We start from the raw sequence: 144,179 nt of genomic DNA, 5'->3' as shown, positions 1-144,179 counted from the left end.
CGCAACATTTACCAGCATGTTCACGATCCAGCACAGGATAATTGAAGGAAAACCAACTGCAGAGCTTTCACTTTAAGCTCTGCCCACCTGGAGGTCTGGGGACAGATGGTGATGGCCTGGAAGACACTCAAGGGGACAATGGTGCCAATGGACACACCTCTGCTCACTCCATGAACATATCTGGAAAATTCGCGTGTAAAGTCACTGTCCATGAGGGGCCACCCAAAATTTGCCATTGTATTGTGGAAGCCACCAGAGAACAGAACCAAGATGTTGGCAACAATCAGATTCTTAACAATCAAATCTATGGTCCTCAGCCTATACCCAGTGCAATAAAGGAAGAGATAATGGAAGAGAGAAATTCCCCAGCATTCCAAATATAGTCTGTAATAATAAGATCAACCCTTCTGACAATCACCACCAGCTATGCTGTCAGGTCTCAGTGACTGATGGTTTCTTCTGAGCTAGAGGATTCAGAATGGGAATATGAGGCATGGAACATAGGTACCAGGTCAAGTGAAATCCAACTTTCTACCCTGAATTAATTACTTGAAGTTTTCCTTCAGGTCAAAACTTCCATGGGTTCCATGTACAGCCATTAAAGAATACTTGTGATGTATGAATCACTGCTATGAAAGCCACACATGTGGTAATGTCTTTATTTCTCACAAATTCAAGAGACAGACACTATTATCTTTCTTAGAGTGATGAAGCAAACGTTGACACAGAGAGGTGAAGTGTTCTAAATTGATTCACTAGTTGGGGGCACATGGCTAATAGGGATTCCTTGGCTGAGCTGGGGAATAGTGCACTTAATCCAAAAAGCACTGAATAACTAGTTAGTTACCTGTGTTCTGCAAATAAACAAGATCTAAATTTAGTTTTGTGTGTTGTCATTTCAATTTAGGTTGGTGGTAATTTATCTTAAAATGTAGGTACTGAAAACTTTTGAGTTATTTGTGAAGACTTATTATACACACAATTATAAATCTGAATAAAGCTAAAGATCTTCAATTATCCAGGCCAGAATACTTCTCCAGGGGGTCTTCCCAACCCAGGAGTCAACCCAGGTCTCCCGCATTGCAGGCAGATTCTTTACCACTTGAACCACAAGGGAAGCCAACAATACTGGAGTGGGTAGCCTAACCCTTCTCCAGTGGATCTTCCTGACTGAGGAACCCAACCAAGGTCTCCTGCATTGCAGGCAGATCTTTACCAAGTGAGCTATCAGGGGATCCCTACACACAAACAAATCTTTGACCTGGGTTCACTATACATTCACTCCCAATTGTCAAGTCAGTTGTTAGAGCCAGAATGGTGGACTACCCATTCTACACACACAGACACACACACACACAAAGTCATTACACAGACATGCAAGCATACACACATGGACATTCACATACTCAAACATACAGTCACACACATTCACATATTTATGCATATACACACGCACATCCTCATATAATCTCAATGGATATTGACACTACTAATGCACGAACTGAACCCATGAAAATTCCATGCATATATACAAATATTAATAGATACACAAACTCAGCTACCACTCTTAAAAACACAATCACCATGCACGTGTGTGTCTCAGTGACATGATCTTCCACAGAAAAACAGTTCTATCTGCAAACTTTGGGATGCCTCAAAATGGGAGCCTTCCTACACTTTCCAGTCCTTCCAACCCTGCAACAATCAAAATCGCAATATTTAGTACAATACACAGCACCTAAAATGTGAGGTGAATATTGCCATCTGATGTCAAGACACAGTCTAGGCAAAGGCAACTTGTAGTGTTTGGGGTAGTGACAGTGTGTGGGTGTGTAACAGTAGAGTAGGAATAGGCCACGGGGTAAAGGAGCCATGTGAATAAGATCGTAGTACAGTGAACCTGGAGGCCAGGGATTGTAGAGTGGGCAGGGGAAGAGAGAGGGCAGAGAGAGAGAAGGTAGAAGGAGTTTAATGTTGATTAAGCATTCAAGTGCAAGCCTCAGGATGAAAATACAAGTGGGCAAAGTGGGTAAGAAGTCACCATATGGGGAACTTGGTGATATGGGGTAAACAGAATAATGGGGATAAAAATTTCAGTGGGGATGAAGTGAAGTCACTCAGTTGTGTCCAACTCTTTGCGACCCCATGGACTGTAGCCTACCACACTCCTCCATCCATGGGATTTTCCAGGCAAGAGTACTGGAGTGGATTGCCATTTCCTTCTCCAGAGGATCTTCCCAACCCAGGGATCGAACCTGGGTTTCCCGCATTGTAGGCAGACGCTTTACCATCTGAGCCACCAGGGAAGTCAGTGGGGATGAAACATGGGCAAAAGTGAGCAAAAGTCAGTGGTAGGTGGGTTTATAAAACATGGCGTGGGGAGAAGATGACTTCACATAGAGTAGGCAGGTCCTGGTAGAGATAACAGTCCTAGTGAGATAGTGTGTGGAAAGGGGATGGGTCTGGGAGAAATAATGGGACCAGGACATGAGAGACCTGGAGAGGACAGGGGTATGAAGGAGCCCAAAAGCCCAGGACAAAAGGTCAGGACTACAAGGCGGAGGACCATGGATGCAGAGTGTGGACTGGGATTATATATGGAATCTAAAAATAATACAAGTGAATCTATATATGAAACAGAAAAAAATTCACAGACATAGAAAACAGACTTATGACTACCTAGGGGAAATGGGAAGCAGAGTAAATTAAAATTTGAAATTAGCAAACTATGATGGAAACTCCTAGACACAAAATAGATAAGAAAGAAGGATTTACTGTATGGCATACAGAACTATAATCATTATGGAAAAAGACAATGAAAAATAATGTGAACAATATACATATAGGGAAAATTGAATCATTTTCTGTAAACCTGAAACAAACATACTATTATAAATCAACTGTATTTCAATTTACAAATTAAAAAGAATCTCTATGGAATAAATGTGATGTTTCAACAAATTTCTAGATCTATTTGTATGGAACTAAAAATATCTTCATTATAGACTAGTGATTAAGGAGAGCAATTTGATTAGAAAGTAAGTCCAGTATGACAATATTTCTTTCAATACTGAACCTAAACAGAATACTTTAAAAATTCATTTTAATGTCATTTCAGATATACTACTAAGAACACTCTAAAACTACATTTCCACCCCCACCCCACCTTTTTTTTTTTTTTAACTTTACAATATTGTATTGGTTTTGCCATATATCAACATGAAATCCGCCACAGGTATACACGTGTTCCCCATCCTGAACCCTCCTCCCTCCTCCCTCCCCGTACCAGAGTGAACTTGAACTGAAGAAAATTGTTACAGCCAAGAGTAAAATGCTATCAGTTGCAGGAAATTAAGTGGGAATTTTACCTAATTTTATTTATCATTTATTTTATAATTCTGTTCTTTTGGCTGCTGTTACAAACTTCCATGAAATTAGCAGCTAAAAAAAACAGTGATTCATTTTCTCACAGGTAAGTTAGAAGGCCAAAATCAAGTGGTCTGCTCTTTTGGGCTCTTAATGAGAGTCTCTGGGGAAGAATTACTTCCTGGTCAATTCACGTCTTTATGAATTCTTCATAATCTCTATGTGAATCCCTCTATCTTGAAAGCCAGCATTAAAACACTGACCATGACCATCCACACCCTCCCCCACTGCCCAGTCCTATTTTCTATCTCTTCCTCTTCATTTGCTTCTAACTGGTCTTTCTATTCTTTAGGGTTATGTGACTACAAACAGCCTCCTCAGATAATGCAGGAGAATCTCCCTATGTTAAAGTCAGATGACTTGTAACCTTAGGTGCATCTGCAAAGACCTTTCTGCCTATAATGTGACACAAACCACCAAATTAAAGCACCAAGGGAGGGAGATCTGCCTATAGCATTACAATTTTTTTCTTCAATGAAAAACATCTTCAATTGTGATCATATCCATAGAACGATTGCCAGTGATTACTTCTTGGGATGGTTTCACACAAAAAAACAAACATTACTTATAATTTTTCAATACTGTTTAGTTACATGTTATTTCTTATATAAAGCTTCTATTAAATTTTAAAAATACTAAAGTAAAAAAGGAGAATCTCACCAAATCAGTTAGAGGCATAAATGTTCTTGAAGACATCATACTGGGTAAGAGTCAGGTCTCCTGCTGCCAAAACTGAGGGCCCCAGACCAGGAGAGATGTCCAGCCAGGCCCACCCTGGTCACTCCCCATGCCCGAAATACTCAAAGAGGAGTAAACTAGTGATGGTTTGGTATTCACTCAAACTTCTACCTAGGGACTTAGTGAATATTAAAAAATTATTAGCAGTATTGGGCGGTGGGGGGGCTGTGCCATGTGACATGTGGGAATCTCATTTCCCAGATCAGGGATTGAATCCATGCTCTCAGCAGCAGAAGCATGGAGTCCAAAGCACTGGACTTCCAGGGAAGTCCCAGGAGTATCTGATACGAACAGTATTTATCACTTCAATGTCTAGTTGTAAAAAATGGCCTATGAGTGACTTGTGATTCCACTGAAAACAACGGTATTAATAATGGGGGATGAGTTAGTGACCCCCAAATCTGCCCCAAATAACTCCATCCACTTATTTCCATACAGGCTTCCCCTGCACCTCTAGTACCCGTGACCTTCACCCCACGACTCCTTAGGTCTTTATCGCTCTCTCAGGGCTATAGGCAACACTCTCTGAGCCCATGATCTACATTTTCCCCTCCAACCTCCACCAGGCCCTTCTATTTCCGCATCTCTCTTCCACTGTATATAACCCCGTGGAATCCTCTCCCTTGACAACTCTATACTCCCACTAATCCCAGCACCTCAGCTGGCAAATCCTTGTCCTTCATGGCTTCCCCTTTCCTTGTGGATCTATATTTTCTCCTAATCTAGTCACTCTATCCATAAATTCCCATTCTCTCTGTACCCCTCCCTCAAGAACCTTTTCACTTGTAAGTTAGATTTGTGGAGTCTTTCCTGTAAAGAATCAAGCTCTAAGTATTCAATTCAGTTCAGTCACTTAGTCGTGTCCGACTCTTTGCAACCCCATGAACTGCAGCATGCCAGGCCTCCCTGTCCATCACCAACTCCCTGAGTCCACCCAAACCCATGTCCATTGAGTCGGTGATGCCATCCAACCATCTCATCCTCTATTATCCCCTTCTCCTCCTGCCCTCAATCTTTCCCAGCATCAGGGTCTTTTCAAATGAGTCAGCTCTTTGCATCAGGTGGCCAAAGTATTGGAGTTTCAGCTTCAACATCAGTCCTCCCAATGAACACCCATTTATGCCATTTATGATGAAGAGCCATTTGATCTGAAGGCCTGGGGTCTGAGTAGCAGCTGTCCGTCACATGAGGCCTCAGAGCTATCTTCTTGACCCCAGGACAGCCCTGCACCTAGACTCAGCTGAACTTCCTAGGTTGGCAACACTTCATGTATAGCTCTAATACTTTTGCCACCTGAAGCAAACAGCTGACTCATTGGGAAAGACCCTGATGCTGGGAGAGCCTGAGGGCAGGAGAAGGGGATGACAGAAGATGAGATGCTTGGATGGCATCACCGACTCAATGGACATGAGTTTGAGCAAACTCTGGGAGATAGTGAAGGACAAGGAAGCCTGGTGTGCTGCAGTCCATGGGGTCACAGATATGACATGACTTAGGGACTAACAACAGCAACACGTGTACTGTCACATGTCGTTCAGGGCAAACTCATATCATCTTCATGTCGCTTCCCTCGAAAAGACGTGGAATCTTAAGCCTGGTTTCTTGTGAATTTCACCCCAGGTACCTTTCCCTTTGCTGATTCAAGCATGTATCCTTGCACTGCAATAAAGAGCAACCCTGGGTGTAACCCTGGGTGTAATGGAGAAGGAAATGGCAACCCACTCCAGTCTTCTTGCCAGGGAAATCCCATGGACAGAGGAGCCTGGCGGGGTATAGTTCATGGGGTCACAAAGAGTCAGACACGACTGAGTGACTGAGCACAGCACACATATATATGTGTGTGGAGGTGTGGAGGTGAGTGTAACCACTCCTGAATCTTGGGAGTCCTTCTATGAGTCAACTTTGAGGATGGCCTTGGAGATCCCTGACTGAATAATACAAGGAATTTCCTGGTGGTGCAGTGGTTAGGACTCAGCACTTTCACCGTTTGGGCTTTGGTACGATCCCTAGTTTGGGAAGTGAGATCCCATGAGCCCCGCACTGTGTTTTAAAAAAAATACTATTTCTACTAACAAAACATATTTAGACACGTCATCTTGCTGTAGTAAGCTCTGTTACCAAGTCTAGGAACCCAGGCCAAGGAAACCCAACAGTGAATACATTCTACCCCAACAGGGCTTTAAAAATACACACACAACACAAAAGACAGAGAGTTACATTCAGTATAGACCTGACCCTTGAATGTGGTTTTCCTTAGGGGCGCTTGTCAATATGAACCACGTAAAGCATCCAAAACCAGTGTGTCAGCACCAACCTGCAAGTGAACTCCATCAGTACTAATTTCATGTCACCTGAGAGATAAGTACTGTTCCTGTCAAGTCCTTGGGAGGGATCTGCCTGTCAGGCATCCTCCCAGAACCAGGTCTGCTCCGAGGCCCTGCTGGAGCTCCTGAACATGGGCTCAAGGCCCTGCGTGAGGAAAGATGAACATGTATAGACTCAGCAAGTGCCCCCTAGGGGAGAATCAGGGACATGGACATCACCACCTAGACACAACTGCTGGCCCTGCCTGTCTCCACCCCCAAAAAAGACAATAAAAAAATCAGAGGGGGGTGTTTTCAAAGTCATAATTTATACTGGACCTGGTATGGATTCAAAGCATCCTATCCTACAGTGTTACTGGTTCCAAGGAAAGTTCTTTACACTATAGGAGAGGGTATGATGAGAGAAAAATCTGAAGTCCAGCGAAACTCAGCTAGCTGAAGTCTAAGGCCGGTACTTGCATGAACACAAAACTTACAATGTAAAAAATAAACTTTCAGCATGAGAACTGTGACACAGTAAGGTATCTCCATTTGGACATTTCCCTAGTGTATGACACAGAACTGCCAAAACCTTTAGAAATGTTTGAGTGGTACAGGTGAAAGAAGTATTTCATTGTTTCTCAGAACAAGCGTTTACAATCGTATCTGAGTATTTCTTAATGAGGTGACCTGGATGGGCCCCTAGAGAGCTTCAGGATGGCAGCTGGTTGCCAGAGGAGCCAATCATGTGACTAGAGAGGTGAAACATTCAGGTTGACCCCCCCAAAACTCTTGGGACAGAAGAGGGACTGGAAATTGAGTGACTCACCAATTGTCAATGATATAATCAATGATGAAACCTCCATAAAACCCCCGTGAGCAGCAGTGCACAGAGACCCTCAGAGTTGGACAACACTTCCACCTGCAGGGAGGGTGGCAATGCCCAACTCCATGGGGACAGAGGATCCTGTCCTTGGGCTCCGTCCAGAACTCACCCAACATATTCCTTCATCTGGCCATTCCTTTGTATCCTTTATAATAAACTGGTGGTAGTAAGGAAAATGTTTCCCAGAGTTCTGTGAATATTCCACCAAATTCTTCAACTTGAAGAGGGGGGTGAGTGTAGGAACCCCTGATGTTACAGCCGAGTCATCAGAAGTGGACACAACATTAGTCCCCAACACTTGAGACTCCCATTTAACTGAGGACAGTCTTTTGGAGTCTGAACTAGGTGGTTAGTGTCATTGCTGGAGTGACAGAGAGTTGAACAACTGCTTTGCAGAGTGTGGAAAACCTACTCACATTTGGTATCACAACTGTTGGGAATAAAAGCACTTCATTCAAACAGTGGTAGGAAAATAAGAACAAAAAAATAGACTGATATTTACCAAGATGACCTGCAAAATGAAGACAAAGGTGAAAGAAATAAAAAGCACATTATAGTGACACAAAGAAGGTAGGAAGAAACTCAACAAGCACTGGACAAATTAATCCATTCCATCAGTAAAATATACTGAACCTACTTTACCTGCAGTGTCAAGCACTTTGCTGGCACTAGAGACAACAATTTACATGGGCTTCCAGGTGGCACTAGGGGTAACAGAACCTGCCTGCCAAGGCAGGTTAGAGGGAAGAGACACCGGTTCGATCCCTGGGTCCAGAAGATGCCCTGTAAAAGGGAATCGCAACCCACTCCAGTATTCTTGCCTGAAGAATTCCACGGAGAGAAGAGCCTGGAGGGCTATAGTACATAGGTTCACACAAAGTTGGACATTACTGAAGAGACTTAGCACAAATAGGGGTAGGAGATTTTGAGTGCCTTATCCCAGCAAAGCAGTTCCTGGATATCCTGGAGTCTCGGCTCATGAGCAGAAAGGGACTGACCATTGGGAAACATGCAATGATTATTGCAGAGGTTTTCACAAAGAAAACATCAATACTGTCAAAAACAGCCAAAATAATAGCACAGATGAAGGTAAGGATGTTGAAAAAGATAAAGGTGAACACCAGGAGAAGGATGGTTTTGGTAGCTCTGGACTCAGGGGAGGATATGGAGGAGATGTTGGTCCTATGAAAGTTTTGGACCCTCTGCTTGTGCCTGTACAGGATGAAAACTGTGAAGCCACTGGCCAAGATCATGAGCACAAAACATAAGGCATCAGGAAAGGAGAGTAATACTGCATATAATGAGTCTTCAGGTTGGCCATGACTGACAGCGCTACAGTATCCGAAATCTTTTCTATTTGTGATGCTTCTGTTTCTCAATGTTCCGCTCATATACATAGGAAAAATGACATTCACCAGCATGTTCAGGGTCCAGCACAAGGTAACTGAAGGAACCATGCATTTGAGAGCTTTCACTTTAAGTTCTGCCCATTTGACAGTCGTGGGACAGATGGTGATGGCCTGGAAGACACTCAAGAGGAAGGTGGTGCCAATGGACACGCCCCTGCCAACTACACGAACATACGGGAAAAATCTGCATGCAAAATCACTGTCCATGAAATGCCACTCAAAATTTTTCACTGTATCATGAAATCCACCGGAGAACAGAACCAAGATGTTGGCTACAATAAGATTCTTGACAATCAAATCTGTGGTTCTCAGCCTTTGCCCAGTGCAGCAAAGGAAGAAATAATGGTAAAGAACAGAGAAATTCCCCAGCATTCCAAATACAGTCTGCGATAAGAAGATCACTTCTACTGCCAAATCCCGGGCAGACATGCTGTCAGGTCTCAGTGACTGATGGTTTTCTTCTGAGCTAGAGGATCCTGAATGGGAACATGAGGCATCGAACACAGGTACAGTGTTAACTAAAACCGAACATTCTCCACTTACCAATAGTTCCTACTTTGAAAGGATGGCTTACTTCAAGTATTCCCGTCAGGTAAGTGCTTCCAAGAGTTGAATGTATAACCATTAAAGAACACTTTCAATGTATGAATCACTGCTATGAAAGCCACATTTGCACAAATGTCTTTAATCCTCACAAATTCATGAAACACACACTGTTATATTATATATAAGTATGAGGCAAACATCAGCATAGAGAAGTTCAGTGTTTGGTCTAAATTCACTCATTAGATAGGGACGGAAGGCTAACAGCACGTGACCCTAGATCAGCTTGTAATAAGAACGGTGCATTTAATCAAAAATACACTTAAAAAAATATATATATGCACTTAAATGCTAGTCACCTCTGTTCTTCAAATAAACCAGGTCTAAATTTGGTTTTGCTTCTGTACTTTGTCATTATATTTAGGTTGGTGGTATTAATATTTTATTTTCATATTTACATAGTGACAATATTCCATTTAGTCCTAAAGACTCATTTTATAGGCAAATATTAACTTTGAATAAAGCTGTAGAAAAAGTTAAATGTAGATGCACTGCCTCACAGCATAAAACTGCAGGTACCTTCCCCTGACAAAGCAGATTTAATGAATACAAGAACGGCTCAATGTAAGGATGGAAACTGAAAGACTCATTTACTTTCATTCCTGTTCAGAAGTTCAATGGATCAAATCATAGGAACCATGGCACAGGAAACATTGATGCCTGATTAATGCTGTATGGTAGAGTTTATTAGTAATTCCAAATCATATATATATACACCTGAGTCAAATAAAAGCATTAGCAGTAAGGCAAGCTTTCTGAAAGATATGAAATACCATGACACACAAAATCAAATGTTAAGGTAGGCAAACTTAACAAATGTTAAGTTTGTGTACAGTATAAATGACATATTTTTGGATGGGAACATTTAAAAGCAGCAGAAATATCACAAAATACACGTGAGCCTAAAATGATATCTGAAACATGTAAACTTCTATTTTTCTTACATCCTGCTTCGCTAACTTTAAGCAATAAGAGTTTCTCCACATTCTATACAGATACAGTTATTAAATGTACTAAGCACTTCATACACCAAGAGTTGGAGAAAACACTTCTACTCCAGCAACAGCTGCTAGACACACTGTTTCGGCATAGGATCAGATGATTCCCTGGTTCATCCTACTCCCTCTTACAGTATGACCCACCATGGCCACACCTATCAACCTAAAAATTATTTCTATGATTCCTGAAAAGTACTCTGATCATCAAACTGGCTTAGGAACTACAGTCCTTTACCATATGAAAAATCAGATTTCATTATCACTTGCTTTAAACCACAACAATCTGTCAGTGAGACATACATACATCACACTAGGAGCCATCAGGGATTGGTGAAAGGTCTAGGACCCCACCTCCCTTTTCCATCTCAGTTCATATTCAGGATTTATCCCGCCCTCCTGCAGGGCTTTGGTGCTGACCAGGTCCATAGACAGCAGATTGCCTTTGTCCAATATGTTCACTTACCAGATTCCTGACTCAAATCCTTCCTTTATAGATTCTACTTCACAGATGAATGTAGAGAAAACCACTGTTTTTTTCCTGCTGCCTGGATGGTGAGCTCAACACCAAGGTCAAAGCAATCAGCCTGTGTACAAGAGGGGTAGCTCAACCCTGAGATATGAGCTTGTGATCCTGTGACCTCACCTCCCCTCAGAACTGCAATTTTCATGTCACCTATAGCAGCGTGGGCAGGAACAGGCTTGGGAGCTGGGATTATTTTTGAAAACAGTCTCCCAGTTGCTAATTACCAGGGACAATTTTAAGTTTCAGGTTAATATGTCTAAGAGACTACTGGAGTGTATTTGTGACAGAAGCTTAGTTTTCCATGATCCCGGAGGCAGGCAGGGCTCACACGCAGGGAGCAGGAAGTACTTAGGACTGACACAGGAACTGGCTACAAGTATCTGTTTCATTAGAGGTTCTGCCTCACTGAGAGATTCTACTCCGAACAGTTCTTTCCTCATTTCATACACTGAGCTGCACCAGCAATTAAGGTAAGGGCAAAAAAAAAAATGGAATTGGTCCAAATATGAGCTTTTCAAAGATGTACAGGTAAAAAGAAGGACATGACACCAATGATCTACATTAGATATCACTGCACTCATTTGCACAACTCAATAGTAATGAATATGTAAATTGTTAGCAATACAAACTTTCCCAATATTTACCCTCACTAGTCACAGGAAGCAGAACCAACTAATATCTATAGAAAAAAGAAAGAAGCTTCCTAAAAGTTCTTGAAAATAAAAGAACCAGGACCAGATAGTTTAAGAGGGAGATTCTACTATTCGTGTACTGTCAGATAAGCTAATGCTACTCAGTCAACTCAAGACCAACAAACAGGGAATTCCCTGCTGGTCCAGTGTTGAAGACTCAGTGCTTTCACTTCCAGGTCAGGGATTCAATCCCTGGTCAGGGAACTAAGATCCGGCAAGCCACTGGGAATGGCCCCCTCAAAAAGAGCAGCAAATCATTAACAGAATCCTCCACACTTATTTTTGTGCAAAATTTTGAGTAAGGAACCATGATTTCCTTTAAATTAAGAAACAATTCATATAACACAAATTTCATATAACACAATTATATGAAAATATTCTGTATATAAAAAACAGTTGAATTCAATTCTTATGGTTTTCCTACACACAAATCAACTCTTTGCTCTGTGTTCAGGATGGAATGACTCTGTAATTTCAACTCAGTTACTACAGCCATTACAATAGCCAACCCAACCTACATAGAAACACCCAAACACAAACACCCCAACTCACCTACACAAAGATGCAAACAGGCATGTGTGCACACTCAATACATTCAAACATGTATTTACATACATTCACATAGTCATGCACATACACAATCACTCTTGCTCAAGTAGCTTTAACTGAATCAATACACGCTCAAAAGCATCAAGACACACACTGAACACATAAAAAGTGTCTTATATGAATAAGCATAAATATATACACTCACAGGAACTCAGAACTATTTTTAAAAAATCAAATCATGATGCAAGTGTGTGTCTCAATCACAAGATCTTAGGCAGAACAGCTGCATATCCAGACTTATGGAAATCTGAAAATGGGAGCCTTTCTACACATTCCAATCCTTTCAACCCTGCAAAAATCACAAAGACAATATTTAGTACAAAACACAGCACCTAAATTGTGCAATCAACATTCCACCTGATGTTAACACACAGTGAGTACGTATTATTCAAAAGTGTATCACTGAAGGAAAAAAAAAGAGCTGCAAGTATTTTAAATTAAAGAAACTAAAGAATCAAGACAATGGAATGCAATTTTCATATCATGACTAGATCTTAGATTTATGAAAGTGAATATAAAAGACATCATTGCCTCATTGGGAGAAATCTGTATATGGACTTGCTATTCAATGATGCTATTAGGCATTGATTTGTTAGTAAGATGCTACTATTGATTGATAAATAAGATGCCTCAATTGTGTTAGATTAGAGAATTACCTAGAAAGGAAGTAAACATTCAGCTAGCAAGGGGAAAATTGTCAAAAGGTATACAATTTATTCTCACATGAAACAACAAGTACATAAACAGATGAAAAAGAATTTGTGATAAAATGGTAATGTTTGCAAAGAAAATAGTAATGTTTGGTGAATCTAGATGAAAAGTATGGCGTAGGTTCAGGATTTTACAGGTCTATATTCCCTGCTGTATTTTTACATTTCTGTATGTTTCAATTTTTCCAAATAAAAGTGATCATTAAATGAAAGGTAGGAGTATATGCAGAAAGCGAAGAAGAACTAAAGAGCCTCTTGATGAAAGTGAAAGAGGAGAGTGAAAAATCTGGATTAAAACTCAAAATTCAAAAACGAAGACAATGGCATCCAGTCCCATCATTTCATGGCAAATAGATGGGAAAACAATGGAAACAGTGACAGATTTTATTTTCTTAGGCTCCAAAATCACTGAAGATGGTGACTGCAGCCATAGAATTAAAAGACGCTTGCTCCTTGGAAGAAAACTGTGACCAACCTAGACAGCATATTAAAAAGCAGAGACATTACTTTGCCCACAAAGGTCTGTACAGACCAAGCTAAGGTTTTTCCATTAGTCATTTATGGATGTGAGAGTTGGACCATCACAAAGGTTGAATGCCGAAGAATTGATATCTCTGAGCTGTGGTGTTGGAGAAGACTCATGCGAGTCCCTTGGACTGCAAGGATATCAAACCAGTCAATTCTAAAGGAAATCCATCCTGAATATTCATTAGCAAGATTTATATTGAAGCTGAAGCTTCAGTACTTTGGCCACCTGATCCAAAAACCCAACTCATTAGAAAAGACCCTGATACAGAGAAATATTGATGACAGGAGAAGAAGGGGATGATAGACAATAATATGGTTGGATGGCATCACTGGCTCAATGGACATGAGTTTAAGCAATGCCTAGAGGTGGTGAAGGACAGAGAAGCCTGCAGTGTTGCCGTCCATGAGCTGGCATTCAGACTTGACAGAGTGACTGAACAACAACACTAAGCCAATACTCACTGTGCACCTTGAAATTGAGGAGCCACAAACTCCATATGCACAGCATGGATCCCTTTCCCTTTCAAATGCTTCTTCCTCCAGTGCTCTGAATTTAATGGAAGTCTTCACTACAAAGTAATTTCATAGCTTTGGATATGTGAGCATGCACCTGAAAACCTCGACTTACCAATATGGTCATCTTCACAAAAGAAAGAAAACTCTGCCTTCTACAGATCCAAGTTCCATGCAATTCTCAACTTTTTCAATTATCACAATCACATGATGATTTTTTAAAATATGGTAAAATGTAATTTTATGCTCTCCTGTACACCACTTCACTTCAATCTGGCCATTTCTACCTGAAAATCCTTAAACACACTCATCTCCCCACAAAATACTGTATTTCACCTAAACAGCTATTGCCATTCTAAGGATAAAATTGACAAAACTCATGCCTACCTTCACAAATCTTTACTCAAGGACTGAAGTTCCCTTCCCCATTGCCTTCAGATTCAGTAACAACCTGCCACATGCTCTTCCATTTCCACCCACCTTTTCCTAATATTCCATGCCTACTCCATTTCTAGCAAATTTGCATTGATACTTTTAAGTTACACCCTTCTACACGTGTCTATAAGAAGCAGACTGTTTGAGGACCTGGTGTTTATTATTACATACATTCTGAACTCTTCGACTTCAAGCACTAGCAGAACGTCCATTACAGAAGTATTTACATGATCACTGTATCATACTTCTTTGCAATTACTATCACAACATTGTTTACTTTGAGGAAGATGCTCACCACATCCTGTTTACCATCCTCTGGTAAACCACTCACATTTTACCTAGGACTCTGAGGGGTTGAGTGAATAAGCCAATGAATACAGTGCAAATACATACCATTCACACCTTTCTCTTAAGAGTGGGGGAGTTTGCATTCCTTTTCCCAGCAAAACAGAGCCTGGATATTCTGGAGTCACGACTCATAAGCAGAAAGGGGCTGATAGCTGGGAAACATGAAATGACTACTGCAGACATGGTCGAAATGAACAAACTAGAATTGTTGGAAATACCCAAAATAATATAAGAGATGGAGGAAAGTGTGTTAAAATTAATAAAGATGCTCACCAGGAGAAGGATGGTTTTAGTGGCTCTGGACTCAGCAGAGGATATGGAGGAGCCATTGATTCTATGAACGTTTTGGACTCTCTGCTTGTGCCTGTACAGGGTGAAAACCGTGGAGCCACTGGCCAAGATCATGACCACAAAAGAAAAGACAACAGGCATAGACATCATTGCTGCATATGTTTCTCCATAACGATCATTGGGAACAGCAGAACAATGTTTGAAACTTTTTCTATTTGTGATGCTTTTGTTACTCAATATTCCAGTCACGAAAATAGGATAAATGATATTTAACATCATGTTCACGACCCAGCACAGGATAATTGAAGGAACAACACACTTGAGAACTTTCACTTTCAGCTCTGCCCACCTGGAGTTCCTGGGACTGATCGTGATGGCCTGGAAGACACTCAAGATGCATGTGATGCCAATGGATGCTCCCCTGCCCACTCCGCGAAGATAAGCAAAAACTCTGCATGCAGGTCCGCTTTTGAGACAATTCCACCCAAAAGTTGTCACTGGACTGCAGAATCCAGCAGAAAACAGAATGAAGATGTTGGCTACAATAAGGTTTGTCACAATCAAATCTACGGTTCTCAGCCTATCCCCAGTACACCACAGGAAGAGATAACAGTAAAGAAGAGAGAAATTCCCCAGCATTCCAAATACTGTCTGTAATAATAAGATGGAGCCTGCTGCCAAATCACCAGTAGCCATGCTCTCAGGTCTCAGTGACTGATGGCTGTCTTCTGAGCTGAAAGTCCTGAATGGGAAGATGAGGCATGGAACACAAGTAGCAGGTCAACAAAAATCCAATATTCTCCACTTATCAATAATTCCTACTTTAAAAGAGTTCATGTTTTCCCGTCATATCAGTGCTTCCAAGAGTTGAATGAAGAACCATTAAAAAACACTTGATTGAATGAATCACTGTGAACAAAGCCACACAAATGAAAACATCTTTATTCCTCTCACATTCATGAGGCAGGCAGTATTATCTCCCTTATAAAGATGAGGAAACATCACCCAGAGAGGCTAAATGCTTAATCTATATTCACTCACTGGTTGTGGGCAGATGGCTAGTGAGGATTTGAATCTGGCTGCCCCAGTAACAAGGAAAGTGCATTTGCGCCAGAATACATGCAAATACTAGTGACCTGTGTTCCTCAACTAAACCAGATCTTAGTTTAGTTTTACAATTTGTTATTTCAGTTTAGTTTGGTAGTATTATATTTGAAAATTTAGGTACTGGGACTTCCTTGCTGGTTCAGTGGTTAAGATTTCACACTTTCAAGCATGTGCTGCTTAGATACCTGGTCAGGGAACAGGATCCTGCATGCCTCATGGCAAAGCCCCCCAAAAAAGACATTCTAGGGTCAAGTATAAATTTTGAATAAAGCTTTACAGATACTCATTAGGAATATAATACTGCTGGCAACTGGCCTGTGTTCAAGTTGGATTTAATGAATACAAGAATGACTCAATATTAGGGCAGCAAAAAAAAAAAAAGACTCATTTACTCTCAATCCAGGAAAAAGCACAACGGCACAAGTCATAGTTTCATGGAACAGCAAATGATACCTCATTAATAGTTCACTAAAGAAACAAAATTAGCATTAATATTAATTTCACGTGATATATATATTTATTTAGTAATACCTGCAGTATTACCTCCAGGAGATCGTCCTATCCAGGTATCCTACATTGCAGGCAGATTCTTTACCTGAGCCACCAGGTAAATAATAGCCACCTCAGATTCATCTGAGCCACCAGGGAAGTGCAAGAATACTGGAGTGGGTAGCCTATCCCTTCTCCAGGAGATCTTCCTGACCCAGGAATAAATCCTGGGTCTCCTGCATTGCAGGCGGAATTCTTTACCAGCTGTGTTATCAGCTGCTAAAGAACATGCCTCCCAACACAGGAGATATGGTTTTGGTCCCTGAGTGGGGAAGATCCCCTGGAAAAGGAAATGCCAAGTCACTCCAGTATTCTTGCTTGGGAAATCCCACGGAAAAAAGGAACCTGGCGGGCTACACTGGACGGGGTCGCAGAAGAGTTGGACATGATTTCACGATGAAATGACAACAAATATAAGTATTACCAATAAGGCAAGATTTGTGAAAGATATGAAAATACAAAATACATGCAAAATCAATGTTAAGGTGAGCAACCTGTGTATGGTATAAAGAACATACATTTTTTGAATAGGTATTATAATTTTGAAAAGAAGCAGAAATATGGTATCTGAATTGCATAAAGTTCTATTTTTCTTACATGCTGATTCCTTAATTTAAGTGAAAAGAGTCTCTCCACAATCAACAGAGACACAATAACTTAATCTTCTCAGCAATTCATACAACATCCAGAGTTAGAGGAGACATTTCTACTCCAGCAGTGGCTGCCAGACACACTGTTACTGCACAAGGTCAGATGATTCCTACAGACTCATCATACTCTTCGTTACAAGGATGAACTATGTATGTGCTCACCTGTGAAACCTGAAATGTAGGCACAGGATTCCTGGAAAGTAGACTGAACATCATATTAACTGGGGAAATACAGTCCTTAGTTTTATAAAATAACACACTAGTATTAAACCAGAACAATCTGTCAGTGAGCCATATATGCATCACATTAGGAGCCATTAGGAATCGGTGAAAGATCTAGCACCCAATCACTCCTTTCCAACTCAGCTCAGACTCAGGATTTATCCCACCTTCCTGCAGGGCTTTGGTGCTGGATCATGCTCACACAAGGGAGAATCCCTTTGCCCAATATGTTCACTTACATGATTCCTGATACAGATCCTCCTTTACAGATTCTATCTCCCTGAAAAATACAGAAAAAAACTCATTGACTTTTTCCTTCTTCCTGGTGGTGGGCTCAGCATGAAAGTCAATCAGTATCTCTGCAGGAGGCCTAGCTGGACCCTGAGATATGAGCTTGTGATCCTGTGACTTCACCTCCCCTCAGAACTGCAATTATCATGTCACCTGTAGCAGCGCTGGCAGGAGGAACAGGCTTGGGAGCTGTGATTATTTTTGAAAATATTTTTCCAGTCACTAATTACCAATGACAATGATAAGTTTCTAGCTAGTATATCTTAAGAGACTTTGGATTGGTTGTGACAGATGCTTACGTGTGAGCGTGCTAAGCCATTTCAGTTGTCTCTGACTCTTTGAGACCCTATGGACTGTAGCCCTCCCAGGCTCCTCTGTTTATGAAATTCTCTAGGCAGGAATACTGGAGTGGGTTGCCATGCCCTCTACTTTCCACGGTCCCTGGAGGCACACAGGGCTCACATGCAGGGAGCAGGAAGAACTTAGGACTGACATGTAAGAAACTGGCTGCACATCTATGTCTCAATGGAGGTTTTGCCTCACTGACAAATTCTACCCAGGATAGTTCTTTCCCAATTTCATACACTGAGCTGGTCCATCAATTAAAGTGTGACAAAGAAATGTGAATTGCCCTCATATCTGAGGTTTTCAAAAGAGATACAAGTGATAAGAAGGACATGATTTCAACACTCTATATTAGATATCAGTGTACTCATTTGTACACATCAGTATAATGAATATGTAATTTGTTAGGAAGATAAACTTTCCTGATATAGACCTTCAGTAATTTTAGAAGCAGATGTAGATACTACCCCCAGAAGAAAGAGATATAGCTCGAAAACAGAACCATGCAAACAAAAGAACAAGGATCAGGTGGTTTAACAAGGAGATTCTAGTATTTCCATAAATGTCAGATATGCCAGTGCTACTCACTCAATTCAAGACCATAGAGAGATCAACACAGTTCTCTACAAAATTAGTTTTTACAAACTTTTCATTAAGAACTTAGGATTGCATTTTTAATTAAGAAATACATTTCCATAGGGTCAAGAAAAAATGTATATAAATTATGAATTGAATCTAATTGTTCAGGTTTTCCTTACACATATATTAAATCTTTGATCCAGGTTCATTCCATATTCCCTCTCAATTGTCAAGTCAGTTGTTACAGCCATAATGGAGGACAATTCATTCTACACAAACACACACAAATGCTCACATACAAGCTCATTTACATGCAGGGATGCGAGGATATTCACACACTCAAATATATACTTGCACACATTCAGATACTTAGGCACACACATAATCACTCTCATCCGCATACAGTTTCAACTGCACACTCACAACCGTGAATGCACACACTGCACACATGAAAATTACGTCTCACATACACAAGTACTCATAAATATAAACATACATAAACTCAGAATTACACTCTTTCATGAAGTCACAGTCAGCACATATGCACTTCAGTGATAAGAAGGACAGTTGTATCTTCAAACTTCTGGATGCCTCAAAATGGGAGCTTTCCTCCACTTCACAGTGCTTCCAACCCTGTGACAATTACAAAGAAAATATTTACTACAATACACAACATACTAAAATAGCAGACAACAGTGAGACCTGTTGTCAAGACACACTTTGGGAACTTGGAGTCCTTGGGGTAGTCACAGTGTGTGGATGTGTCACTGGGTGAGTAGGAATAGGCCAGAGGGAAAAGCAGCCGTAAGGATGAGAGGGTGACGGAGTGAACCTGGGGCCCAGTGTTATAGAGAGGGCCGGGGAAGAAAGAGGGCAGAGAGAAGAAAGGCACAGGGAGTTTAAAATATTTTTGTGGTCAGATTCGCAAAACAGAGTATGTTAAAAATTCATTTTTATACCAATTGTGATATAATATCAGGTTTACTCCTTTAAAGGGCTTCCCTGGGAGCTCAGTGATAAAGAATCCACCTGCCAAGCAGAAGACATAGGTTCGATCCCTGGGTCGGGCAGATCCCCTGGAAGAGGAAATGGCAACCCACTCCATCAGTTGTAAGAATAAATGGGAATTTTCCCTAATTTTTAAAAAGCCTTTTTCAATTTATTTAAATTGGAGGATAATTGCTTTACAATATTGTGTTGGTTTATGCCATACATCAAGATGAATCCGCCATAGATATACATATGTCCTCTTCCTCTTGAATCTCCCTCCCACTACCCACCCCATCACAACACTCTAGTTTCTCACAGAGCAACAGGTCTGAGCTTATTTTATTGTTTAGTATTCTGTTTTTATTGCTGATGTAACAAACTTCCATGAAACTAGCACCTGAAATAACACTCACTCCTCTTCTTACAGGTCAGTTAGTCAGAAGGCCAGAATCAAGTGGTCTGCTCTCCTGGGCTCTTAACTGGAGCCTCTCCAGTGAGAGTTACTTCCAGGCTGATACATGTCTTTGCAAGAATTCTTCACAATTGCTTCTACATGGCTTATTCTATCTGAAAGTCAACATCAGCAAACTGACACCTTCCCCCTCCTGTTTTCAATCTCTTTCTCTTCAGTTGCATCTAACTGGCCTTTCTGTTCTTTAGGGTCATGTAACTACAAGTCTACCCAAATAATGCAGAATATTTCCCGATTTTAAAGTCATATGACTAATAACCTTACGTGCATCTGCAAAGGCCCTTTTGCCTGTAATGTGACATGAACCACCAAGGGATGATGCCAGGGGATAATGAGCTGCCTACAGCTCTACGACAACAGTGGATTCTGTTCAATGAAAAACATTTTTGTGGTCAGACCCAAAAAACTATTGCAAGTGGTTACATCTTGGGATAGTTTCACACACAAAAAACAAACATTACTTATAACCTTTTCAATACTGTATCAGTTCAGTTCAGTTCAGTCACTCAGTCCTGTCTGATTCTTTGCGACCCCATGAATCCCAGCACGCCAGGCCTCCCTGTCCATCACCAACTCCCAGAGTTCACTCAGACTCACGTCCATAGAGTCGTGATGCCATCCAGCCATCTCATCCTCTGTCATCCCCTTCTCCTCCTGCCCCCAATCCCTCCCAGCATCAGAGTCTTTTCCAATGAGTCAACTCTTTGCATGAGGTGGCCAAAGTACTGGAGTTTCAGCTTCAGCATCATTCCCTCCAAAGAAATCCCAGGGCTGATCTCCTTTAGAATGGACTGGTTGGATCTCCTTGCAGTCCAAGGGACTCTCAAGGGTCTTCTCCAACACCACAGTTCAAAAGCATCAAGTTCTTCGGCGCTCAGCTTTCTTCACAGTCCAACTCTCACATCCATACATGACTACTAGAAAAACCATAGCCTTGACTAGACAGACCTTTGTTGGCAAAGTAATGTCTCTGCTTTTGAATATGCTATCTAGGTTGGTCATAACTTTCCTTCCAGGGAGTAAGCGTCTTTTAATTTCATGGCTGCAGTCACCATCTGCAGTGATTTTGGAGCCCCAAAAAATAAAGTCTGACACTGTTTCCACTGTTACCCCATCTATTTCCCATGAAGTGATGGGACCAGATGCCATGATCTTCGTTTTCTGAACTGTTGAGCTTTAAGCCAACTTTTCACTCTCCTCTTTCACCTTCATCAAGAGGCTTTTAGTTTCTCTTCACTTTCTGCCATAAGGGTGGTGTTATCTGCATATCTGAGGTTATTGAAATTTCTCCCGGCAATCTTGATTCCAGCCTGTGCTTATAGTTATACTTTATTTCTTATGTAAACCGGGTGTTAAATTTTAAAAACTCTATAATTAAGTAAGAGGAATTTCATGAAATCAGTTTGGGGCATAAAAGTTGCTGAATCATAGTACGGCGAAGGGGTGAGGTCCAGTATTGAAACACTGGAGCCCAGGACCAGTAAAGAGATGCTCCTGGCAAGTCCACACTAGTCACTGTTCCTGCTCAAAATTTCCAGACAGGAGTAAAATCCTGATGCTGTGTTATCATTCACCTTCTACCAAGGGACCTACTGTGTATTAAAACATTATTAGGAGGTTTGGGCGAGGGCATTCTGTGTGGCTTGCAGGATCTTAGGTCGCTAACTAGGGGCCAAACCCCTGTCCCCTGCAATGAAAGCACAGGAGTCTTAACCACTGGACCACCAAGGAAGTCCCAGGAGTATTTGGTATCAGCAGAATTTTTGTTACATAGGGAAAATGGAAAAAATGACCCACAAGTGACTTGTGACTCAACTGAAAATGAGGGTATGAATTGTGGGGGATGAAATAGTGACTCCCAATTTGGCCTGATATGTCCATCCCTTTATCTCTATATTGTCCCTAAAATCTACTTTTATCACCCAAAGACTTTCACCCCAGTACTTCTTAGGTCTCTATCCATCTTTTAGCACCTGTCCCATCACCTTGCAAGGTCAGGATTTAAATTTTCCTCTCTAACCTCCACCTGCTCAAAATTCTCCAAGCCAGGCTTCAACAATACATGAACCATGAACTTCCAGATGTTCAAGCTGGATTTAGAAAAGGCAGAGGAATCAGAGATCCAATTGCGAACATCCGCTGGATCATCAAAAAAGCAAGAGAGTTCCAGAAAAACATCTATTTCTGCTTTACTGACTATGCCAAAGCCTTTGACTGTGGGGGTCACAACAAACTGTGGAAAATTCTTAAAGAGATGGGAGTACCAGACCACCTGCCCTGCCTGCTGAGAAATCTGTAGGCAGGACAAGAAGCAACAGTTAGAACCAGACACGGAACAACATACTGGTGCCAAATTGGAAAGGAGTAGGTCAAGGCTGTATATTGTCGACCTGTTCATTTAAGTTATATGCAGAGTACATCATGTGAAATGCTGGGTTGGATGAAACACAGGCTGGAATCAAAATTGCAGGGAGAGGTATCAATAACCTCAGATATGCAGATGACACCACCCTTATGGCAGAAAGCAAAGAAGAACTAAAGAGCCTCTTGAAAATGGAAGAAGAGAGTGAAAAAGTTGGCTTAAAACTCAACATTCAGAAAACTAAGATCATGGCATTGGGTCCCATCACTTCATGGCAAATAGATGGGGAAACAATGGAAACAGTGACAGAGTTTATTTTGGGGGCCTTCAAATCACTGCAGATGGTGACTGCAGCCATGAAATTAAAAGATACTTGCTCCATGGAAGAAAAGCTATAACCAACTTAGACAGCATATTAAAAAGCAGAGACATTACTTTGCCAACAGACGTCTGTCTAGTCAAAGCTATGATTCTTCCAGTAGTCATGTATGGATGCGAGAGTTCGACTATAAACAAAACTGGGTGCCGAAGAATTGATGCCTTTGAACTGTGGTGTTGGAGAAGACTCTTGAGACTCCCTTGGACTGCAAGAAGATCCAACCAGTCCACATTAAAGGAGATCAGTCCTGAATATTCATTGGAAGGACTGATGCTGAAGCTGAAACTCAATACTTCGGCCACCTGATGGGAAGAAATGAACCACTGGAAAAGAACCTGATGCACCAGCCCCAAGCATCCAGCATCAGGTTCTTTTCCAGTGGTTCATTTCTTCCCATCAGGTGGCCGAAGTATTGAGTTTCAGCTTCAGCATCAGTCCTTCCAATGAATATTCAGGACTGATCTCCTTTAATGTGGACTGGTTGGATCTTCTTGCAGTCCAAGGGAGTCTCAAGAGTCTTCTCCAACACCACAGTTCAAAGGCATCAATTCTTCGGCACCCAGTTTTGTTTATAGTCGATTTTACATGTTTCAATGCCATTCTCCCAAATCTTCCCACCCTCTCCCTCTCCCACAGAGTCCATGGGGCTGGTGCACTGGGACGACCCAGGGGGATGGAATGGGGAGGGAGGAGGGAGGAGGGTTCAGGATGGGGAACACATGTATACCTGTGGCGGATTCATTTTGATATTTGGCAAAACTAATACAGTTATGTAAAGTTTAAAAATAAAATAAAATTTAAAAAAAAAAAAAAAAAAAAAGAACCTGATGCTGGGAAAGATTTAGGGTAGGAGCAGAAGGGGACGACAGATGTTGAGATGGTTGGATGGCATCACCGACTTGATGAACATGAGTTTCAGTAAACTCCAGGTGACAGTGAAGGACAGGGAAGCCTGGTATGCTGCCGTCCATGGGGTCGCAAAGAGTCAGACACAACTGGGTAACGGAACTGAACTGAATCTCCACCTGACTTCCATTTCCTCACTGCACCTCCACTCTAGCCCTCCTTGGAATCCTCTCCCTCTGACAACTCTTTACCCCCACAGTCCATGCACCCCAACTGGCTACTTCTTGCCTTCAGGGCCTCCCTCTTCCTCATGGGTCTATATTTTCCTCTATCCCACTCACCTCAACCCAATTCCCATTCCCTCTGTACACCATCCTCTAGAAACCTTCCACTGTGAGTCAAATGTCTGGGGCCTTTCCTTTAAAGAAACAAGCTGAATGTTTAAACAAAATACTTTTTCCAAAATCTTCACAATCATGGAAACTTTCTCAGTTTTTCTTGCTTCTCTTGGTGCCGGTGTACATCATCACCAAATTCCCAGACATCATTTAGAAACATAGAACAAGGAAACCATCCACTATGACCATGTAGGAAAGCAATAATCCAGCAAACCTCGCTTGCTCAAGCTCTAATATTGGAAAGATAGACCTGTTTTCAGCATTGCCTCACTCCTGGGAGATAGCGTCCTAAGTGTGGACTATTCTCCTGATAAGAGTGTTTTGATATACTTGAGGCATTGGGCCATACAAGACCAGTGGGACCAGAAAGTTAATCCTAACAATGCCATTTATGATGGAGAGCTATTTCTGCTCTGGAGGGCTAGGGTCTGAGTAGCTGATGTCAGTCACACGGGGCCTCAGGGCTACCTGCATGACCCCCAGGAAAACCCTGCAACCTGGCTCTGGTGAACTTCCTAAGCTGACAACACTTAATGTATACTGCCAACGTTGTTCAGGGCAAACTCACAACACCCCCATGTCACTCCCCTGGGAAAGGACATGTGGACTCTTGAGCCCGATTTTTTGTGTACTTTGCCCCATGCACCTTTTCCCTTTGCTTATTCTAACCTGCATCCTTTCACTGCAATAAAAAGTAACCTTGAGTGTAACCACTTCTGAAACTTAGAGTCCTTCTATGATTTATCAACCTTGAGGATGGCCTTGGAGACCCCTGACTGAATCATGTTAAAGAATATAACAAAAATTCTCTGATGGTCACTTTGCTGTGAAACTAACACAATAAGTCACCTATACTTAAAAAATAAAAATAAAATTGAAAAAAATTAAATTAAATTGAAATTAAATTGAAAAATAATCTCCAATTAATAAATAGTGATATTCAGATAAAATTGTAGATCTACTTTTATTGGACTAAATATAGACCCCTGACAGGGGAAAGAAATTTGATTACAAAGTAAATCCATTAAGACAATATTTGTGTAAAAATTTAACCAAAATGGACTATATTAAAGAATTCATTTTATGTCATTTCAAGTAAAACATCAGGGATACTCTAAAACCACATTTTTAAAAAGGGTATACTTAAAGCTAAAGAAAATTATTACACATCAGTATCAAAATGCCATCAGTTGTGGGATGATAAATGAGAATCTTACTTAATTTTATTGTTTGTATATTATTGTTTCCATGGGAATCAGATTTCTATTACGCTGTAACAAACTGACATGATATCAGCTGCCTCAAACAACACATTCATTTTCTCACATGTCAGTAAGTCAGAAGTCAAAGTGTCTGCTCCCCTGGACTCTTGCTTTCAAATTGGAGTATAGTTGACTTACAATCTTGTGCTGGTTTCAGGTGTACAGTAAGTGAATCAGTTACATATATACATATATCTTAGCTTTTAATGTGTAGTAAAGGACTTCCTTGGGGGTGTCCAGTGGTTAAGACTCCACCCTTTGAGTACAGACAGTATAGCTTCAACCCCATCAAGGAACTAAGATCCCAGAAGACAGATGGTGCACTCAAAAAAAAACAAGTATGCTAAATTTCTAGGTAAAAGTTAACACATGGTAAGGAAACAAATTTCAAAGAAAAAAATCAATTATTAAGTAGAACTACATTTTAAAATTAATGGAAAAGAAGTTCACATACATGAAACAAGAAAATAAACTTTATTGATATACAAATGTGTCAATTATTATATTAAATGTAAGTAGACTAATTTCTTAATCAAAACTGTTACTATACTCAAGAAATGTTTTCTCAAGAGATACAGATAATAATATGATTAAACTGGAATAATAAAAAGTACAGTTTATGAAATCTTAACGAAAAACAAGTATGGCAATATGCTCTTCAGATAACATACATATTAAGATTTATCACTAGTGTAGTTATAGGCATTTAAAATTGTTCTTATGTACAACTTTCCAATAACAAATATGTTTAATTCTATATGTATTAATATATACATAAACATAGCTTCAAGAAAATAAGTATACACATTTATAGATATCTGTACATTGTGTATAAATATACACATTTATAGATATATGTAGCTATATCTATAAATTTATAGATTTATAGATATATGTACTTTCTTTTTCTTGCTATGTGATCTAGTTTGTGGTAAATATTTAAGTGTTTCAACTAAGGTGAAAATGTTGGTTTCTCTTTGGGGTACAAAGTTCAATCGATATATAACCATTGGGTTAAAATAAGTATTTTGCTTTTCAGCCTGTTGAATTCTCAATACTTTCATTGGCTTCAATGAAAAAAAAATGTAAAATGTAAATGTAAAAAAAAAATCTCTCCTAAAACTGAGAAAATAAAATAAAATTAATTAAAAAAAAAAAGATGTACTTTGCTCCTTGAAAATCAAGAACCACAAACTCTGTACACACAGAATCGATCCACGTCTTTTCTCTCAAATGGCTCTCCACGGGTTGCTCTGAATTTGGTGGAAGTCTCTACCACAAACTAACCTCATAGAGCATTCACCTGCAAACATCTTCCATCCCAGTATGTCCAATTCACCCTCACTAAAGAGGGAAAACACTGACTTCTACACAACCCACGTGTAGGTTGCAATTCACATATTTTTCCATTGTCACAATCACGTGTAGTTATTTAGAATCTAGTAAAATGTAATGCTATGCTCTCCTTTATGCCACTTCAGTTCAATCTGGTCATTTCTATCTAAAAATGCTTAAACATGCTCATCTTCCCACAAAACATCATATTCCATATAAATGACTGTCTTCATTCTAAGAATATAATGTACAAAATTCATGACTGGCTTCCAAAAGCATTACTCAAGAACTGAATTTCCCCTCCAGCACTCTAGTCTTCAGGTTTAGCAATGACTTGCCACATGCTGTTCCATTTTCATACACCTTTTCTTATATCCCATGCCTACTTTATTTTTGGAATTTTATGGTTATAATTAAAGTTACACACTCATACAATTCTCTATGACAATAGATTGTTTGTGGACTTGACATTTGTTATGGCATACATTCTGAACTCCTCAACTGCAAGCACTAGTAAAACTTACATTGCAGAAGTATTACACAATAATTATAAAATACTTCATTAAAAGTACACCATGATATTGTTTACTTTGAAGGAGATGCTCACCACTACTGTTTACCATTCTCTGGTAAGCCACTCACAATTTTACCTAAGACTCTGAGGGAAGTGAGGAAACAAGCCAATGAATATAGTTCAAATACATACCATTTACATCTTTCTCTTAAGGGTAAGGGAGTTTGTATCCCTTTTCCCAGCAAAGCAAAGCCTGGGTATTCTGGAATCATGACTCATGAGCAGAAAGTGGCTAACAGTTGGGAAACACGCAGTGATTATTCCAGAGACGTTCAAAATGAACAAACTAGGATTCTTCAAATGACTCAAAACAATATAACAGATTGAGGAAAGGGTGTTAAACTTAACAAAGGTGCTCACAACAAGAACGATAGTTTTAAGGTATCTCTGGACGCAGGGGAGGATTTGGAGGAGACGCTGATGCTATGAATGCTTTGGACTCTCTACTTGTGCCTGTAGAGGATGAAAACTGTGGAACCACTGGCCCACATCATGAGCACAAAACATAAGACATCAGGGAATGATATCAACGCTGCATATAATGAGTCTCTGATTTGGTCATGGCGAACAGCATAACAGTGTCCAAACATTTTCTGTCTGTGAAGTTTTTGTTGCTCAAATTTCCAGTCACATACATAGCATACGCAACATTTACCAGCATGTTCACGATCCAGCACAGGATAATTGAAGGAAAACCAACTGCAGAGCTTTCACTTTAAGCTCTGCCCACCTGGAGGTCTGGGGACAGATGGTGATGGCCTGGAAGACACTCAAGGGGACAATGGTGCCAATGGACACACCTCTGCTCACTCCATGAACATATCTGGAAAATTCGCGTGTAAAGTCACTGTCCATGAGGGGCCACCCAAAATTTGCCATTGTATTGTGGAAGCCACCAGAGAACAGAACCAAGATGTTGGCAACAATCAGATTCTTAACAATCAAATCTATGGTCCTCAGCCTATACCCAGTGCAATAAAGGAAGAGATAATGGAAGAGAGAAATTCCCCAGCATTCCAAATATAGTCTGTAATAATAAGATCAACCCTTCTGACAAATCACCACCAGCTATGCTGTCAGGTCTCAGTGACTGATGGTTTTCTTCTGAGCTAGAGGATTCAGAATGGGAATATGAGGCATGGAACATAGGTACCAGGTCAAGTGAAATCCAACTTTCTACCCTGAATTAATTACTTGAAGTTTTCCTTCAGGTCAAAACTTCCATGGGTTCCATGTACAGCCATTAAAGAATACTTGTGATGTATGAATCACTGCTATGAAAGCCACACATGTGGTAATGTCTTTATTTCTCACAAATTCAAGAGACAGACACTATTATCTTTCTTAGAGTGATGAAGCAAACGTTGACACAGAGAGGTGAAGTGTTCTAAATTGATTCACTAGTTGGGGGCACATGGCTAATAGGGATTCCTTGGCTGAGCTGGGGAATAGTGCACTTAATCCAAAAAGCACTGAATAACTAGTTAGTTACCTGTGTTCTGCAAATAAACAAGATCTAAATTTAGTTTTGTGTGTTGTCATTTCAATTTAGGTTGGTGGTAATTTATCTTAAAATGTAGGTACTGAAAACTTTTGAGTTATTTGTGAAGACTTATTATACACACAATTATAAAATCTGAATAAAGCTAAAGATCTTCAATTATCCAGGCCAGAATACTTCTCCAGGGGGTCTTCCCAACCCAGGAGTCAAACCCAGGTCTCCCGCATTGCAGGCAGATTCTTTACCACTTGAACCACAAGGGAAGCCCAACAATACTGGAGTGGGTAGCCTAACCCTTCTCCAGTGGATCTTCCTGACTGAGGAACCCAACCAAGGTCTCCTGCATTGCAGGCAGATTCTTTACCAAGTGAGCTATCAGGGGATCCCTACACACAAACAAATCTTTGACCTGGGTTCACTATACATTCACTCCCAATTGTCAAGTCAGTTGTTAGAGCCAGAATGGTGGACTACCCATTCTACACACACAGACACACACACACACAAAGTCATTACACAGACATGCAAGCATACACACATGGACATTCACATACTCAAACATACAGTCACACACATTCACATATTTATGCATATACACACGCACATCCTCATATAATCTCAATGGATATTGACACTACTAATGCACGAACTGAACCCATGAAAATTCCCATGCATATATACAAATATTAATAGATACACAAACTCAGCATACCACTCTTAAAAACACAATCACCATGCACGTGTGTGTCTCAGTGACATGATCTTCCACAGAAAAACAGTTCTATCTGCAAACTTTGGGATGCCTCAAAATGGGAGCCTTCCTACACTTTCCAGTCCTTCCAACCCTGCAACAATCAAAATCGCAATATTTAGTACAATACACAGCACCTAAAATGTGAGGTGAATATTGCCATCTGATGTCAAGACACAGTCTAGGCAAAGGCAACTTGTAGTGTTTGGGGTAGTGACAGTGTGTGGGTGTGTAACAGTAGAGTAGGAATAGGCCACGGGGTAAAGGAGCCATGTGAATAAGATCGTAGTACAGTGAACCTGGAGGCCAGGGATTGTAGAGTGGGCAGGGGAAGAGAGAGGGCAGAGAGAGAGAAGGTAGAAGGAGTTTAATGTTGATTAAGCATTCAAGTGCAAGCCTCAGGATGAAAATACAAGTGGGCAAAGTGGGTAAGAAGTCACCATATGGGGAACTTGGTGATATGGGGTAAACAGAATAATGGGGATAAAAATTTCAGTGGGGATGAAGTGAAGTCACTCAGTTGTGTCCAACTCTTTGCGACCCCATGGACTGTAGCCTACCACACTCCTCCATCCATGGGATTTTCCAGGCAAGAGTACTGGAGTGGATTGCCATTTCCTTCTCCAGAGGATCTTCCCAACCCAGGGATCGAACCTGGGTTTCCCGCATTGTAGGCAGACGCTTACCATCTGAGCCACCAGGGAAGTCAGTGGGGATGAAACATGGGCAAAAGTGAGCAAAAGTCAGTGGTAGGTGGGTTTATAAAACATGGCGTGGGGAGAAGATGACTTCACATAGAGTAGGCAGGTCCTGGTAGAGATAACAGTCCTAGTGAGATAGTGTGTGGAAAGGGGATGGGTCTGGAGAAATAATGGGACCAGGACATGAGAGACCTGGAGAGGACAGGGGTATGAAGGAGCCCAAAAGCCCAGGACAAAAGGTCAGGACTACAAGGCGGAGGACCATGGATGCAGAGTGTGGACTGGGATTATATATGGAATCTAAAAATAATACAAGTGAATCTATATATGAAACAGAAAAAAATTCACAGACATAGAAAACAGACTTATGACTACCTAGGGGAAATGGGGAAGCAGAGTAAATTAAAATTTGAAATTAGCAAACTATGATGGAAACTCCTAGACACAAAATAGATAAGAAAGAAGGATTTACTGTATGGCATACAGAACTATAATCATTATGGAAAAAGACAATGAAAAATAATGTGAACAATATACATATAGGGAAAATTGAATCATTTTTCTGTAAACCTGAAACAAACATACTATTATAAATCAACTGTATTTCAATTTACAAATTAAAAAGAATCTCTATGGAATAAATGTGATGTTTCAACAAATTTCTAGATCTATTTGTATGGAACTAAAAATATCTTCATTATAGACTAGTGATTAAGGAGAGCAATTTGATTAGAAAGTAAGTCCAGTATGACAATATTTCTTTCAATACTGAACCTAAACAGAATACTTTAAAAATTCATTTTAATGTCATTTCAGATATACTACTAAGAACACTCTAAAACTACATTTCCACCCCCACCCCGCCTTTTTTTTTTTTTTTAACTTTACAATATTGTATTGGTTTTGCCATATATCAACATGAAATCCGCCACAGGTATACACGTGTTCCCCATCCTGAACCCTCCTCCCTCCTCCCTCCCCGTACCAGAGTGAACTTGAACTGAAGAAATTGTTACAGCCAAGAGTAAAATGCTATCAGTTGCAGGAAATTAAGTGGGAATTTTACCTAATTTTATTTATCATTTATTTTATAATTCTGTTCTTTTGGCTGCTGTTACAAACTTCCATGAAATTAGCAGCTAAAAAAAACAGTGATTCATTTTCTCACAGGTAAGTTAGAAGGCCAAAATCAAGTGGTCTGCTCTTTTGGGCTCTTAATGAGAGTCTCTGGGGAAGAATTACTTCCTGGTCAATTCACGTCTTTATGAATTCTTCATAATCTCTATGTGAATCCCTCTATCTTGAAAGCCAGCATTAAAACACTGACCATGACCATCCACACCCTCCCCCACTGCCCAGTCCTATTTTCTATCTCTTCCTCTTCATTTGCTTCTAACTGGTCTTTCTATTCTTTAGGGTTATGTGACTACAAACAGCCTCCTCAGATAATGCAGGAGAATCTCCCTATGTTAAAGTCAGATGACTTGTAACCTTAGGTGCATCTGCAAAGACCTTTCTGCCTATAATGTGACACGAACCACCAAATTAAAGCACCAAGGGAGGGAGATCTGCCTACAGCATTACAATTTTTTTCTTCAATGAAAAACATCTTCAATTGTGATCATATCCATAGAACGATTGCCAGTGATTACTTCTTGGGATGGTTTCACACAAAAAAACAAACATTACTTATAATTTTTCAATACTGTTTAGTTACATGTTATTTCTTATATAAAGCTTCTATTAAATTTTAAAAATACTAAAGTAAAAAAGGAGAATCTCACCAAATCAGTTAGAGGCATAAATGTTCTTGAAGACATCATACTGGTAAGAGTCAGGTCTCCTGCTGCCAAAACTGAGGGCCCCAGACCAGGAGAGATGTCCAGCCAGGCCCACCCTGGTCACTCCCCATGCCCGAAATACTCAAAGAGGAGTAAACTAGTGATGGTTTGGTATTCACTCAAACTTCTACCTAGGGACTTAGTGAATATTAAAAAATTATTAGCAGTATTGGGCGGTGGGGGGGGCTGTGCCATGTGACATGTGGGAATCTCATTTCCCAGATCAGGGATTGAATCCATGCTCTCAGCAGCAGAAGCATGGAGTCCAAAGCACTGGACTTCCAGGGAAGTCCCAGGAGTATCTGATACGAACAGTATTTATCACTTCAATGTCTAGTTGTAAAAAATGGCCTATGAGTGACTTGTGATTCCCTGAAAACAACGGTATTAATAATGGGGGATGAGTTAGTGACCCCCAAATCTGCCCCAAATAACTCCATCCACTTATTTCCATACAGGCTTCCCCTGCACCTCTAGTACCCGTGACCTTCACCCCACGACTCCTTAGGTCTTTATCGCTCTCTCAGGGCTATAGGCAACACTCTCTGAGCCCATGATCTACATTTTCCCCTCCAACCTCCACCAGGCCCTTCTATTTCCGCATCTCTCTTCCACTGTATATAACCCCGTGGAATCCTCTCCCTTGACAACTCTATACTCCCACTAATCCCAGCAACCTCAGCTGGCAAATCCTTGTCCTTCATGGCTTCCCCTTTCCCTTGTGGATCTATATTTTCTCCTAATCTAGTCACTCTATCCATAAATTCCCATTCTCTCTGTACCCCTCCCTCAAGAACCTTTTCACTTGTAAGTTAGATTTGTGGAGTCTTTCCTGTAAAGAATCAAGCTCTAAGTATTCAATTCAGTTCAGTCACTTAGTCGTGTCCGACTCTTTGCGAACCCCATGAACTGCAGCACTGCCAGGCCTCCCTATCCATCACCAACTCCCTGAGTCCACCCAAACCATGTCCATTGAGTCGGTGATGCCATCCAACCATCTCATCCTCTATTATCCCCTTCTCCTCCTGCCCTCAATCTTTCCCAGCATCAGGGTCTTTTCAAATGAGTCAGCTCTTTGCATCAGGTGGCCAAAGTATTGGAGTTTCAGCTTCAACATCAGTCCTCCCAATGAACACCCATTTATGCCATTTATGATGAAGAGCCATTTGATCTGAAGGCCTGGGGTCTGAGTAGCAGCTGTCCGTCACATGAGGCCTCAGAGCTATCTTCTTGACCCCTAGGACAGCCCTGCACCTAGACTCAGCTGAACTTCCTAGGTTGGCAACACTTCATGTATAGCTCTAATACTTTTGCCACCTGAAGCAAACAGCTGACTCATTGGGAAAGACCCTGATGCTGGGAGAGCCTGAGGGCAGGAGAAGGGGATGACAGAAGATGAGATGCTTGGATGGCATCACCGACTCAATGGACATGAGTTTGAGCAAACTCTGGGAGATAGTGAAGGACAAGGAAGCCTGGTGTGCTGCAGTCCATGGGGTCACAGATATGACATGACTTAGGGACTAACAACAGCAACACGTGTACTGTCACATGTCGTTCAGGGCAAACTCATATCATCTTCATGTCGCTTCCCTCGAAAAGACGTGGAATCTTAAGCCTGGTTTCTTGTGAATTTCACCCCAGGTAACCTTTCCCTTTGCTGATTCAAGCATGTATCCTTGCACTGCAATAAAGAGCAACCCTGGGTGTAACCCTGGGTGTAATGGAGAAGGAAATGGCAACCCACTCCAGTCTTCTTGCCAGGGAAATCCCATGGACAGAGGAGCCTGGCGGGGTATAGTTCATGGGGTCACAAAGAGTCAGACACGACTGAGTGACTGAGCACAGCACACATATATATGTGTGTGGAGGTGTGGAGGTGAGTGTAACCACTCCTGAATCTTGGGAGTCCTTCTATGAGTCAACTTTGAGGATGGCCTTGGAGATCCCTGACTGAATAATACAAGGAATTTCCTGGTGGTGCAGTGGTTAGGACTCAGCACTTTCACCGTTTGGGCTTTGGTACGATCCCTAGTTTGGGAAGTGAGATCCCATGAGCCCCGCACTGTGTTTTAAAAAAAATACTATTTCTACTAACAAAACATATTTAGACACGTCATCTTGCTGTAGTAAGCTCTGTTACCAAGTCTAGGAACCCAGGCCAAGGAAACCCAACAGTGAATACATTCTACCCCAACAGGGCTTTAAAAATACACACACAACACAAAAGACAGAGAGTTACATTCAGTATAGACCTGACCCTTGAATGTGGTTTTCCTTAGGGGCGCTTGTCAATATGAACCACGTAAAGCATCCAAAACCAGTGTGTCAGCACCAACCTGCAAGTGAACTCCATCAGTACTAATTTCATGTCACCTGAGAGATAAGTACTGTTCCTGTCAAGTCCTTGGGAGGGATCTGCCTGTCAGGCATCCTCCCAGAACCAGGTCTGCTCCGAGGCCCTGCTGGAGCTCCTGAACATGGGCTCAAGGCCCTGCGTGAGGAAAGATGAACATGTATAGACTCAGCAAGTGCCCCCTAGGGGAGAATCAGGGACATGGACATCACCACCTAGACACAACTGCTGGCCCTGCCTGTCTCCACCCCCAAAAAAGACAATAAAAAAAATCAGAGGGGGGTGTTTTCAAAGTCATAATTTATACTGGACCTGGTATGGATTCAAAGCATCCTATCCTACAGTGTTACTGGTTCCAAGGAAAGTTCTTTACACTATAGGAGAGGGTATGATGAGAGAAAAATCTGAAGTCCAGCGAAACTCAGCTAGCTGAAGTCTAAGGCCGGTACTTGCATGAACACAAAACTTACAATGTAAAAAATAAACTTTCAGCATGAGAACTGTGACACAGTAAGGTATCTCCATTTGGACATTTCCCTAGTGTATGACACAGAACTGCCAAAACCTTTAGAAATGTTTGAGTGGTACAGGTGAAAGAAGTATTTCATTGTTTCTCAGAACAAGCGTTTACAATCGTATCTGAGTATTTCTTAATGAGGTGACCTGGATGGGCCCCTAGAGAGCTTCAGGATGGCAGCTGGTTGCCAGAGGAGCCAATCATGTGACTAGAGAGGTGAAACATTCAGGTTGACCCCCCCAAAACTCTTGGGACAGAAGAGGGACTGGAAATTGAGTGACTCACCAATTGTCAATGATATAATCAATGATGAAACCTCCATAAAACCCCCGTGAGCAGCAGTGCACAGAGACCCTCAGAGTTGGACAACACTTCCACCTGCAGGGAGGGTGGCAATGCCCAACTCCATGGGGACAGAGGATCCTGTCCTTGGGCTCCGTCCAGAACTCACCCAACATATTCCTTCATCTGGCCATTCCTTTGTATCCTTTATAATAAACTGGTGGTAGTAAGGAAAATGTTTCCCAGAGTTCTGTGAATATTCCACCAAATTCTTCAACTTGAAGAGGGGGGTGAGTGTAGGAACCCCTGATGTTACAGCCGAGTCATCAGAAGTGGACACAACATTAGTCCCCAACACTTGAGACTCCCATTTAACTGAGGACAGTCTTTTGGAGTCTGAACTAGGTGGTTAGTGTCATTGCTGGAGTGACAGAGAGTTGAACAACTGCTTTGCAGAGTGTGGAAAACCTACTCACATTTGGTATCACAACTGTTGGGAATAAAAGCACTTCATTCAAACAGTGGTAGGAAAATAAGAACAAAAAAATAGACTGATATTTACCAAGATGACCTGCAAAATGAAGACAAAAGGTGAAAGAAATAAAAAGCACATTATAGTGACACAAAGAAGGTAGGAAGAAACTCAACAAGCACTGGACAAATTAATCCATTCCATCAGTAAAATATACTGAACCTACTTTACCTGCAGTGTCAAGCACTTTGCTGGCACTAGAGACAACAATTTACATGGGCTTCCAGGTGGCACTAGGGGTAACAGAACCTGCCTGCCAAGGCAGGTTAGAGGGAAGAGACACCGGTTCGATCCCTGGGTCCAGAAGATGCCCTGTAAAGGGAATCGCAACCCACTCCAGTATTCTTGCCTGAAGAATTCCACGGAGAGAAGAGCCTGGAGGGCTATAGTACATGGGTTCACACAAAGTTGGACATTACTGAAGAGACTTAGCACAAATAGGGGTAGGAGATTTTGAGTGCCTTATCCCAGCAAAGCAGTTCCTGGATATCCTGGAGTCTCGGCTCATGAGCAGAAAGGGACTGACCATTGGGAAACATGCAATGATTATTGCAGAGGTTTTCACAAAGAAAACATCAATACTGTCAAAAACAGCCAAAATAATAGCACAGATGAAGGTAAGGATGTTGAAAAAGATAAAGGTGAACACCAGGAGAAGGATGGTTTTAGTAGCTCTGGACTCAGGGGAGGATATGGAGGAGATGTTGGTCCTATGAAAGTTTTGGACCCTCTGCTTGTGCCTGTACAGGATGAAAACTGTGAAGCCACTGGCCAAGATCATGAGCACAAAACATAAGGCATCAGGAAAGGAGAGTAATACTGCATATAATGAGTCTTCAGGTTGGCCATGACTGACAGCGCTACAGTATCCGAAATCTTTTCTATTTGTGATGCTTCTGTTTCTCAATGTTCCGCTCATATACATAGGAAAAATGACATTCACCAGCATGTTCAGGGTCCAGCACAAGGTAACTGAAGGAACCATGCATTTGAGAGCTTTCACTTTAAGTTCTGCCCATTTGACAGTCGTGGGACAGATGGTGATGGCCTGGAAGACACTCAAGAGGAAGGTGGTGCCAATGGACACGCCCCTGCCAACTACACGAACATACGGGAAAAATCTGCATGCAAAATCACTGTCCATGAAATGCCACTCAAAATTTTTCACTGTATCATGAAATCCACCGGAGAACAGAACCAAGATGTTGGCTACAATAAGATTCTTGACAATCAAATCTGTGGTTCTCAGCCTTTGCCCAGTGCAGCAAAGGAAGAAATAATGGTAAAGAACAGAGAAATTCCCCAGCATTCCAAATACAGTCTGCGATAAGAAGATCACTTCTACTGCCAAATCCCGGGCAGACATGCTGTCAGGTCTCAGTGACTGATGGTTTTCTTCTGAGCTAGAGGATCCTGAATGGGAACATGAGGCATCGAACACAGGTACAAGTGTTAACTAAAACCGAACATTCTCCACTTACCAATAGTTCCTACCTTGAAAGGATGGCTTACTTCAAGTATTCCCGTCAGGTAAGTGCTTCCAAGAGTTGAATGTATAACCATTAAAGAACACTTTCAATGTATGAATCACTGCTATGAAAGCCACATTTGCACAAATGTCTTTAATCCTCACAAATTCATGAAACAGCACACTGTTATATTATATATAAGTATGAGGCAAACATCAGCATAGAGAAGTTCAGTGTTTGGTCTAAATTCACTCATTAGATAGGGACGGAAGGCTAACAGCACGTGACCCTAGATCAGCTTGTAATAAGAACGGTGCATTTAATCAAAAATACACTTAAAAAAATATATATATGCACTTAAATGCTAGTCACCTCTGTTCTTCAAATAAACCAGGTCTAAATTTGGTTTTGCTTCTGTACTTTGTCATTATATTTAGGTTGGTGGTATTAATATTTTATTTTCATATTTACATAGTGACAATATTCCATTTAGTCCTAAAGACTCATTTTATAGGCAAATATTAACTTTGAATAAAGCTGTAGAAAAAAGTTAAATGTAGATGCACTGCCTCACAGCATAAAACTGCAGGTACCTTCCCCTGACAAAGCAGATTTAATGAATACAAGAACGGCTCAATGTAAGGATGGAAACTGAAAGACTCATTTACTTTCATTCCTGTTCAGAAGTTCAATGGATCAAATCATAGGAACCATGGCACAGGAAACATTGATGCCTGATTAATGCTGTATGGTAGAGTTTATTAGTAATTCCAAATCATATATATATACACCTGAGTCAAATAAAAGCATTAGCAGTAAGGCAAGCTTTCTGAAAGATATGAAATACCATGACACACAAAATCAAATGTTAAGGTAGGCAGTTTGTGTACAGTATAAATGACATATTTTTGGATGGGAACATTTAAAAGCAGCAGAAATATCACAAAATACACGTGAGCCTAAAATGATATCTGAAACATGTAAACTTCTATTTTTCTTACATCCTGCTTCGCTAACTTTAAGCAATAAGAGTTTCTCCACATTCTATACAGATACAGTTATTAAATGTACTAAGCACTTCATACACCAAGAGTTGGAGAAAACACTTCTACTCCAGCAACAGCTGCTAGACACACTGTTTCGGCATAGGATCAGATGATTCCCTGGTTCATCCTACTCCCTCTTACAGTATGACCCACCATGGCCACACCTATCAACCTAAAAATTATTTCTATGATTCCTGAAAAGTACTCTGATCATCAAACTGGCTTAGGAACTACAGTCCTTTACCATATGAAAAATCAGATTTCATTATCACTTGCTTTAAACCACAACAATCTGTCAGTGAGACATACATACATCACACTAGGAGCCATCAGGGATTGGTGAAAGGTCTAGGACCCCACCTCCCTTTTCCATCTCAGTTCATATTCAGGATTTATCCCGCCCTCCTGCAGGGCTTTGGTGCTGACCAGGTCCATAGACAGCAGATTGCCTTTGTCCAATATGTTCACTTACCAGATTCCTGACTCAAATCCTTCCTTTATAGATTCTACTTCACAGATGAATGTAGAGAAAACCACTGTTTTTTTCCTGCTGCCTGGATGGTGAGCTCAACACCAAGGTCAAAGCAATCAGCCTGTGTACAAGAGGGTAGCTCAACCCTGAGATATGAGCTTGTGATCCTGTGACCTCACCTCCCCTCAGAACTGCAATTTTCATGTCACCTATAGCAGCGTGGGCAGGAACAGGCTTGGGAGCTGGGATTATTTTTGAAAACAGTCTCCCAGTTGCTAATTACCAGGGACAATTTTAAGTTTCAGGTTAATATGTCTAAGAGACTACTGGAGTGTATTTGTGACAGAAGCTTAGTTTTCCATGATCCCGGAGGCAGGCAGGGCTCACACGCAGGGAGCAGGAAGTACTTAGGACTGACACAGGAACTGGCTACAAGTATCTGTTTCATTAGAGGTTCTGCCTCACTGAGAGATTCTACTCCGAACAGTTCTTTCCTCATTTCATACACTGAGCTGCACCAGCAATTAAGGTAAGGGCAAAAAAAAAAATGGAATTGGTCCAAATATGAGCTTTTCAAAAGATGTACAGGTAAAAAGAAGGACATGACACCAATGATCTACATTAGATATCACTGCACTCATTTGCACAACTCAATAGTAATGAATATGTAAATTGTTAGCAATACAAACTTTCCCAATATTTACCCTCACTAGTCACAGGAAGCAGAACCAACTAATATCTATAGAAAAAAGAAAGAAGCTTCCTAAAAGTTCTTGAAAATAAAGAACCAGGACCAGATAGTTTAAGAGGGAGATTCTACTATTCGTGTACTGTCAGATAAGCTAATGCTACTCAGTCAACTCAAGACCAACAAACAGGGAATTCCCTGCTGGTCCAGTGTTGAAGACTCAGTGCTTTCACTTCCAGGTCAGGGATTCAATCCCTGGTCAGGGAACTAAGATCCGGCAAGCCACTGGGAATGGCCCCCTCAAAAAGAGCAGCAAATCATTAACAGAATCCTCCACACTTATTTTTGTGCAAAATTTTGAGTAAGGAACCATGATTTCCTTTAAATTAAGAAACAATTCATATAACACAAATTTCATATAACACAATTATATGAAAATATTCTGTATATAAAAAACAGTTGAATTCAATTCTTATGGTTTTCCTACACACAAATCAACTCTTTGCTCTGTGTTCAGGATGGAATGACTCTGTAATTTCAACTCAGTTACTACAGCCATTACAATAGCCAACCCAACCTACATAGAAACACCCAAACACAAACACCCCAACTCACCTACACAAAGATGCAAACAGGCATGTGTGCACACTCAATACATTCAAACATGTATTTACATACATTCACATAGTCATGCACATACACAATCACTCTTGCTCAAGTAGCTTTAACTGAATCAATACACGCTCAAAAGCATCAAGACACACACTGAACACATAAAAAGTGTCTTATATGAATAAGCATAAATATATACACTCACAGGAACTCAGAACTATTTTAAAAAATCAAATCATGATGCAAGTGTGTGTCTCAATCACAAGATCTTAGGCAGAACAGCTGCATATCCAGACTTATGGAAATCTGAAAATGGGAGCCTTTCTACACATTCCAATCCTTTCAACCCTGCAAAAATCACAAAGACAATATTTAGTACAAAACACAGCACCTAAATTGTGCAATCAACATTCCACCTGATGTTAACACACAGTGAGTACGTATTATTCAAAAGTGTATCACTGAAGGAAAAAAAAAGAGCTGCAAGTATTTTAAATTAAAGAAACTAAAGAATCAAGACAATGGAATGCAATTTTCATATCATGACTAGATCTTAGATTTATGAAAGTGAATATAAAAGACATCATTGCCTCATTGGGAGAAATCTGTATATGGACTTGCTATTCAATGATGCTATTAGGCATTGATTTGTTAGTAAGATGCTACTATTGATTGATAATAAGATGCCTCAATTGTGTTAGATTAGAGAATTACCTAGAAAGGAAGTAAACATTCAGCTAGCAAGGGGAAAATTGTCAAAAGGTATACAATTTATTCTCACATGAAACAACAAGTACATAAACAGATGAAAAAGAATTTGTGATAAAATGGTAATGTTTGCAAAGAAAATAGTAATGTTTGGTGAATCTAGATGAAAAGTATGGCGTAGGTTCAGGATTTTACAGGTCTATATTCCCTGCTGTATTTTTACATTTCTGTATGTTTCAATTTTTCCAAATAAAAGTGATCATTAAATGAAAGGTAGGAGTATATGCAGAAAGCGAAGAAGAACTAAAGAGCCTCTTGATGAAAGTGAAAGAGGAGAGTGAAAAATCTGGATTAAAACTCAAAATTCAAAAACGAAGACAATGGCATCCAGTCCCATCATTTCATGGCAAATAGATGGGAAAACAATGGAAACAGTGACAGATTTTATTTTCTTAGGCTCCAAAATCACTGAAGATGGTGACTGCAGCCATAGAATTAAAAGACGCTTGCTCCTTGGAAGAAAACTGTGACCAACCTAGACAGCATATTAAAAGCAGAGACATTACTTTGCCCACAAAGGTCTGTACAGACCAAGCTAAGGTTTTTCCATTAGTCATTTATGGATGTGAGAGTTGGACCATCACAAAGGTTGAATGCCGAAGAATTGATATCTCTGAGCTGTGGTGTTGGAGAAGACTCATGCGAGTCCCTTGGACTGCAAGGATATCAAACCAGTCAATTCTAAAGGAAATCCATCCTGAATATTCATTAGCAAGATTTATATTGAAGCTGAAGCTTCAGTACTTTGGCCACCTGATCCAAAAACCCAACTCATTAGAAAAGACCCTGATACAGAGAAATATTGATGACAGGAGAAGAAGGGGATGATAGACAATAATATGGTTGGATGGCATCACTGGCTCAATGGACATGAGTTTAAGCAATGCCTAGAGGTGGTGAAGGACAGAGAAGCCTGCAGTGTTGCCGTCCATGAGCTGGCATTCAGACTTGACAGAGTGACTGAACAACAACACTAAGCCAATACTCACTGTGCACCTTGAAAATTGAGGAGCCACAAACTCCATATGCACAGCATGGATCCCTTTCCCTTTCAAATGCTTCTTCCTCCAGTGCTCTGAATTTAATGGAAGTCTTCACTACAAAGTAATTTCATAGCTTTGGATATGTGAGCATGCACCTGAAAACCTCGACTTACCAATATGGTCATCTTCACAAAAGAAAGAAAACTCTGCCTTCTACAGATCCAAGTTCCATGCAATTCTCAACTTTTTCAATTATCACAATCACATGATGATTTTTTAAAATATGGTAAAATGTAATTTTATGCTCTCCTGTACACCACTTCACTTCAATCTGGCCATTTCTACCTGAAAATCCTTAAACACACTCATCTCCCCACAAAATACTGTATTTCACCTAAACAGCTATTGCCATTCTAAGGATAAAATTGACAAAACTCATGCCTACCTTCACAAATCTTTACTCAAGGACTGAAGTTCCCTTCCCCATTGCCTTCAGATTCAGTAACAACCTGCCACATGCTCTTCCATTTCCACCCACCTTTTCCTAATATTCCATGCCTACTCCATTTCTAGCAAATTTGCATTGATACTTTTAAGTTACACCCTTCTACACGTGTCTATAAGAAGCAGACTGTTTGAGGACCTGGTGTTTATTATTACATACATTCTGAACTCTTCGACTTCAAGCACTAGCAGAACGTCCATTACAGAAGTATTTACATGATCACTGTATCATACTTCTTTGCAATTACTATCACAACATTGTTTACTTTGAGGAAGATGCTCACCACATCCTGTTTACCATCCTCTGGTAAACCACTCACATTTTACCTAGGACTCTGAGGGGTTGAGTGAATAAGCCAATGAATACAGTGCAAATACATACCATTCACACCTTTCTCTTAAGAGTGGGGGAGTTTGCATTCCTTTTCCCAGCAAAACAGAGCCTGGATATTCTGGAGTCACGACTCATAAGCAGAAAGGGGCTGATAGCTGGGAAACATGAAATGACTACTGCAGACATGGTCGAAATGAACAAACTAGAATTGTTGGAAATACCCAAAATAATATAAGAGATGGAGGAAAGTGTGTTAAAATTAATAAAGATGCTCACCAGGAGAAGGATGGTTTTAGTGGCTCTGGACTCAGCAGAGGATATGGAGGAGCCATTGATTCTATGAACGTTTTGGACTCTCTGCTTGTGCCTGTACAGGGTGAAAACCGTGGAGCCACTGGCCAAGATCATGACCACAAAAGAAAAGACAACAGGCATAGACATCATTGCTGCATATGTTTCTCCATAACGATCATTGGGAACAGCAGAACAATGTTTGAAACTTTTTCTATTTGTGATGCTTTTGTTACTCAATATTCCAGTCACGAAAATAGGATAAATGATATTTAACATCATGTTCACGACCCAGCACAGGATAATTGAAGGAACAACACACTTGAGAACTTTCACTTTCAGCTCTGCCCACCTGGAGTTCCTGGGACTGATCGTGATGGCCTGGAAGACACTCAAGATGCATGTGATGCCAATGGATGCTCCCCTGCCCACTCCGCGAAGATAAGCAAAAACTCTGCATGCAGGTCCGCTTTTGAGACAATTCCACCCAAAAGTTGTCACTGGACTGCAGAATCCAGCAGAAAACAGAATGAAGATGTTGGCTACAATAAGGTTTGTCACAATCAAATCTACGGTTCTCAGCCTATCCCCAGTACACCACAGGAAGAGATAACAGTAAAGAAGAGAGAAATTCCCCAGCATTCCAAATACTGTCTGTAATAATAAGATGGAGCCTGCTGCCAAATCACCAGTAGCCATGCTCTCAGGTCTCAGTGACTGATGGCTGTCTTCTGAGCTGAAAGTCCTGAATGGGAAGATGAGGCATGGAACACAAGTAGCAGGTCAACAAAAATCCAATATTCTCCACTTATCAATAATTCCTACTTTAAAAGAGTTCATGTTTTCCCGTCATATCAGTGCTTCCAAGAGTTGAATGAAGAACCATTAAAAAACACTTGATTGAATGAATCACTGTGAACAAAGCCACACAAATGAAAACATCTTTATTCCTCTCACATTCATGAGGCAGGCAGTATTATCTCCCTTATAAAGATGAGGGAAACATCACCCAGAGAGGCTAAATGCTTAATCTATATTCACTCACTGGTTGTGGGCAGATGGCTAGTGAGGATTTGAATCTGGCTGCCCCAGTAACAAGGAAAGTGCATTTGCGCCAGAATACATGCAAATACTAGTGACCTGTGTTCCTCAACTAAACCAGATCTTAGTTTAGTTTTACAATTTGTTATTTCAGTTTAGTTTGGTAGTATTATATTTGAAAATTTAGGTACTGGGACTTCCTTGCTGGTTCAGTGGTTAAGATTTCACACTTTCAAGCATGTGCTGCTTAGATACCTGGTCAGGGAACAGGATCCTGCATGCCTCATGGCAAAGCCCCCCAAAAAAGACATTCTAGGGTCAAGTATAAATTTTGAATAAAGCTTTACAGATACTCATTAGGAATATAATACTGCTGGCAACTGGCCTGTGTTCAAGTTGGATTTAATGAATACAAGAATGACTCAATATTAGGGCAGCAAAAAAAAAAAAGACTCATTTACTCTCAATCCAGGAAAAAGCACAACGGCACAAGTCATAGTTTCATGGAACAGCAAATGATACCTCATTAATAGTTCACTAAAGAAACAAAATTAGCATTAATATTAATTTCACGTGATATATATATTTATTTAGTAATACCTGCAGTATTACCTCCAGGAGATCGTCCTATCCAGGTATCCTACATTGCAGGCAGATTCTTTACCTGAGCCACCAGGTAAATAATAGCCACCTCAGATTCATCTGAGCCACCAGGGAAGTGCAAGAATACTGGAGTGGGTAGCCTATCCCTTCTCCAGGAGATCTTCCTGACCCAGGAATAAATCCTGGGTCTCCTGCATTGCAGGCGGAATTCTTTACCAGCTGTGTTATCAGCTGCTAAAGAACATGCCTCCCAACACAGGAGATATGGTTTTGGTCCCTGAGTGGGGAAGATCCCCTGGAAAAGGAAATGCCAAGTCACTCCAGTATTCTTGCTTGGGAAATCCCACGGAAAAAAGGAACCTGGCGGGCTACACTGGACGGGGTCGCAGAAGAGTTGGACATGATTTCACGATGAAATGACAACAAATATAAGTATTACCAATAAGGCAAGATTTGTGAAAGATATGAAAATACAAAATACATGCAAAATCAATGTTAAGGTGAGCAACCTGTGTATGGTATAAAGAACATACATTTTTTGAATAGGTATTATAATTTTGAAAAGAAGCAGAAATATGGTATCTGAATTGCATAAAGTTCTATTTTTCTTACATGCTGATTCCTTAATTTAAGTGAAAAGAGTCTCTCCACAATCAACAGAGACACAATAACTTAATCTTCTCAGCAATTCATACAACATCCAGAGTTAGAGGAGACATTTCTACTCCAGCAGTGGCTGCCAGACACACTGTTACTGCACAAGGTCAGATGATTCCTACAGACTCATCATACTCTTCGTTACAAGGATGAACTATGTATGTGCTCACCTGTGAAACCTGAAATGTAGGCACAGGATTCCTGGAAAGTAGACTGAACATCATATTAACTGGGGAAATACAGTCCTTAGTTTTATAAAATAACACACTAGTATTAAACCAGAACAATCTGTCAGTGAGCCATATATGCATCACATTAGGAGCCATTAGGAATCGGTGAAAGATCTAGCACCCAATCACTCCTTTCCAACTCAGCTCAGACTCAGGATTTATCCCACCTTCCTGCAGGGCTTTGGTGCTGGATCATGCTCACACAAGGGAGAATCCCTTTGCCCAATATGTTCACTTACATGATTCCTGATACAGATCCTCCTTTACAGATTCTATCTCCCTGAAAAATACAGAAAAAAACTCATTGACTTTTTCCTTCTTCCTGGGTGGTGGGCTCAGCATGAAAGTCAATCAGTATCTCTGCAGGAGGCCTAGCTGGACCCTGAGATATGAGCTTGTGATCCTGTGACTTCACCTCCCCTCAGAACTGCAATTATCATGTCACCTGTAGCAGCGCTGGCAGGAGGAACAGGCTTGGGAGCTGTGATTATTTTTGAAAATATTTTTCCAGTCACTAATTACCAATGACAATGATAAGTTTCTAGCTAGTATATCTTAAGAGACTTTGGATTGGTTGTGACAGATGCTTACGTGTGAGCGTGCTAAGCCATTTCAGTTGTCTCTGACTCTTTGAGACCCTATGGACTGTAGCCCTCCCAGGCTCCTCTGTTTATGAAATTCTCTAGGCAGGAATACTGGAGTGGGTTGCCATGCCCTCTACTTTCCACGGTCCCTGGAGGCACACAGGGCTCACATGCAGGGAGCAGGAAGAACTTAGGACTGACATGTAAGAAACTGGCTGCACATCTATGTCTCAATGGAGGTTTTGCCTCACTGACAAATTCTACCCAGGATAGTTCTTTCCCAATTTCATACACTGAGCTGGTCCATCAATTAAAGTGTGACAAAGAAATGTGAATTGCCCTCATATCTGAGGTTTTCAAAAGAGATACAAGTGATAAGAAGGACATGATTTCAACACTCTATATTAGATATCAGTGTACTCATTTGTACACATCAGTATAATGAATATGTAATTTGTTAGGAAGATAAACTTTCCTGATATAGACCTTCAGTAATTTTAGAAGCAGATGTAGATACTACCCCCAGAAGAAAGAGATATAGCTCGAAAACAGAACCATGCAAACAAAAGAACAAGGATCAGGTGGTTTAACAAGGAGATTCTAGTATTTCCATAAATGTCAGATATGCCAGTGCTACTCACTCAATTCAAGACCATAGAGAGATCAACACAGTTCTCTACAAAATTAGTTTTTACAAACTTTTCATTAAGAACTTAGGATTGCATTTTTAATTAAGAAATACATTTCCATAGGGTCAAGAAAAAATGTATATAAATTATGAATTGAATCTAATTGTTCAGGTTTTCCTTACACATATATTAAATCTTTGATCCAGGTTCATTCCATATTCCCTCTCAATTGTCAAGTCAGTTGTTACAGCCATAATGGAGGACAATTCATTCTACACAAACACACACAAATGCTCACATACAAGCTCATTTACATGCAGGGATGCGAGGATATTCACACACTCAAATATATACTTGCACACATTCAGATACTTAGGCACACACATAATCACTCTCATCCGCATACAGTTTCAACTGCACACTCACAACCGTGAATGCACACACTGCACACATGAAAATTACGTCTCACATACACAAGTACTCATAAATATAAACATACATAAACTCAGAATTACACTCTTTCATGAAGTCACAGTCAGCACATATGCACTTCAGTGATAAGAAGGACAGTTGTATCTTCAAACTTCTGGATGCCTCAAAATGGGAGCTTTCCTCCACTTCACAGTGCTTCCAACCCTGTGACAATTACAAAGAAAATATTTACTACAATACACAACATCTAAAATAGCAGACAACAGTGAGACCTGTTGTCAAGACACACTTTGGGAACTTGGAGTCCTTGGGGTAGTCACAGTGTGTGGATGTGTCACTGGGTGAAGTAGGAATAGGCCAGAGGGAAAAGCAGCCGTAAGGATGAGAGGGTGACGGAGTGAACCTGGGGCCCAGTGTTATAGAGAGGGCCGGGGAAGAAAGAGGGCAGAGAGAAGAAAGGCACAGGGAGTTTAAAATATTTTTGTGGTCAGATTCGCAAAACAGAGTATGTTAAAAATTCATTTTTATACCAATTGTGATATAATATCAGGTTTACTCCTTTAAAGGGCTTCCCTGGGAGCTCAGTGATAAAGAATCCACCTGCCAAGCAGAAGACATAGGTTCGATCCCTGGGTCGGGCAGATCCCCTGGAAGAGGAAATGGCAACCCACTCCATCAGTTGTAAGAATAAATGGGAATTTTCCCTAATTTTTAAAAAGCCTTTTTCAATTTATTTAAATTGGAGGATAATTGCTTTACAATATTGTGTTGGTTTATGCCATACATCAAGATGAATCCGCCATAGATATACATATGTCCTCTTCCTCTTGAATCTCCCTCCCACTACCCACCCCATCACAACACTCTAGTTTCTCACAGAGCAACAGGTCTGAGCTTATTTTATTGTTTAGTATTCTGTTTTTATTGCTGATGTAACAAACTTCCATGAAACTAGCACCTGAAATAACACTCACTCCTCTTCTTACAGGTCAGTTAGTCAGAAGGCCAGAATCAAGTGGTCTGCTCTCCTGGGCTCTTAACTGGAGCCTCTCCGTGAGAGTTACTTCCAGGCTGATACATGTCTTTGCAAGAATTCTTCACAATTGCTTCTACATGGCTTATTCTATCTGAAAGTCAACATCAGCAAACTGACACCTTCCCCCTCCTGTTTTCAATCTCTTTCTCTTCAGTTGCATCTAACTGGCCTTTCTGTTCTTTAGGGTCATGTAACTACAAGTCTACCCAAATAATGCAGAATATTTCCCGATTTTAAAGTCATATGACTAATAACCTTACGTGCATCTGCAAAGGCCCTTTTGCCTGTAATGTGACATGAACCACCAAGGGATGATGCCAGGGGATAATGAGCTGCCTACAGCTCTACGACAACAGTGGATTCTGTTCAATGAAAAACATTTTTGTGGTCAGACCCAAAAAACTATTGCAAGTGGTTACATCTTGGGATAGTTTCACACACAAAAAAACAAACATTACTTATAACCTTTTCAATACTGTATCAGTTCAGTTCAGTTCAGTCACTCAGTCCTGTCTGATTCTTTGCGACCCCATGAATCCCAGCACGCCAGGCCTCCCTGTCCATCACCAACTCCCGGAGTTCACTCAGACTCATGTCCATTGAGTCGGTGATGCCATCCAGCCATCTCATCCTCTGTCATCCCCTTCTCCTCCTGCCCCCAATCCCTCCCAGCATCAGAGTCTTTTCCAATGAGTCAACTCTTTGCATGAGGTGGCCAAAGTACTGGAGTTTCAGCTTCAGCATCATTCCCTCCAAAGAAATCCCAGGGCTGATCTCCTTTAGAATGGACTGGTTGGATCTCCTTGCAGTCCAAGGGACTCTCAAGGGTCTTCTCCAACACCACAGTTCAAAAGCATCAGTTCTTCGGCGCTCAGCTTTCTTCACAGTCCAACTCTCACATCCATACTTGACCACTGGAAAAACCATAGCCTTGACTAGACAGACCTTTGTTGGCAAAGTAATGTCTCTGCTTTTGAATATGCTATCTAGGTTGGTCATAACTTTCCTTCCAGGGAGTAAGCGTCTTTTAATTTCATGGCTGCAGTCACCATCTGCAGTGATTTTGGAGCCCCAAAAAATAAAGTCTGACACTGTTTCCACTGTTACCCCATCTATTTCCCATGAAGTGATGGGACCAGATGCCATGATCTTCGTTTTCTGAATGTTGAGCTTTAAGCCAACTTTTTCACTCTCCTCTTTCACTTTCATCAAGAGGCTTTTTAGTTTCTCTTCACTTTCTGCCATAAGGGTGGTGTTATCTGCATATCTGAGGTTATTGAAATTTCTCCCGGCAATCTTGATTCCAGCCTGTGCTTATAGTTATACTTTATTTCTTATGTAAACCGGGTGTTAAATTTTAAAAACTCTATAATTAAGTAAGAGGAATTTCATGAAATCAGTTTGGGGCATAAAAGTTGCTGAATCATAGTACGGCGAAGGGGTGAGGTCCAGTATTGAAACACTGGAGCCCAGGACCAGTAAAGAGATGCTCCTGGCAAGTCCACACTAGTCACTGTTCCTGCTCAAAATTTCCAGACAGGAGTAAAATCCTGATGCTGTGTTATCATTCACCTTCTACCAAGGGACCTACTGTGTATTAAAACATTATTAGGAGGTTTGGGCGAGGGCATTCTGTGTGGCTTGCAGGATCTTAGGTCGCTAACTAGGGGCCAAACCCCTGTCCCCTGCAATGAAAGCACGGAGTCTTAACCACTGGACCACCAAGGAAGGCCCAGGAGTATTTGGTATCAGCAGAATTTTTGTTACATAGGGAAAATGGAAAAAATGACCCACAAGTGACTTGTGACTCAACTGAAAATGAGGGTATGAATTGTGGGGGATGAAATAGTGACTCCCAATTTGGCCTGATATGTCCATCCCTTTATCTCTATATTGTCCCTAAAATCTACTTTTATCACCCAAAGACTTTCACCCCAGTACTTCTTAGGTCTCTATCCATCTTTTAGCACCTGTCCCATCACCTTGCAAGGTCAGGATTTAAATTTTCCTCTCTAACCTCCACCTGCTCAAAATTCTCCAAGCCAGGCTTCAACAATACATGAACCATGAACTTCCAGATGTTCAAGCTGGATTTAGAAAAGGCAGAGGAATCAGAGATCCAATTGCGAACATCCGCTGGATCATCAAAAAAGCAAGAGAGTTCCAGAAAAACATCTATTTCTGCTTTACTGACTATGCCAAAGCCTTTGACTGTGGGGGTCACAACAAACTGTGGAAAATTCTTAAAGAGATGGGAGTACCAGACCACCTGCCCTGCCTGCTGAGAAATCTGTAGGCAGGACAAGAAGCAACAGTTAGAACCAGACACGGAACAACATACTGGTGCCAAATTGGAAAGGAGTAGGTCAAGGCTGTATATTGTCGACCTGTTCATTTAAGTTATATGCAGAGTACATCATGTGAAATGCTGGGTTGGATGAAACACAGGCTGGAATCAAAATTGCAGGGAGAGGTATCAATAACCTCAGATATGCAGATGACACCACCCTTATGGCAGAAAGCAAAGAAGAACTAAAGAGCCTCTTGAAAATGGAAGAAGAGAGTGAAAAAGTTGGCTTAAAACTCAACATTCAGAAAACTAAGATCATGGCATTGGGTCCCATCACTTCATGGCAAATAGATGGGGAAACAATGGAAACAGTGACAGAGTTTATTTTGGGGGCCTTCAAATCACTGCAGATGGTGACTGCAGCCATGAAATTAAAAGATACTTGCTCCATGGAAGAAAAGCTATAACCAACTTAGACAGCATATTAAAAAGCAGAGACATTACTTTGCCAACAGACGTCTGTCTAGTCAAAGCTATGATTCTTCCAGTAGTCATGTATGGATGCGAGAGTTCGACTATAAACAAAACTGGGTGCCGAAGAATTGATGCCTTTGAACTGTGGTGTTGGAGAAGACTCTTGAGACTCCCTTGGACTGCAAGAAGATCCAACCAGTCCACATTAAAGGAGATCAGTCCTGAATATTCATTGGAAGGACTGATGCTGAAGCTGAAACTCAATACTTCGGCCACCTGATGGGAAGAAATGAACCACTGGAAAAGAACCTGATGCACCAGCCCCAAGCATCCAGCATCAGGTTCTTTTCCAGTGGTTCATTTCTTCCCATCAGGTGGCCGAAGTATTGAGTTTCAGCTTCAGCATCAGTCCTTCCAATGAATATTCAGGACTGATCTCCTTTAATGTGGACTGGTTGGATCTTCTTGCAGTCCAAGGGAGTCTCAAGAGTCTTCTCCAACACCACAGTTCAAAGGCATCAATTCTTCGGCACCCAGTTTTGTTTATAGTCGATTTTACATGTTTCAATGCCATTCTCCCAAATCTTCCCACCCTCTCCCTCTCCCACAGAGTCCATGGGGCTGGTGCACTGGGACGACCCAGGGGGATGGAATGGGGAGGGAGGAGGGAGGAGGGTTCAGGATGGGGAACACATGTATACCTGTGGCGGATTCATTTTGATATTTGGCAAAACTAATACAGTTATGTAAAGTTTAAAAATAAAATAAAATTTAAAAAAAAAAAAAGAACCTGATGCTGGGAAAGATTTAGGGTAGGAGCAGAAGGGGACGACAGATGTTGAGATGGTTGGATGGCATCACCGACTTGATGAACATGAGTTTCAGTAAACTCCAGGTGACAGTGAAGGACAGGGAAGCCTGGTATGCTGCCGTCCATGGGGTCGCAAAGAGTCAGACACAACTGGGTAACTGAACTGAACTGAATCTCCACCTGACTTCCATTTCCTCACTGCACTTCCACTCTAGCCCTCCTTGGAATCCTCTCCCTCTGACAACTCTTTACCCCCACAGTCCATGCACCCCCAACTGGCTACTTCTTGCCTTCAGGGCCTCCCTCTTCCTCATGGGTCTATATTTTCCTCTATCCCACTCACCTCAACCCAATTCCCATTCCCTCTGTACACCATCCTCTAGAAACCTTCCACTGTGAGTCAAATGTCTGGGGCCTTTCCTTTAAAGAAACAAGCTGAATGTTTAAACAAAATACTTTTTCCAAAATCTTCACAATCATGGAAACTTTCTCAGTTTTTCTTGCTTCTCTTGGTGCCGGTGTACATCATCACCAAATTCCCAGACATCATTTAGAAACATAGAACAAGGAAACCATCCACTATGACCATGTAGGAAAGCAATAATCCAGCAAACCTCGCTTGCTCAAGCTCTAATATTGGAAAGATAGACCTGTTTTCAGCATTGCCTCACTCCTGGGAGATAGCGTCCTAAGTCTGGACTATTCTCCTGATAAGAGTGTTTTGATATACTTGAGGCATTGGGCCATACAAGACCAGTGGGACCAGAAAGTTAATCCTAACAATGCCATTTATGATGGAGAGCTATTTCTGCTCTGGAGGGCTAGGGTCTGAGTAGCTGATGTCAGTCACACGGGGCCTCAGGGCTACCTGCATGACCCCCAGGAAAACCCTGCAACCTGGCTCTGGTGAACTTCCTAAGCTGACAACACTTAATGTATACTGCCAACGTTGTTCAGGGCAAACTCACAACACCCCCATGTCACTCCCCTGGGAAAGGACATGTGGACTCTTGAGCCCGATTTTTTGTGTACTTTGCCCCATGCACCTTTTCCCTTTGCTTATTCTAACCTGCATCCTTTCACTGCAATAAAAAGTAACCTTGAGTGTAACCACTTCTGAAACTTAGAGTCCTTCTATGATTTATCAACCTTGAGGATGGCCTTGGAGACCCCTGACTGAATCATGTTAAAGAATATAATAAAAAATTCTCTGATGGTCACTTTGCTGTGAAACTAACACAATAAGTCACCTATACTTAAAAAATAAAAATAAAATTGAAAAAAATTAAATTAAATTGAAATTAAATTGAAAAATAATCTCCAATTAATAAATAGTGATATTCAGATAAAATTGTAGATCTACTTTTATTGGACTAAATATAGACCCCTGACAGGGGAAAGAAATTTGATTACAAAGTAAATCCATGAAGACAATATTTGTGTAAAAATTTAACCAAAATGGACTATATTAAAGAATTCATTTTTATGTCATTTCAAGTAAAACATCAGGGATACTCTAAAACCACATTTTTAAAAAGGGTATACTTAAAGCTAAAGAAAATTATTACACATCAGTATCAAAATGCCATCAGTTGTGGGATGATAAATGAGAATCTTACTTAATTTTATTGTTTGTATATTATTGTTTCCATGGGAATCAGATTTCTATTACGCTGTAACAAACTGACATGATATCAGCTGCCTCAAACAACACATTCATTTTCTCACATGTCAGTAAGTCAGAAGTCAAAGTGTCTGCTCCCCTGGACTCTTGCTTTCAAATTGGAGTATAGTTGACTTACAATCTTGTGCTGGTTTCAGGTGTACAGTAAGTGAATCAGTTACATATATACATATATCTTAGCTTTTAATGTGTAGTAAAGGACTTCCTTGGGGGTGTCCAGTGGTTAAGACTCCACCCTTTGAGTACAGACAGTATAGCTTCAACCCCATCAAGGAACTAAGATCCCAGAAGACAGATGGTGCACTCAAAAAAAACAAGTATGCTAAATTTCTAGGTAAAAGTTAACACATGGTAAGGAAACAAATTTCAAAGAAAAAAATCAATTATTAAGTAGAACTACATTTTAAAATTAATGGAAAAGAAGTTCACATACATGAAACAAGAAAATAAACTTTATTGATATACAAATGTGTCAATTATTATATTAAATGTAAGTAGACTAATTTCTTAATCAAAACTGTTACTATACTCAAGAAATGTTTTCTCAAGAGATACAGATAATAATATGATTAAACTGGAATAATAAAAAGTACAGTTTATGAAATCTTAACAAAAACAAGTATGGCAATATGCTCTTCAGATAACACACATATTAAGATTTATCACTAGTGTAGTTATAGGCATTTAAAATTGTTCTTATGTACAACTTTCCAATAACAAATATGTTTAATTCTATATGTATTAATATATACATAAACATAGCTTCAAGAAAATAAGTATACACATTTATAGATATCTGTACATTGTGTATAAATATACACATTTATAGATATATGTAGCTATATCTATAAATTTATAGATTTATAGATATATGTACTTTCTTTTTCTTGCTATGTGATCTAGTTTGTGGTAAATATTTAAGTGTTTCAACTAAGGTGAAAATGTTGGTTTCTCTTTGGGGTACAAAGTTCAATCGATATATAACCATTGGGTTAAAATAAGTATTTTGCTTTTCAGCCTGTTGAATTCTCAATACTTTCATTGGCTTCAATGAAAAAAAAATGTAAAATGTAAATGTAAAAAAAAATCTCTCCTAAAACTGAGAAAATAAAATAAAATTAATTAAAAAAAAAAAAAGATGTACTTTGCTCCTTGAAAATCAAGAACCACAAACTCTGTACACACAGAATCGATCCACATCTTTTCTCTCAAATGGCTCTCCATGGGTTGCTCTGAATTTGGTGGAAGTCTCTACCACAAACTAACCTCATAGAGCATTCACCTGCAAACATCTTCCATCCCAGTATGTCCAATTCACCCTCACTAAAGAGGGAAAACACTGACTTCTACACAACCCACGTGTAGGTTGCAATTCACATATTTTTCCATTGTCACAATCACGTGTAGTTATTTAGAATCTAGTAAAATGTAATGCTATGCTCTCCTTTATGCCACTTCAGTTCAATCTGGTCATTTCTATCTAAAAATGCTTAAACATGCTCATCTTCCCACAAAACATCATATTCCATATAAATGACTGTCTTCATTCTAAGAATATAATGTACAAAATTCATGACTGGCTTCCAAAAGCATTACTCAAGAACTGAATTTCCCCTCCAGCACTCTAGTCTTCAGGTTTAGCAATGACTTGCCACATGCTGTTCCATTTTCATACACCTTTTCTTAATATCCCATGCCTACTTTATTTTTGGAATTTTATGGTTATAAATTAAAGTTACACACTCATACAATTCTCTATGACAATGAGATTGTTTGTGGACCTGACATTTGTTATGGCATAAATTCTGAACTCCTCAACTGCAAGCACTAGTAAAACTTACATTGCAGAAGTATTTACACAATAATTATAAAATACTTCATTAAAAGTACACCATGATATTGTTTACTTTGAAGGAGATGCTCACCACTACTGTTTACCATTCTCTGGTAAGCCACTCACAATTTTACCTAAGACTCTGAGGGAAGTGAGGAAACAAGCCAATGAATATAGTTCAAATACATACCATTTACATCTTTCTCTTAAGGGTAGGGGAGTTTGTATCCCTTTTCCCAGAAAAGCAAAGCCTGGGTATTCTGGAATCATGACTCATGAGCAGAAAGTGGCTAACAGTTGGGAAACACGCAGTGATTATTCCAGAGACGTTCAAAATGAACAAACTAGGATTCTTCAAATGACTCAAAACAATATAACAGATTGAGGAAAGGGTGTTAAACTTAACAAAGGTGCTCACAACAAGAACGATAGTTTTAAGGTATCTCTGGACGCAGGGGAGGATTTGGAGGAGACGCTGATGCTATGAATGCTTTGGACTCTCTACTTGTGCCTGTAGAGGATGAAAACTGTGGAACCACTGGCCCACATCATGAGCACAAAACATAAGACATCAGGGAATGATATCAACGCTGCATATAATGAGTCTCTGATTTGGTCATGGCGAACAGCATAACAGTGTCCAAACATTTTCTGTCTGTGAAGTTTTTGTTGCTCAAATTTCCAGTCACATACATAGCATACGCAACATTTACCAGCATGTTCACGATCCAGCACAGGATAATTGAAGGAAAACCAACTGCAGAGCTTTCACTTTAAGCTCTGCCCACCTGGAGGTCTGGGGACAGATGGTGATGGCCTGGAAGACACTCAAGGGGACAATGGTGCCAATGGACACACCTCTGCTCACTCCATGAACATATCTGGAAAATTCGCGTGTAAAGTCACTGTCCATGAGGGGCCACCCAAAATTTGCCATTGTATTGTGGAAGCCACCAGAGAACAGAACCAAGATGTTGGCAACAATCAGATTCTTAACAATCAAATCTATGGTCCTCAGCCTATACCCAGTGCAATAAAGGAAGAGATAATGGAAGAGAGAAATTCCCCAGCATTCCAAATATAGTCTGTAATAATAAGATCAACCCTTCTGACAAATCACCACCAGCTATGCTGTCAGGTCTCAGTGACTGATGGTTTTCTTCTGAGCTAGAGGATTCAGAATGGGAATATGAGGCATGGAACATAGGTACCAGGTCAAGTGAAATCCAACTTTCTACCCTGAATTAATTACTTGAAGTTTTCCTTCAGGTCAAAACTTCCATGGGTTCCATGTACAGCCAAAGAATATTTGTGATGTATGAATCACTGCTATGAAAGCCACACATGTGGTAATGTCTTTATTTCTCACAAATTCAAGAGACAGACACTATTATCTTTCTTAGAGTGATGAAGCAAACGTTGACACAGAGAGGTGAAGTGTTTGTTCTAAATTGATTCACTAGTTGGGGGCACATGGCTAATAGGGATTCCTTGGCTGAGCTGGGGAATAGTGCACTTAATCCAAAAAGCACTGAATAACTAGTTAGTTACCTGTGTTCTGCAAATAAACAAGATCTAAATTTAGTTTTGTGTGTTGTCATTTCAATTTAGGTTGGTGGTAATTTATCTTAAAATGTAGGTACTGAAAACTTTTGAGTTATTTGTGAAGACTTATTATACACACAATTATAAAATCTGAATAAAGCTAAAGATCTTCAATTATCCAGGCCAGAATACTTCTCCAGGGGGTCTTCCCAACCCAGGAGTCAAACCCAGGTCTCCCGCATTGCAGGCAGATTCTTTACCACTTGAGCCACAAGGGAAGCCCAACAATACTGGGGTGGGTAGCCTAACCCTTCTCCAGTGGATCTTCCTGACTGAGGAACCCAACCAAGGTCTCCTGCATTGCAGGCAGATTCTTTACCAAGTGAGCTATCAGGGGATCCCTACACACAAACAAATCTTTGACCCGGGTTCACTATACATTCACTCCCAATTGTCAAGTCAGTTGTTAGAGCCAGAATGGTGGACTACCCATTCTACACACACAGACACACACACACACAAAGTCATTACACAGACATGCAAGCATACACACATGGACATTCACATACTCAAACATACAGTCACACACATTCACATATTTATGCATATACACACGCACATCCTCATATAATCTCAATGGATATTGACACTACTAATGCACGAACTGAACCCATGAAAATTCCCATGCATATATACAAATATTCATAGATACACAAACTCAGCATACCACTCTTAAAAACACAATCACCATGCACGTGTGTGTCTCAGTGACATGATCTTCCATAGAAAAACAGTTCTATCTGCAAACTTTGGGATGCCTCAAAATGGGAGCCTTCCTACACTTTCCAGTCCTTCCAACCCTGCAACAATCAAAATCGCAATATTTAGTACAATACACAGCACCTAAAATGTGAGGTGAATATTGCCATCTGATGTCAAGACACAGTCTAGGCAAAGGCAACTTGTAGTGTTTGGGGTAGTGACAGTGTGTGGGTGTGTAACAGTAGAGTAGGAATAGGCCACGGGGTAAAGGAGCCATGTGAATAAGATCGTAGTACAGTGAACCTGGAGGCCAGGGATTGTAGAGTGGGCAGGGGAAGAGAGAGGGCAGAGAGAGAGAAGGTAGAAGGAGTTTAATGTTGATTAAGCATTCAAGTGCAAGCCTCAGGATGAAAATACAAGTGGGCAAAGTGGGTAAGAAGTCACCATATGGGGAACTTGGTGATATGGGGTAAACAGAATAATGGGGATAAAAATTTCAATGGGGATGAAGTGAAGTCACTCAGTTGTGTCCAACTCTTTGCGACCCCATGGACTGTAGCCTACCACACTCCTCCATCCATGGGATTTTCCAGGCAAGAGTACTGGAATGGATTGCCATTTCCTTCTCCAGAGGATCTTCCCAACCCAGGGATCGAACTTGGGTTTCCCGCATTGTAGGCAGACGCTTTACCATCTGAGCCACCAGGGAAGTCAGTGGGGATGAAACATGGGCAAAAGTGAGCAAAAGTCAGTGGTAGGTGGGTTTATAAAACATGGCGTGGGGAGAAGATGACTTCACATAGAGTAGGCAGGTCCTGGTAGAGATAACAGTCCTAGTGAGATAGTGTGTGGAAAGAGGATGGGTCTGGGAGAAATAATGGGACCAGGACATGAGAGACCTGGAGAGGACAGGGGTATGAAGGAGCCCAAAAGCCCAGGACAAAAGGTCAGGACTACAAGGCGGAGGACCATGGAGGCAGAGTGTGGACTGGGATTATATATGGAATCTAAAAATAATACAAGTGAATCTATATATGAAACAGAAAAAAACTCACAGACATAGAAAACAGACTTATGACTACCTAGGGGAAATGGGGAAGCAGAGTAAATTAAAATTTGAAATTAGCAAACTATGATGGAAACTCCTAGACACAAAATAGATAAGAAAGAAGGATTTACTGTATGGCATACAGAACTATAATCATTATGGAAAAAGACAATGAAAAATAATGTGAACAATATACATATAGGGAAAATTGAATCATTTTTCTGTAAACCTGAAACAAACATACTATTATAAATCAACTGTATTTCAATTTACAAATTAAAAAGAATCTCTATGGAATAAATGTGATGTTTCAACAAATTTCTAGATCTATTTGTATGGAACTAAAAATATCTTCATTATAGACTAATGATTAAGGAGAGCAATTTGATTAGAAAGTAAGTCCAGTATGACAATATTTCTTTCAATACTGAACCTAAACAGAATACTTTAAAAATTCATTTTAATGTCATTTCAGATATACTACTAAGAACACTCTAAAACTACATTTCCACCCCCACCCCACCTTTTTTTTTTTTTTAACTTTACAATATTGTATTGGTTTTGCCATATATCAACATGAATCCGCCACAGGTATACACGTGTTCCCCATCCTGAACCCTCCTCCCTCCTCCCTCCCCGTACCAGAGTGAACTTGAGCTGAAGAAAATTGTTACAGCCAAGAGTAAAATGCTATCAGTTGCAGGAAATTAAGTGGGAATTTTACCTAATTTTATTTATCATTTATTTTATAATTCTGTTCTTTTGGCTGCTGTTACAAACTTCCATGAAATTAGCAGCTAAAAAAAACAGTGATTCATTTTCTCACAGGTAAGTTAGAAGGCCAAAATCAAGTGGTCTGCTCTTTTGGGCTCTTAATGAGAGTCTCTGGGGAAGAATTACTTCCTGGTCAATTCACGTCTTTATGAATTCTTCATAATCTCTATGTGAATCCCTCTATCTTGAAAGCCAGCATTAAAACACTGACCATGACCATCCACACCCTCCCCCACTGCCCAGTCCTATTTTCTATCTCTTCCTCTTCATTTGCTTCTAACTGGTCTTTCTATTCTTTAGGGTTATGTGACTACAAACAGCCTCCTCAGATAATGCAGGAGAATCTCCCTATGTTAAAGTCAGATGACTTGTAACCTTAGGTGCATCTGCAAAGACCTTTCTGCCTATAATGTGACACGAACCACCAAATTAAAGCACCAAGGGAGGGAGATCTGCCTACAGCATTACAATTTTTTTCTTCAATGAAAAACATCTTCAATTGTGATCATATCCATAGAACGATTGCCAGTGATTACTTCTTGGGATGGTTTCACACAAAAAAACAAACATTACTTATAATTTTTCAATACTGTTTAGTTACATGTTATTTCTTATATAAAGCTTCTATTAAATTTTAAAAATACTAAAGTAAAAAAGGAGAATCTCACCAAATCAGTTAGAGGCATAAATGTTCTTGAAGACATCATACTGGGTAAGAGTCAGGTCTCCTGCTGCCAAAACTGAGGGCCCCAGACCAGGAGAGATGTCCAGCCAGGCCCACCCTGGTCACTCCCCATGCCCGAAATACTCAAAGAGGAGTAAACTAGTGATGGTTTGGTATTCACTCAAACTTCTACCTAGGGACTTAGTGAATATTAAAAAATTATTAGCAGTATTGGGCGGTGGGGGGGCTGTGCCATGTGACATGTGGGAATCTCATTTCCCAGATCAGGGATTGAATCCATGCTCTCAGCAGCAGAAGCATGGAGTCCAAAGCACTGGACTTCCAGGGAAGTCCCAGGAGTATCTGATACGAACAGTATTTATCACTTCAATGTCTAGTTGTAAAAAATGGCCTATGAGTGACTTGTGATTCCACTGAAAACAACGGTATTAATAATGGGGGATGAGTTAGTGACCCCCAAATCTGCCCCAAATAACTCCATCCACTTATTTCCATACAGGCTTCCCCTGCACCTCTAGTACCCGTGACCTTCACCCCACGACTCCTTAGGTCTTTATCTCTCTCTCAGGGCTATAGGCAACACTCTCCGAGCCCATGATCTACATTTTCCCCTCCAACCTCCACCAGGCCCTTCTATTTCCGCATCTCTCTTCCACTGTATATAACCCCGTGGAATCCTCTCCCTTGACAACTCTATACTCCCACTAATCCCAGCACCTCAGCTGGCAAATCCTTGTCCTTCATGGCTTCCCCTTTCCCTGTGCATCTATATTTTCTCCTAATCTAGTCACTCTATCCATAAATTCCCATTCTCTCTGTACCCCTCCCTCAAGAACCTTTTCACTTGTAAGTTAGATTTGTGGAGTCTTTCCTGTAAAGAATCAAGCTCTAAGTATTCAATTCAGTTCAGTCACTCAGTCGTGTCCAACTCTTTGCGACCCCATGAACTGCAGCACGCCAGGCCTCCCTATCCATCACCAACTCCCTGAGTCCACCCAAACCCATGTCCATTGAGTCGGTGATGCCATCCAACCATCTCATCCTCTATTATCCCCTTCTCCTCCTGCCCTCAATCTTTCCCAGCATCAGGGTCTTTTCAAATGAGTCAGCTCTTTGCATCAGGTGGCCAAAGTATTGGAGTTTCAGCTTCAACATCAGTCCTCCCAATGAACACCCATTTATGCCTTTTATGATGAAGAGCCATTTGATCTGAAGGCCTGGGTTCTGAGTAGCAGCTGTCCGTCACATGAGGCCTCAGAGCTATCTTCTTGACCCCTAGGACAGCCCTGCACCTAGACTCAGCTGAACTTCCTAGGTTGGCAACACTTCATGTATAGCTCTAATACTTTTGCCACCTGAAGCAAACAGCTGACTCATTGGGAAAGACCCTGATGCTGGGAGAGCCTGAGGGCAGGAGAAGGGGATGACAGAAGATGAGATGGTTGGATGGCATCACCGACTCAATGGACATGAGTTTGAGCAAACTCTGGGAGATAGTGAAGGACAAGGAAGCCTGGTGTGCTGCAGTCCATGGGGTCACAGATATGACAGGACTTAGGGACTAACAACAGCAACACGTGTACTGTCACATGTCGTTCAGGGCAAACTCATATCATCTTCATGTCGCTTCCCTCGAAAAGACATGGAATCTTAAGCCTGGTTTCTTGTGAATTTCACCCCAGGTAACTTTCCCTTTGCTGATTCAAGCGTGTATCCTTGCACTGCAATAAAGAGCAACCCTGGGTGTAACCCTGGGTGTAATGGAGAAGGAAATGGCAACCCACTCCAGTCTTCTTGCCAGGGAAATCCCATGGACAGAGGAGCCTGGCGGGGTATAGTTCATGGGGTCACAAAGACTCAGACACGACTGAGTGACTGAGCACAGCACACATATATATGTGTGTGGAGGTGTGGAGGTGAGTGTAACCACTCCTGAATCTTGGGAGTCCTTCTATGAGTCAACTTTGAGGATGGCCTTGGAGATCTCTGACTGAATAATACAAGGAATTTCCTGGTGGTGCAGTGGTTAGGACTCAGCACTTTCACCGTTTGGGCTTTGGTACGATCCCTAGTTTGGGAAGTGAGATCCCATGAGCCCCACACTGTGTTTTAAAAAAAATACTATTTCTACTAACAAAACATATTTAGACACGTCATCTTGCTGTAGTAAGCTCTGTTACCAAGTCTAGGAACCCAGGCCAAGGAAACCCAACAGTGAATACATTCTACCCCAACAGGGCTTTAAAAATACACACATGACACAAAAGACAGAGAGTTACATTCAGTACACACCTGACCCTTGAATGTGGTTTTCCTTAGGGGCGCTTGTCAATATGAACCACGTAAAGCATCCAAAACCAGTGTGTCAGCACCAACCTGCAAGTGAACTCCATCAGTACTAATTTCATGTGACCTGAGAGATAAGTACTGTTCCTGTCAAGTCCTTGGGAGGGATCTGCCTGTCAGGCATCCTCCCAGAACCAGGTCTGCTCCGAGGCCCTGCTGGAGCTCCTGAACATGGGCTCAAGGCCCTGCGTGAGGAAAGATGAACACGTAGAGACTCAGCAAGTGCCCCCTAGGGGAGAATCGGGGACATGGACATCACCACCTAGACACAACTGCTGGCCCTGCCTGTCTCCACCCCAAAAAAAGACAATAAAAAAAATCAGAGGGGGGTGTTTTCAAAGTCATAATTTATACTGGACCTGGTATGGATTCAAAGCATCCTATCCTACAGTGTTACTGGTTCCAAGGAAAGTTCTTTACACTATAGGAGAGGGTATGATGAGAGAAAAATCTGAAGTCCAGCGAAACTCAGCTAGCTGAAGTCTAAGGCCGGTACTTGCATGAACACAAAACTTACAATGTAAAAAAATAAACTTTCAGCATGAGAACTGTGACACAGTAAGGTATCTCCATTTGGACATTTCCCTGGTGTATGACACAGAACTGCCAAAACCTTTAGAAATGTTTGAGTGGTACAGGTGAAAGAAGTATTTCATTGTTTCTCAGAACAAGCGTTTACAATCGTATCTCAGTATTTCTTAATGAGGTGACCTGGATGGGCCCCTAGAGAGCTTCAGGATGGCAGCTGGTTGTCAGAGGAGCCAACCATGTGACTAGAGAGGTGAAACATTCAGGTTGACCCCCCGAAACTCTTGGGACAGAAGAGGGACTGGAAATTGAGTGACTCACCAATTGTCAATGACTTAATCAATGATGAAACCTCCATAAAACCCCCGTGAGCAGCAGTGCACAGAGACCCTCAGAGTTGGACAACACTTCCACCTGCAGGGAGGGTGGCAATGCCCAACTCCATGGGGACAGAGGATCCTGTCCTTGGGCTCCGTCCAGAACTCACCCAACATATTCCTTCATCTGGCCATTCCTTTGTATCCTTTATAATAAACTGGTGGTAGTAAGGAAAATGTTTCCCAGAGTTCTGTGAATATTCCACCAAATTCTTCAACTTGAAGAGGAGGGTGAGTGTAGGAACCCCTGATGTTACAGCCGAGTCATCAGAAGTGGACACAACATTAGTCCCCAACACTTGAGACTCCCATTTAACTGAGGACAGTCTTTTGGAGTCTGAACTAGGTGGTTAGTGTCATTGCTGGAGTGACAGAGAGTTGAACAACTGCTTTGCAGAGTGTGGAAAACCTACTCACATTTGGTATCACAACTGTTGGGAATAAAAGCACTTCATTCAAACAGTGGTAGGAAAATACGAACAAAAAAATAGACTGATATTTACCAAGATGACCTGCAAAATGAAGACAAAAGGTGAAAGAAATAAAAAGCACATTATAGTGACACAAAGAAGGTAGGAAGAAACTCAACAAGCACTGGACAAATTAATCCATTCCATCAGTAAAATATACTGAACCTACTTTACCTGCAGTGTCAAGCACTTTGCTGGCACTAGAGACAACAATTTACATGGGCTTCCAGGTGGCACTAGGGGTAACAGAACCTGCCTGCCAAGGCAGGTTAGAGGGAAGAGACACCGGTTCGATCCCTGGGTCCAGAAGATGCCCTGTAAAAGGGAATCGCAACCCACTCCAGTATTCTTGCCTGAAGAATTCCACGGAGAGAAGAGCCTGGAGGGCTATAGTACATGGGTTCACACAAAGTTGGACATTACTGAAGAGACTTAGCACAAATAGGGGTAGGAGATTTTGAGTGCCTTATCCCAGCAAAGCAGTTCCTGGATATCCTGGAGTCTCGGCTCATGAGCAGAAAGGGGCTGAGCATTGGGAAACATGCAATGATTATTGCAGAGGTTTTCACAAAGAAAACATCAATACTGTCAAAAATAGCCAAAATAATATTACATAAAAAAGTAAGGATGTTGAAAAAGATAAAGGTGAACACCAGGAGAAGGATGGTTTTGGTAGCTCTGGACTCAGGGGAGGATATGGAGGAGATGTTGGTCCTATGAAAGTTTTGGACCCTCTGCTTGTGCCTGTACAGGATGAAAACTGTGAAGCCACTGGCCAAGATCATGAGCACAAAACATAAGGCATCAGGAAAGGAGAGTAATACTGCATATAATGAGTCTTCAGGTTGGCCATGACTGACAGCGCTACAGTATCCGAAATCTTTTCTGTTTGTGATGCTTCTGTTTCTCAATGTTCCGCTCATATACATAGGAAAAATGACATTCACCAGCATGTTCAGGGTCCAGCACAAGGTAACTGAAGGAACCATGCATTTGAGAGCTTTCACTTTAAGTTCTGCCCATTTGACAGTCGTGGGACAGATGGTGATGGCCTGGAAGACACTCAAGAGGAAGGTGGTGCCAATGGACACGCCCCTGCCAACTACACGAACATACGGGAAAAATCTGCATGCAAAATCACTGTCCATGAAATGCCACTCAAAATTTTTCACTGTATCATGAAATCCACCGGAGAAGAGAACCAAGATGTTGGCTACAATAAGATTCTTGACAATCAAATCTGTGGTTCTCAGCCTTTGCCCAGTGCAGCAAAGGAAGAAATAATGGTAAAGAACAGAGAAATTCCCCAGCATTCCAAATACAGTCTGCGATAAGAAGATCACTTCTACTGCCAAATCCCGGGCAGACATGCTGTCAGGTCTCAGTGACTGATGGTTTTCTTCTGAGCTAGAGGATCCTGAATGGGAACATGAGGCATCGAACACAGGTACAATGTTAACTAAAACCGAACATTCTCCACTTACCAATAGTTCCTACCTTGAAAGGATGGCTTACTTCAAGTATTCCCGTCAGGTAAGTGCTTCCAAGAGTTGAATGTATAACCATTAAAGAACACTTTCAATGTATGAATCACTGCTATGAAAGCCACATTTGCACAAATGTCTTTAATCCTCACAAATTCATGAAACAGACACTGTTATATTATATATAAGTATGAGGCAAACATCAGCATAGAGAAGTTCAGTGTTTGGTCTAAATTCACTCATTAGATAGGGACGGAAGGCTAACAGCACGTGACCCTAGATCAGCTTGTAATAAGAACGGTGCATTTAATCAAAAATACACTTAAAAAAATATATATATGCACTTAAATGCTAGTCACCTCTGTTCTTCAAATAAACCAGGTCTAAATTTGGTTTTGCTTCTGTACTTTGTCATTATATTTAGGTTGGTGGTATTAATATTTTATTTTCATATTTACATAGTGACAATATTCCATTTAGTCCTAAAGACTCATTTTATAGGCAAATATTAACTTTGAATAAAGCTGTAGAAAAAAGTTAAATGTAGATGCACTGCCTCACAGCATAAAACTGCAGGTACCTTCCCCTGACAAAGCAGATTTAATGAATACAAGAACGGCTCAATGTAAGGATGGAAACTGAAAGACTCATTTACTTTCATTCCTGTTCAGAAGTTCAATGGATCAAATCATAGGAACCATGGCACAGGAAACATTGATGCCTGATTAATGCTGTATGGTAGAGTTTATTAGTAATTCCAAATCATATATATATATATATATACACCTGAGTCAAATAAAAGCATTAGCAGTAAGGCAAGCTTTCTGAAAGATATGAAATACCATGACACACAAAATCAAATGTTAAGGTAGGCAGTTTGTGTACAGTATAAATGACATATTTTTGGATGGGAACATTTAAAAGCAGCAGAAATATCACAAAATACACGTGAGCCTAAAATGATATCTGAAACATGTAAACTTCTATTTTTCTTACATCCTGCTTCGCTAACTTTAAGCAATAAGAGTTTCTCCACATTCTATACAGATACAGTTATTAAATGTACTAAGCACTTCATACACCAAGAGTTAGAGAAAACACTTCTACTCCAGCAACAGCTGCTAGACACACTGTTTCGGCATAGGATCAGATGATTCCCTGGTTCATCCTACTCCTTCTTACAGTATGACCCACCATGGCCACACCTATCAACCTAAAAATTATATTATGTCTATGATTCCTGAAAAGTACTCTGATCATCAAACTGGCTTAGGAACTACAGTCCTTTACCATATGAAAAATCAGATTTCATTATCACTTGCTTTAAACCACAACAATCTGTCAGTGAGACATACATACATCACACTAGGAACCATCAGGGATTGGTGAAAGGTCTAGGACCCCACCTCCCTTTTCCATCTCAGTTCATATTCAGGATTTATCCCGCCCTCCTGCAGGGCTTTGGTGCTGACCAGGTCCATAGACAGCAGATTGCCTTTGTCCAATATGTTCACTTACCAGATTCCTGACTCAAATCCTTCCTTTATAGATTCTACTTCACAGATGAATGTAGAGAAAACCACTGTTTTTTTCCTGCTGCCTGGATGGTGAGCTCAACACCAAGGTCAAAGCAATCAGCCTGTGTGCAAGAGGGGTAGCTCGACCCTGAGATATGAGCTTGTGATCCTGTGACCTCACCTCCCCTCAGAACTGCAATTTTCATGTCACCTATAGCAGCGTGGGCAGGAACAGGCTTGGGAGCTGGGATTATTTTTGAAAACAGTCTCCCAGTTGCTAATTACCAGGGACAATTTTAAGTTTCAGGTTAATATGTCTAAGAGACTACTGGAGTGTATTTGTGACAGAAGCTTAGTTTTCCATGATCCCGGAGGCAGGCAGGGCTCACACGCAGGGAGCAGGAAGTACTTAGGACTGACACAGGAACTGGCTACAAGTATCTGTTTCATTAGAGGTTCTGCCTCACTGAGAGATTCTACTCCGAACAGTTCTTTCCTCATTTCATACACTGAGCTGCACCAGCAATTAAGGTAAGGGCAAAAAAAAAAATGGAATTGGTCCAAATATGAGCTTTTCAAAAGATGTACAGGTAAAAAGAAGGACATGACACCAATGATCTACATTAGATATCACTGCACTCATTTGCACAACTCAATAGTAATGAATATGTAAATTGTTAGCAATACAAACTTTCCCAATATTTACCCTCACTAGTCACAGGAAGCAGAACCAACTAATATCTATAGAAAAAAGAAAGAAGCTTCCTAAAAGTTCTTGAAAATAAAAGAACCAGGACCAGATAGTTTAAGAGGGAGATTCTACTATTCGTGTACTGTCAGATAAGCTAATGCTACTCAGTCAACTCAAGACCAACAAACAGGGAATTCCCTGCTGGTCCAGTGTTGAAGACTCAGTGCTTTCACTTCCAGGTCAGGGATTCAATCCCTGGTCAGGGAACTAAGATCCGGCAAGCCACTGGGAATGGCCCCCTCAAAAAGAGCAGCAAATCATTAACAGAATCCTCCACACTTATTTTTGTGCAAAATTTTGAGTAAGGAACCATGATTTCCTTTAAATTAAGAAACAATTCATATAACACAAATTTCATATAACACAATTATATGAAAATATTCTGTATATAAAAAACAGTTGAATTCAATTCTTATGGTTTTCCTACACACAAATCAACTCTTTGCTCTGTGTTCAGGATGGAATGACTCTGTAATTTCAACTCAGTTACTACAGCCATTACAATAGCCAACCCAACCTACATAGAAACACCCAAACACAAACACCCCAACTCACCTACACAAAGATGCAAACAGGCATGTGTGCACACTCAATACATTCAAACATGTATTTACATACATTCACATAGTCATGCACATACACAATCACTCTTGCTCAAGTAGCTTTAACTGAATCAATACACGCTCAAAAGCATCAAGACACACACTGAACACATAAAAAGTGTCTTATATGAATAAGCATAAATATATACACTCACAGGAACTCAGAACTATTTTTAAAAAATCAAATCATGATGCAAGTGTGTGTCTCAATCACAAGATCTTAGGCAGAACAGCTGCATATCCAGACTTATGGAAAGCTGAAAATGGGAGCCTTTCTACACATTCCAATCCTTTCAACCCTGCAAAAATCACAAAGACAATATTTAGTACAAAACACAGCACCTAAATTGTGCAATCAACATTCCACCTGATGTTAACACACAGTGAGTACGTATTATTCAAAAGTGTATCACTGAAGGAAAAAAAAAGAGCTGCAAGTATTTTAAATTAAAGAAACTAAAGAATCAAGACAATGGAATGCAATTTTCATATCATGACTAGATCTTAGATTTATGAAAGTGAATATAAAAGACATCATTGCCTCATTGGGAGAAATCTGTATATGGACTTGCTATTCAATGATGCTATTAGGCATTGATTTGTTAGTAAGATGCTACTATTGATTGATAAATAAGATGCCTCTATTGTGTTAGATTAGAGAATTACCTAGAAAGGAAGTAAACATTCAGCTAGCAAGGGGAAAATTGTCAAAAGGTATACAATTTATTCTCACATGAAACAACAAGTACATAAACAGATGAAAAAGAATTTGTGATAAAATGGTAATGTTTGCAAAGAAAATAGTAATGTTTGGTGAATCTAGATGAAAAGTATGGCGTAGGTTCAGGATTTTACAGGTCTATATTCCCTGCTGTATTTTTACATTTCTGTATGTTTCAATTTTTCCAAATAAAAGTGATCATTAAATGAAAGGTAGGAGTATGTGCAGGAAGCGAAGAAGAACTAAAGAGCCTCTTGATGAAAGTGAAAGAGGAGAGTGAAAAATCTGGATTAAAACTCAAAATTCAAAAACGAAGACAATGGCATCCAGTCCCATCATTTCATGGCAAATAGATGGGAAAACAATGGAAACAGTGACAGATTTTATTTTCTTAGGCTCCAAAATCACTGAAGATGGTGACTGCAGCCATAGAATTAAAAGACGCTTGCTCCTTGGAAGAAAACTGTGACCAACCTAGACAGCATATTAAAAAGCAGAGACATTACTTTGCCCACAAAGGTCTGTACAGACCAAGCTAAGGTTTTTCCATTAGTCATTTATGGATGTGAGAGTTGGACCATCACAAAGGTTGAATGCCGAAGAATTGATATCTTTGAGCTGTGGTGTTGGAGAAGACTCATGCGAGTCCCTTGGACTGCAAGGATATCAAACCAGTCAATTCTAAAGGAAATCCATCCTGAATATTCATTAGCAAGATTTATATTGAAGCTGAAGCTTCAGTACTTTGGCCACCTGATCCAAAAACCCAACTCATTAGAAAAGACCCTGATACAGAGAAATATTGATGACAGGAGAAGAAGGGGATGATAGACAATAATATGGTCGGATGGCATCACTGGCTCAATGGACATGAGTTTAAGCAATGCCTAGAGGTGGTGAAGGACAGAGAAGCCTGCAGTGTTGCCGTCCATGAGCTGGCATTCAGACTTGACAGAGTGACTGAACAACAACACTAAGCCAATACTCACTGTGCACCTTGAAAATTGAGGAGCCACAAACTCCATATGCACAGCATGGATCCTTTCCCTTTCAAATGGTTCTTCCTCCAGTGCTCTGAATGTAATGGAAGTCTCCACTACAAAGTAATTTCATAGCTTTGGATATGTGAGCATGCACCTGAAAACCTCGACTTACCAATATGGTCATCTTCACAAAAGGAAGAAAACTCTGCCTTCTACAGATCCAAGTTCCATGCAATTCTCAACTTTTTCAATTATCACAATCACATGATGATTTTTTAAAATATGGTAAAATGTAATTTTATGCTCTCCTGTACACCACTTCACTTCAATCTGGCCATTTCTACCTGAAAATCCTTAAACACACTCATCTCCCCACAAAATACTGTATTTCACCTAAACAGCTGTTGCCATTCTAAGGATAAAATTGACAAAACTCATGCCTACCTTCACAAATCTTTACTCAAGGACTGAAATTCCCTTCCCCATTGCCTTCAGATTCAGTAACAACCTGCCACATGCTCTTCCATTTCCACCCACCTTTTCCTAATATTCCATGCCTACTCCATTTCTAGCAAATTTGCATTGATACTTTTAAGTTACACCCTTCTACATGTGTCTATAAGAGGCAGACTGTTTGAGGACCTGGTGTTTATTATTACATACATTCTGAACTCTTCAACTTCAAGCACTAGCAGAACGTCCATTACAGAAGTATTTACATGATCACTGTATCATACTTCTTTGCAATTACTATCACAACATTGTTTACTTTGAGGAAGATGCTCACCACATCCTGTTTACCATCCTCTGGTAAACCACTCACATTTTACCTAGGACTCTGAGGGGTTGAGTGAATAAGCCAATGAATACAGTGCAAATACATACCATTCACACCTTTCTCTTAAGAGTGGGGGAGTTTGCATTCCTTTTCCCAGCAAAACAGAGCCTGGATATTCTGGAGTCACGACTCATAAGCAGAAAGGGGCTGATAGCTGGGAAACATGAAATGACTACTGCAGACATGGTCGAAATGAACAAACTAGAATTGTTGGAAATACCCAAAATAATATAAGAGATGGAGGAAAGTGTGTTAAAATTAATAAAGATGCTCACCAGGAGAAGGATGGTTTTAGTGGCTCTGGACTCAGCAGAGGATATGGAGGAGCCATTGATTCTATGAACGTTTTGGACTCTCTGCTTGTGCCTGTACAGGGTGAAACCGTGGAGCCACTGGCCAAGATCATGACCACAAAAGAAAAGACAACAGGCATGGACATCATTGCTGCATATGTTTCTCCATAACAATCATTGGGAACAGCAGAACAATGTTTGAAACTTTTTCTATTTGTGATGCTTTTGTTACTCAATATTCCAGTCACGAAAATAGGATAAATGATATTTAACATCATGTTCACGACCCAGCACAGGATAATTGAAGGAACAACACACTTGAGAGCTTTCACTTTCAGCTCTGCCCACCTGGAGTTCCTGGGACTGATCGTGATGGCCTGGAAGACACTCAAGATGCATGTGATGCCAATGGATGCTCCCCTGCCCACTCCGCGAAGATAAGCAAAAACCCTGCATGCAGGTCCGCTTTTGAGACAATTCCACCCAAAAGTTGTCACTGGACTGCAGAATCCAGCAGAAAACAGAATGAAGATGTTGGCTACAATAAGGTTTGTCACAATCAAATCTACGGTTCTCAGCCTATCCCCAGTACACCACAGGAAGAGATAACAGTAAAGAAGAGAGAAATTCCCCAGCATTCCAAATACTGTCTGTAATAATAAGATGGAGCCTGCTGCCAAATCACCAGTAGCCATGCTCTCAGGTCTCAGTGACTGATGGCTGTCTTCTGAGCTGAAAGTCCTGAATGGGAAGATGAGGCATGGAACACAAGTAGCAGGTCAACAAAAATCCAATATTCTCCACTTATCAATAATTCCTACTTTAAAAGAGTTCATGTTTTCCTGTCATATCAGTGCTTCCAAGAGTTGAATGAAGAACCATTAAAAAACACTTGATTGAATGAATCACTGTGAACAAAGCCACACAAATGAAAACATCTTTATTCCTCTCACATTCATGAGGCAGGCAGTATTATCTCCCTTATAAAGATGAGGGAAACATCACCCAGAGAAGTTAAATGCTTAGTCTATATGTACTCACTGGTTATGGGAAGATGGCTAGCGAGGATTTGAATGTGGCTGCCCCGGTAACAAGGAAAGTGCATTTGCACCAGAATACATGCAAATACTAGTGACCTGTGTTCCTCAACTAAACCAGATCTTAGTTTAGTTTTACAACTTGTTGTTTCAGTTTAGTTTGGTAGTATTATATTTGAAAATTTAGGTACTGGGACTTCCCTGCTGGTTCAGTGGTTAAGATTTCATACTTTCAAGCAGCATGTGCTGTTTAGATACCTGGTCAGGGAACAGGATCCTGCATGCCTCATGGCAAAGCCCCCCCAAAAAGACATTCTAGGGTCAAGTATAAATTTTGAATAAAGCTTTATAGATACTCATTAGGAATATAATACTGCTGGCAACTGGCCTGTGTTCAAGTTGGATTTAATGAATACAAGAATGACTCAATATCAGGGCAGCAAAAAAAGACTCATTTACTCTCAATCCAGGATAAAGCACAACGGCACAAGTCATAGTTCCATGGAACAGCAAACAATGAACCTCATTAATAGTTCACCAAAGAAACAAAATTAGTATTAATATTAATTTCATATGATATGTATATTTATTCAATAATATCTGCAGTGTTATCTCCAGGAGATCGTCCCAACCCAGGGATCAACCCCAGGTATCCTACATTGCAGGTAGATTCTTTACCATTTGAGCCACCAGGGAAGCACAAGAATACGGGAGTGGGTAGCCTATCTCTTGTCCAGGAGATCTTCCAGACCCAGGAATCGAATCAGGGTATCCTGCATTGCAGGTGGATTCTTTACCTGCTGCATTATCAGCTGGTAAAGAATGTGCCTCCCAACACAGGAGACATGGTTTTGATCCCTGAGTGGGGAAGATCCCCTGGAAAAGGAAATGCCAGCCCACTCCAGTATTCTTGCTTGGGAAATCCCACGGAAAGAATGAACCTTGCAGGCTACACTCGATGGAGTCACAAAAGACTTGGACACGACCTAGTGATGAAACAATAACAAATACAAGTATTACCAATAAGGCAAGATTTGTGAAAGATATGAAAATATAAGATACATGCAAAATCAGTGTGAATAGTACACAAAAACTTGTGTATGGTATAAAGAACATACATTTTTTGAATTGGTATCGTAATTTTGAAAATAAACAGAAATATGGTATCTGAATTGCATAAAGTTCTATTTTTCTTACATGCTGATTCCTTAATTTAAGTGAAAAGAGTCTCTCCACAATCAACAGAGACACAATAATTTAATCTTCTCTCAATTCATACAACATCCAGAGTTAGAGGAGACATTTCTACTTCAGCAGTGGCTGCCAGACACACTGTTACTGTACAAGGTCAGATAATTCCTACAGACTCATCATACTCTTCGTTACAAGGATGAACTATGTATGTGCTCACCTGTGAAACCTGAAATGTAGGCATAGGATTCCTGGAAAGTAGACTGAACATCATATTAATTGGGGAAATACAGTCCTTAACTTTGTAAAATATCATACTAGTATTAAACCACAACAATCTCTGTCAGTGAGAAAAGTACATACACTACATTAGGAGCCATTATGGACTGGTGAAAGGTCTAGGACCCCATCTCCTTTTTCTATCTCAGTTCAGACTCAGGATTTATCCCACCCTCCTGCAGGGCTTTGCTGCTGGACCAGGTTTATACACTGGAGATGTGCTTTGTCCAATAAGTTCCCTTACCAGATTCCTAAACAGAGCCTTCCTTTATAGATTCTACCTCCTTGATGAATATAGAGAAAACTCACTTTTTCCTGATGCCTGGATAGTGGATTCAGTATGAAGGTCAAAGCAATTAGCCTGTGTGCAAGAAGGGTGGCTTGACCCTGAGATATGAATTTGTGATCCTGTGACCTTACCTCCCCTCAGAACTGCAATTATCATGTCACCTATAACAGCTCTGGCAAGAACAGGCTTTGGAACTGGGATTATTTGTGAAAACATTTTGCCAGTTGCTAATTATCAAGGACAATTATCACTTTCTAGTTAATATGTCTTTACAGACTATTAGACTGTTTATGACAGAAGCTCACTTTTCATGATCCCAGGAGGCAGACAGGGCTCACCTGCAGGAAGCAGGAAGAATTTAGGACTAACATGCAATGGACTGTCAGCAAGTATGTGCCATGGTGAGGAGGTTCCGCCTCACCAAGAAATTTTACCCAAAAGAGTTATTTCCTAATTTCACACAGTAAGCTGCACCATCAGTTCCCTTAAGAGCAATGAACTAGAATTTGTCTAAGTATTTGAGAAGGATCTAAAAATAGATACAGGTAACAAGAACATGATGCCAATGATCTACATTAGATATCACTGCACTCATTTGTACAACTCAATGTCAATGAATATGTAAACTGTTAGGAAAATAAACTTTACTAATATTGATCCTCACTAGTGATAGTAAGCAGAAGCAGACTAATATCCACAGAAGAGAGAAGGCACTAAAAGCGTCTCTTGCAAATAAAACTACCAGGATCAGATAGTTTAAAATGGAGACTCTACTATTCCTATTCCAGTGGTCATGTATGGATGTGAGAGTTGGACTGTGAAGAAAGCTGAGCGCCGAAGAGTTGATGCTTTTGAACTGTGGTGTTGGAGAAGACCCTTGAGAGTCCCTTGGACTGCAAGGAGATCCAACCAGTCCATTCTAAAGGAGATCAGCCCTGGGTGTTCTTTGGAAGGACTGATGCTAAAGCTGAAACTCCAGTACTCTGGCCACCTCATGCGAAGAGTTGACTCATTGGAAAAGACTCTGATGCTGGGAGGGATTGGGGGCAGGAGGAGAAGGGGACGACAGAGGATGAGATGGCTGGATGGCATCACTGACTCGATGGACGTGAGTTTGAGTGAACTCCGGGAGTTGGTGATGGACAGGGAGGCCTGGAGTGCTGGGATTCATGGGGTCGCAAAGAGTTGGACACGACTGAGTGACTGAACTGAAGTGAACTGAACTGAAGCCAACAGTACTCAATTTAAGCCCATCAAGTGGTCAATAAAGACCTCCACATTTGCTTTTGTGCAAAATTTTGAGTAGGTAAATATGATTAACTTTTAAATTAAGAATTATAAGGCTTCCCTGGTGGTCCAGTGGTTGAGAATCACTGGCCAGTGCAGGGGCCATGGCTTTAATCCCTAGTCCAGGAAGTTCCAGATGCCCCAGGGCAGCAAAGCTCATGTACCACAACTACTGGAGCCTGTGCACCTAGAGCCTGTGCCCTGCAACAAGAGAAGGCACTGCAAGGAGAAGCCCACACCCCACAACGAAGACCAGTGCCTGATTACCCCAACTGGAGAAAGTGCACGTGCAGCAACAAAGACCCAGTGCAACCAAAAATGAAGTAAAAAAAAAATTTTTTTTTAAGCTGAGGTAGCTAGAATGTAGAAAGAATACACATAAAAACAGACCTATATTTTTGTCAGCCACTTTGCTAATTAGAACAACATAAATTCAAGAATATTTCTGGAAAACTTTAAGGGAACTTCCAGTAGATATATAAAAACAAGGTGTGCCTTCTAAACCACTGCATAAATTAAAAGCTAAAAATGTATGATCTAGGTAACAGGAACTATAAAGGAAAATAAACTACCAGAAAACAGAGAGAATTTTAAAAAAGGAGCAAAACAGAAGCGAGAGACACACAGTACAGGGTTGGGGCAGCAAATGCAAACTGTAAAACTGTCCATGAAAAGACACAGCTGACTGGAATAAATAAAAAGAAAACAAAATCTAGCAACTGACTGGCTCTCAGAGACACTCACATCCTTAAAAATGTCCAGGGAAAATAACCTGCAATAGACAAAGTATATCAGGCCCAGGCAAATGTAGATAATTGGAAATCAGGAGGAGTAATAGTAACAGGAACCAGTAAAAGAATTTAAGATGATATCCATTCCATTGGATAAAGTAGAAATTCACAGAATAACATGAGTTAGAAGTTACAGTGTGGTTGCTTTATGTAGCAAGTCATAGGGAACCAAATCACATAAAACAAACACTGTTAAAAAAAAACAAGGATGTTTGGCAGGAACACCACTGAGACAGACAATATTAAAATACCACTGTAATTTTGTGACAATGTAGGAAAATACTGTATACATGGTCTAAATATTAAAACTAATACAGACCAGCAATATATCAAAGTAGTTAAAAGATGCACATATTGAAAATAATACATTCTTTTCAATTATTTATGTTTACCTTAAAAGAGAAAATCATATAGGGAATCACAATGGAAAGTGTGATAAATTCCTCAAGACAGAATTAGGAATAAGAAGAAAGACAGCAATCAAAAAGTTCCAAACAAAACAAAATTTAAAATTATCATAAATGCCTCCTATGTGAAGTAAGAACAGAATTAGTAAGTTCTGCCTATTTGTAAAATAACAATAAATATTTAAATGTGAAAAATTATGGTGAAGAAGCATGAATACAATCAGAATCAATGTCATTATTTCTATGATTACTAGGTAGAAACAAGAGAAGGATCATATCCAAGAGATCACTGGCCTACAGGAAAACTAAAAACATGTTCTGAAAGAGAATAATTTAATGTTTTACATATGTTGGAGAAGGCGATGGCACCCCACTCCAGTACTCTTGCCTGGAAAATCCCATGGACGGAGGAGCCTGGTACGCTGCAGTCCATGGGGTCGCGAAGAGTCGGACACGACTGAGCAACTTCTCTTTGACTTTTCACTTTCATGCATTGGAGAAGGAAATGGCAACCCACTCCAGTGTTCTTGCCTGGAGAATCCCAGGGACGGGGGAGCCTGGTGGGCTGCCATCTATGGGGTCGCACAGAGTCGGACACGACTGAAGCGACTTAGCAGTATCCTCATCAAGCAATATACAGTTTTTATGTAATAACAGACAAAAGTTCATAAGCATACCAGTTAAAAATATTTTTTTAAAAAAGAAAGAAATAGCCCACATGGTTCAACATTCACAAGGTACAAAGGGCATCATCTTCACCTGAGGTCTTTCAGCCACCCAGTTCCTCTGTTCCTACTTTTGTGAATCCTTACAGAGACAGTGTATGAAAATACAAGCAAATACCAGTTTAGATTTTCTCAGGCTCTGATCATTTAAAAATGCTTTAAATTTTTGTAGGGATGTGATCAAGGCAAAGGAAGACGTGAACAGAAGTTTAAGTGTGAGGAGGGGCTTGACGGGAACAGCTGGTGAACTGCTGAAGAACTGGGGGCAGAATGTCACAACCCAAAGCTCCTTCCGGTTATACAGGTTGGAAACTCAAACCAAGGATCTCCAGGGAGTCCCTCCCCAATCACGAACCCCACAGGCTTCCCAAAGCAAAGACCTCCATGAGCTCACCTGTAAGACACCGATACTTAGGTCTCCCCAGTCATGAGAATATGCTAACACCAATCCCATTCCATCCCCTGCCCCAGTAATAGTTCTAAACGCTGACTCCAGTACCCATCAGTGACCCTCCTCCAAGCCCCTAATATCCCTCAACAACTCCATCACTGCCCCCTAATACCTCATCCTCAACCTCTATGAGGTCCCCAGACCTCCACATTAGTAATGCCCACACTCTCCCATAATAGACCTGAAGACTCCCCATCACAAACCCTAAGTCTTATCAGCGACCATACAGACAGCGTCGGTTACCAGCTCTCACAGACTTCCCCATCAGCGACCTCGTAAATGTCCATCCCTCATTCTCCAGGCCCTGAAATTTGAACCCGCGGATTCACCATGCCGTCGCTGATCCCACGTTCCCTCCATCACTGAATGAAAACCTGCACAGAGATCACTGATTCAGTACTCCTGGACAGTCCCGGATTATCAACTAAACAAACGGCCTATCAACCCAATACAGCCGCTTCCTCGACCCTTACAGATTGTTGCCACTGACCCTACCAAAACAACACGTAACGCCACGGAAGTCTCTCCTCTTTCCGGGTCTTCTCACTATGCGGCTGAAACAATAGGCTTCCAAAGTCTACCTTCCGAATCAGGTCGCCTGGCAGCGCCGCAGCGCCTCACAGCGAACACTCCGCAGAGAACACTCCAAAATTCCACACCACCTGAGAGCCCCATGACGAACAGCCAGGAAACCAAATTCTGCACGTAGGGGGCGCTGCTGGGCAATATAGCGGTCAGCGCCTGTGGAGAATCTGTTTTCCAATTTGGTCTCTCTTTTGAAGCTGCGATCTCTTCAGCCGGACACCTGAGCTCTGAAGCCTCCATTTCCCCAAGCGCCATCAATAGTGTGGCACACGTACGGACTCTGACCATGCAGCTTAGGCTTCTTCCCTGTCAGTTAAGTGGGACCAAGACCTAAAATGCCTGTATCCACCGAGTCTGTCACAGAAGGCTGTGGCCATGTTGAAGGAGGTGGTTGTGTCCAACTGGCTGAGGTCTTTTATCCTTAGCAGAGAAGAGTGTGGTCAATAGGCAGACCTTGAGAAAGTTTTTGGCTAGAGAAGGCTCTAGAAAAAAGTCCAGGTTTGGAGAAGTTGAGGTGATTAAACTAGGTCCCCCTAAAACTGAGTTCCCCTACTGAAGCCGAATCCAGCATCTGTACCCCGACACTGAATTGATTTTGGAGACTGAGTTTTGAGTGAAGTAGGAAATAGCTTTACAGCTTTGCCAGGCAAAATGACCCACAGCACTCTAACCCCTCAAAACTGTGTCCTGAAGAGGGTAGTGAGGGGGTTTTACAGCAAGGGCTCAGAGAGGGTGTGGTCAGTTCATGCACACTCTTCTAATTGGTTGGTCGTGAAGTAAGTGGGCATCAATGTAGTGAGCCTGGATTCAAGCGGTCAGGGGTCTAAGTGCTTGGATGCAGCACAGGCTGTAATATAATTAAATTCTCCCACCTGGTGGGGTTTCAGTATCTGCAACACAGCTTAACTGACAGGGTGTGAATTCTTTTGCTCCCAAGCCCAAGCTCTTTCTGCTCCATGCGAGACAGGCCAAGATTAGTTGGGACAGGGAGTAATGACTTTAATCAGAAAACTAGCAGACTGAGAAGATGGCAGACTAGCATCTCAAAAAGTCAGCTCTCGGTCAGAATTTAAGCTCCTTTTATATACAAGAGAAGGCAATGGCACCCCACTCCAGTACTCTTGCCTGGAAAATCCCATGGATGGAGGAACCTTGTGGGCTGCAGTCCATGGGGTCGCTAGGAGTCGGACACGACTGAGCGACTTCGCTTTCACTTTTTCACTTTCATGCATTGGAGAAGGAAATGGCAACCCACTCCAGTTTTCTTGCCTGGAGAATCCCAGGGGCAGGAGAGCCTGGTGGGCTGACGTCTATGGGGTCACACAGAGCCGGACACGACTGAAGTGATTTAGCTTTAGCTAGCTGGCACCCCACTCCAGTACTCTTGCCTGGAAAATCCCATGGACGGAGGAACCTGGTAGGCTGCAGTCCATGGGGTCGCTAGGAGTCGGACACGACTGAGCGACTTCACTTTCACTTTTCACTTTCATGCATTGGAGAAGGAAATAGCAACCCACTCCAGTGTTCTTGCCTGGAGAATCCCAGGGACGGGGGAGCCTGCTGCGCTGCCGTCTCTGGGGTCGCACGGAGTCGGACACGACTGAAGTGACTTAGCAGCAGCAGCAGCAGCTATATACAAGAGGGGGAGGGGAAGGGGCCCACTGTACCACTGACCAACGGCTGAGCAGGACCACTCACGGTCCCTGATTGGCAGTTGCTCACTAGCGATCCTTGCTTGTGGGCGGGACCCATTGTGGCGCCAGCCAATGGCTGAGGGAGCCGGCTAGAGCCTGTGCCTGGCTCACTGCCATTACATAGGGAGTGGGAGCGGAAAGGGGCAACTCTAAAAAGCAGCGGAGTCCGAAAAAGTAGTTGGGACTCCAGCAACATCGTGCTCCAGCCCTCAATGGAGCGAGGCATAGAGGCTGCAAAGGCCACGGTGACCACTCAGAGGCAATTGATGGGCCCATTAACCGGGATCACTGTCTGAAGTGGCAGGCGCTGTGGGTTCAGCCTGCCGCCTGCCCCACCAGCCAGCTCGTGTCCAGTGGGGTGGCCTGGGAGCTGGTGCCTCCGGAGTGTAACCTGCCCGCTTGCACAGTGGGTGGATGGCCCGAGCAGGGCAGCCTGTGGGCTAGGTGCCGCCGCCCACAGAGAGGCGCTGTGGAGCGGCTCCTGCCTCAATGAAGCACGCAGGCGCCAGGGAAGAAGTCGAGCACGCTTTGGGTTTGGTTGGGGAGCCACCACTACACTTGAGGGGAAACAGGACTCTGCGCCAGGCCAGGCTTCTCTGGTGACTCAGACGGTAAAGAATTTGCCTACAATATCCCCTGGAAAAGGGAATGGCTACCCACTCCAGTATTCTTGCCTGGGAAATCCCATGGACAGAGGCGGCTGGCGGGCTGCAGGCCCTGGGGTTGCAAAGTATCAGAAAGGACAGAGCTACCAACACTAACAGGACTCTGCCCCAGGGCTGCACTATTGTTTCTAGACTGTTCCTCTCTTGTCTCTGCATTCCTTCCCTTCCCTTCCCTAATTAGCATCCATTTGAACCTGCCAGAAGGAACTCAGGAAGGATCATGAAGGCTAAATTAAGCCTCTTCTCTATAATCTAGAAGTCGGGGACACAGAAAGGCTATCATGCCCAGGAACCCCACATGGTCTTGCTTGGTATCACTACTGAGTTTACGATTAATCTCTGTCCAGAACTTTATTCCCTTATACTCTCTGACCCCAGCCCTGAACTAAGTGAACACTAATCCACCAGAGTCAGATGTGAGACTGCTGCTGTCAATAACACTTTTAATGTAATAAAATTGCTGTTGTAGATATCATTATTAACCTATTAACTCAGGTTGTTTCTTCTGGGCAAAATGAACTCAAAGACCCTCAAGCCATGGACCAAATAGCCAGAATCATACACACATTCTGAATCCCAAAACCATGATTAAGAAACATCACGGGACTTCCATGGAGGTCCAGTGGTTAAAAATTCACCTTCCAATGCAAGGAGTGTGGGTTCGATCCCTGGTTAGGAAGCAAGATCCCATATTCTTCTTGGGAAAAAAAACAAAACATAGAACAGAAGCAATATTGTAACAAATTCAATAAGGCCTTTAAAAATGGTCCTCATTTAAAAAAAAAAAAAAAACTTTAAAAAATATTTTAAAAAGAATTCTGTAGAGGCCAGTGATGGGAAGGTCCTTGTCGTCAGGTACTGGGCAATCCCAACAGTCAATTATTGGGCGTATGTCACGGCTGGAAGCCACTGGAAAGAGCGCTTTTGAAATGATCAGAGTGCAATTCTCTCCCCCAGATTGTGTTCTTTAAATATTACCCTTCAAATTTAGGTCTTTGGTCTAACAAGAATGGATCTTGATGTACAATGTGAGTAAGTAAGTGTTAGTTGCTCAGTTGTGCCCGACACTTTGTGACACTTTGGGACTGCAGACCACCAGGCTCCTGTGTCCAGGAGATTTTCCAGGCAAGGATACTGGAGTAGGTTGCCATTTCCTTCTCCAGGGGATCTTCCCAACCCAGGGATCGAACCTGGGTGTCCTGTACTGCAGGCAGATTCTTTACAGACTGAGCTACAAGGGAAGCCCAATGTGAGGCAGGGACCTAATTTCATCTTTTTCCATATCAATGATCAGTAAATCCAGCACCTTAAAGGATCTTCCCTTTCCTCACTTTACATGATTTCAGACTGTGTACCTGTCCTAAAATAAGAACATACAAAAAACAAACAAAATATATAGAACAGATTATAGGGGCATAAACCATACTAGTGTTTTGTGTCATAAATCTTATCAGTTACTAACAAATCCCACCACATATACACACAACACACAAATCATGACTAGTAACTTTACTAATAGATTGTCTTATATAGAGCAAATATTCAAGGACTGTTTAAATACGTATCATTCATAAATATATTTTCAATCTGCACTTGTCTGTAAGTGAACTGTAACATCTGTAAACTGTGGGGCCGGGGGCATGTGCCACAGTTAATCTCAAATTAAGTAGGTTGCTGGCCTGATTATTTAGCTACTGTCTCTCACCTCTCAACCTACTCTTCCACTATATGCATTGTGATAGTGCAAACCAGATTCTCTTGCCAGCTTCATAATAAGTTCTGCCAATGTGGGGACACTAAAAAGAACAGGTAGGCAGAATGAAGATGGAGATGGGCCTTGCTTTTTCCTGTTTGTCTCCCTGCTGCAGAGAAAACAGTTGGTGTTTTCAGTTTTTGTCCAGTCTCAGAATCATCTTCATCCCATGTCCTCAGGCATTCTAGCAGCAGCCACTCTCCTCAGAGAGTGGAAGAAGAGTTCCAAGGTGGAGAAGGGGAAGTGAGAGGAAAGCAGTGGGGGAAGAAACTGGAGGGGGGAAGAGTGGGTAGTAGTTGTTCATCCTCCAGGGTCCTGACAGCACAAAGTTTCAAGTGAATAACTGGTAAGCAGTGACCTCTAGCTAAATCCCTCCTATGTAACAAACAAGGTGACATTTGTGAGATTTTCTTATCAGCCAGGGCCCTCCTCCCATGAGACTGGGTGTTCTCAATGGTACTGGAATCTGAGTATATACTGGGGTCTTTAATGTGTCTATTTTTTTTTCTAGGTACCAAATTTGAAGGAACAGGCAAATGAAAAAAAAAAAAAAAACGTTAAGTGGATGCTTTAATGCTTTGCTGCTACTGCTTCTAAGTCACTTCAGTCGTGTCTGACTCTGTGCAACCCCATAGACGGCAGCCCACCAGGCTCCCCCATCCTTAGGATTCTCCAGGCAAGAACACTGGAGTGGGTTGCCATTTCCTTCTCCAATGCATGAAAGTGAAAAGTGAAAGTGAAGTCGCTCAGTCGTGTCCGACTCTGGCGACCCCATGGACTGCAGCCTACCAGGCTCCTCCGTCCATGGGATTTTCCAGGCTCCTCCGTCCATGGGATTTTCCAGGCAAGAGTACTGGAGTGGGGTGCCACTGCCTTCTCCATTAGTGCTTTAGTATTATACAACTTACAGAAAGGGTAAAGGAAAACCCAAAAGGGATGCACTACCATGGTGACCGTGGAAGTCACCCCCATGGCCACTGAGAAGCCAGCCTAATGCTTAGCTCTCATCATCACTGGGTGTGCCTGTCAGAAACACTCTGCCACACCCGATTCAGGAACCCTTACCACAGACAAGTTGGTTATGTGGTCACTCAATTCTGGTGTGTTTCACCTGCTCACCCAGGTTGTCACAAGAGCAGGGCTCATTTTTGTCAGTAGGTATCATAACTTGTGTGCAGTTCCAGTAGTGACTGATTCATCCCTTTTCTGAGTGGAACACACATTCCATTGCACTGAGCCCACTCTGAGTCATCCTGTTCCAGTTTCTGGATACACCAGAGCAAGATGCAGCCACCTCAGAGGTTCTTGCAGCTTCATTAACTTCTCAGCATGTTCCCTCCTCTCGCGAGACTGGCTAGGAAGACATTTAACCAAGTTCTCCAAAGCCACATCATTGCCATCAGAGTAGTGAGAGGTGGACAGGTAAACTTCAGAGGCTCCAGGTGGATCTGGCAGCCTCCAAGCCCTGGCGGGAGTGCTGGGCCCCTGCGAGGGGTACGTGGTGGTCACGTCAGGGAGCTGAGAGGTAGCGGCTCACCACACTGGAGCAGCAGCAGACACCTTGGGAGTGGTCCAAGGGTGCCGTGAGGCGGTGGCAGAAGGCTGGCTCTGAATGGCCAGGCTGGGTCAAGGTGGGGTTGGGAGGTGGGGGGGTGGCGGGTTGGGGAGACACAGAGAACACCAGGTTCTGTTCAAGCACTGTTTGAACAGAAAACCATGTCAACTTTCCACAAAGAATATCTTTTTCCCTGATGATTATTTGGGCAGGTTGAGTCTAAGAAGGCCCTCAAAGATGTGCAACTCTCCCACTGTGTGTGGGCTGGCCTAGCAACTTGCTTCTAAAAGAATCTAACAAAGGTGACCAAACATTTAGATATAATAGGTACAATGTGACACTGCCTATGAACCATCATCAGGTGAGTTAGGGAGTCATGCCCTAGCAATGCAAAAGAGTTCAAGTCCTTCTCTCTCAAACTACACATTAAGGACTTCCTTGGCAGTCCAGAGGTTAAGACTCCATGCTTCCACTGCAGGGGGCATGGGTTTGATCCCTAGTCAGGGAAGTTCCACAAGCCATGGGGGTGCAGCCAAACAATGAAAACACACACACACATACACATTAAGGGTGTTAATCTGATGGAAAATGAGGGTAGTTTTATGTCAACAAGTTTCCAAATTTCCACTGCAATCACAAGCTTATCTCCTTTATGAGATTGGCTGTCATTCTGCTAAAGGTTCTACACATTTCGTGTATCCACAGACATTTATTTCTGACACATGATGAGGAACAATCTTATTAAACCTTATTGTTTTCACTAGTGTGCAAATTAGGTGACTTGGCAGGTTGGGGATGTTCAGATCCTGCACATTCCAAACAAAGGACTGGCTTTTGACCAGCACCTGAGAGGGAACCTCTAAGCCCTTGGAACTGCCTGCCTGCCAAGAGCATCTTTGCATACCTGGGGTTTTAACCATGTCATACAGTTTATGCCAGCAATATGATTTTTGCTGAACACTTGCTTTTGTTTGCCTGGGGGTCTCTGGGCTATGCTGTATTGGTTTGACTTCAAGAAGGCTACAACTTGAAAAGCTAAAGTCAGTCATGTGGTTTCCCCATGCTGGCATAAGGAGCACCCTTACTGACCCCTCAAGTCCCCCGGCACTAAGGCTCAGGTGAGTTTCTCTGGTTGGCAATATGCACATGAGTTGTCACATCATTGCTGGCAGAATTACATGCAGTCCATACAACTCCACTGGGAGGACAATGGATGTACCTGGTTTCTCCTAAAGTCTGTATTAAGCACCTTTTAAACTTGCTAATCTGTAACTTTTCACTGTCATAACCTGTAATCATAAGTACAGCAGCTTTTGAGTTTTTCTTTCTTTGTTTGAGTTTTTGAGGTTTTGGGGGGCTTTTTAGTTTTTGAGTCAGTGATTTCAGAGAATAATCAAACATGAGGGTGGTCTTATGGACTGGACATATTTGCCTTCCCAAAATTTCTTTCTGATGTGAATTTAAGATGCTTTTAAAGTGAAGCTTGCTACAGTTCAACCTACTAAGAGCTGCTGATATTTAATGAGACAGATCTTTGTACTGGGCTCCCCTAGTGGCTCAGATGGTAAAGAATCTGCCTGCAATGGGAGAGACCCAGGCTTGATCCCTGGGTTGGGAAAATCCCGTGGAGAAGGGATTAGCAACCCACTCCAGTATTCTTGCCTGGAGAATCCCATGGACAGAGGAGCCTGGCGGGCTGCAGTCCCTGGGGTCACAAAGAGTCAGCCACAACTGAGCGACTAACACTGACTGACTGACTGACCTTTCCACTATCGCTACATTCATTAGCATTCTCTCAGTGAGAGTTTTCAACTGCATAAAAAGCTAAACTTTGCTCCAAAGGCTTGTCCATATTGAATGCACTCCTCCTTACATGTTTCCTGTGACATAAAAGAAGACATAATTGGTAACTGAAGGCAGTACCACATTAACTACATTCATGAGGTTCCTCTCCTGTGAAAACTCTCTGCCATCTCCTGAAGGGACACATCTGGCCACAGGCTCTCCCACAAGAACCACATTCCCTTGGGCAAGGAACCCGTGGATGTTTAATGATGCCTGCCCTGCCATAGCAGGCCCCTGCATTGTCACTGTCTCAACAGAGGTTTTCTCCTGTTTAGGTTCTGTGGTACATGAGTCATGGCTCTCTAAAGAATCCTTTTCCACCTTGACTGAATCGACACGTTTCTCTTTTGTATGCGTTCTCTTATGTTTAGTGAGGGAGGACTTGTGGCAGAAGGCTTTCCCACAGCTGCTGCACCCATGGGGTTTCTCTCCCGTATGGACTCTCTGGTGTCTGCTAAGTATGGACTTTGTGGAGTAGCTTTTCCCACACACATTGCATTTGTGGCACTTCTCTTCTGTATGACCTCTTTGATGTCTAACAAGATTTGACTTCTGAAAATAGGCTTTTCCACACTCACTGCATTCATAGGGAGGATTTCCAGTGTGAAATATTTGATGTGCAATGAGACATGGCTTGTGACTGAAGGCTTTACCACACTCTTTGCATCTATAGGGCTTCTCTCCAGTATGAATTCGCTGATGTATAAGGAAGTTACCCTTCTGGATGAAGCCTTTCCCATATTTACTGCACATATACGGTTTCTCTCCCATGTGAGTTTTCTGATGTACAAGGAGCTGAGACTTCCTGGAGAAGGTTTTCCCACACTCACTGCACACGTGGGGTTTTACTCCTCGTTCAACTTGCATGTGTATATTAAGCTCTGCCTTCCTGCAGAAGGCTTTACCACATTTAAGGCATTTATATGGCTTCTCTCCTGTATGTGTTCTCTGGTGTACAGTGAGTTGAGACTTTTTGATGAAGGTTTTACCACCTTCCACACATTCATGTTTCTTTCCTTTTTCAATCTGATGTATACTGAGTTTTGAATTGGTGCAGAGAATGTTTCCATGTTTATTGCATTTAATTAGTGTGATGTTTTTCATGCTTACTATGAAGAAATAATTTCTCTTATTTATTAAACTTGTCAGGATTCTTTGCTATGGAGCTTTTATTCTGGTTAACTAAATCTAAATTAGAGTTCAGTATGTCAAACTTATCATGGCTTTGCCTTAAAGTAACAAGATTTCCATGTAGACAAAAAATATTTCCCAAAGAACTGAGTTCATGGCCTCTTTCCATATGTTTATGCTTGTATTGGATTTCCAAGGATTGCTGCATAGGATCACCAACTTCTAGAAAGAAAATAAATTTTCATAATTAGGTTATGCAATAAAACTGCTTCTAAAATGAAATGGTTTGGGTTAGCTCTCCATGACAGTTATGTCATATGAAAAAAATCATTAAGTGTAAATTTACTTCTTGAAAATGGGGGGAAACACAATAAGGCCATAACATCTTAAAAAAAAAAAGATACAGAATCAGTGGCAGACAATTCTCAATTAGTAAAGTTTTTGGCGCTCTCCAAAGAGATCCTTGCAAAACTGGCAAAAGAGGACAAAATAGAAATGTGTGTCATTAACACAAAATAAAATAAGTTAGAAAGACATCTGATCTAACATGAGGGAGGATGTATCCATTCTCTCCCACAATATTTATTGAATGTCTAATATGTATCATGTGCTGTCATAGCATCTGAATACACACCAAAGAGAAACACATTTTCTGCATTCCCCTGGGCAAAAGAGGACAAAATGGAAGCAAAGAAATAAGACAACTTGACACTGAAAAGTGGTTCCCAGCACATGAAAAAGAACAATGGGAAACAGGTAATTACCTGTGAGGAAATAAAAGGTGAGCCAAGAAACTAGGAATAAAAATTGAGCAGCTTCATGTAAGTAACTTCATGTTTCATTCAAGTATGACAGCAGTGCAAAAGCCTTGACAAAACAAAGGTTTAGGCCAGGTCAAGAAACAGAAAGGTGCCAGTGGGCCCTGAATGGAACAGTTACATAGGGAAAAGGGAAACTTCAAGTTCAAAAGGTAGACAGAAGTCATACTATGTAGATCTGGTAGAAGAATCTGAATTTAATGCTAAGACTAGTGACAAGCCACGAGAAGCTCTGAGAAGGTGGGGGGTTCTGATTTATATTTCCAAAAGACTGCCAACTGCTGCATGGATAGTGATGGGAGAGGAAGAAGTGTGGGAGAGAAAGTTAATGAAGTAATCAGGCAAGAGACAACAGTGGCTTGGTCTGGAGCAACAACAGCGTCCATGTGGACAAGTCGAAGAACTCAAGGCACATCTAGGAGAAGGAAAACACAACATACAGTGTTGAATTCAATGAAAGTAAAAAGGAGGAATTAAGGATTTTCCTCAGGTATTTGGCCTAAATGACTAGAATTTCCAGCTTAAGTTGGTGAGGAACACCAGGGAGACAGATTTTTAATGTAGGAAAATCCGTGTGTATTTTGACACAAACATTCTGAGGTGGGTATCTTAGTACAGACATAAAGAACTCAACTGGAAAGAGGAATTTGGAGAAGATTTTGGTTAGAGGACAAATATGGGGTTATCTGTATGGGCATAACTCAGAGATACTCCAGGTTCAGTTCCAGACCTCCACAATAAAGCAAGTATTGCAATAAAGCTAGTGACATGAATTTGTTTCCCAGTGCATATAAAAGTTATGTTTACACAATACTGTAGTCTGTTAAGTGTGCAATAGCATTATGTCTAAAACAGAGTACATATCTTATTTAAAAATACTTTCTCATTAAAAATTGCTAACCATCATCTGAGCCTTCTGTGAGTTGTAGAAGTAACATCAAAGATCATGGATTACAAATCAGCATAACAAACATAATAATAATGAAAAAGTCTGAAATATTGAGAGAATTACCAAAATATGAGAAAGACACAAAGTGAGCAAATGCTGTTGGAAAAAATGATGCCAACAGATTTTCTTGACACAGAGCTGCCACAAACCTTCAATTCAATTTGGTTTCTTTGGCTGCACCACACAACTTGCAAGGGATCTTAGTTCCCTGACCAGGGATCTAGTCTGGTCCATGCCCACTGCAGTGGAAGCATGGAGTCCTAACCACACGACTGCCGATGAATTCCCTCTTTGGGTAATATTTCTATACAAACACAGCTCATTTTATTGTGTTTTGCTTTATTGTACTTTGCAGATAGTGCGTTTGTTTTTTTTTAACAACTGAAGGTTTTGTGAGGACTTCCCTGATGGTCCAGTGGTTAAGACTCTGAGCTTCCACTGTAGGGGACACAAGTTTGATCCCTGATTTGGAAACTAAGATCCTGTGTGCCGTGCAGCACAGACAAAAAAGAGAGAGAGAAAAATAAATAAATATCCAGCAAATATATGAAGAAATCAGCAAAGTATGCATGAGGGTTATGGTTTGATTTCAGGTGAGACCTAAGATTGTGAATTTTTTTTTTTTTACTTGACTGAATTCATTTCAGTCTCTGTGGGAGGCATAATTCTTTCTGAAAATTACAATACTTATAGCTCTCCTCACAATTTTATTAAAAAATTTTTCAAACATACAAATTGAATGAATTACACAGTGAACAGCTATATACCCACCTCTTTGATTCAACAGTTAACATGTTGCTGCATTTGCTTTATCTCATATTTGCCCATCCAGAATGAATAAACAGACAGATGTACACTAAAAGACCAAGTTGCCATGAGAACACAGCATTCAGGGTGCGGCTGAATGTTAGGAAGGGAAATCAATATTACCTGAGGTTCACTAGTCAGGAGATGACGGTGAATTTGAAGTTCTCTCTTTGCAGAGAGGCATGGAAGCCTGAATTTTCAAAGCAAGGTAAGAGGAAGGAACAAGCAGTGGTACTACGGCAGTCAATGAAGAAGGGAAAAACTTGAGAATCCATAGAAATTTTAAAAATCTAAGCAAAGCAAATCAAGACTCTAGATGAAATAAATCAGTATGAAATCCAGAGGTGAAAACATGAGTATTTTCCTCTAAATGATTAAGTAATGAATATTAACATAGGAGAGGAATCCTCAGAGGCTCTGTTGAGATACTGTCAAAGTTTAGAAACTAGAAGATGAATCACCATAACACGATTTTAAAGGTGTGAGGCCTTCACGGATCTAGGAATTTACTTCTTTTCTACCTGGATGCTTCTCATTCACTTACCTGGATCATGGATATTTCCCCTTTCTATCCATGGTTTGTCTCCTTGCTTCAACTTGAAGATTTCAATTGGTTTGGGACTTTGATACCCTATTCACAAAAAAATAACATACTATTTAGCAAAATCTTTGGGCATGAAATCTAAACACTGTTCAATGATCCCATTTATATTAACAGATTATGCAGCTACACCTTGGAAGTAGCTTTCCCCTTGGAGTAGCAAAAACTTGAGAATCCATAGAAAGGAAAAAAAAAATCTAAGCAAAACAAATCAAGATCCTAGATGAAATAAATCTGTCTGAGGCCTAAGGGGAGACTAAGAATCTATCATTTATAAAAATTCAAGTCATATGTATGGGTCAACAAACTCTGGTCAGTGACTGTAACTAAGACATTACACTTTCACACTTTAAGAGTGTTATTCATTCAGAATAAAGTGCTCTTACAAAACAGTTTTCAAGAAGTAAAGGAAAACTTCAAAAATATGATAGCAAACATGTTTTGTACTATTACATTTTAAAAATTAAAATTACTTAAAAATATTCATCTCACAAATGTCTCATCCTTTTGACATTTCTATTTTTATGTATCTTTTATAGTACGTATGGACTTCCCTGGTAGCTCAGACAGTAAAGAATCTGTCTGCAATGTAGGTGACCTGGGTTTGATCCCTGGGTTGGGTAGATCCCCTGGAGAAGGAAATGGCAACCCACTCCAGTATTCTTGCCTGGAGAATTCCATGCACAGAGAAGCCTCGTGGGCTAGTCCATGGAGTCACAGGGTCGGATATGACTGAGTGATTAACTCTTCCTTACTTATAATACATACAATAAATTTAGCGGAATACCTACATAATCGATTTTATATATATATATATATATATATATATATATAGAGAGAGAGAGAGAGAGAGAGAGAGAGAAATACATATATATATATATCCTGGGCTTCCCTGGTGGCTCAGTGGTAAAGAATCCACTTGCCAATGTAGAAGACACCGGTTTGATCGCTGGTCCGGGAAGATTCCACATGCTGAGGAGCAACTAAGCCCATGTGCCACAACTACGGAGCCTGTGTTCTTGAACCTAGGAACTGCAACTACTGAAGCCTCCATGCCCTAGAAACCTCCACACAAGAGAAGCCACTGCAATGAGAAGTCTGCGCACTGCAACTAGAGAGTAGTCCCCACTTCCTAGAGAAAAGCCCACACAGCAAAGAAGAGCAAGCACAGCCATAAACAAAACAAACAAACAAAAAAAAAATATATATATATATATATAGTGTGTGTGTGCTGAAAAAAAAAAAAAACAATAAATAAATGTGTTTTTTAAAAAAAAGAATATGTTACAGAAACAGTAGGCAGCCCTCACAGCCTGCAGTATTTGCTATCTGGTCCTTTGTAGAAGAAGTCTGACAATCTCTCTTACACCATTCATACTTCAGATATCTGAAATCATTCCACAACTGAGAAAAGAAAGACTGCTGACTTGGCACACTGAGTGGCACAGAGGAATAGTCCTCACCCACAGACAGCAGGTTGCTATAGTGCTCCCGCATCACGTCCTAGTACAGGTCCTTCTGAGCAGGGTCTAGTAGACTCCACTCCTCCCAGGTGAACTCCACAGCCACAACTTCAAATAATAACAATCCCTGTAGTAACAAATTCTTCTTTAATCTGGGGTGATTCCTTGATGGTTTGGAAGAGATGTATAGAAATCTAATCATTTCTACTGTGTAGGCTGTATCCATATATGTGATTTATTATCCAGTGTGGAAGAATGGAAAATCTTATACAGACATCCTGTTACTCTAATTCAGCCACCCATTCGCTCAATCATTCAGAAGGCTTTCTGAAACATGGCCATTAAAACCCCTTAACCTTGACACATCTGCCAACTGTGTGCATATGTGCATACGCTGAACTATGTGCAGGTGATATCCAAATGAACACTCATGTTCTTACCCTCAAGAAGCCTTCACAGTCCACAAGTTAAACAGAAACAACAAGCACTAGAATTAAACATGAAAAACCTGATGATGCTGGAACTGTAAGACACTGAAATATAGACAATGTTTAATGCGTGCAAAGGCATAACAGTCTTAAAGATGAGAGGGCTAACTTGAAGAAACAAAGATCAATTTAAAGCAAGGAATCCAGAAACTGAAAATAGGAATTTCAATTTATAGACTGACTACCAATTAGATGAACCAGAGATCAAATTGCCAACATCTGCTGGATCAAGGGAAAAGCAAGAGTTCCAGAAAAACTTTCTGCTTTAGTGACTATGCCAAAGCCTTTGACTGTGTGGATCACAATAAACTGTGGACAATTCTGAAAGAGATGGGAATACCAGACCACCTGACCTACCTCTTGAGAAACCTATATACAGGTCAGGAAGCAACAGTTAGAATTGGACATGGAACAACAGACTGGTTCCAAATAGGAAAAGGAGTACATCAAGGCCATATATGGTCACCCTGCTTATTTAACTTATATGCAGAGTACATCATGAGACATGCTGGGCTGGAAGAAGCACAAGCTGGTGCTGGGAGCCAGCATATTGCATATCGAGTGCATACTGCATATTGCATATTGAGTGCAGCACTTTCACGCATAATCTTTCAGGATCTGGAATAGCTCAACTGGAATTCTATCACTGCCGGGAGCCAGCGTGAGGAACTCCGCCCATGGCAAAGGTCATGAGGAAGGAGGCTCGGCATACGCAAAGGCGGGATCGAGCCTCAGGAGTCCCCTTGGAAATTCTCGAGCATCTACCCCCAAAACCAGAGTCTACCTACTTTCTGCTTTGTGCTCTCACCTACACCTCTGACTTTATGGGTGGGGGGGGGCTGTCCCCCACTACCTCTCTCTGAAAAAAGAGTTAACTTATAGCTCCAGTTAATAAAGTTCCTGGATGTGACAGTGTTTCAACCTACAAACTTCTTTGGAAATCCTCTAGCCTACCTGAATAGGTTTTTCTGGCCACATGTGATTGTTCAGAGCCTCCCAACTGTGAGAGGCAGGAGATGTTCTAAACTGTCTAAACACAGATTCCTTTGAGTAGCTAAAAGATTGATTAGAAATTGTATTGGTGAAGGGTTTTTCACTTGTTGGGCCAATGTTTGCTGCTAAGTCTCCATATCCCTTACCTACTGTGTCCTTGGCAGTGTATTGATTGATATAATTGGTGTATAGAAATGTAAGTAGTAGCCTCAATGTTTGTAACCTTGGACCCTTGAGTTAATTCTTTTCTTGATTGAGCGCACCTCACCTTTGCCCTATAGGAATGCAGCTTTGTCCAGTGCTTTTTTGGAGGCTGGTGCCTGACTTTAGAATAATCACCTTTAGAGAAAAATAAGTTTTCTGAAGAAAGGGTCTTAAAATGTTAACAGGCCTCTGGGCCAGAAGATGATGCAAATCGCCTAAACTTTTGCATATAATAAGTTTGCAGGAAGAGAGCCTGGCTTACTGCATGACTCTACCCCTTCCCCATTATCCTCTATGCATAACTTAAGGTATAAAAACTACTTTGAAAAATAAAGTGCGGGCCTTGTTCACTGAAACTTGGTCTCCCCATGTCGCTCTCTCTCTCACTCTGGCTGAGTCTCCATATGGAGCGCGGAACCCACCATGCTTACTAATTATGCCTGGGCTTCTAAGATCCGACCGAGAAGGCCTCAGTGTCTCCTCTCCTTCGGGAGAACGGAAGGACGCCTGCGGCCTATGTAAGTGGTGCAAACTTCTTGTCTTGAAGTTTTATTGCTCTCCCGCGTAAACCAAGCTACTCAGCCTCTTTTCTCCACTGAATTTCCTCACTGAGCTATCCTCATTCTATTACTCTTTATATCTTTGATAAATATTTAAATAAATAGGTCGCCTATGCCGTCTCTCCTTCGAATACCCTGGATCAGCCGGGGCTGGCCCCCGGCAAGCTGGAATCATGATTGCTGGGAGAAATATCAATAACCTCAGATATGCAGATGACACCACCCTTATGGCAGAAAGTGAAGAGGAACTAAAAAGCCTCTTGATGAAAGTGAAAGAGGAGAGTGAAAAAGTTGGCTTAAAGCTCAACATTCAGAAAACTAAGATCACGGCATCCAGTCCCATCACTTCATGGAAAATAAATGGGGAAACAGTGGAAACAGTGTCAGACTTTATTTTGGGGGGCTCCAAAATCACTGCAGATGGTGATTGCAGCCATGAAAGTAAAAGACACCTACTCCTTGGAAGGAAAGTTATGACCAACCTAGACAGCATATTCAAAAGCAGAGACATTACTTTGCCAACAAAGGTCCTGTCTAGTCAAGGCTATGATTTTTCAAGTGGTCATGTATGGATGTGAGAGTTGGACTGTGAAGAAAGCTGAGCGCTGAAGAATTGATGCTTTTGAACTGTGGTGTTGGAGAAGACTCTTGAGAGTCCCTTGGACTGCAAGGAGATCCAACCAGTCCATTCTAAAGGAGGTCAGTCCTGGGTGTTCTTTGGAAGGACTGATGTTGAAGCTGAAACTCCAATACTTTGGCCACCTGATGCAAAGAGTTAACTCATTTGAAAAGACCCTGATGCTGGGAAAGACTGAAGACAGGAGAAGGGGACAACAGAGGATGAGATGGTTGGATGGCATCACCGACTCAATGGACATGAGTTTGGGTAAACTCCAGGAGTTGGTGATGGAGAGGGAGGCCTGGCGTGCTGCAATTCATGGGGTCGCAAAGAGTCGGACATGACTGAGCAACTGAACTGAACTGAACTGAATGGTTTTTCCTAGTCATATACAGATATGAGAGTTAGACTATAAAAAAGGCTGAGTCCTTAAGAATTGATACCTTCCAATTGTGGTGCTGCAGAAGACTCTTGAGAGTCCCTTGGATCTCCCAAGGAGATCAAACCAGTCAATCCTAAAAGAAGGCAACCTTGAATATTCACTGGAAGGACTGATGCTGAAGTTCCAATACTTTGGCCACCACACGCAAAGAGCTGACTCATTGGGAAAGATTGAGGGCAGGAGGAGAAGGGGACAACAGAGGATGAGATAGTTGGATAGCATCACTGACTCAATGGACATGAGTTTGAGCAAACTCTGGGAGACAGTGAAGGACAGGGAGGCCTGGGTACACAGCAGACCACGGGGTCGCAAAGAGTCAGACACAACTTAGTTACTGAATAACAACACAAATAACCCCTAGGGTCTTACAGTTTTTTAATTAATATTCTGATGTTAAAAATTCTGAGCAGATTCTCTGACGTGCATTCCCCCCTATTTCAAATTTACCTTGACATAGACATTATGGTTGATATTTTTCTTGAGATTCAGGCTCTTAAAAATGTGTCATTTTCCAATAAATCAATTTTTATAAGCCTCTACAAATACAACATGAAAGAAAGGAGGGAGTAAACATGTCAAACTCACCTGGTCCATGGTCATTTTCTTCTGTTCTTCAGAAATGACTGGATTATTCTGTTTTTCCAGATTGTCACTCAAATCCTGATCACAGACCTCACATCTCAAATTAACGTATTCCCAGAAGTGATCCTTTCCTGGTCCTGGAACTTCGTTCTCCTTACTTCACTTGATTCTAAGGACTTAAAAACAAACTCACTTTACTTTTCCTGGAGTATAATTGCTTTACAATGCTGTGTAAATTTCTCTTGTACAGCAATGAATGAGGGACACACATACATATATCCCCATCTCCTTAGAGCGCTTTTCCATTTAGGTCACCACAGAGCACTGAGTAGATTTCCCTGTGCTATATAGTAGGTTCTCATCAGTTATCTAATCAATAGTGTATATCATAGTGATATCATAGTATTAATAGCATATACATGCCAAGCACAGTCCAAAAGCCAATTCACTTCAATTTGTACATTCCCCTGGAAATCCCATGGACAGAAAAGCCTGGTGGGCTACAGTCCAGCTACAGTCCCTGGGGTCGCAAAGAGTCAGACAGGACTGAGGGACTAAACCACCACAACTACTGGGCCATACCCCTTGCTGGTGTTGCTAAAGGTGCTGCGGCAAGCAGAGTCATGGCCCCACACAGATATCCACATTCTAACCTCTGGAAGCTGTGAATATGTTACACCACATGGCAAAGGGGAATGGAGCTTGTTAATGAAATTACAGTTGCTAATAAGATGACCTACTAATCCAAAGATTCCTGGATTATTCAGGTAGGCCCAATGTAACCAAATGGGCCCTTATGCGTGGAAGAAAGCAAAGGGACCAGAGAGAGATGTGATGTGATAAGAACTCAACATGCTGTTGCTGGCTTTGGAGATGGGGAGAAAGGGAACCAGGAGCCAAGGAGCATGGACAGACTCCAAAAGCTTGAAAAGACAAAGAAACAGCTTGTCCCCCAAAGCCTTCAGGAAAGAACACATTCCTGCTGAGACCTTGGTTTTAGCCCCATAAGATCCATGTTGAACTGCTAACCCATAGAACTCTAAGACAATAAATAGACTTGTGTTTACATGACTAAGTTTATGTTACTTTATCACAGATTGAAGGCAGGAGGAGAAGGGGCTGACAAAGGATGAGATGGTTGGATGGCATCACCAACTCAATGGACACAAGTTTGTATAAACTCCAGGAGATGGTGAAGGACAAGGAAGCCTGGCGTGCTGCAGTCCAGGGGATTGCAAAGAGTTGGACATGACTGAGCAACTGACCAACAAAATCACAGAACCAACACAAAATCTAATATAGGTGTCCTCTAACATAAAATCCTAATTCTTGAAAGTTTCCTTTTGTTTAGAAAACCACATCTAGACCTCAAGGCAGTGCAAATACCATGAATATTAACATGCTAAAAAAATCATAAGTATTTTCTTATTTAATCCTTGCCACCAATTCAGATGTATCAAGTCACTATGCTATGCTATGCTATGCTATGCTAAGTCGCTTCAGTCGTATCCGACTCTGTGCGACCCCATAGATGGCAGCCCACCAGACTCCATCGTCCCTGGGATCCTCCAGGCAAGAATACTGGAGTGGGTTGCCATTTCCTTCTCCAGTGCATGAAAGAGAAAAGTGAAAGTGAAGTCGCTCAGTTGTGTCCAACTCTTAGCAACCCCATGGACTGCAGCCTACCAGGCTCCTCCACCCATGGGATTTTCCAGGCAAGAGCACTGGAGTGGGGTGCCATTGCCTTCACTAGGTTTATGTTTAAATGAAACAAGTCAAGGCTTAGAACTTAAAGATAAAGTATCTTGCCCATAGTTGCATACTTTCTCAGAGGCAGTGCTGAATTTCAAACCTGGGCTGCTTCTCTCCACAGCTCATCATCCTAACCACTTTGTACTTTCTTTACCAGACAACCTCCAAAACTTTAGTTCTCTGTAGAGCTGGCTGAAAAAGTTTACTACCCATAACATCACACTAGAAAGTAGCATACAAGCTCAGTGCATATCCTAGATGTCTGAAACAGCTCTTTGAACACTCAATGCACACACACCGAGCAACCTTCTTCCACAAAGAGAGAACTAGAACAGGAGCAAGTCCCAACACTTACTCCAAAGCAGCAAATCAAAGACCAAGACTCACATTATAAGCTCGTTGATTCAGCAGGATCACCATGAGCTTTTGTTTCCACTCCTTCTGGCCACAAATTCTTCCAAGATAATTTCCCAATAGCTTTTCTAAACCCCCCAAACCACAGACCCACCTCCATTCTACCCAGCACAACTGTTCTTTGATCTCTTGTTGTTCAGTCACTAAGTCATGTCTGACTCTTTGTGACCCCATGGACTGTAGCACACCAGGCTTCCCTTACCTTCACTATCTCCCGAAGCTTGCTCAAACTCATGTCCATTAAGTCATTGACGCCATCCAAGCAACTCATCCTCTGTCTTTGACCTCTGGGTACATGCAATTCCACTCAGTCGCCAACCTTGAATCACTTTACTCTATGCACCAGGACCAGAGATCTGGACAAGAGAAAACATAGAGAACTATTTATAGGACTACCAAGGACCATCAAACTCAGGACTACTCATGGGGAGGAGAACATGAATACAACATCTCGGCCACATTCAAATTTCATAATCCCCTGTTCACGAGTCCTTCTCTCCCTCCTATAATGAACGGGTCGGATTGTCTGATGATTTCTTGGCACTGCACACATTCAAAGCGATAGCATCACTCCTGTTTCCCTAGAAGGGCCACCTGCTTTTCCAGAAATACACACATGTACAAAGAGAAAAATATGAAGCCTGAAAGAGCAAAGTAGGCCATAGAAAGACATTTTCATAAGTTTCACAAATTAATATCAAAGAAACTTATTTCTTGACCACAACACAACAAACCCATAAATGCAAACCATGGTGTATGTATATGTTTAATATTTTTGTGTTACCTTTGCTTGGAAAAGGCACCTCTTCCATACCTTTGGAATGATTTGTATAAGAGATATGGCTTCCCAGGTGGCTCAGTGGTAAAGAATCAGCCTGCCAATGCAGGAGATGCAAGAGAGAAATATTAATGACAAATTCAATACATCTATCAAAACAGAAACCAAAACCTGCATATCCAGGAAAAAAAATGAAAAACCTTCAAACTAAAAAGGCAATATAAATGAAAACTCTGAATTATTCAGTAGTAAATGACAACAAATCCTGTGGGTAGGTGAGAGAACCTGGATAAGCAGAGAATCGTTAACATGCTGCAGAAAAGCCTAAGTATGTAAGTCAAGCCTATCCAAATTAATGTCCATGTACACTTAATGTGACTCTAGTAACCTTGCAACTGGTTCACTCACCTGACATGACACTACTGCAGCCATTAAGAAAATTTAATCATTTTATACTATGGAAATGTTTATAATTAGAAATAAAGTGATAAAACCAACATCTGTTATATGTGCATATGTGTGTGCTGAGTTGCTCGGTCATGTCCAACTCTTGCAACCCCATGGACTGTAGCCCACCAGAGTCTTCTGTCCCTGGGACAGGACTTTCCAGGCAAGAATACTGGAGTGGGTTGCCATTTCCTCCTCCAAGGGGTCTTCCCCTGCCAAGGATCAAACTCACATCTGTTGCATCTCCTATGCTGCCAGGCGGATTCTTTACCACTGAGCCACCTGGGAAGCCATATCTGTTATACAAGTCATTCCAAAGGTATAGTAAAGGTGCCTTTTCCATCCAAAGGTAACACAAAAATATTAAACACATATATACACCATGGTTTGCACTGGAGATCAGCATTTAGGGTAAAAGAGATGTTTTTACTTGTATAGAATAAACCTGAAAGGGAATACACAAGAAAACTGTGGAGTAGACTTGGAGGCAAGAGAAATAAAACACATCTTTTATAACACATCACTAGATTATATCTAACTATTTTTGAGAGAAGATAATACAAGATTGTTGTGTCATAACAAAAGTTTTCAATTACTGTCTTGAGGAAGGTATGAGCTTAAAGGAGTGAACTGGATTTGGATTAACTGAATGAATCTATCATCAAATCTGTGACCAGAAGTCCATATCTGAACCTCAAGCCTAACTACTCTCCAAAGCTCCAGCCTTTTGCCTCTTCACATAGACTAGTCACCCCAACAAAATAAACCAGAACAAACAAAAAACCTGACTCCAAGTTAAATCTGGACCATAAATCCCCCTTCACTGGCACCCTTCCCCCACCCCAGGTTCCATGTCTGAGCCCCACAGTGACAAGTTCAGTTCAGTTCAGTTAGTCACTCAGTCGTGTCCGACTCTTTGCAACCCCATGCATTGCAGCACGCCAGGCCTCCCTGTCCATCACCAACTCCCGGAGTTCACTCAAACTCATGTCCATTGAGTCGGTGATGCCATACAGCTGTCTCATCCTCTGTCGTCCCCTTCTCCTCCTGCCCCCAATCCCTCCCAGCATCAGAGTCTTTTCCAATGACTCAACTCTTCACATCAGGTGGCCAAAGTATTGGAGTTTCAGCTTTAGCATCAGTCCTTCCAAAGAACACCCAGGACTGACCTCCTTTAGAATGGACTGGTTGGATCTCCTTGCAGTCCAAGGGACTCTCAAACGTCTTCTCTAACACCACAGTTCAAAAGCATCAATTCTTCGGTGCTCAGCTTTCTTCATAGTCCAACTCTCACATCCATACATGACCACAGGAAAAACCATAGCCTTGACTAGACGGACCTTTGTTGGCAAAGTAATGTCTCTGCTTTTGAATATGCTAAGTTAGTAATAACTTTCCTTCCAAGGAGTAAGCGTCTTTAATTTCATGGCTGCAATCACCATCTGCAGTGATTTTGGAGCCCAAAAAAATAAAGTCTGCCACTGCTTCCCCATCTATTTCCCACCTAGACAAAACACCAAATTCATTGATATTCACCTACCACTCCAGTTCTTAATCACTGAGCCTCATAAGCAGAAATCGTTATCAAGTCAAACTTGGGTCGGCTCACCCGCTGAGCAGCAAAGCCAATTTACTGACACCACCTTGTTGTGAAGCAAAGCCCAGCATTTTCTGCAGGGCCCAGCCAGGAGAACTGACAGCTCAGGCTTAGAAGACCTCAACTCCCTGATGGCTTTCAGGGAAGGGTTTTTTAAAGCAATTATTTGTAATGAGGGATGCAGGGTTCATGACTTCCTACTGACTGGTTGGTGGTGAGGTAACAGTTTCAGGAAACTTCATCATCAACTTTCTAGTTCTAACCAGTCTGGGGTCTACAAGCTTGTGCTCAGCAAATAATCACATCTTCCACCCCGGCAGGTGTCTGAGTTTCTGCAGAACAACTTAAAGGTATGCATCAGATCGTATGCATATCCCTTAAGGAGGAACTAAGATTCCGTGAACTACTGTTTCTTGCCTGCTTTTCCTTAGTTTCTGCATTCCCTCACTTCCCACTTTCCTAATTAGTCTGCTCTTTGGATATCCCTGAAAGTCCAGGAGATCAAAGCCTTTTCTACAAACAAGAAAGGGGGCTGACAGGGAGGGCCTTTTGTACCCAAGAGGGCCCTTCAGGATCCAGTTCACTTTCAATCCCCCTTTCCTTTGATAGTCCTCAATCCTGAGGGGAACAGGGTGGGACACGGAAAAGAAAAGTTTTAGTTGGAGAGGTCAATTATAAAGTCAGCAAGGGCTTTTAGGAAGGCTGGGTTTCAAAACACACAGACACAAACCCTCAGTCAGCGCCTCGATCGTTTCTCTCTTCAGAGATTTAATAGCACTGACTGCCAGAGGGCGTATGACTAAAGCCAAGCCTCCCCAGTGACTGAACCCAAAAAAACCGCCTGGCCTCGCAGGACCCTCACTCCGGATCGACGTCCCGAACACTACCCAACTGATACTGAGATTCTCAAGGCTCTGGGCAGCTACCAAAGGCTGAATTCTCTTCCAAAATGATTCCCGTTACCATCTTGTCGAGCGCAAGTCCCCGCCCTGGCTGTCGCTAGGGACGCTTCTGATCCGGCGCGACCTCGGAGCCTTTTGAGGTGTTGGAGTTCTGGCCTTCCGCCCAGCTCTATGACGTAACGGGACCACGCCCACCGCAGCGATGCGAGAGCAAAAGGTCACCGCAGAGGCTAGGGCTCAGAGCGGGAACTGAAATCACTTTGGGACACTTCCTTCCCTTTCCCTTCTCCTTGTGGGTCAAACGCACCATGCTGAACAAGTTTTCAGAGGCCGGACCCTATCCAAGACTGTAGCGGCGCGGGCTGGATTCTATTTTGCCTTCTGGGGCATACGGAGAGATGGCCCCGCCCGCCAACACCAGGGAGAAGCACTATGGAGTGCTTCTTGCAGGAAGTGCAGTTCCGTACGGCGGAAAGACACGAGGAGCTAGCCTTAGGCGCCGCCTTCGGAAGGTCAATGATGTTTGTAGGAGTGAAGACACGTTATAAACGCAGCTGTCAAAGACAGGGTGAAATCTGGAAAGGAGGTGGAGCGGGGGGGGGGGGGGGGGGGGTCGGTCTGAGACCTGTTGAAGGGACGGAGCCGCCGATGCTGAAGAGCCCAGCACTGTAAACACATATACCGGGGGCTGGGAATGTGGCTGTTTCCAATTGCCAACCGAGAGGGGCGAGGCTTAAAAGGAATGTAAATATTTCCTTAGAAAACAAAGGGCAATTCCGAATAATTACATGGTGATATAAAGTATTACATTCTTAGGCATCGTTCCCAAATAAAACACTTAAATATTAGCCATTATTTTACACAGAGGGGTAGTAGAGGATATTATCTGTTCATCCTTTCTAGAGGGCAATTTAGAAATTACCTATACAATTTAAATTTTTCATTCTCATTGATGCAGAATTTCCAATGCTAGGAATTTTTGTTTGATAATTCTTTTTTTAAACTAGGAATAACCTGAGTGTACAATCAGCAGGTGAATAGTTGGGTAAATTAAACGTAGATCTCTTCAACAGAACAGTCGACAGTAGCCTTTAAAAAGCCAGTTATAGGGACTTCCTTTGTGGTCCAGTGGTGATGACTATGTTTTCCAGTACAGCCCTGCGGGTTGATCCCTGGACCAGGAACTACAATCCTATATACCATGTGGTGTCCCCAAATTGAAAATAATATAAATAAATAAGCCAATTATGGAATTACCTGTATTTTTTAAGTGACTTATTGAAAGGATGAGATATTGACCTCCAGAACAGCATTCATAATATGATCCTATGGCAAACATTACTAAGCATTTCAAAAATTTGAAGGGATTAAGAAAAACTTAAAAGTTTGATTATATTTGGGGTATGGACTTGGAGATGGAATCTTCACTAAACTCAAAGATTAACATAGCATCACAACATACTGCCTGCTCCAGTCTGGAAGCTCCTCAAAGTGCACAACTCTAAAATATAAATCCTCTCCCTTCCAGACTGAATTTTCCCTTCTTTTGTTTCTCATCTAGCAGTCACTACTACACAGTAAATCAAGAATGGAGATGTGTTACCTGGACTGTAGGTTGATGTGACGGTCAGAGGATCAACCCAAAACATAACCTATGTGTCACCAGCACACTGGCCACTGATTCCTGTTAATACCACCTCAAAAATAACCCCAGAATCACTCCCTGTGCTCGCCCTCATTGCCTTACTCCATTTATATGAATTATTATTGAATTTGCTCACCACACCAGCCTCAGAAGTGACTGCCTCTCCAACCACCTCTTTTCCCATACTGCAACCATCTTTGTTATTATACCCTCCACAAAACCCTGAATTAGTTTACTGATAACAGACTAAAGCAAGATCTCAAGAGAATGCTTTTAAGGCTATATAGAGGCACACACTGAACAGATTCTCCATTATCATCTTCATTACTCTGCCTCCCACTTAATTCTTCCACTACTCTGCTTACTTCCAAGACCTTGTGGTCTCATAGGCTACCAAGAATTTGTGAATACTTTCCCTCCACTGAAGTCCTTGGCACACAGGAAGCAATGAGAGAATATTAGTTACTATGGCTGTTCTCTCATGAGTCATCTTAGATGTTACTTCAGATAGCAGTCAGGGACACCTTCCAGGCCAGTCTCAAAAACAATAATACAATTATTAAATATAAAATTGCAACTACATTGTGGTACTAACAATAGAAAGTACAAAAGGCATCCAATAGAGAAAAAGACAACACGTCAATACAAGGGATGACTGAAGATCATTATCTTTCTAGACCATCATGCTGACTTGACTGCCCTCCAAAAGGTACTATGAATTCCTCAGACAGAAACTCTACTATTTTTGTATCTCCAGTTCTCAGAACAAAAACTTCAATGGGTTTCAATAATGGACTATTAAATGCTAACAGGCTTCCCAGGTGGTGCTAGTGGTAAAGAACCCACCGGCCAACGTAGGAGACCTTCAATCCCTGGGTCAGGAAGATCCCCTGGGGGAGGAAATGGCAACCCACTCCAGTATTCTTGCCTGGAGAATCCCATGGACAGAGGAGTCTGGTAGGCTACAGTCCACAGGGCTGCAAAGAGTCAGCCACGACTGAAAGGACTTAGCACACATCCAGAAAAGCTTTTCCTTGGAGAGGGGAAATCTCCCTCATTACTGCTGCTGCTGCTACTAAGTCGCTTTAGTCGTGTCCGACTCTGTGCGACCCTATAGACGGCAGCCCATGCTCCGCCGTCCCTGGGATTCTCCAGGCAAGAATACTGGAGTGGATTGCATTTCCTTCTCCAACGCATGAAAGTGAAAAGTGAAAGTGAAGTCGCTTGGTCTGACTCTCAGCGACGCCACAGACTGCAGCCCACCAGGCTCCTCCGTCCATGGGATTTCCCAGGCAAGAGTACTGGAGTGGGGTGCCATTGCCTTCTCCGTCCCTCGTTACTACCTTACTATAAATTACTATTACTAATATTAGTCATTTCTCCTTTATTTCTCCTCATAGAATTTATCACTTCCCAACATTTTATAATCCATTCACTCTCTCTGTCCTTCACTAGATTGTATGGTCCACTGTGAAAGCTGTTCCTTTGCCCATTTTGTTCACTGATGTTTCCTCACTGTGCAAAACAGTGATTTGCAGTGATGGTGTTTAAAATGTTTCCGGAGGAGTAAATGACCCAAACCCAGGATTGCTATTGCATTCTGAGTTGGCCATAACAGGGCAAATTTCCATTGTTTTTCCTATGAGTTGGACTCACTTTGTAATTGGGATCTTCTATTCTCATGGTACTCTTGCCTGGAAAATCCCACGGACGGAGGAGCCTGGTAGGCTGCAGTCCATGGGGTCACTAAGAGTCGGACACGACTGAGCGACTTCACTTTGACTTTTCACTTTCATGCATTGGAGGAGGAAATGGCAACCCACTCCAGTGTTCTTCCCTGGAGAATCCCATGGACAGAGGAGCCTGGTGGGCTGCCATCTATGGGGTTGCATAGAGTCGGACACGACTGAAGCGACGTAGCAGCAGCAGCAGCAGCAGCATTCTCATGGTACTATAGGAAAGAACTCCAGATAAAGGAGAAAGCAAAGACCCCACTTCAATGACAGTGGGAAGGAAAGAAGAAGAAGTCACCTGTCTCAAATCAGAGGATCACAGAGGAGCTGAGACTTTTTTAAACTTAGTTTTTGGCTGCATCACGTGGCATATGGGATCTTAGTTCCTAGACCAGGGATCGAACCCATGCCCCCTACATTGGAAGCATGGAGTCTTAACCACTGGACACCCAGGGAAGTTCCAGGATATTTAAATGGCAGCTCTTCACAGGTGTCAGGCCTGTGGACAAATCTCAGGATATAGCTCCAAGTCCTTCCAAAAAGATCTTACCGACTCCCTATACACTCCACCACTCTTAAAGACTAAGGCTTCTATTTTGCATTTTGTTCTATTTATTCAAGCAATCATTTTCCTTTCCTGCTTTGTCCCCTTATAATCAGTTAAGTCTCTCTGACACTTCAGACAGTCTGCTCCTTAGAACCATCTTTCCCTCCAGTGATAGAATGTATTTTGATTAGCCCATGAGTTTATTCATTCACATTCCAAATCTATATATGATAAGGGTTTTGAGTGTTTTCCCCCCTCTCTGCTGGGAAACAGAAAATCATGAACATCAGCACTCTACTCTCCGGTAGGAGGAAATGATGGTGGAGCAGCCCACCCTGGTCTGACCATTTTGCTGTCTGTTCTGTCCAGTTAGATCTAGTGCCAGGAGTCACATGACTGTTGAGCACTTGAAATGCTGCCACTGCAACTGAGAAACTGGTTTTTTTCATCTTACTGGTTTTCCGTTTTTTTAAACATTGAAATTTAAGGAAATTCACTAAAATTAAGGAATTTATTATCTCCTTGGTAGAGATAACAAATAAGCATTTCAAAAATAATTTATATGAAACAACGGTCCTCCTGTATAGCACAGGGCTCTATATTATCCTGGGATTAAACCATAATAGATAAGAATATGAAAAAGAATGTATATATTTGTATACTTGAATCACTTTTCCATACAGCAAAAATGAACACAACATTGTACGTCAAGAAAATAAATTTTTAAAAAATCTACTTGTGTTCTATGGTGCTTAAATACCATTAAGTCCTTCCCCAATTCCCCAAATGAGGTGCTCCTTCAACAGTAAATTTTCTTTTTCCCTTGAGCCAATTACTCCACGTCTGTTACATTTATTAGAAACACTTACAACCTCTCGCTAAATTAGCTTGAGTGTAGAGATACACTGAGATAGACACTTGAAGATACTCCTACCACCTCAATGGTATCTCCAGGAGACCATGGGTTTTCTTTGTTTTGACCACCACAATCTCCTCAGCTTCTAGGATTGAACCAGGTACCAAGGAAGTATTTGCCAAATACTCTGTAAATGAACAGACTGACTCAACCTAAGGCTGTTGCTTGCCAAGTCTCCCTTGGCAATATCAACTTTACCAGGTTTAAAGGACGACATCCCAGTTTTGAATTCACACTTCACCTTGGCTGGGGGTAACTGAATTGATACCAACACACCCCATATGCCACCAACTCAGTATTAGCCCTTTTGTGCTTTTTCCACATACACATTATATGCTTAAAAATTCACCTCGTTTCCTCCACTTAGTTGAATTCAGGCTTCCTTCATTTGCTTTCCTTAATGGTTCAGCAGATAAAGAATCCACCTTCAATGTAGAAAACACAGGAGACATGGGTTCGATTCCTGGGTCAGTAAGATCCCCTGGAGAAGGAAATGGCAACCCACTCCAGTATTCTTGCCTGGGAAATCCCATGGACAGAGGAACCTGGGGGGCTACAGCCTATGGGGTCACAAAGAGTCAGACATGGCTAACAACGCACACCTTACCTTACCTTCCTTCATTTATTCAACACAGTAGAACAACTGAAGTGTATCTGTTAGGTTAACATGAGATTATTCCTCTGTACCAATGCATATATTTAACTGGATGAGGACATTATGCCTTTCCAGTCTCCACATTCATACGATTTCTTATGGTGTATACTTTCAGCCACCGTCTGAGCTAGAAATTTTTGCTCAACCCTTTTCCTCAATGTGTTTGTTTTTTCCTACTAGTTTCCAGTGACATAAAATAAAATGCAATTGACCACTGAAGGCACGACCACATTCACTGAGTTCATAAGGGTCCTCTCCTGGGCCAGGCCCCTGTTGTCTCCAGTGGGTGACCATCGGGTCACAGGCTGTCCCACTAAGACCATGCTCCTGTTAGCCAGGAGCCCACTGATGCCAACTGGCAGCTGAGGGGCCAGAGGAGGCAGGTGCATTGTCACTGTGTTCAGGTTTTTCTCCTGGAGAACGACACTGCTCTGGGGGGACTTCACTGAGGGAGGGAGTTTCTTGACTGAGTGAGTTTTCAGGTGTTTATTGAGGACCGACTTCCCTCTGAATGACTTCCCACACTTGCTGCATCTGTAGGGTTTCTCCCCGGTGTGGATCCTCTGGTGTATCACGAGCTGTGGCTTCTCGATAAAGCCCTTCCCGCAGTGGCTGCATTCAAAGGGCTTCTCTCCCGTGTGAGTCCTCTGGTGCTTGATGAGACCCATTTTCTGGGAAAGCGTCTTCCCACACTCGCCACACACAAAGGGACTCGTGCCAGTGTGAATCCGCTGGTGTGCCATGAGACACGTCTTCTGGGTGAAGCCTTTCCCACACTCAGTGCACGTGTAAGGTTTCTCGCCTGTGTGGATCCGCAGATGGACCACGAGGTTTCCTTTCTGGATGAAGCCCTTGCCACACTCACTGCAAATAAATGGTTTCTCTCCCGTGTGGGTTTTCTGGTGCACGTTGAGCCCTGATTTCTTGAGGAAGGCTTTGCCACATTCGGCGCACTCGTAAGGTTTGTCCCCCATGTGCATCCTCTGGTGCTCAGTGAGCTGGAACTTTCTGAAGAAGGCTTTCCCACAGAGATTACATCGATGGGGCTTCTCTCCTGTGTGAAGATTCTGATGATCAGCGAGCCAAGACTTCTTGACAAATGCTTTCCCACATTCACTGCACACATGAGACTTCTTCATTTGTTTAGTGTGCTGATGCTCCATGAGTTGGGACTTAGTGCTGAGGAGTTCAGGATGAAATGGTTCCCTGTCAGCATGGGGGCAGGATTTCCCATCTGCAGGAGGTTCAGTGGGTCTCTTTATTTCACAGTTTGGACTCTCGGAAAGTAAACTTGAATTTGATGTCACGCTTCTTCCATGTAAGTCAAACACATCATGACTGTGCCTGAACAGAGTTCTGCTCTGATGACCAGAATTGTCCAGTGGGTTCTGTTCAAGCCGTTGTTCTAGTCTTTTCTCCACTCTCTTCTTTTGTAAGTGTTCCAGCAGATGGCCATCAACTTTCCAGACTTCTAGGAAAGAAAAGAAGAATGAATTCCTCTATCTTTTAGATCTGGAATAAAAGTTTTGTGTTTTTTGTTTTTTTTTCCCTTGTAGCATGTGAGATCTTGGGGCTTCCCTGATGGCTCAGTGGTAGAGAACCTGCCTGCAATGCAGGAGACGCCAGTGTGATCCCTGGGTTGGGAATATCTGGAAAAGCAAATGGCAGCTAACTGCAGTATTCTTGCCAGGAGAATCCCATGGACAGAGGGGCCTGGCAGGCTGCAGTCCATGGGGTTGCCAAGAGTCAGTCAGGACTGAGCATCTGATACACACGTGGGATCTTAGTTCCCCAACCAGAGATCAAACCTGCACCTCTGCAGTGGAAGTGCACAGTCCCAACCCATGGACCACCGGGGGAGTCCCAGAATAGAGGTATTTTTTTTACAATACTTCGATGTGAGATGTCTTTTTAGTGATGAGCCTACAGTATGAGTGTAAATAAAACTCTGTGTTTAATTCTTCATATGCTGGGGGGGTGGGGGGAAGAGTCATAATGAATAAAAACAGATTTGATTACTTTCTAAATACTGTAAAATACAAGCAATCTCCTGTGAGCAGGAGACTGCAGGCTGCAGGGCCACCTCATCTACATTGTGACGGATGGACTCATTCAGTCCACAGATCTTGACTGATGTCCACAGTGGACCAGGAATGGTGCTAGTGTTGGGGAGTCACAAACGTACTCCTCAGGTGCACAGAGCCTATGCTATAGTGGGGTCAAACCACTTCACAGGGCAGAGACAGAACACGAAGAAAACAGCTGTAAGCTGTGAAAACTGGTGGGAAGGAGCAATGAAGAGGGAGAGGGGTGGAGGAAATCCAGGCTCAATTTGGAGGAAGATAGGCCTCCCTGTGGATCCAGCACTGGGGTTGCTGGGAGGGGGAATGAAGAAAACGATACAGCGACTTCCCTGGTGGTTTAGCAGTAAGACACTGCACCTCCAGTACAGGGGGCTCAGGTTCAATCCACAGTGTGTTAGTTGCTCAGTCGTGTCCATGACTCTTTGCGACCCCATGGACTGTAGCCCACCAGGTTTCTCTGTCCATAGAATTCTCCAGGCAAGAATACAGGAGTAGGTAGCCATTTCCTTCTCCAGGGGGTCATTCCAGCATCACAAGCAGATTCCTTACCATCTGAGTAAGATCCCATATGTCATATGGCCAAAAAAAATTTTTTAAGGAAAAAAAAAACAGAAAATGACACAGCAGAGAACTGCAACCACATCTAAGTTACATCCTACATCCAAGAAAGCTGCTCCCTTTCCTAAAAGAGGAGCCCCAGCTCGCACTGGTCCATGACACAATTTAATTCCATCACAGCCCTTTTCACCCCCTGGTCATATTATTTATTTTAGATTTTGATTAAACTTATGTCTCATCCTCTTAGAATGAAAGCTCTCAGGCTATTAGTTTTCTCAGCTGCTATAACATCCCAGTTTACAATAGATTATCAAAAACATTCATAGAGGAAGGAATCAAGGAAGCAGTCCCACATATGAAACAGACTGGGAGGTTTAGGAATAAGACAGAAATCTCTGGGAATAAGATGATCTGTCATGACGATCACAGAAAGGAGAATTTTTATGTCATAACAGGGAACATGGTTACCTGGGACTTAATGTTATCAGGATATGAGGGGAAAGAAATGAAAGCCTTCAGGAATACAATGTTAAGGTCTACAACAAATGAGAAGAAAGTTCAAAACTAGTACATACACAAAGGAATTAATTGGAAGTAGGCAAAAGTTAGGGCTTCCCAGGTAGCTTTAGCAGTAAAGAATCCACCTGCCAATTCAGAAGATATAAGTGACGCAGGTTCAATCCTTGGGTTGGGAAGAACCCTGGAGAAGTGAATGGCTAACTCCATCCAGTATCTTGCCTGGGGGAGCATAACATGAGGAGACAGATGGACAGAGCCTCCAATCCCCTCACAGCTGTGGCTCTTCTCTGACTGTCATTTCCACGGCCTGTCACCCTGCTGGTCTCTCACTCACCTGAATGGGTTCGACAATGGATTTCATCATCCATCATCCATGGTTCTCCTTGATCCAACTTGGAGACTACCTCTGGCGTGCTTGCTTGAAAACCTGTTCATGGGAAATGACAGACTATTTAGGCCCAGTGAGTTTGCCTTGGGGTCTGTGAACACGGCAGAATGCTACATGTGAGGCCAAAACAATTTCACAACCTACAGAGTCAAGGCTTTTCTTGCAGAAGAGAGAATACACCCACTTCTCTTGCGCCAGAGAGGACACCGAGCATCACAGACCACTCCAGAGTTTTCAGAAGCTGAGAAAGGAAAGGCCACTGACTGGGGACCTGGTCAGTGACCCAGGGGAGCCGTCCTCACCCACAAACACCAGGTTGCTATAGTTCTCCAGCATCACATCCCTGTACAGGGCCTTCTGAACAGGGGCCAGGAGCTGCCACTCCTCCCACGTGAAGTCCACGGCCACATCGTCAAATGTGAGGGTTTCCTGTAATAAGAGAGGTGTGTAATGATGATGTCATCTTGATGATATGGAAGAAATGTTAAAGGTATTCTGCTCATTTCCACTTTACAGGCTGCACTGAGATATCCAGTAGGGCTTTTATTTTAATGTATCATTAAAGAAGCAAATGCTGAATACAATATTCTCTAATATATGTGTATGTATATACACACATATATATATGACATGAAAAGATATACAAATTTATACTTTATGGAATAATGAAAGTGATTTTTTACGGGTCTCTAAAAATCCATTAGGGAACAAAGAAAAGAATAAAACAAATCAAAAGTCACCTGGGCCTGGATCATTTTCTTCTGTTCTCTGAAAACACCTGGTACCATTGATGTGTCTCGTGGATCTGCTCTCAATTTCTGTTCTGAAACTTGTCTTCAACCAAGCATATGCCAAGAAAATGCTGCTACCAAATCTGTAACTTCTTCCTCCTTCAACTGATTATTTTGCTCCTGGGGACTCAGGACCTTGGGTGGAGGAGAAAATTCAAGCTGAGGGTACATTTTCTCTGGGCTCGGATGCTATCGCTGCTCCTGGGTGCTCACCTTAGCCCAAGACCCACAGCACTGCTGAGTGTCCCTTCGTTTGCTGGCCCAGAAGAGTTTATACCTCTGGCCAAGAAGTCTAAGCTTCTCACTGTGCTGGTGATATATTCTTTTATTCTGTGAACTTGAAGTGGTGTGACAGTCAAAGGAGATGAGGGAATCGAGATCCATCCCAGCAGCAGGCCTCAGGGGCATGAGAACACAAGTGGCTCTGTATACAAAAGGGACCACATGGCAGGAGAGGCGCTGCTTCCTTTAAATCATGTGCACTCAGGGACCTCGTCAAATGTTCTTATATGCCCCGTGAGCACATGCACTCATTTTGAAAACCAATGCACTGGTCAAACCAGAAACGCTTTCTTATAAGCAATAATGGTAATATCTTAGGTGGTTTCAAATACATAAAAATTAAAATACAAAATAATCATACATAATTAAATTTGAAGTGCTCTAAAACTACTATATTGTCCAGAAGAAAGCACAAAAGTACAAATTAACAAGAATTTGACAAACAAAAATTATATGTGGTACATACTCTTCAGTGTCATAATGCACACTAACAATTCTCTTAAAGCACATAGACTGTGGCGCTATCAGAAGAGGGAAATGTAATAACAGAAACTCATACACAACAAGGTGTGATTCTGACACCAATTTGATAACATAGTTCTTTTCTAACACATCAGGAAGCAATTCTATAACACCGGCTGGATGTCCTACACTTCAGCTCAATTCTGCCGCTATGAACCTGAAGATAATATCAATTGCACGAGTTACAGACTCAGTCCTATAAGACTGGCCTCTACCCTCTGCTTCATGGGCAAACACAAGTCCAGGTTGTCACCTGTGCTTCTGAGCAACTGGCCACCAATCCCAGGTTCCAATGACCCCCTCCTTGGGCTGATTAATTTGTTAGAGCAGGGAATTCTCTGGTGGTCCAGTGGTTAGGACTCCATGCTTCTACTGCAGGGGGCATGGGTTTGATCCCTGGTCGGGGGACTATGATCCCACATGCTGTGTGGCACAGCCAAACACAAAACAAACATAAACAAAACCAAGACCAAAAACAAAACAAACAAAAATATGCTAGAACACCTCATAAAACTCAGATAAATATTTTAGGTTCTATATTTATTTATAAAAACATAAATAACTTTATAACTCAGGAACAGGTAGATGGAAGAGGTTCCCAAGACAGGGTATGTGTGGAAGGGCGAGGCATGCGCCCTACAGGAGGATCACTCTCCCTGCATTTCCACATGTTCAAGCCAGAAGCAACTTCACTCTGAAGAACACATCTAAGAAATAACATCCCTCCAAAAATCTGGGTTGAACAAGAGAACACTGTCATGAATTTCCATAGTAACATTATTCATAATAAACCAAAATGTAAACAACACACATTTCATGAATAGTCGGAAAATCATATATTCAAACAACAGAATAATATTGGAAAAGTACAGTCTTTGCTCAGCTTCAAGCTAAAAATGCCTTTTACATTTCTCAAGGACTATAAAACAAAAATAAAGAAGTATATGTGAGAGAATGGTGGCATGAAAACCCCAAAATATTTACTATGTGGATATTTAATATTTGCCTGACCCTGTTACACAGGGGGGGAAAAAAGTACACCTATGTGCAAAAACATGAATGATTCTCACAAATATTGACCCTGACATTAAAAAAAAAAAAAAAAAAAGCATGATGTGGAGAAAACTCTAATTTGAAAAGATACAGACATCCCAATGTTCACAGCAGAACTAAAATATAATAGCCAAGACACAGATGCAACCCAAGTGTCCTTCAAGAGATGAACGGATAAAGAAGATGTGCTGTATAAATATATACAGGTGAAAATAGAAAAAACTAAATAAACTATAATGAGGAATAAATAATTATAACACCATAAAGAAAAATGCGAAAGAAAAAGTTAACATTAGAAAATTGGGCCGATATTTTTCAGCAATATCATTATCAACATGAAGTGATACTTATTTGAAAGAAAAAATGCTCCCCTAGAAACCCCAAAGGACATCTACATACATAGCTGGTTAGAAATGCCCAAGCTCATTTCTTAGTACTAACTCAATCACTAGCAATGGGAACTTGAAATACACGATTGACTAAGACCAGCCAGGACTTCCTAATAAACTGGGATATAGGTGGCCTTGCCAAAGGTCACCTTGCCAGATGATTAAACAAAAAGAAGATTGTTACCAAATAATGTATGCTAATGTTCACGTATGTCAGGGAGGTGAGTAATGGTGCTGTTGCAATATACCGATATTAGGAGGTGAGTGCAGGTGTTGACAAATATTTTCTGCAAAAAAGAACAGACAGATTTTCAAATTTGCAGGCCATAATATCTGTCACGACTATATTCTGCCTTTGCTATGTGAAAGCAGCACAGGCGGTACAAAACAGATTGGCACTGCTGGTTCAGCCTCTCGTCCTGTAGTCAACTCCTCGATTAAAAGCTAAACCAGGTCCTACAGTATAGCACAAGGAACTATATTCAATGTCCTGTCATAAATCATAATGGAAATTAATATCAAGGAGAATGTATATATATATATATAACTGAATCACCTTGCTGTACAGTAGAAATTAACATATCATTGTAAATCAACTATACTTCAGCAAATTTAAAAAGAAAAACACACACAAAAAAAGCTAAAATACAGATGGTTTGGAACTACTGCCCTGTGATGTACAGTCTTCTGCTGCACCAGCAGAAACTGGAACCTCAACGCGACTACCAACACAACCATCCTTGGCGTCCAACTCTTCAACCATCACACACCTCTCTGTACCGGATACTGACTACACTACACACTTCCTTATTAACCCAAAACCTGGGCCAGACGCCCTCATGTGATGATCCAGTCCCCGCCCACCACTGAGCCCCGAATTAAATCCCTAACCTGAATCCAACACTGCGATCGTTGTCACCGACGAGGAAAAGTTAAAATTTTACATAACCTCCTGCTTGTTCTGCCTCTGCTTACTCCTTGCAAAGTTTGGATCACAGGTCACGTAGTCTCAGGAAGTGGGGATTTACAATACTAGGAACTGGAGCTTATCTCACTTACCCTTGTCCTGCTCTTTGCGATTGCCCAGCCCCTGCAATCCTGCTTAATCATGCCTGTCCCTGTAAAGGTCAGGCATCCCCCTCCCGGTCTTGACCGCTGTTCCCGCGCGCGCGAAACCCCTTAGTTTAAACCACCCTATTAGCAGCTGAAGTGACTTGGCAGCTTAGCATTAGCAGCTAATGTTGCCTACTATAGTCCGTCTATAAAAACTCTATAAACCCCTTGTTTATGGCTCAGAGCTTGAAGTGTTAACTCCTCTGGGCCCACCTGCTTAGTAAACCTGAGTTCTCCAACTCAGAGTGCGGTGCTTGGTTTCTCCATTACTGGTTTCTGCAACACATGTACACCTTGCAAGCCGAGTGATCTACAAAACCCCAAGGTCTGACAACTGGAAGAGTATCGATCGCTACACAATCTAATTACACTGATTCACAGGACACGCTCCCAATCCAAACCACAGACAAACTCCACGTCTGGTTCTCCACAACTCCGGTACCCACCTGGTTCCCCTTAAATACAACCACCTCGGCATTTCTACCCTCCCCCTCTGCCCTCTGGCAATAATCTCATGGGTCCAGACGGCACGAAGCCCATCTATCACCCTGGAAGAAAAAATACCACCACTGTAACAACAACAACAAATTCCGGTGACAAAAATTGCATGCTAACCTGCTTTTTCTCAGACTGGCCATCCGCCTAAACAGCGTCGTGCTTCCGTGAACTGCTTTGACCTCCAGAACTGTCTACGGAAGCCGAGGTGGATCTAGGGTGTGCAGGAGCTGAGGCCCCGACTTCCGGTACGTCCTAGAGAAGCAATATGTCTGCGCCCAGCTCACCGCGGCCCCTCGGGAGCAGCCATGTTGGCACATCTGACGTACAGAAAACCCAGGGACGCGTTTGTGCCCCAGAAGCTGGGGGTGCCTGGAGGGTGAGAAGCCACTGAACTTCTCTCATTTCCTGGCACTTCGATTCTTGCAGAAAATAGGTACATTTCCAGTCTCAGGCTTCCCGAGACAAAACTGATGCAGACTAAGGTGCTTTCAAGCCTGCTAGGCAGGGAAGTAAAAGGCCACGGTGTATATTATCCACTTTGTATTAAAAAAAAAAAATCCAAACAGAAAGGTAAGAGTTCAATCGTCCAATTGGCAGCGGAGATGCACTCCCAGAAAGGGAAAACAATACATCTGGTAAATGGATACCACGGAGGGAAATAGTTTGCAGGAAGCTGTTTTTTTAGAACAGAAAACAATTTCCAGGAGCTGTACAGTATGGGGCTGGCCATTAACAGGGCAAAGAGCAGCTGGACTACCCAAGTTGTGACTGGGGGTGGGGGCTGGGGAAAAGGCCGCCAGAAGTGAGGCCATTAATGGTGTGGAGTCGATGGAAAAAGCTCGACTTGAATCCATCCCACCATAATGTGAGCGTGGTGATGGGGACAGTAACCCAAAATTTAGGGCAAAGAACATCAAAATTAAGTATGCCTCAGGCCGTTGTTAAAAATGAGGGGTCCTCAATTGTAGCCCCAGAGGTTCTGGTTTCAGAGCTGGGGGACATGGCTAGGATATTTGCATTAAGTTGCTCAGAGAAGCTGAGGCGGGAAGGCTGTCAAATACAATCACTAGAAACAGTCCTGGAATATTCTCTAGTTACGTATATTAAGTACTAACTCTTAAGTCTTAGTTCAAATTATATCCAGAAAAGCTTGGGATGGGGAACCTCCCTCATTATTACCAAAGCGTCCATGCGTGTGTGCTATCTCGCTTCAGTTGTGTCTGAGTCTGTGCCACCCCCGTGGACTGTACTGTAGCCCACCAGGCTCCTCTGTCCATGGGAGAGAGTGCTTCTATGAATACTAGAGTGGGTTGCTGCTCTCCTCCAAGGGAAATTCCCGATTCAGGGATTGAACCTGGGCCTCCTGCATAGCAGTCGATTTTTTACTGTCTGAGCCACCACGGAATCATGTATATGTATAACTGAATCCTTTGCTCTACACTTGAAACTAACACAGCATTGTAAATCAACCATATTCCAATAAAATTAAAATATTAAAAACAAAATAGAATGGTATTAAGAAGTGGGGCATTAAGAGGCAACTGGGTCCAAAGGGTGGAGCCCTCATGATTGGGAATAGTGCCTTTATAGAAGAGAACCCACCCCTGCTTTGCCCTTTCCCCAACATGAGGATACAGTGGGATGAGCATCTTCTATGAAGCAGGAGCCCTCATTAGATACCAAGTCTGTCTATGGCTGTAATACCCTGAATGTGCTGATCTCATTTGAGCTGAAAAGCTCACAGGATCAGGCCTGCTTAGTACTTGGATGGGAGATACTAAATCTGCAGGCCCCTTAATCTGGGACTTTGTAGCTTCCAGAACTGTTAGAAATGAATTTCTGTTTCTATAAGCTATGCAGGTGATGATCTTCTATTATGTTAACTGGAAGGAACTATGAAAATATCTACTTCGTTTAGTGTATGTATTTACATCCTCTTACTGTTAACAGATTAGCTGATGTACTACTTAAAAATAATAGTTACCTCAAAGCTCTCTCTGGGAGACCATGGGTTTTTTCATGGGCTTAATCACCACTGTAATCTCAGCTACTAGGATGGGACCCAATAAAAAGGGAAGTATTCAACAAATACTCAGTAAATGAATAAAATGACTCAATCTAAGACTCAAGCAAACTGGCTCGATCTAAATCCCTCTGCATAATATAAAATTTCTTAGAGTTTAAGGTAGACATCCCAGTTTTCAGTCAATCCTTCACCTTGCCCTGGAGAAACAGAACCGATATATATATATATACATATCCCATAGCCCACCAAACCAGTATTAGCCCTATTTGTTCACAGGAACCTTCCACATACAAACTGTATGCTTAAAAACTTCACCTACTTATTTCTTCCACTTAGTTGGACTCAGGCTTCCTTCCTTCATTCAACTGACACAACAGAGCAATTGATGTGTTTGTGTTTGGGTTAACATCAGATTATGCCTCAGTATCAATGCATATATTTAACTGGATGAGTATATCATGGGTTCCTGGTCTCAGCATTTATACATTTTCTCTCAGTATAAACTTTTCAGCCACCATTTGACCTAGAAATTTTTGCTCAACGATTTCTAACTTTTACACATAGTATGTCTTGAGTTTTTTTCCTAGGGGTTTTCTGTGACACAAAATAAAACATAATTGACCACCGAAGGCACAACCACGCTCACTGCGTTCTTAAGGGTTCTGTCCTCTGTAGACCCTCTGTCATCTCCTGCGGGTGCACACCTGCCCATGGGTGGTCCCGTTATGATGACGTTCCTATTTGCTAGGAGTTCACCGATGTTGACTGACGGCTGAAGGGCCATGGAAGGCACCTGCACAGCCACCAAGTTAACAAGGTTCTTCTCCCGCATGGCATCACTTGTCTGTGAGGCAGTCTCCTTGATTGCATCTCCAGGTTTCTCTCTTGTGTGTATTTTTTTATGTTTACCAAGGCAAGACATGTAGGCAAAAGCTTTCCCACACTCATTGCAGGTATAAGGCCTCTCTCCCGTGTGAGTCCTTTGATGGACTATGAGCTTTTGCTTTGTAGTGAAGGCTTTCCCACAGTCACTGCATTCAAAGGGTTTCTCTCCTGTGTGAATTCTTTGATGTTTAATGAGACCTGACTTCTGGGAACAGGATTTTCCACACTCACTACACACAAAAGGAGTCTTTCCCGTGTGAAATCTCTGATGGGCAATGAGGCAGGTCTTCTGGATGAAGCCTTTTCCACATTCATTGCATGTGTAAGGTTTCTCACCTGTGTGAATTCGCTGATGTACAATGAGGTTTCCCTTCTGGATGAAGCCCTTTCCACAGTCACTGCAGATATACCGTTTCTCTCCGGTGTGGGTTTTCTGGTGTATATTGAGCCGTGATTTCTTGAGGAAGGCTTTGCCACAATCAGTGCACTGGTAAGGTTTCTCTCCTGTGTGTGTTCTCTGATGTTCAGTGAGCATGAATTTTCTAGAGAATGCTTTGTCACAAAGATTACATTGATGGGGCTTCTCTCCTGTGTGAATTATCTGATGATCAGTGAGCCAGGACTTTTTGATGAAAGCTTTCCCACATTCACCACATACATGAGGCTTCTCTGTTTTTTTAGTTTTCTGATACTCATTGAGTGGGGATTTGGAGCTGATGAGTTTTTGGCTTTGGGGGAATTTAATTTCAGGATGAAACTGTTCACTGTCAGCATGGCGACAGGATTTCTCATCTCCAGTAAGCTCATTGGAGCTCTTTATTTCATAGCTGAGGTTTTGAGAAAGTAAAGTTAAATTTGATTTCATACATTTACCATGTAAGTCAAACACATCATGATGCTGCCTGAGCAGAAAATGAGTTATGCTCTGATGAACAGCATTTTCTAGTGGGTTCTGTTCATGCCATTGTTCTAGTCTCTTCTCCATGCTCTCATTTTGTAAGTACTCCAGCAGGTGGTCATCAAATTTCCAGACTTCTAGGAAAGAGAAGAAAAATGAATTTCCTAAAAATACCTTGATGTGAGGAATCTTTATGGGGATGTTTTCATAAGTGTAAATAAAATTCTATGTTTAATGTTCCCTGCACATTGGAACAGTGCCACATACCAGTCAAAAGGAAAAAGTAGTTAGTGTAAAACACAGGGTTGGATAATTCAGAATGAAAAAGTACAGATTTGAATACCTTCTAAACAATAGCCTTGCAGACATGCAGAGACTGTAAAATACAAGAATGTTCTGTGAGAAAGAGCCCAGAGGTTGCAGGGCACCTTATCCACATTGTGATATGGACTCATCCAGTCCACAGATCCTGACTGCTGACCATGGTGGACCAGGAATGGTGCTAGTGTTGGGGAGTCACAAACACATTCCACAGGTGTACAGAGCCCATGCTATAGCGGGATAAAACCACTTCACGGGGCAGAGACAGAATATGAGGAAAACAGCTACAGGCTGTGAAAACTGGTGGGAAGGAGTGATGGAGAGGGAGAGAGGTGGAGGAAATCTGGCTCAATTTGAAGGAAGACAGGCCTCCCTATGGATCCAGTGTTGTTGTTGGCATGAGGGGAATGAAGAGAATGGCACAGGGACTTCCCTAGCAGTTTAGCCATTAAGCCTCTTTGCTTCCAGTACAGGAAGCTTAGGTTCAATCCCCGGTGTGTTAGTCGCTCAGCTGTGTTCGACTCTTTTGCGACCACATGGACTGGAGCCTGCCAGGTTCCTCTGACCATAGAATTCTCTAGGCCAGAATTCTGGAATGGGTTGCCATTCCCTTCTCCAGGGCATCTTCCCAACCCAGGGATCAAACCCAGGTCTCCCGCATTGCAGGCAGATTCTTTAGCATCTGAGTAAGATTCCACATGTCTTTCGGCAAAAAATTTTTAAAAAGAAGGGGAAAAAAGAAATAAAATGATACAGCAGACAACTGCAAGCACATCTAAGTTACAATCTGCACCTCAGAGAGCTGCTCCCTTTTCTAAAAGAGGAGCCCTGGCTCACACTGGTCCATTATGCAACTTAATTTCATCGCAGCACTTTTCACCACCTAGACATATTATTTATTATAAATTTTGATTAAATTCATGTCTCATCCTCTTAGAACAAAAGCTCTCGGTCTGTTTTTTCAACTGCTGTGTTTGTGTACGTGTTAGTTGCTCAGTTGTATTCAACTCTTTGCAATCTCACGGACTGCAGCCCAGCAAGCTCCTCTGTCCATGGAATTTCCCAGTGGGTTGGAGTGGGCTGCCATTTCCTTCTCCAGGGGTCTTTCCAACCCAGGGATTGAACCTGGGTCTACTACCTTGCAGGTGAATTCTTTCCTGTCTGAGTGGCTCAGACTGCTGTAATGTTCCAGTTTACACTTCACTATCAAAAAATTCATAGAGGAAGGAATCAAGGAAGCTAGCTATTCCATGTATAGAACAGACTGGGAGGTTTAGGAAGATGAAAATCTCTGTGTGAATAAGATGATCTGTCATAATGATCACGGAAAAGAGAATTTTTTTGTCCTGAAAGGGAATGTGGTTACCTGGTACTTAATTTTATCAGGATACCAGGGGAAAGAAATTAAAGCTTTCAGGAAGTGAATGTGATGGTAAGGTCTACAACAAATGAGAAGAAATTTCAAAACTAGTAAATACACAAAGGAATTAACTGGAAGTAGGCAAGAATTATGATCGAGTTGAGGCTGGAACTAAGAATGCAGGATGTTAAAATAATTTTCTAGTTAAAAATTCACCCTGAACAGCTGAGCCCTTTAAAGAGGAGAGCTCTGCAAGGGGGCACAGTGGATGTAAAGTCTGACTAGCCAGGATGGAGGCTGCACAGGAGTAAGGGAGAAGCTAACTTGTAGGGTTTCCTGGGAGGGAAGATGATCCACAACCAGATAGTTACTAGGAACTAAGGAGAGTTGCCATCAAGATGAGGAAATCGTACAGAACCAAGTCTGTGCTGGATCACACTGGGGAGGTATCAACTTGGGAGTTTTCTCCAGTGAGCCAAAGGAATTTGTTAGCTTATTAGAAAGAAGAAAACTTGGAAGATCAAGAGATCATTGAGTAAGAGGGAAAGCAAAACATTAGTAAAACCTTAGAGCGGAGAGAAGGCCCAGTGAAGACCAGTTTACTTTGGGGCCAGCATCCAATGGGATGGTTGTGAGAAAGGAAATCAATATGAACAGTGGAGCAGGAAGGGGCAGTAGACGGCAGCAGACAGAGAGGAATTCAAAGTTTTCTCTGTGGAGGGCTTCACTGGTAGTTCAGTGGTAAAGAAACTGCCTGCCAATGCAGGAGACACAAGTTTGATCCCTGATCCGGGAAAACCCGACATGCTGGGGAGCAACAAAGCCCGTGGGCCACAACTATCAAGCCTGTCCTCTAGCACCTGGGAACTGCAACAACTGAAGCTCTTGAGCTCTAGAGCCCGTGCTCCACAAGAGAAGCCGCTGCAATGAGAAGCCTCTGCACCAAAACTAGGGAGTAGCGCCCCTTCACCGCAACTAGAGAAAAGCCAGCATGCAGCAACGAAGACAAAGCACAGCCAAAAACAAACATTTTTAGAAAAAGTCTTCTCTGTGGCGAGAGGTCCTGGAAGGGGGAATTTCATAGAAAATGAGGTGGAAGAGTATGGAGAAGGAAAAGATATGAAAATGGTAGGAAAAAGAACACTAGGCAAACAAAAATCAAGATGGCAGTAAAATAAAGAAACAGATCCCAGAAGACACAGAATATTTCCTAAAAAGGGATACATTCTTCTCTAAACTCCTACAATACTTTGGCCACCTGATGCAAAGAACTGACTCATTTAAAAAGATCCTGATGCTGGGAAAGACTGAAGGTGGGAGGAGAAGGGGATGACAGAGGATGAGATGGTTGGATGGCATCACCGACTCAATGGACATGAGTTTGAGTGAACTCCGGGAGTTGGTGATGGACAGGGAGGCCTGGCGTGCTGCCATCCATGGGGTCACAAAGAGTCGGACATGACTGAGTGACTGAACTGAACTGAAACTCCTACAAAGAAAAGTTCTCTGATACTGGGAGAGAAATGCAGGGAGGCACTGTTCACCCATCCTCCAACCCCCTCGCAGCTGTGGCTCTTCTCTGACAGGGTCATTTCCACAGCCTGTCCCCCTGGTGGTCTCTCACTCACCTGAACGGGTTTGACAGTGGATTTCATCATCCATCATCCATGGTTCTCCTTGATCCAATTTGGAGAGTACCTCTGGTGTGCTTGCTTGAAAACCTGTTCATGGGAAATGACAGACTATTTAGGCCCAGTGAGTTTGCCTTGGGGTCTGTGAAGACAGCAGAACGCTACATGTCACAACCTACAGAGTCAAGGCTTTTCTCACAGGAGAAGAGAGAATACACCCACTTCTCTTGGGCCAGAGAGGACACTGAGCATCACAGATGCTCCAGAGCTTTCAGAAGCTGAGAAAGGAAAGGCCACTGACTGGGGACCTGGTCAGTGACCCAGGGGAGCCGTCCTCACCCACAAACACCAGGTTGCTATAGTTCTCCAGCATCACATCCCTGTACAGGGCCTTCTGAACAGGGGCCAGGAGCTGCCACTCCTCCCACGTGAAGTCCACGGCCACATCGTCAAATGTGAGGGTTTCCTGTAATAAGAGAGGTGTGTAATGATGATGTCATCTTGATGATATGGAAGAAATGTTAAAAGTGTTCTGCTCATTTCCACTTTACAGGCTGCACTGAGATATCCAGTAGGGCTTTTATTTTAATGTATCATTAAAGAAGCAAATGCCTAATACAACATTCTCTAATTGTGTAGTTAGTCATCCATTCATTTATCCAATTGGAACTTTCTATAGTATGTAGAACTAAATCTTCTTGTTAAACTAGAAACACTACATTCTCACATATATATGTGTGTATATATATAACAGGAAAAGATATACAAATTTATACTTTATAGAATAACGAAAATGATTTTTTACAGGTTTCTACAAACCCACTGGGGAACAAAGGAAAGAATAAAACAAACCAGAAGTCACCTGGGCTTGGATCATTTTCCTCTGTTCTCTGAAAACACTGTCGATGTATCTCGTGGATCTGCTCTCAATTTCTGTTCTGAAACTTGTCTTCAACCAAGCATATCCCCAGAAAATGCTGCTACCAAATCCTATAACTTCTTCCTCTTTTGACTGATTCTTTTGCTCCTGGGGACTCAGGACCTTGGGTGGAGGAGAAAATTCAAGCTGAGGGTACATTTCCTCTGGGCCCAGAGGATATTGCTACTCCTGGGTGCTCAGCTTAACCCAATGCCCACAGCATTGCCGAGTGTCCCTTTACTGGTAGCCCCAGAATATTTTATGCTTCTGGCCAAAAAAGCCTAAGCTTCTGTGACGGAGGTAGTGTTCTCTTGTTCCACAAACTTTAAGTGGGATGACTGTCAAACGAGATGAGGAGCAAGAGATTCACCCAGCAGCAGGCCTCGGGAGCAGGAGAATCGCAGGCACTGCAGTTATACAGAAGGGCCCACGTGGGAGGATAGGCACTGCGCGCTGTTTTCTCTAAACCATGTGCGGTCAGGGACCTACTCAGACATTTTTATACATCCCGTGACTACACACACTTAATTTTGAAAACCACCATGCTGCTCAAAGCAGAAATGCTTTGTTATAAAAAATACTGGTAATATCTTAGAAGGTTTTAAATACATAAGAAATTAAAATACAAAATAATCGTATATAAATGAAGTTGAAGTGCTCTAAGACTACGTTGTCAGAAGAAAGTATAAAAGTACTAATTAACATAAGAATTTGACAAACAAAAATTATATGTCATACGTACTCTCCAGTGTCATAATGAACACTAACAACTTTCTTAAAACACAGTTTGTGGTGCTATCAGAACAGGGATATGTAATAACAAGAAACTCATCCACAACAAGGTGCGATTCTGACACCAATTTGATACGCAGTTCTTTTTCTAACACATCAGGAAACAATTCTACAACACCAGCTGGATGTCCTACACTTCAACTCAATTCCGCCACTATGTACCTGGAGATATCATAGTTCATGAGTTAAAGGTTCAGTCCTATGAGACTGGCCTCTACCCTCTGCTTCAAGGGCAAACACAAGTCCAGTTTGTCACCTGTGCTTCTAAGCAACTGGCCACAGAGCGCAGGGTCCAATGACCCCCTCCTTGGGTTGATTCATTTGCTAGAGGAGGGAATTCTGTGGAGGTCCAGTGGCTAGGACTCTGTGCTTCTACTGCAGGGGGTGTGGGTTCCATCCCTGGTCAGGAAACTAAGATCCCACATGCTGTGTGGCACAGCCAAAAACAAAACAAAACAAAACAAAACCAAGACCAAAAACAAAACAAACAAAAAATATGCTAGAACAGCTCCCGAACTCAGAGAAACATTTTAGGTATTATATTTACTTACAAAAAGATGTAACTCAGGAACAGGCAGATGGAAGAGGTGCCTGCCCAGGACAGGGTAAGTGTGGAAGGGCGAGGAGTGCCTCCTACAGGAGGGTCACTCTCCCTGCATCTCCACATGTTCACCAAGCCAGAAGCAACTTCACTCTGAAGAATACATCTAAGAAATACATCCCTCCAAAAATCTGGGGCCTCCCTCCAAAAATATGGGTTAAACCAGAGGACACTGTCATGAATCTCCATAGTAACATTATTCATAATGAACCGAAATGCAAGCAACACAAATTTCATAAGTAGTCGGAAAATCATATAGTCAAACAATAGAATGCTATGGAAAAACAACAGTCTTTGCTCAGCTTTCATGCTAAGAATACCTTTTACATCTTTCAAGGATAATAAAACAAAAATAAAGACTTATACATGAGAGAATGGTGGCATACAAACCACAAAATATTTGCTATGTGGATATTTATATATTTGCATAATCCTGTTACACGGCGGGGGTGGAGAGGGAGTACATCTATGTGCAAGAACATAACTGAGTCTCACAAATATTGAGCCTGACATTAAAAAAAAGTGCATGATGTGGAGAAAACTCTAATTTGAAAAGCTTTAGGCATCCCAATGTTCATAGCAGAACTACTTACAATAGCCAAGACACAGATGCAACCCAAGTGTCCATCAATAGATGAACAGATAAGGAAGATGTGGTATAAAAATATATACAGTTGAAGACAGGCAAAACTATAATAATGATGAGGAATGAATAATTACAACACCATAAAGAAAACCTGAAAGAATAAGTTAACATTAGAAAACTGGGCCAAAATTTTTCAACAATATCATTATCAACATGAGAAAAGAGATCCAAGGCCTTACTTCTTTAAAAGAAAAAAATGCTTCTCTAGAAACCCCAAAGCACATTTCTACATACATAGCTGGTTAGAACCGCCCCATATACATAAGCTCTTTTCTTAGTACTAACTCAATCACTAGCAATAGGAACTCAAACCACATGATTGACTAAGACCAGTCAGGACTTCCCAATAAATTGGGATATGGATGACCTTGCCAGAAGGCACCTTGCCAGATAATTAAGCAAAATGAAGATTCTGTTAGCAAAGAACAAAGTTTTCACGTATGTCAGGGAGGTAAGTAACGGTGTGTGTTAGTTGCTCAGTCGTGTCCTACTTTTTGCATCCCAGGGACTGTAGGCTGCGAGGCTCCTCTGTCCATGGAATTCTCCTGGCAAGAATACTGGAGCAGGTTGCCATTTCCTTCTCCAAAGTAATGGTGCTGTTGCACTATATCGTTATTAGGAGGTGACTGCAAGTGTTGACCAATATTTTCTGCAAAAAGTACACACGGATTTTCAAATTTGCAAGCCAAAATGTCTCTGTCACGATATACTCTATTTTTGCAGTGCAAAAGCCGCACAGACAATATAAGACAGATTGGCATTGCTGACTCAGTCTCTCCTTCTATAGACAACTTCTGGATTAAAAGCTAAACACCAGGATAACCAAGGTCCTACAGTATATCACAGGGAGCTATATTCAATGTCCTGTCATAAATCATAATGAAAAAGAATATTAAAGAGAATGTGTATATATATCTGAATCACCTTGCTATACAGTAGAAATTTACAATTATGTAAACCAATTATACTTCAATAAATTTAAAAAGAAAACACACGTACACAAAAGATAAAATATATATGGTTTGGAACTATTGCCCTGGGATGTACGGTCTTCTGTCGCTTCTTTATGAACCCGAAACCTGGTACAGACATCCTCATGAGATGACCCAGGCACACCCCGCCATCACTGAGCCCCGAATTAAATCCCCAATCTGAATCGGACACTGCGATCGTCGTCAATGCCACCTGTACACCATGCAATCGGAGTGATCCACAGAACCCCAAGCCTTGAAAACTGGAAGAAGAGCACTGATCTCTACAGAATCTAATCATACTGACCCCCAGGACACCCCCAACGCAAACCACAGACAAACTCCGCGTCTGGTTCCCAAATCCAGTACCCACCTGGTTCCCCTTACATATAACCACCTCGGCACTTCTGCCGTATGCCTCTGCCCTCTGGAGATAATCCCAGGGGTCCAGACAGCACCAAGTCCACGTATCACCCTGGGCGAAACAATACCACTACTGTGACGACAAAAAAAAAGGGGGGGGGGTGGAATCCAGGGACAAAAATCACACACTAAACAGGTTTTCCCCAGACCGACGGGAACCTAAACGCCCTCCTACTTCGGTGAACTGCTTTGAAGTCTAGACCTGTCTACGGATGCCGAGGTGGATCTGAGCTGTCACTGGAGCCGACGAACCAACTTCCGTTACGTCCTAGACAGGCAATATGTCTGCGCCCAGATCACAACCCCCCCCCCCCCCCGCCCCCCACCGGCCAAGGGAGCGGCCATGTTGGCACATCTGACGTACGGAAAGCCCAGGGATGGATTTGGAGGCCAGGAGCTGGGATGGCCTGGAGGGTGAGGAGCCACTAAAATTCTCTCATTTTCTCACATTTCGACTCTTGCAGAAAATAGGTACGTTTTCAGTCTCAAGCTTCATGAGGCAAAAATAATGCCGGCTAAGGTGCTTTCAGCGGAGAAGGCAATGGCACCCCACTCCAGTACTCTTGCTTGGAAAATCCCATGGACGGAGGAGCCTGTTAGGCTGCAATCCATGGGGTCGCTAAGAGTCAGTCGACTGAGCGACTTCACTTTCACTTTTCACTTTCATGCATTGGAGAAGGAAATGGCAGCCCACTCCAGTGTTCTTGTTTGGAGAATCCCAGGGAGGGGGAGCCTGGTGGGCTGCCGTCTATGGGGTCGCACAGAGTCGGAAATGACTGAAGTGACTTAGCATAGCAAGGTGCTTTCAGAAGGCTAGTCATGGAAGTAAATATGGCCTCGGCATATATTATCCGTATTTTGTATAAATTGTAAAAATTATATACAATTATATACAATATACAATTTGTATAAATTATATATGTAAATTGTATAAATTTTTTTATAAATCCATATTTTTATACTTTGCATAAAAAAAAAATTACAGAGAGGTAGGAGTTCACTGGTTGGCTTGGCAGTGAAGAACACACTCCCAGAAAGGGAAAAGAAAATACATTGGGTAAACGGACTCCAAGGAGAGCTTCCGGAGGGAAAATAGCTTGCAGGAAGCTGATTTTAAGAAGAGAAAAAAGATTTCCAGAAACTGCTACAGTATGGGGCTGGCCATTAACGAGGGAAAAGAGTGGCAGGGGCTACCCACGTTGTGACTGGGGGTTGGGGCTCAGGAAAAGGCCACCAGGAGTGAGGCCATTAATGGTGTGGAGTCAATGGGAAAAGCTCAACCTGAATCCATCCTGCCATAACAGAAGGGTGGTGATGGGGACAGTAACCCAAGATTTACGGCAAAGAATGTGAAAATTAAGTGTGAATCAGGCTGTTGTGACACCAGGCCATGGTTAAAAGAAACAGTCCTGGAATATTCTCTAGTTACCAATATTATGATGGGGGACTTCCTTTAGTACTTCAGTGTTGACTCAAATCGTATCCAGAAAAGCTTGGGGTGGAGAGCCTTCCCTATTATTATTAAAGCATGCATATGTGTGCTAAGTCACTTCAGTGGAGTCCCACTCCTTGCGATCCTATGGACTTTAGATCTCCAGGCTCCTCTGTCCATGGGATTCTCCATGCAAGAATACTGGAGTGGGTTGCTTTGCTCTCCTCCAGGAGATTTTCCCCACCCAGGGATTTAACTGGAGTTTCATGTCTCCTGCCGGAGAAGGCAATGGCACCCCACTCCAGTACTCTTGCCTGGAAAATCCCATGGACAGAGGAGCCTGGTAGGCTACTGTCCATGGGGTCGCTAAGAGTCAGACACGACTGAGCGACTTCACTTTCACTTTTCACTTTCATGCATTGGAAAAGGAAATGGCAACCCACTCCAGTGTTCTTGCTTGGAGAATCCCAGGGACGGGGGAGCCTGGTGGGCTGCCGGCTATGGGGTCACACAGAGTAGGACACGACTGAAGCGACTTAGCAGCAGCAGCAGCATGTCTCCTGTATTGGCAGGTGGGTTCTTTACCACTAGCTCAACCTGGAGCTTCCCTGATAGCTCAGTTGGTTAAGCATCCACCTGCAATGCAAGAGACCCCGGTTCCCTTCCTGGGTCGGGAAGATCCCCTGGAGAAGGGATAGGCTACCCACTCCAGTATTCTCTGGCTTCCCTTGTGGCTCAGTTGGTAAAGAATCCGCTCACAATGTGGGAGACCTGGGTTTGATTCCTGGGTTGGGAAAATCCCCTGGAGAAGGGAAAGGCTACCCACTCCAGTAACATCAGACACGACTGAGCAACTTTCACTTTCCCCCTGGGACACCCAATAAATTATTATTACTAGGCTTTTTCTTCAAAGGACTTATCACTTGGTGACATCGTATCTATTGACTGTCTCTTCTTCACTATTCTGTAAGATCCATAAGGGGTATTCCCTTGCCCGTGTTGGTTTCTGATTTATCTTCAGTGTGGAGTACAGTGTCTTGCACAGTGTTGTTGCTTTAAAATATATCTGAAGGAGTGAATTATCCAATAACCCAACATTTCAGATTGAATTCCAAGACAGCCACAGCATGGCAAATTTCCATTTCCTTTCCTGTGAATAAGACCCAAATGTTTATAACTTGGATAGGTGGATAACTACAGGGTAGTTAGGAAATTAAGGGAAAGTAGGGCTTCTCTGGTCGCTCAGACAGTAAAGAATCCGCCTGCAATGTGGGAGTCCTGGGTTCAATCCCTGGGTCTGGAAAATCCCCTGGAGGAGGGCATGGCAACTCACTCCAGTATTCTTGCCTGGAGAATTCCATGGACAGAGGAGCCTGGTGAGCTATAGTCCGTAGGATCACAAAGAATCGGACACAACTGAATCAACTTAGCATGCATGCACTCAGGATAGTGAGAGGCCAAGAGCCCTACTCTCAGAAGAGGGAGAAGGAAGAGAAAGCACGTCTCAGTTCAGCAGGTAACAGTGAAGCTGGAATTTTTGAAATGGCAGCAGCTTTCAAGAGTTTTGAGAGCTTTGCCCTTTAGACAAAGTTTTTTCACCACATCCTTTAAGAATGTCACCTCCCATCTCCTATGTTTTCCTCCATTCTTAGACATGAAACCAGTCAATCATAAAGGAAATCAACCCTGAATATTCATTGGAAGGACTGACGCTGACCCTCCAATACTTTGGCCACCCAATGCAGAGAGACAACTCATTGGAAAAGACCCTGATGCTGGGAAAGATGGGTAAGAGAAGGGGGAGGCAGAGGATGAGATGGTTAGATAGCATCACTGACTCGACAGGAATTTGAGCAAACTCTGGGAGATAGTGAAGGACAGGGAAGCCTGGCGTGCTACAATCCATGGGGTCACAAAGAGGTGACATGACTCAATGACTGAACAACTTAGAAACTGCAATTCCTGTCCTTTCTATCTGAGGATCCTCTTTCATTTTGCTTTTCCCTGTTTATATTAAGTCTCTAATCACACACAATTTAGAAGACAGCTATGTTCTTTAGAACTGTCTTCCAGTGGCTTACTCCCTTCAGTGACAAAAAACCAATTAGTCCATTAGCTTGTTCATTCAAGTCCCAAATAAATAATTGCTTATTTTTCTGCGCTGGGAAATATAACTTTCTAGGGTGATGGAAATGATGACAGATTTCTCTCAGTATGTACTTTTCAGCCATATCACTCAGAGGATGCCATGATCTTCGTTTTCTGAATGTTGAGCTTTAAGCCAACTTTTTCAGTCTCCACTTTCACTTTCATCAAGAGGCTTTTTAGTTCCTCTTCACTTTCTGCCATAAGGGTGGTGTCATCTGCATATCTGAGGTTATTGATATTTCTCCCGGCAATCCTGATTCCAGCTTGTGTTTCTTCCAGTCCAGCGTTTCTCATGATATACTCTGCATATAAGTTAAATAAACAGGATGACAATATACAGCCTTGACGTACTCCTTTTCCTATTTGGAACCAGTCTGTTGTTCCATGTCCAGTTATTATACCTATTTTAGCTATGACAAACCTGGACATTGTTTTGAAAAGCAGTGACATTACTCTGCTGACAAAGGTCCGTATAGTCAAGGCTGTGGTCTTCCCAGTGGTCACATATGGGTGTGAGAGCTTGCCCATAGAGAAGGCAGATCACCAAAAATTTGATGGCTTCAAACTATGGTGCTAGAGAAGACTCCTGGAAGCCCCTTGGACTGCAAGGAGAATAAATCAGTCAATATTAAGGGAAATTCAACCCTGAATACACTTTGGAAGGACTGATGCTGAAGCTGAAGCTCCAGTATTATGGTCATCTGATGTGAACAGCAGACTCACTGGAAAAGTCCCTGATGCTGGGAAATATTGAGGACAGGAGAAGAGAGTGCCAGAGGATGAGATGGCCGGATGGCATCACCAATGCAATGGACGTGAACTGGGGCAAACTCTGGGAGATGGTGAGAGATAGGGAGGCCTGATGTGCTGCAGTCCATGGGGTCGCAAAGAGTCAGACATGACTGGGCAACTGAACAACAACTACAAATACCTATTTTAAATTTTTATTTGGAGAAAACTTTAGATTTACACAAAAGCCACAAAGTACTACAAAGAATGCATATATACCTTCATTTGACTTCCTCTCATGTGAATATTTCATATAACCTTGGTGTGTGTGTGCTCAGTTGCATCTGACTCTTCACGGCCCTATGAACTGTATCCTGCTAGGCTCCTCTGTCCGTGGGATTCTCCAGGCAAGAACACTGGGGTGGGTTGTCATGCCCTCCTCCAGGGGATCTTCCTGACTCAGGGATCAGACTCAAGCCTCCTGCATCTCTTGCATTGCAGACAGATTCTTTACCCAGTGAGCCACCTGGGTAGCCCCTAGGTAACCATGATACGTTTGTCAAATTGAGATATTAACATTGCTATGACACGCAACTAAATTAGTTTCTATTTGGATTTCACAACTTTTTCCACTACTGTCCTCTTTCTGTCTCAGGATTCAACCCAGGGAATACTGCCTTTAAACATCATGTTTTCCTGAACTCCCTTGTTCTGTGACCATTCCTCACCCTTTTCTCTTTTTCCTGTCTTCATTTTGAGGAGTACTGATCAGGTATTTGAGATATTGACCTTCTTTTAGGTCAGTCTGTTTTCCTCATTAAACAAGGGCTCTCCATATTGGAAAAGACACCTCTGAATCGAAGTCCCTTTCTAATAACATCATGTCTAGGCTATCAAAGGGACAACAAAGGTAATATTTGCCCGATTTTTCCACTGAAAATAGCAAAAAAAATTTGACCAAAAAGAACCAACATATAGAGCTCACATCAACAGATTTCAAGATTTATAAACCTTCAGTAGTATTGGTGAAAGGATAAAACACAGAACAAAGGAATACAATAGAGATCCCAAGAAGACCCACATAAGTCAATTACACTCAAGTGTTTCACAGAGGTAAAAAGTTTATTCAAAATGGAGAAAGATAGACTTTTCAGCAAATAATGCTGGAATACTTAGAGGTCCATAGGCCTAAAAAAAAAAAAAAAGCCGGTGGGGGGTGGGAGGGACAGTGCGGGGGCGGGGACTCTCAAAAGAATCTCAACACATTCATCCCATAAGCCCTATACTGATAAAGAACTGATATCCAAAACAGTTCTTAAAAGTCAATAAGAGCCTGCTGAGCAGTGGGCTGATTTCCTTTAGGATTCACTGGTTTGATCTTGCTGTCCAAGAACAGGAGCTGGATATTAAATTGCTACCCTAGGGGAGAAACCGTGCTCGTTAGTTTCACACCTTCCATCCAGTTTTCAATTACTGAGTCTTGCAGAGCTTAACACATGCACCCTAAACCCTGACCAACAGAACCACTGATCATTAAACACTTCAGCTTAAGCCTTAATCAAAGGCCCCATTACTAACACCCAGATTCCTCAGTCTCAATCCATAGGAAACCCCTGATACGGACACTGACATGCATCCCCTCTTCACTGACCGTCCATAGACCCCTCCCTGGGGATTCTTACCCAGAATCAGGCTCACCAGCTTGAGCCCCTAAACAGTCCTTCCGTAGCTACCAAAGCCTGAACCTGGTCTGAAACCAGTTCTTCTAATGTGTTCTCCCCAAAGTGCATCTGTGGCTATTGCTAGGGACTTGGAGGGCCCGGGAGGATGTGTATCTGCTGAGGGCTCTAGGTGAGTTTCCTGAGTTCTGGCTTCGCACAGGTTCTATGACATCACATGGCTCCCTGACCTCAGAGAGGTTCTGGCCTTTAGGATGGGAATGGCTTTAACAGCTGTTATCACTTTGCTGGGTGGGAAGACATGGAAATGTCATATGGGTACCCCACTGCCTTCGTCTCTTTGTAAGAGATGGTCACAGGTCACAGGCACCTTAAGTCTTCTGAGGCCAGCACCTTGCCAAGGCCAATGTGGTACGAGATGTGTTCTGGTCGTCAGTTTGGGCAAAACTGGCAAGTTGATGGTGCCCTTGAGCCCTTGGGCAGTAACACCTTGAGTGCAGCCAGTTTGCCTGAAGTCTGATATTCTGTGGAAGAAAAAAAATGTGCAGAGAGCTTCTGGTTGTATCAAAGGTTGAATTTACTTGAGGTCTATGTTGGAAAAAATCTATGCTTGTATTTCTTTTACTCACACTACTGCCACACTTGCAACACGTGTGACATGTCTGTCACCTCCTTTACACCATTGGGTCCTTAAGTCTGACTCAGTTATAACCCTGTCTATGCAGAGATATTGCCAGACCCCAGAAGTAAAGGGCTCGGTCCTGTAAGAATGCTGCTGCCCCAGTACAGGTGCCAGTTGTAAGTAGCAGGTCCCCAAGTTACCTACAACTTGTCTGACTTGGCTACAAATCTGAGATTTCCACAACCTCTGCTTTGGGTTCAATTAGTTTGCTAAAAGGGCTTCTCAGGCAGCACTAGTGGTGAAGAACCCACCTGCCAGTGCAGGAGACGTAAGAGACACGAGTTCAATCCCTGGGTCAGGAAGATTTCCCTGGAGGAGGGCACGGTAACCCACTCCAGAATCCTTGCCTGGAGAATCCCACAGACAGCCTGTCAGTGGGGTCCATGAACTTTGCGACACTCCAGGGGGTTGCAAAGAGTCAGACATGACTGAAGCGACTTAGCACGGCACAGCTTGCTGAAAAGCTCACAGAACTCAGTTTATTAAAGGAAACGGTAAAGGACACAGATGAATGACCAAATGAAGAGAAAAACAGGACTGGGAGGGCCTTGAGCACAGGAGCTTCTGCTCCTACACCGTGGTGTGTTCCTCTCCCCAGGCCTGTATGTGTTCATCCATCTAGAAGCTCTCCAAAGCACACACTATTGGGATTTTATGGAGGCTTCCTTGGAGAAGGCAATGGCACCCCACTCTAGTACTCTTGCCTGGAAAATCCCATGGATGGAAGAGCCTGGTAGGCTGCAGTCCATGGGGTCGCTAAGAGTCGGACACGACTGAGTGACTTCACTTTGACTTTTCACTTTCATGCCTTGGAGAAGGAAATGGCAACCCACTCCAGTATTCTTGCCTAGAGAATCCCAGGGATGGGGGAGCCTGGTGGGCTGCCGTCTATGGGGTCGCATAGAGTCGGACACGACTGAAGCGACTTAGCAGCAGCAGTAGCAGGAGGCTTCCTTACATAGGCATGATCAATTAGTAACTCCGTTTTTAGACCTCCTCTGCTCTCTGGAGGATGGGAAGCGGGCTGAAAATTCCAAACTTCTAATCATGGCTTGATCTTTCTGGTGACCAGCCCGTATCCAGGAGGCCACCCACAGCCACATCAATAGCATAAGAGACATTCCAGATGCTCTCATTATGTAGAATTTACAAGGGTTCTGGAGCTCTGTGCCAGAAACTGGTAGCACAGACCAGCAGGTCAATTTTCTATTATTTCACAAGGTCAAACTCAAAAGGATATATGCTAAACAATTCTATTTTTCTAATATGCTCTAAATGAAAAAACATAGCTGCAAAAAGATCTGTGATGCCAAGGGTTAGGGTCAGGGAAAGGTTGTGACTATGAGCATGTACAATGAGGGAGTTTGTGTTGACAAAGCATTCTGAATTTTTACTGTGTTGTTGGTTATATGAACCTATATATATGATTGTTTCTTGAAGTGATATATAAAAATCAAACAAAACTGAGTGCATGGTAAAACTGGCACGATCAACCCAATTGTAGTTAATAGCACTGTAACAATTTCAGTTTCCTCTGTTTATGGTTAACTGTGTGCTTATATAACATTTTAGCTTTGGGAAGAGTGGGCTGAAAAGCATTTAGAAAATCTCTGGAATATTTCAGTTTTGGTAATTTTAAACACTTCAAAATTCAAAATTATAAAAATATCACATTTATATTAATTTTATAAACCCCCAAATGCTACTTATCAGATCAGATCAGTCGCTCAGTCGTGTCCGACTCTTTGCGACCCATGAATCGCAGCACGCCAGGCCTCCCTGTCCATCACCAACTCCCGGAGTTCACTCAGACTCACGTCCATCGAGTCAGTGATGCCATCCAGCCATCTCACCCTCTGTCGTCCCCTTCTCCTCCTGCCCCCAATCCCTCCCAGCATCAGTCTTTTCCAATGAGTCAACTCTTCGCATGAAGTGGCCAAAGTACTGGAGTTCCAGCTTTAGCATCATTCCTTCCAAAGAAATCCCAGGGCTGATCTCCTTCAGAATGGACTGGTTGGATCTCCTTGCAGTCCTACGGACTCTCAAGAGTCTTCTCCAACTCCACAGTTCAAAAGCATCAATTCCTTGGCGCTCAGCCTTCTTCACAGTCCAACTCTCACATCCATACATGACCACAGGAAAAACCATAGCCTCGACTAGATGAACCTTTGTTGGCAAAGTAATGTCTCTGCTTTTGAATATGCTATCTAGGTTGGTCATAACTTTCCTTCCAAGGAGTAAGCGTCTTTTAATTTCATGGCTGAAATCACTATCTGTAGTGATTTTGGAGCCCAGGAAAATAAAGTCTGACACTGTTTCCACTGTTTCCCCATCTATTTCCCATGAAGTGGTGGTACCAGATGCCATGATCTTCGTTTTCTGAATGTTGAGCTTTAAGCCAACTTTTTCACTCTCCACTTTCACTTTCATCAAGAAGCTTTTGAGTTCCTCTTCACTTTCTGCCATAAGGGTGGTGTCATCTGCATATCTGAGGTTATTGATATTTCTCCCGGCAATCTTGATTCCAGCTTATGTTTCTTCCAGTCCAGCGTTTCTCATGATGTACTCTGCATATAAGTTAAATAAACAGGGTGACAATATACAGCCTTGACAAACTCCTTTTCCTATTTGGAACCAGTCTGTTGTTCCATGTCCACTTCTAACTGTTGCTTCCTGACCTGCATACAAATTTCTCAAGAGGCAGATCAGGTGGTCTGGTATTTCCATCTCTTGAAGAATTTTCCACAGTTGATTGTGATCCACACAGTCAAAGGCTTTGGCATAGTCACTAAAGCAGAAATCGATGTTTTTCTGGAACTCTCTTGCTTTTTCGATGATCCAGCGGATGTTGGCAATTTGATCTCTGGTTCCTCTGCCTTTTCTAAAACCAGCTTGAACATCAGGAAGTTCACGGTTCACGTATTGCTAAAGCCTGGCTTGGAGAATTTTGAGCATTACTTTACTAGCGTGTGAGATGAGTGCAATTGTGTGGTAGTTTGAGCATTCTTTGGCATTGCCTTTCTTTGGGATTGGAATGAAAACTGACCTTTTCCAGTCCTGTGGCCACTGCTGAGTTTTCCAAAGTTGCTGGCATATTGAGTGCAGCACTTTCACAGCATCATCTTTTAGGATTTGGAATAGCTCAACTGGAATTCCATCACCTCCACTAGCTTTGTTTGTAGTGATGCTTCCTAAGGCCCACTTGACTTCACATTCCAGGATGTCTGGCTCTAGGTCAGTGATCACACCATCGTGATTATCTGGGTCGTGAAGATCTTTTTTGTGCAGTTCTGTGAATTCTTGCCATCTCTTCTTAATAAATTTGGCTAAATACATCCAAATACATGGAGTAGTACTTATGAAATTAATACAGTGTTTCATTTTGAAGTACTTCAAATACTTTGAAATAACACAAACTTAGAACCAAAGAAATGTGAAAGTTAAATAATAAAATGGTCATTGAACACTCCTGCACTGTATACATTAGAATTCAATCTGGGACATGACTGAGCGACTTCACTTTGACTTTTCACTTTCATGCATTGGAGAAGGAAATGGCAACCCACTCCAGTGTTCTTGCCTGGAGAATCCCAGGGACGGGGAAGCCTAGTGGGCTGCCGTCTATGGGGTCGCACAGAGTCGGACACGACTGAAGCGACTTAGCAGCAGCAGCAGTGACAACAGTAACTACTACTACTTAAAATGTATAAGATCAATGGCAAGACAACTAGAAATATGGTTGAAATTATCCTTTCTCTTGGGGCTTGTGAGGTGTATCATCCCTTATTTTTAGACTTATGACATAATACTTTTCTTTATCCTTTCCGCAAGGCTACTTTCCTTCATTGTTATCAGATATTTTGTTAAAGCCCATGATATTGAATGGGTTTCTGCCCAGATTTCCTGACAAATGATGCGGTAATGTTACTCAAATCTTGCCATATTTATCGCCATAGTAAAGTATTTCTCCAGAGTTAACTGACATCTGTTGAAATGTTATTTCTGGGCAAAGGCTTCCCCACAGTTGTATTTCTATTAATTTCTAATTATAGAAATATTCACTCACCTGTGATTCATGATGAACACATATGATCTGGTCTATTCCCACTGACGGCTTTTCTAGACTTTCACACTACATAGGTTTTATCTCAGTATATTTTTTGGACATAAAATGTCCTAAAATATTTTCACCAAGGCTGGTTTTCAGTTCAGTTCAGTCACTCTGTCGTGTCCAACTCTTTGCGACCCCATGAATCGCAGCACGCCAGGCCTCCCTGTCCATCACCAACTCCTGGAGTCTACCCAAACCCATGTCCATTGAGTCGGTGATGCCATCCAACCATCTCATCCTCTGTTGTCCCCTTCTCCTTCTGCCCTCAATCTTTCCCTGCATCGGGGTCTTTTCCAATGAGTCAGCTCTTCGCATCAGGTGGCCAAAGTATTGGAGTTTCAGCTTCAACATCCGTCCTTCCAATGAACACCCAGGACTGATCTCCTTTAGGATGGACTGGTTGGCTCTCCCTGCAGTCCAAGGGACTCTCAAGAGTCTTCTCCAACACCACAGTTCAAAGCATCAATTCTTCAGCACTTAGCTTTCTTTATAGTCCAACTCTCACATCCATACATGACCACTGGAAAAACCACAGCCTTGACTAGATGGACCTTTGTTGACAAAGTAATGTCTCTGCTTTTTAATATTCTGTCTAGGTTGGTCATAACTTTCCTTCCAAGGAGTAAGCATCTTTTAATTTCATGGCTGAAATAACCATCTGCAGTGATTTTGGGGCCCCCAAAAATAAAGTCAGCCACTGTTTCCATTGTTTCCCCATCTATTTCCCATGAAGTGATGGGACCAGATACCATGATCTTAATTTTCTGAATGTTGAGCTTTAAGCCAACTTTTTCACTCTCCTTTTTCACTTTCACCAGGAGGCTTTTTAGTTTCTCTTCACTTTCTGCCATAAGGGTGGTGTCATCTGCATATCTGAGGTTATTGATATTTCTCCTGGCAGTCTTGATTACAGCTTGTGCTTCATCCAGCCCAGCATTTCTCATGATGTACTCTGCATATAAGTTAAATAAACAGGGTGACAATATACAGCCTTGATGTACTCCTTTTCCTATTTGGCACCAGTCTGTTGTTCCATGTCCAGTTCTAACTGTTGCTTCCTGACCTGCATATAGGTTTCTCAAGAGGCAGGTCGGTGATCTGGTATGCCCATCTCTTTCAGATTTTTCCACAGTTCATTGTGATCCACACAGTCAAAGGCTTTGCCATAGTCAATCAAGCAGAAATAGATGTTTTTCTGGAACTCTCTTGCTTTTTCTATGATCCAGCGGATGTTGGCAATTTGATCTCTGGTTCCTCTGCCTTTTCTAAAACCAGCTTGAACATCTGGAAGTTCACGGTTCACGTATTGCTGAAGCCTGGCTTGGAGAATTTTAAGAATCACTTTACTAGCGTGTGAGACAAGTGCAATCGTGCAGTAATTTGAGCATTCTTTGGCATTGCCTTTCTTTGGGATTGGAATGAAAACTGATCTTTTCCAGTCCTGTGGCCACTGCTGAGTTTTCCAAAGTTGCTGGCATATTGAGTGCAGCACTTTCACAGCATCATCTTTCAGGATTTGAAACAGCTCAACTGGAATTCCATCACCTCCACTAGCTTTGTTTGTAGTGATGCTTCCTAAGGCCCACTTGACTTCCATTCCAGGATGTCTGGCTCTAGGTCAGTGATCACACCATCATGATTATCTGGGTCGTGAAGATCTTTTTTGTACAGTTCTTCTGTGTATTCTTGCCACCTCTTAATATCTTCTGATTCGGTTAGGTCCCTACCATTTCTGTCCTTTATTGAGCCCATCTTTGCATGAAATGTTCCCTTGGTATCTCTAATTTTCTTGAAGAGATCTCTAGTCTTTCCCATTCTATTGTTTTCCTCTATTTCTTTGCATTGATTGCTGAGGAAGGCTTTCTTATCTCTCCTTGCTATTCTTTGGAACTCTGTATTCAAATGGGTATATCCTTCCTTTTCTCCTTTGCTTTTCACAGCTATTTGTAAGGCCTCTTCAGACAGCAGTTTTGCTTTTTTGCATTTCTTTTTCTTGGGGATGGTCTTGATTCCTGTCTCCTGTACAATGGCATTTACCTCCATCCATAGTTCATCAGGCACTTTATCAGATCTAGTCCCTTAAATCTATTTCTCACTTCCACTGTATAGTCATAAGGGATTTGATTTATGTCATACCTGAATGGTCTAGTGGTTTTCTCCACTTTCTTCAATTTCAGTCTGAATGTGGCAATAAGGGGTTCGTGATTTGAGCCACAGTCTACTCTTGGTCTTGTTTTTGCTGACTGTATAGAGCTTCTCCATCGTTGGCTGCAAAGAATATAATCAATCTGATTTCAGTGTCGACCATCTGGCTTAAAGCTCAACATTCAGAAAACGAAGATCATGGCATCTGGTACCACCACTTCATGGGAAATAGATGGGGAAACAGTGGAAACAGTGTCAGACTTTATTTTTCTGGGCTCCAAAATCACTGCAGATGGTGACTGCAGCCATGAAATTAAAAGACGCTTACTCCTTGGAAGGAAAGGTATGACCAACCTAGATAGTATATTCAAAAGCAGAGACATTACTTTGCCAACAAAGGTCCGTCTAGTCAAGCCTATGGTTTTTCCTGTGGTCATGTATGGATGTGAGAGTTGGACTGTGAAGAAGGCTGAGCGCCAAAGAATTGATGCTTTTGAACTGTGGTGTTGGAGAAGACTCTTGCGAGTCCGTAGGACTGCAAGGAGATCCAACCAGTCCATTCTGAAGGAGATCAGCCCTGGGATTTCTTTGGAAGGAATGATGCTAAAGCTGAAACTCCAGTACTTTGGCCACTTCATGCGAAGAGTTGACTCATTGGAAAAGACTCTGATGCTGGGAGGGATTGGGGGCAAGAGGAGAAGGGGACGACAGAGGATGAGATGGCTGGATGGCATCACTGACTCGATGGATGTGAGTCTCGGTGAACTCCGGGAGTTGGTGTTGGACAGGGAGGCCTGGCGTGCTGCGATTCATGGGGTCGCAAAGAGTTGGACACGACTGAGCAACTGATCTGATCTGATCTGATCTGATCTGATGTGTAGAGTCTTCTCTTGTATTTTTGGAAGAGGGTGTTAGTTATGACCAGTGCCTTCTCTTGGAAGAACTCTGTTAGCCTTTGCCCTGCTTCGTTCCATATTACAAGGCCAAATTTGCCTGTTACTCCAGGTGTTTCTTGACTTCCTACTTTTGCATTCTAGTCCCCTATAATGAAAAGGACATCTTTTTGGGGTGTTAGTTCTAGAAGGGTTTGTAGGTCTTCATAGAACTGTTCAACTGAAGTGCAGCCGAGAGGAGCTACCCCACATCCGAGGTCAGGGGCAGTGGCCAAGAGGAGATACCCCATGTCCAAGGTAAGGAGCAGAGGCTGCGCTTTGCTGGAGCAGTTGTGAAGAGATACCCCACATCCAAGGTAAGAGAAACCCAAGTAAGATGGTAGGCACTGAGATAGGGCATCAGACCTAAACCACAATCACAGAAAACTAGCCAATCTGATCACACAGACCACAGCCTTGTCTAACTCAATGAAACTAAGCCATGCTGTTTGGGGCCACCCAAGACGGACGGGTCATGGTGGAGAGGTCTGACAGAATGTGGTCCACTGGAGAAGGGAATGGCAAACCACTTCAGTATTCTTGCTTTGAGAACCCCATGAACAGTATGAAAAGGCAAAAAGATAGGACACTGAAAGATGCACTCCCCAGGTCGGTAGGTGCCCAATATGCTACTGGTGATCAGTGGGTATGCTACTCCACAAAGAATGAAGGGATGGAGCCAAAGCAAAAACAATACCCAGTATCCACAATGTGGATGTGACTGGTGATAGAAGCAAGGTCCGATGCTGTAAAGAGCAATATTGCATAGAAACCTGGAATGTTGGGTCCATGAATCAAAGCAAATTGGAAGTGGTCAAACAGGAGACGGCAAGAGTGAACGTCGACATTCTAGGAATCAGCGAACTAAGATGGACTGCAATGGGTGAATTTAATTCAGATGAACATTATATCTACTACTGTGGGCAGGAATCCCTTAGAAGAAATGAAGCAGCCATCATAGTCAACAAGAGAGTCCGAAATGCAGTATTTGGATGCAATCTCAAAAAAGACAGAATGATCTCTGTTCGTTTCCAAGGCAAGTCATTCACTATCATGGTAATCCAAGTCTATGCCCCAACCAGTAACGCTGAAGAACGCTGGTTTTACCTGAGTTGTTTCGTACATTTTTCCATCAATATAAAATATGCTGTAATCACTAAAGATAATACCACATTCTTTGCATTGCAATTCTTCTCTGCATACTATTTCTTGAGGGCCTGCAACTTGCTACACACTTCCCCAAAGAGACTACCTGTGATTTCATTTATATTTAACATGGATTAACAAGTGGGCAAAAGCCTTCCCACATTCGCTGCATCCACAGGGCCCCTCTCTGGTATGTTTCATTGATGAACCTTGAGCCCTGACTTTGTGGTAAAGACTTTCCCACATTCACAGAATTCATATGGCCTCTTTCCCACATGAATTCTCTAACAGGTGATGAGATCATTTTTGTGTAAAGAGAATTTTCCACATTCAGTACATGCAAAGAAGCATTTCCTGAGTAAAATCTCTGATGTTCTATCAGGCATGTCTTCTTCCAAAATGCTTTACCACACTCGCTGCATTTGTATAGTTTCTGTCCAGTGCAAATCTGCTGATATATACCTAGAGTACTCCTTACAGAAAATGAAGTCGTTCAGTCGTGTCCGACTCTTTGTGACCCCAAGGACTGTAGCCTACCAGGCTCCTACGTCCATGGGATTTTCCAGGCAAGAATACTGGAGTGGGTTGCCATTTTCTTCTCCAGGAGATCTTGCCAACCCAGGGATTGAACCCGGGTGTCCCGCGTTGTAGGCAGACGCTTTACTTCCTGAGCCAGCAGGGAAATCTAAGCCCTTGCCACGTTCATTACACATATATGGTTTCTCTCCAGTATGAGTTCGCAGGTGTGCACTAAGTTTCCTTTTTGAGAATAAGCCTTTGCCACACATTTACTGCATATATTGGGTTTCTCTACAGTGAGTTCATTCATGCACAATGAGACTGCCTTTCTGAACGAAGCCTTTTCCACAATCACTGCATATATAGGGTTCCTCTCCAGTGTGAGTTCATTGATGTCTGATGGGGTGGGCCTTGGCTGGAGAAGCCTTTCTGCATTCACTGCATACGTAGGATTTCTCCCCTGTATGAGTTCACTCATGTACAATCAGTTGGCTCTTCACAGTAAAGCCTTTCCCACAATCACTGCATGTAAATGGTTTCTCAGTAGTATGAGTGCACTGATGTACAAGATCACCCTTCATAGTGAAGCCTTTTCCACAGACACCACACACATAGTTTTTCTCCTGTATGAGTTTGCTGATGTATGATGAGGCAGTGCTTCGTTGAAAAGCCTTTCCCACATTGACTGCACATATATAGTTTCTCTTCTCTGTGAGTTTGCTGATGCGTGCTAAGACTGTTCTTCAAGGCGAACCTTGCCCACATTCACTGCATATAAAGGGTTTCTCATATGTATGAGGTCAGTGGCGTGCAATGATACATCTCAGTGAAGCCTTTTCCACATTCACTGAATATGTAAGGTTTCTCTCCTGTGAGATCCAACCAGTCCATCCTAAAGGAAATCAGTCCTGGATCCTCATTGGAAAGACTGATGTTGAAACTGAAACTGCTGAACTTTGACCACCTGATGCGAAGAGCTGACTCATTTGAAAAGACCCTGATGCTGAGAAAGATTGAAGGCAGGAGAAGAGGATGACAGAGGATGAGATGGTTGGATAGCATCATCAACTCAATGGACATGGGTTTGAGTAAATTCTGGGAGTTGGTGATGGACAGGGAGGCCTGGGATGCTGCAGTCCACGGGGTCACAGAATCAAACACGACTGAGTGACTGAACTGAACTGATTCTCCTTAGCCTCTCATTTTTCTCATTTGCATAGTAATTAACAGAGGTGTCCAACATCCACAGCCTTGAATGAATTGAGATGATGTTATCAGGTTTGTCATAGTTCTAGTTCAAAAAATGCTTACCAGGGACTTACCTGATGGTCCAGTGTTTAAGACTCTGTTTTCCCAATGCAGGTACCCATGATTCAATCCCTGGACAGGGAACTCAATACCACATAATGCAACTAAAGGGTTGGCATGCTACAACTAAAAGACCTCATGTGCCACAACTAAGACCCCACGCTACCAAAAAAAAAACCACTCCAATAAATTTTAGGTATCATGTTCAGTGTGCTTTTCAGGGGGGTAGGATTGAATCTAGAGTGTAAAAATTAATAAAATGTTTTTGGAGTACAACTTGCAATTGCTCAGTTTAAACCTTTCATTCTTCTAAAGGCACCAATCAACAGAAATTCAGCAGAAATTATTGTTGTGAGAACAAACATGCACAAGGATATTTATGGCATCAATTTTGACTGTTTTAAGGAAGTAAGAAATCTTGTGATCATTACCTAAACTTACTCTTGCATCTCTGCATTCATACCTTTGGATAGTGCCCCAGCATAATGACTGATCAATATGTCCCATGGGACAATAGCAAGCTTGATGCAGAGGGAAGAAAGACTTGCTCACTGAAGCGTGTTCTACTCTCTTGGAGCTCTCCTAACACATTGTAACAGAGCCCAGGCTAGGCACAGGATGAGATACTATGTGAAAAGTCACCCCACCCATTCCAGGGATATTTCCAGATATGTGGAAAAAAGGCCATCTAGATCATGTAGCCACCAGTCAGGACAGCCCACACTAGACAATTTAACTCTCAATCCACGTACTAGAGAATTAATAATTAATGTTTGTTGTCTTTAGATATTTTTAGGGAGGTAGATTTGCAATGCAGTCAAAGGTAACTAAAACCAACAGGAGTGTACATTAGTAGGTGATTGGTTAAATAAATCATGGGATGGATCTTCATGAACACTACAGACATAAAAAGAATGAAGAAGCTTGTAACTGGTACAGATACTAAGGAAAACAGCACACAGGTTCCTCAAAAAATAAAAAATAGGAATACCATAAGATTTAGCAATTTGGGTATATATCTGGAAAAAAAT

At 42.0% G+C, this 144,179-nt stretch overlaps 7 protein-coding genes and 4 pseudogenes across 7 annotated transcripts; all 11 read right to left on the bottom strand.

Moving 5' to 3' along the window:
- The window catches only part of LOC123330200, a 4,722-nt pseudogene extending 507 nt beyond the window's left edge, over window positions 1-4,215 (bottom strand).
- A 4,025-nt stretch (window positions 4,216-8,240) lies between these two features.
- On the bottom strand, window positions 8,241-9,191 carry LOC123330284 (vomeronasal type-1 receptor 4-like). Its single transcript, XM_045163282.1, has one exon. It carries the CDS (start codon window positions 9,189-9,191, stop codon window positions 8,241-8,243), a length of 951 nt encoding a protein of 316 aa, XP_045019217.1.
- A 5,536-nt stretch (window positions 9,192-14,727) lies between these two features.
- LOC123330288 (vomeronasal type-1 receptor 4-like) lies at window positions 14,728-15,897 on the bottom strand. The gene has a single exon (XM_045163283.1). The coding sequence runs from the start codon at window positions 15,706-15,708 to the stop codon at window positions 14,770-14,772; it is 939 nt and encodes a 312-aa protein (XP_045019218.1). The 5' UTR covers window positions 15,709-15,897; the 3' UTR covers window positions 14,728-14,769.
- An 11,611-nt stretch (window positions 15,898-27,508) lies between these two features.
- LOC123330199 lies at window positions 27,509-28,520 on the bottom strand (annotated as a pseudogene).
- Window positions 28,521-36,269: 7,749 nt separating this feature from the next.
- Window positions 36,270-37,220, bottom strand: LOC123330283 (vomeronasal type-1 receptor 4-like). Its single transcript, XM_044931456.2, has one exon. The coding sequence runs from the start codon at window positions 37,218-37,220 to the stop codon at window positions 36,270-36,272; it is 951 nt and encodes a 316-aa protein (XP_044787391.2).
- A 5,519-nt stretch (window positions 37,221-42,739) lies between these two features.
- Window positions 42,740-43,909, bottom strand: LOC123330285 (vomeronasal type-1 receptor 4-like). Its single transcript, XM_044931460.2, has one exon. The coding sequence runs from the start codon at window positions 43,718-43,720 to the stop codon at window positions 42,782-42,784; it is 939 nt and encodes a 312-aa protein (XP_044787395.1). The 5' UTR covers window positions 43,721-43,909; the 3' UTR covers window positions 42,740-42,781.
- Window positions 43,910-55,519: 11,610 nt separating this feature from the next.
- LOC123330198 lies at window positions 55,520-56,531 on the bottom strand (annotated as a pseudogene).
- A 7,749-nt stretch (window positions 56,532-64,280) lies between these two features.
- LOC123330281 (vomeronasal type-1 receptor 4-like) lies at window positions 64,281-65,231 on the bottom strand. The gene has a single exon (XM_044931454.2). The coding sequence runs from the start codon at window positions 65,229-65,231 to the stop codon at window positions 64,281-64,283; it is 951 nt and encodes a 316-aa protein (XP_044787389.2).
- Window positions 65,232-70,765: 5,534 nt separating this feature from the next.
- LOC123330287 lies at window positions 70,766-71,745 on the bottom strand (annotated as a pseudogene).
- A 12,593-nt stretch (window positions 71,746-84,338) lies between these two features.
- LOC102397346 (zinc finger protein 350) lies at window positions 84,339-103,950 on the bottom strand. The gene is given in 7 exon segments (XM_044931444.2): window positions 84,339-86,691; window positions 86,693-86,957; window positions 89,854-89,940; window positions 91,374-91,500; window positions 95,265-95,437; window positions 97,630-97,783; window positions 101,459-103,950. Coding segments are annotated over 4 exon segments (1,449 nt in total). The 5' UTR covers window positions 91,408-91,500; window positions 95,265-95,437; window positions 97,630-97,783; window positions 101,459-103,950; the 3' UTR covers window positions 84,339-85,628.
- A 1,198-nt stretch (window positions 103,951-105,148) lies between these two features.
- LOC102397010 lies at window positions 105,149-126,543 on the bottom strand. Its single transcript, XM_045163225.1, has 11 exons — window positions 126,268-126,543; window positions 125,415-125,572; window positions 122,828-123,007; window positions 122,305-122,431; window positions 121,963-122,055; window positions 117,456-118,790; window positions 115,129-115,213; window positions 110,937-111,030; window positions 110,499-110,625; window positions 110,143-110,235; window positions 105,149-108,118 (listed from the first exon to the last, which is right to left on the bottom strand). The coding sequence occupies exons 2-11, from the start codon at window positions 125,457-125,459 to the stop codon at window positions 106,824-106,826; spliced, it is 3,474 nt and encodes a 1,157-aa protein (XP_045019160.1). The 5' UTR covers window positions 125,460-125,572; window positions 126,268-126,543; the 3' UTR covers window positions 105,149-106,823.
- Between the last annotated feature and the right edge of the window lie 17,636 nt (window positions 126,544-144,179).

This window comes from Bubalus bubalis, chromosome 18, assembly GCF_019923935.1.
Source record: "Bubalus bubalis isolate 160015118507 breed Murrah chromosome 18, NDDB_SH_1, whole genome shotgun sequence".
NCBI lineage: Eukaryota > Metazoa > Chordata > Mammalia > Artiodactyla > Bovidae > Bubalus > Bubalus bubalis.
Note: the sequence above shows the minus strand (reverse complement) of the source record. Positions and strands in the feature narration are given on the sequence as shown.

What these genes read in the sequence shown, in the direction of transcription:
- LOC123330284 (XM_045163282.1), bottom strand. Translation starts at nt 9,191, where the DNA reads ATGTCTGCCCGGGATTTGGCAGTAGAAGTGATCTTCTTATCGCAGACT.
- LOC123330288 (XM_045163283.1), bottom strand. Translation starts at nt 15,708, where the DNA reads ATGGCTACTGGTGATTTGGCAGCAGGCTCCATCTTATTATTACAGACA.
- LOC123330283 (XM_044931456.2), bottom strand. Translation starts at nt 37,220, where the DNA reads ATGTCTGCCCGGGATTTGGCAGTAGAAGTGATCTTCTTATCGCAGACT.
- LOC123330285 (XM_044931460.2), bottom strand. Translation starts at nt 43,720, where the DNA reads ATGGCTACTGGTGATTTGGCAGCAGGCTCCATCTTATTATTACAGACA.
- LOC123330281 (XM_044931454.2), bottom strand. Translation starts at nt 65,231, where the DNA reads ATGTCTGCCCGGGATTTGGCAGTAGAAGTGATCTTCTTATCGCAGACT.
- LOC102397010 (XM_045163225.1), bottom strand. Translation starts at nt 125,459, where the DNA reads ATGGACAGAGGAGCCTCGCAGCCTACAGTCCCTGGGATGCAAAAA. An exon ending in GGAAAATGATCCAAGCCCAG is followed by an intron (nt 122,432 to 122,827) that starts GTGACTTCTGGT and finishes CTCTTATTACAG; the next exon opens with GAAACCCTCACATTTGACGA. An exon ending in GCTGCTCCCGAGGGGCCGCG is followed by an intron (nt 111,031 to 115,128) that starts GTGAGCTGGGCG and finishes GCTTGGTTGAAG; the next exon opens with ACAAGTTTCAGAACAGAAAT.